Source organism: Myxine glutinosa, chromosome 14, assembly GCF_964187855.1.
Source record: "Myxine glutinosa chromosome 14, kmMyxGlut1.1, whole genome shotgun sequence".
Taxonomy (NCBI): Eukaryota; Metazoa; Chordata; class Myxini; order Myxiniformes; family Myxinidae; genus Myxine; species Myxine glutinosa.
Window position 1 is genome coordinate 39,326,428 of NC_136274.1, and position 144,179 is coordinate 39,470,606.

Below are 144,179 nucleotides of genomic sequence, written 5' to 3' on the forward strand. Positions count from 1 at the left end.
CCTCGAGTCTAAGCTCAAAGGTGAGCACACATACCTCGAGTCTAAGCTCAAAGGTGAGCACACATACCTTGAGTCTCAGCTCAAAGGTGAGCACACATACCTCGAGTCTAAGCTCAAAGGTGAGCGCACATACATTTCCATCAATCAATCAACCTGTGGGAGTAATTGGGAGGTTAAAGAAGAAGAGATGAAGCGACAAATGGACAGTTTGAGCAGGTGGGCGGTGACCTTCTGAAGAGATGGGCTTCGTGAGCCAGTCGAGATCTACTGGGTGGAGCCACGACGAGCGCAGAGACGAGTGACGTAAGTTAAAAGTTCTTTTAAAGAGCGGTGACCCGGGCATTTGGATCCTCGCCGGGGTTGTGCGCGCACATGCTAATGCAGGTAATATTACGCCAGGTGTGCGTATTAAGCACGCATTAGTCGCATCATTAGGGAAAGTGACTTCATTTGGAGGAATGTGGATCCGCACTGAGCGATGAGAATAATCGAATCCCTTCGGAGATTCCTTGGGACGTGGCCGCGGCTGCTCGTGTTGTGCTACGTGTTCGAGCTCGGACGATCTGCGGACTCCTCGGCACGGTCGACGTGCGGCTCCGATCAGTGCCACGTGACTCACCTGGTCCCGAGAGATCCCGCACGAGAACGCTCCAGACGCGCGCTGGTGTATCCGGGAACACTTTGGTGTGGAGCTGGGAGCCTCGCGAGCAATTACGATGAGCTGGGTAAGTGTCGGAGGAAGAACAACGTTCCCAGAGGGAGGGGATCGTTTTCCGAGGAAGGGGGTCCGTCGGATGTGGGGGCTTGTTTTGAGAGACGGGAGGAGGGAGGGGAGGGTGGTCGGTTACGAGGATGGGGTCTTTTCAGACAGACGACCCACTTCCGAGGGGTGTGTGCATGATCCTCGGGGGGAGGGATTCTTCCTGTTTGGGGGAGGGATGTCATTATTGCGGGAGATTCATATTCAAGGGGAGGGGGGGGGGGACTTCCGTGGTGGTCGGTAATTACGAGGAAGGTTGTTTTTGAATGAGGGACTCTGATCCGGATCCGGATCTGGATTCGGACCTGAAACAAAATTAATCCATATTCAGATCTTCACCAAAACCGAATCGATTCGTCCTTGTCAGACACCCAACCGGTCCACCAAGTTTCGTCCAAACCCGTCCATAACGTTTTGAGATATCCTGCTATGTATCGTTTTTGGCCCCATCTCCCAATGGTGAAGAATCACTTAAAAATTCTAGTAGCCGGATCTTCACCAAAATCGAATCATTTCGTCCTTGTCACATACGCTACATCTCTGCCAAGTTTAGTCCGAATCCGTCCGCAACTTTTTGAGATCTTGTTCACAAACGGACAATCGGACAAACGGACAGACAGGGGTGAAAACATAACCTCCATCCACCTTCGGAGGCGGAGGTAATTGAGTTTTCCTTAATACTTGGTACTGTATTATTTTTGTTGACTCAATTTTTGAGGCCATCATCCACAACTGGTCACGAGCATAACCTTTCAGTGACACAGGCCTCTCAACACTAGCATTGGAGCAAAGGTGGAGCGCAGAGACTCTCCTCCTGTGAAGCTGAAAGGCAGCCTCCATTTGTTGCTTTATATACTGTCCAATTGTCCTTGTGTCTGGACGTTATCGTGTTGTTTATAATTTGTTGTAATTGGTGCAATATGACAATGCACACATATTTTGTACAAAGGGCAGTACAACGTTATGATATCGGGCGGGTTGTTGTGAAATTGCTTGACACAACTACAACGGAACTCGGTAGAGCGCATGGTCTCGCCTCGTGCGCTCATTCTGAACAAAAATACCATCGGTAACTGACCATGCTCCTACCATGGCCCATATACCTGTCATCAATGCACCCTATTATGTCATACATTGCCATTATCCGTAGTTTTATTGATTAATTATTAGCATATTTAACAAACACTGGTGTGCACATCAAGGCTAATTTGCGTGAATGAATGTAAAGATGAAAAAAGAGTCTCGCTATATTCCTTATTGCTAAATCGATCACATACTGTATATGAAGTTTTGCATCGATCTGTAAAGTGGTTCTGGAGAATATTTGTGAACACATATTTTCAATCCAATAGTACCACCAGGTTAGCCTAGTGTTGGCTTAGCGGTTAGGGTGCCGGCTTGGGATCCTAGGGTCATGGGTTCGATTCACGGTCTATCGCTGAAATAACGCCAGGGGGGTTGACTCAGCCTGTCATCCTTCCTCGGTCGGCAAATTGAGTACCAGTTCACTGGTGATTCCTTGCGTGTCGCAAGAGGCGACTAACAGGGATGGTGGCAGGAAGGGCATCCGGCTGTAAAACATTGCTTCAAAAAGGGGACCACGGTGCCCGAAAAAGGCCAACCCCCGCTCTGCGGGGAAAAATGTACTCTAAAGGTGGTTCTTCTTCTTTATATTTAACAAACACTTGTGTGCACATCAAGGCTAATTTGAGTGAATTAATGTAAAAATGAAAAAAGATTTTCGCTATATTCCTCATTGCTAAATCGATCACATATATGGAGTTTTGCATCGATCTGTAAAGTGGTTCTGGAGAAGATTTGTAAGAAATTGTGAACATATTTTAAACCCAATCGGGCCACCAGACCACGTGGCCGATGACATTGTAAATTTAATTCTTCACTCGCATCGTTGATCAGATGTATGATGTTTCATATTTTTTGGATAAAGATTTAGGTTCAACTAATTATGGATGGAATACTTCACCGAAGATGTCATCGTTTTCACCCTATGTACCCCACGGGGAGTTGACTTATTGCAAGTTTAAAATTTTTTTGGTTGAGCGGTTTTGGAGAGAAAGATGTCAATTTATTCCCTTTAATCCGATATGCCTGCCATACCATGTGACCAATGTCAGAGTTGTCAATAAAATATCCTCCATGGGGAGTCCCTCCCATGTTTAAAGTTTTGCATCGATCGGACAAGCAGTTGCAGAGAAAACCATTTTTTTAAGTGAAAATATATAGACGCGGACACACACGCACGCACACACACAGACAGGGACGTTGCAATAGTCTTGCATCCCCTTCGGAGCGAGACTAATTGGGGACAAATGACTGTTGCCTGACTCGGGCATTGCATGCATCATGCAGAGTTTGGTGTTGGATTGTCTATTTGCATAAAACAAATGACGAGCATGTTTGGGCCTTTGAAAGGAAGTGGGAATTGTGGCTGATCGCCACCGAGCGGCATACATTTTGCAATTGGCGTCGGGTTTCTCCGGTCGTAGGAATATTTTATTACTCTCGCACTTTATTGGCAAACAAATCATGATGGGAACATGTGACCCAAATGATCAACAACATGCATTTTAAGGCCATTTTCCCTGCTAGAGCGGGGGTTAGCCTTGCGGTCCCCATGACAATCTTCTCCATTTTGCCCTATTTTCTGCATCTCTCCTTGTTAACCCCCTTGCCCGCATTTCTTCTTCGACCATCTTTAGCCAAGGCTTTCTCGGTCTTCCCCTTCCTCGACCCAAATGATCATGGGCTATAAATTAAAAATCAATGTTCCTCTGGTGAGATGAATGATGCAACGGCATCAATTACTTAATGTCGGATTTTGCAATGTGATCTTCTCGTGGTGTGAATAGTTCCAGCACTCACGGTGGTGCCATTCACACGGGGGGGGGGGGGGGGGGGGGGGGGGAGGATATTCAGCTGATTATAAAGTCTCTTTGAAAGAGTTAGAATTTCCTGATAACGGATGAGAAAAACCGTCGAATGACGAAAATTTTACCAGACCGATAGTCGTGCATCGACCGTACTGTTTTGAATGTGTATTTTGCAGGACAGCAAGTACAAATATTTTACCTTCGCCACCAAAGATAGAATGAGGTTATGTTTTCACCCCTGTTTGTTTATCTGTCTCTCTGTGAACAGATATCTCAAATGTTTTGGATGGATGCGGAGGAGGTTTGGTGGACAGATTAGTTGTGTGACGAGGACGAATTGACTCGATTTCGGTGAAGATCCAGATCTGGGTACGATAATTTTAAAGTGATTCTTCACTATTGAACGATAGGGCTAAAACCGATATATAACACAATAACTCAAAATGTTGTGGACTTATTCGGACGAAACTTGGTGGACAGGTTGGGGTGTGTGACAAGGACGAATAGATTAGATTTTGGGTGAAGATATGGATTCAGATATGTTAAATTTTTAAGTGATTCTTCACCATTGAGAGATATAGCAAAAAAACAATATATAGCATGATGCTTCAAAAAGTTGTGACCGGGTTATGAGTACATTTCAAAACTGTCAATATTCTCAGAGATGTTCCCACTCCGCTCAGCACACCAAACTGAGCTATTGGCTCCTCCCTCTTTTCCCCTAAGCAACGCTCCGCTCCTTCCTCCTCAGAACTCCACGTTTCCTAGTGCATTACCAGCTCATCCCCCTTGCTCTCGACAATACACCCCTTTCATGAGATGATCATAGCTCCACCCCCTCTTTCTTTGCATGGAAGAGTCCCATTACTCTCTGCCTCGCTCTTCAAACTCAACAGAGCTGTCCTATTGCCACCCGGTGCACCGGTATATGTTTAGAGGGACGTTTGTATGCACATTTACTTCACGTAATCCCTTGCTATATATTACAAAGCACCACCCTTCATATGGTACACATTCAAACAGACAATCCTTAAGCTGACATGTCCCTGCTTTTTACATCAAGATTTGGCTACCTACTTGCACACGGACCATGCTACTCTATACAGTTCTATCTCTTCTATCTCTTCTAAGGTAATCTCTAACCCCCATAAATGTAACTATATATATATATATATATATATATATATTTATTTATTTATATATTTATTTATTTATATCTATATATATCTATATATATATGTATATATATATATATATATATATATATTATATATATAGTATATATATATATATATATATATATTATCTATATCTATCTATAATTCCACTAATCTCTGTGTGTATGTTTGTATGTATGTTTGTCTGTGACCGCTGTTTCTCAACAACTACCGGTCCGATATACTTGAAACTTGCCAGGTATATTGCTGGGGACCCGAGGATGTGCCTTTTCAAGGTTTGAAATTAATCGGACAAGTAGTTACCGAGCTATGGCGATTTAGCCGTTCGCCGTTCGCTTTGGCGTTGCGAATGGGCCAAACCATTTCATGTAAATAGAGGGGGGGGGGGTTCTGTGGTTCGTTGCGAATGGACCAAACCATTTCATGTAAATAGAGGGGGGGGATTGTCACCGTACTCGCAAGCCGTTCGCCGGTTCGCTTTGGCGTTGCGATGGACCAAACCATTTCATGTAAATAGAGGGGGTGGGGATATAATTTTTAGATATATATATAGTACGGGCATATATATAGTACGGGCATGCCCTAGTATATATAAAAACACAGTTTGTGTGTGTGTAATGTTACCGATAGACTCCTAAACGGAGAGGCTTACGTGCTTGATATTTGACGATCCATATTTTTTATTCATATTTATTTCAGCGAAGTACCCGCTAATCTCAGCCGGTTCCAGAGCAGCTCGCTGATTTGCTCAGAGCGATCACGTGATGTTCCATTCCCGCTGCCAGACTGATTCGCTCAGAACGATCACGTGATGTCCCATCCCGTCACACGTCACTTCACCGTTTATGTGATCGTGTTTTGTATCGATTTTGTGCGATATGAATTAAATGTCTTTGAAACAGCTGTGAAACGTCTTTCCACAACCCTTCCGTAACCGATTGGAGCAGTTTCTTGCCGCACAAAACGAGATCCACGAAGCGAGTTGGTCGAGTCGTGCTGACCAAGATGGCGACACGGCGGCTTCACTTTTCACGGAGTATGAGCGTTCTATATATTTTCAATTCAGTGCGCCCGTGATTTGTGGCATAGACATGACCATTGGGCCTTCACGGTGTAATTTGTGCGAGGCTTTTGTCCGAGTGAGCTTGAGTCGAGAGGGCGAATGTACGGGGTTGGGAATGTACGGGTCTCCCCTTTCCCCGCCCGGCAACGCCAAGTACTGGAGGACGTCACAGGATCGGTGAGGTCTCCAAAATCCGCTTCGTGCTGTTGCGAATATGCAGGACTATGTCTGATTGTTGTGCTGCTCTCCGACCATGAGAACTGCAACGTCATTGGTTGACATGACCATCCCCTTCCCTCCCCCCTTCCCCCTCCCCCCTCCGTCCCCCCTTCCCTTCCCCCTCCACCCTACCCCTCCCCTTTCTCCCCTCCCCTCTCCCCTCCTTCCTCCCCTCCCCTTCTCCCCTCCCCCTTTCTCCCCTCCCCTCCCCTTCTCCCCTCCCCCTTCTCCCCTCCCTCCCCCCTCCCCCTCCCACTCCATTTTCCCCTCTCCCCAATCCCCCCTCCCCCCCCTCCCCCTCCCTTTCCCCTCCCCTCCTCCCCTCCCCCCCCTCCCCCCTCCCCCCTCTCCCCTCTCCCCCCTCCCACCCTCTCCCATCCCTCACCCTCCCCATCCCACCCTCTTCTCCCCTCCCCTCTCCCCCGTTCCCCTCCCCTCCCCTCCCCCACCCAGCAATGCCGGGTACTTCTGCTAGTATATTGTTACAGACGCGGTTTTGGATGTTAGTTTACCGAGCGGTTTGGTATGACCGCGTCTGCACAGTTTACCCGATTATACTCGAACGTTGGCCGAATCGCGCTACGCTAAATCAATGAAGGAAAGGACACAACGGCTGGGTTAAATGACACGACACCAGGGGTACAGTTCTCAAGACCTCCAGAGGAGGATATAATATTTGTATGCAGAACGTTTCAGATTACACGGGACAAGAGGTACAGCACAGAAAGGTAGGCACTTAAACACGGTCTTATCTTAGCCCCGACAGACCACAGATAAACGAGACAAGACTGACTCACACAGGGATTGATGGCAAGGAGGGGCAGGTAGTCGATGGCTCAAGGTGCACCTTGGCTCAGGGACAGGATACAGCTCGGTCCAGTCCAGAGATGCGGGGAGGTATTCAGCGCTTGGAGGTGGCGACTTCTCTCTCCAAGCTGGGGGCGCATCTGACGTCACCTCCGGTAAGTGGCTGCGTATATCCAGCGGGGAGTGACACGCCCTCGGCTCGTTAGCTCCGCCCCAGATGGAATCGGTCCGCCGCTTCTTATTGGGTGCGGGGGGGTTACCGGGCTCCGCCCTTGACGAGGAGCTGACAGTCAGCCCCTGCGTGGTAACCCCGTCGGAGCGCATGGTCAATGGCGGCTAACCAAGCCGGAGTGAGGACGCGCACTCCCCGCGCCGCTGCCGCGCCGCCCCTGCTGTTGTTGTAGTAGTTGTTGTTGTTGTTGTAGTTCCATGAGGAAGAGATGCGGGGAGGTATTGGGAGGTCCTAAACTCACTACTGGTGCCATACAATCACATTCTGGTGCAACGAAGAGTCAGAATTAATGGAAACGAGTCCTTAACTGACATAGACTAAGAATAACTAGCAAGATGTCCTATAGTTGTCTACGTGAGATGCGGTGAACCTGGGCACGACATTTAATGGGGGAAAAAGGGGAAGGTCGGGGCTACAGAGTGTTGTTTACAGACAATGGGACTAGGGAATGGGGGATTGGGGATAGTTGGGGAGTATTGGGGAAATAGGGGAATATTTACAAGCGGATATGGATGGAGGCCAAATCCCATATCCGCAACATTGCACCCTTCTCTACCTCGGGGCGTCCCGACCCGATAAATTTTTACCTACTTTAGTGTGGCACTCAGATATAGTTCCCTCTACTATTAACTCTACCCTGAGTGCGACAGTTTTACAGATGTTCACAAATGAGTAAATATGTCCCCCTGCGACGTTGCACCCTTCTCCTCACAGAAACACACCCACAGGATAACCGAATCGCGGAAAGAATTCTCAAACTAAACATACAGCCGGTAGGGAGCATTATTTACACAAGACTACACTGATATTTACACTACGATCCAGGACCTGTTTTTGGAGGAACACATGCAGATGTTATGCATAGAGAGAGCACGCATGCCAGCATCGATACACCAACCCACGAGTGCTCTGTGGCCTTACGGCCTTTAATAATGTGCAGAGCACCCCGTTCAAGCACCAAAAGCACCCCCCTTATTCATACAGTCAGCACCATCCGGTGCACCAATAAAGTGCTCAACGTCACCGGTGGTGTCGCAGCCGGCCGATGTTCTGTCGCTGGTCTTGCCTTGGAGCCCACTTGGTGTTCTGGCTTCCTTCAAAAATAAAGAAAGGCGCCAACCGCGTCCATTTCTAAATTGTGGCCTTCAGGGGGCCAACTATTAGTGGTTCACCTGTATGGCATAGGTGCCACGTTGACCCATAGGTCCATCGACGGGTGGTGCTTGGCCGCAAAAGAACTGCGGTCCATGGTGGGCGGCCACAAACATTGCGGTCCATATGGTGTATCGATCCCGGCAGCAAGCAGCGAAAGTGCAGGCCCACAACTGCGGAGCCAGCACCTCTCTCTCCTCTCTCTCTGCCCCAAAGCCAGATCCTCGGAGGTGGGAGACAAAAGAAAAGACAAGTGAGTAAGGTGGTAAGGGCGCAAAAGTGCACGCAATACCAGGTGATGCACACTGGGGGCACATGGGAACCAGGTGAGACAGGTACGTTCCTACCGTACGCCCCCCCCCCCCACCAGGTAACCTACATTGCCCCTCCCTTACCCCTTACTGTATCCACAAAACACAACACTACCCATAAACATCTACTTTACAAATCAACAAACGTCCCTACTGTCTTCCCCGTTCCTCCCATAAACCAAATTCGTCTTCTCTCCCTCCTAACCAATCAAATTTGCCATTTTCAACTCTCATCAAAATTTGCCATCACCAACTTAACATCAAAATTTGCCATCACCAATTCATCATCAGTCCCTCCTAAGGAGGGAGAGATGGAATCACCCCAATGTCTCATCCACGTCGTGATGCGTCTCACCAATCCACACAGCAATTCTCATTTCCTGCACACAGAACAAAGAAAACACAGGTGTGGAGTCATCATCATCACCTCAGGTAAGTGGCTGCGTATGGTGCGACAGGTTCATCAATCCTAACTATTTCCTAACTGACTTTAACAACTTTACATTACCCGGGGTCTTTCTCCTGCCAAACCATTGGCCCTCTTACACTATGGGTTCTAAAAACCAATTCCCATTGACCAATCTGTGGTGCCTCTCAATTTGGGGTCTCACTCCCCCGATTCATCTCCCGGTGCCCTCGCACAATTTCTGGGCCGTGACGTGTAGCTCTCCCAGCAGGTCTACCCACCTGCACACCTCCACCACTGCAGTTGCCTCCGAGCTTACCTGCTCCTTACCCTAACCTAACTACCTGGGGAAGGCCCTCTGGCGCTCTCCCCACTCGGTGCCCTCTCTGGCACTGGGCTACCCAGGTCCGTCCTCCGGATCCTCGGGCCCCACTGACACTAACGGCTCCCAGAGCCCACCTGCGGCCTCACCTGGCCGACATCCTCACAGTGGTGGAGTGCCCAAACCAACTACACACACTAACAGGCTACACGCCCAGCCATTTCCACAACACTAATGCACCCATCCACAATACCATTCTGCGACCGCACCACAAATGCCAATATCCAACCACAATTTACCTATACCCTCTACCTAACACTTGCACTACCCGCCCCGGGTACTCGTGAAAGGGGTCCACTCTTCCCCCATCCACACCTTCGCACCATGCACACCACTCCGTACCACTTACTCCATGTATTCCACACACCTGCACTTGCACACCTGTGCTCTCACACCTGGTGCCACCTGCACCCTTCTCTCCCCAAGCGCATTCGCGCTGATCCACAACACTCACTACTCATTCACTGCTCCACACACCTGTCCAGTTCTCACACAGCATCATCTCATCTAACTACTCCCCTCTGAAACTTGCGCTTCCCAGTCGTCCCTTTAAACTATTGCGCTCCCTCGTCATTATAATCCACACTAATCTACCTGCATCCCCACTACAGGTATCAGTCACTAACTAACCTTAACGTCACCTAATGTCATCTTCTAGGGCCCTATCAATATCCTAACCCACCCGGGCTAGTTTTCACTGCCATACACCCCATAAACTATTGCGCATTTGCCCCACCTGGGAAGGGTGGCAGGGATGCCACCCTTACCCACCGGGCCCATCGCTCACTACCAATTTTGCACATCAAATTTCAACAAATCAAAAATTTGCCAATCACTGCCCATCATCTGCCAATCATTACTGCCAATCCTTTGCCATTCAAATTTTTTTTTTTTTTTTTTTTGGGTCCAAAACACTAACCTCATCACACAGTCTACTCACTAATGCCTCTCGGTGCGCCAATTTACTTCTAAAGCTCGGCTGCGTACAGCCAAGCCATGAATGCGGGTTGTTCTGTGCCAGCGGCTGGATGCGTCCCGCATTCGGGGCAGGGACGGGGGCTTACCCGGCCCGAGACCCCACGCACCATCTCGGCACGGAGCCATCCCATGGCCCGATCTCGACCTGCCGGTATGCCTCAACAAAAAGTGGTCGCCATGACGATCCTTCCTATCGGGCTGCCCGCTCCGCCTAGTGGAGCACAGACGCGGCCGTTCAAAGCGAGGCCCAGCGTGGATCGCGCACAGCAGTCCTTTCAAACCCGCCGTGGCTCGGATCCCCGCTGGTTCTCGCGGCACGCGAAGCCCGGCACGCACCGAGGGCCTGATTCGGCTAAAAGTCGACCTAACCTCTAACCCGGTTACCGTCGATGCTTCACCTGGACGCTTACATGCATACGCTACCCCTTTCTTGCTCATACATGCAGCCGTTTCCATGCTCCTCGTCGTACCTCTTCTTACACACCTAGGTACACTCATTCCGCTCACCGACTTGGTCACACACCTGACCACCGAACACCTTGGCACACATTCGTCGCTCGCACACCTCACCAACGCACCTCTTCGCGCCCCCTCCTTGGTCACCTCTGTGACAATCACAGGTGTGCTCTCACTCGCACACCCAACCACGTGCCTCACTACCAATTCCAGCGTGCATTCCCACTCACGCTCTACCATTCCAGGTGTGCATCCTTCCATTCCAGGTGTACATCCTCGCTCACCTGTCACAACCAACTCACGCTCCGTGTCACTCTTACTACTTTCACCTCCACTCTTGACAGCGCACTCACCCTTACTCTCGACAGCGCACTCTTTCCCCATGCACCTGTCCGTCACACATCTTTCTCGCACACCCTCTCCCGTTACATCCTCTGTAACACTCACCACAGGCGTGCATTCTCCCTTTACACCCTCCGTAACACTCCTCACTCCTCACTACGCGCTCCCATGTGCTCCCTCGCACACGCGCTACGACCGACTCACTCTCGCCAGCACCCTCGCTCCTTGGCACGCACTTTTTCCTCACACACCCCAGAGTCGGACTTTCTCGCACACCTCCTCTTTCGCACACCAGACCTGTCGCACACTTCACCAACGGCCTCTCACGAACACCCGGGTCCATCTTGACCCCCAAGCTTATTAAATCACCTGGCGCATCATACGCACGACCATATTGGTCACCACTTACACCGGGTCCTCTTCCTCTTTGCTTCTCCTCCATCACCTGCGAATCCCTCATCCGGTTAATGAGCACATCATCACGATCCGAACACAGACTTTGGACCAATTATTTTACTTCCTCCTTTATCTCTTTCTTATCCTCTCTCCGTCGCTTCTTAATTTCGCTCACCCCTTCTTCCACTTCTTCTAATTTCTGCTTCACCTCTTTTATTCCCCGGTACGTCTCCTCAAGCTCGTCCTCCAAGGCTACCTTGACCGTTTCCATGTGCGTCCTCACCTGCCGGTCCTTCGTCTCCATTACCTCTGTCACCTCGTCCAACCTCGTTGTCAGTCCCTCACATACCATCTGACATTCCCTCTTCGTCGCTATCAAGTCTTCTTTTAGTTCTTTCTGTGTCGCTTTTAACCCTCCTATTACCGCTGTGTTCTTCTTTACCTGGTCCGTTAGTTCTTTTTGTCCCTCCGTCAGCTGTTCCACCTCCTGCGTCAGGTCCTCTATACCACCTTGCAATTTTACAGTCCCCTTTCTCACCTCCTTCTCCATGCGCTCCTTACAGTGCCTCACCTCCTCGCGCACTCCTCCGACCTCCTCACTCACTCCTCTTCTGATCTCTTCTCCCATCACTTGCATCTCCTGCCCAGATGCCACCCTCATCTGCTCCATTTCCTCCCTGTGAGCATCCAGTTTGGTTTCTACCCCCATTCTGACCCCCTCTATCTGCTGCCCCATTTGTTTAACTTCCCTTTCCGCTTGGTCCCTCATGTCCCTCAATTTGCCTTCCATACTGTTTTCTAACCCCTCTAACCCCTTTTGCATCCCTTCCATTTGATTCTCTTGAGCGGCCATTCTGTTTTCTACCCCCATTAACCCCTCCTGTATTTCCCCTAATCTATTGTCTAATCCCTCTATTCTACTCCCTAACCCATGTTTCACCCCTTCTATCCCATTGTCTAACCCCTCTAATTTCTTGTCTAATCCCTCACCGGTACCCCTCGCTTCGTCCCTCATTACCCCCATTTGGCCCTCCAATCGCTCACCCTGAGCTACCATCCGGTTCCCCATTACCCCCATTTGGCCCTCCAATCGCTCACTCTGAGCATCCATCCGGTTCCCCATGACCCCCATCATTCTGCTTTCCATTTCTTCGCCATTTTGGGCCATAAGGGCCTTCATTTGTATTAAAAAAAGGTTCAAATCCACCGGTGGCGCTACCACGGTCGCGGGCGTGGGCGCCGTGGCCATGTGCGAGGCGCCATTTTGCGCGCCCGTAACCTCGTGCGCGACGACGCTATTTTGCGAACCTGCCACCCTCACTGCTTCGCTCCCCTCATGTCCCTCATTTTGGTCCTGGATCGACCCTGCCTCACTCTCCTCTACCGGAAGCCAGCCGTCTTGGTCTGCCATAGCGCGACTTTCAAAATTCGGGTTTTTATTTTTTTTTGTAAAACGCAATCAAATTTCGCCGTTATAATTTCGAGCGCGTGAAACGCGCTCCGGATCGAATCCCACTTCCCGACACCAAATGTTACTCTAATAGTACAATTGGTGTTCCAAAATTTGGGCTAAATGAATTTAGTCCCAGGTCCGAATCCAACTCCTGACAACCAATTGTTACAGACACGGTTTTGGATGTTAGTTTACCGAGCGGTTTGGTATGACCGCGTCTGCACAGTTTACCCGATTATACTCGAACGTTGGCCGAATCGCGCTACGCTAAATCAATGAAGGAAAGGACACAACGGCTGGGTTAAATGACACGACACCAGGGGTACAGTTCTCAAGACCTCCGGAGGAGGATATAATATTTGTATGCAGAACGTTTCAGATTACACGGTACAAGAGGTACAGCACAGAAAGGTAGGCACTTAAACACGGTCTTATCTTAGCCCCGACAGACCACAGATAAACGGGACAAGACTGACTCACACAGGGATTGATGGCAAGGAGGGGCAGGTAGTCGATGGCTCAAGGTGCACCTTGGCTCAGGGACAGGATACAGCTCGGTCCAGTCCAGAGATGCGGGGAGGTATTCAGCGCTTGGAGGTGGCGACTTCTCTCTCCAAGCTGGGGGCGCATCTGACGTCACCTCCGGTAAGTGGCTGCGTATATCCAGCGGGGAGTGACACGCCCTCGGCTCGTTAGCTCCGCCCCAGATGGAATCGTTCCGCCGCTTCTTATTGGGTGCGGGGGGGTTACCGGGCTCCGCCCTTGACGAGGAGCTGACAGTCAGCCCCTGCGTGGTAACCCCGTCGGAGCGCATGGTCAATGGCGGCTAACCAAGCCGGAGTGAGGACGCGCACTCCCCGCGCCGCTGCCGCGCCGCCCCCGCTGTTGTTGTAGTTGTTGTTGTTGTTGTAGTTCCATGAGGAAGAGATGCGGGGAGGTATTGGGAGGTCCTAAACTCACTACTGGTGCCATACAATCACATTCTGGTGCAACGAAGAGTCAGAATTAATGGAAAGGAGTCCTTAACTGACATAGACTTAGAATAACTAGCAAGATGTCCTATAGTTGTCTACGTGAGATGCGGTGAACCTGGGCACGACATTTAATGGGGCAAAAAGGGGAAGGTCGGGGCTACAGAGTGTTGTTTACAGACAATGGGACTAGGGAATGGGGGATTGGGGAGTATTGGGGAAATAGGGGAATATTTACAAGCGGATATGGATGGAGGCCAAATCCCATATCCGCAACAATATATATGTGTGTGCGCAGTGTCTGTCCTGTGTTGTCTTGTCACTGAACTATTTTCTCAAACTTTTGTGAAATCGTACCAAACTTCTGGTATGCACATGTCTCTCCCGTCGGTATGTCCCAAGGGTATTCGTTTTGAAAAAATTTCCAATTTTTTTTTTTTTTTTTGGGGGGGGAATTTGTTTTTTTTCAACTTCAATTGTTTATAAAATGTGATATCACGTATATTACAAACACATTTGTGCAAAATAATTGTTTGCATTATGATTGGTTTAAACCATGACAAAACGGCAACTCGGGTATAGTCACATATCTATATATCTACACATCTGGGCAGTGTCTGTGTTCTCACTTAACGACTCCCTCAAACTTTTGTTTCCGTGGTTGTGAAGTGTTTTTAATAACGTTGTGGTGGTTTTGAATCACGTGGTGGTGAGGTATTTTGAATTATGTGGTGGTGAGGTGTTTTTAAATGACGTGGTGGTGAGGTGTTTTTAAATCGCGTGGTGGTGAGGTGTTTTGATTTACGTGGTGGTGAGGTGTTTTTAATTGTGGTGGTGAGGTGTTTTGAATTAGTTGGTGATGAGGTGTTTTGAATTGGTGGTGAGGTGTTTTTAAATGATGTGGTGGTGAGGTGTTTTTAATTTCGTGGCTGAGGTGTTTTTATTACGTGTTTTATGGCTGTGAGGTGTTTTTATTACGTGTTTTATGGCTGTGAGGTGTTTTTAATTTTGTGGTGGTGAGGTGTTTTTATTACTTGTTTTATGGCTGTGAGGTGTTTTTATTACGTGTTTTATGGCTGTGAGGTGTTTTTATTACGTGTTTTATGGCTGTGAGGTGTTTTTATTACGTGTTTTATGGCTGTGAGGTGTTTTTATTACGTGTTTTATGGCTGAGGTGTTTTTATTACGTGTTTTATGGCTGTGAGGTGTTTTTATTACGTGTTTTATGGCTGTGAGGTGTTTTTATTACGTGTTTTATGGCTGTGAGGTGTTTTTATTACGTGTTTTATGGCTGTGAGGTGTTTTTATTACGTGTTTTATGGCTGTGAGGTGTTTTTATTACGTGTTTTATGGCTGTGAGGTGTTTTTATTACGTGTTTTATGGCTGTGAGGTGTTTTTATTACGTGTTTTATGGCTGAGGTGTTTTTATTACGTGTTTTATGGCTGTGAGGTGTTTTTATTACGTGTTTTATGGCTGTGAGGTGTTTTTATTACGTGTTTTATGGCTGTGAGGTGTTTTTATTACGTGTTTTATGGCTGTGAGGTGTTTTTATTACGTGTTTTATGGCTGTGAGGTGTTTTTAATTTCGTGGTGGTGAGGTGTAATCGTCCCAAACTTCCAGTCTGCACCTACCCCTCCCCTATGTATGTGCTGAGGGGTTTATTCTTGAAAAAAAAAAAAAACATTCAACCGAAATCTTCAACCTGAATTGCCTATAAAAATGTAACATCACAAACACAACAAATACATTTGTGCAAAGTAATTGTTTGTATTATGATTGGTGTAAATCATGACAACACAGCAACTCAGGTACAGTCATTAGCCTCAGTTAAAATAAGCCCCTTCCTCAGTAACGATGCTTGGTGAGGCGAGCACAGCTAGTATATATATATATATATATATATATATATATATATATATATATATATATATATATACTAGCCGAAACCCGTGGAACATCCACGGAAGGGAGGATGTGGTGTATGGATAGAGTGTACCATTATGGATGGCATAGGGGAGCGCTCATGGGATCTTCTTCTTCCGTTGAGCTCCAATTTTTTCTCTAAGTTAAGTCCAATCAGTCCTCTCTGCTCGGTGCTCAGGCCATGCCTTCCCGCTCTCATACTTTTATTGCCGTTCGGTGTAGAAAGGGATTGACATATCGTTCGTCTGTTTCAGCTCGTTATCTTTAAGCTTCCTTACGTCTCGCCACCTGCTACACCTCTCTGAGTTACGAGGATTTATGCAACGCACCCCGAGTATCGCAACGTCACTCCATTTAACTTTATTAAAATGACGATAAAGACGTTTCCTTATATATCCTAATTTAAAATGTTCAAGGGAATAAAAAGACCATTTGGTTCACACCACCCATGTTCACACCACTCGACTGTCCAATCAGCGGACGGCTCGCTTCGCCTTCGCCCAGCAGACGCCAATACGATGGCGTCGTAAGATGGCGTCGTATCGGCAGTTAATCGGATGCTTTTGGGCCCCAACGTCGGCTAATTCATATTTTTCGAGTATGGCTGTACGTAATAAACAAAGAGCGCGCGCGGTTCGTATATCGTAAATCCATTAGTGCCGTGGGCATCGGGTCACTGGGTGCGGCGTAAAAGGGATAACAAAGTCGAGTCCTTGCGCTATTTATATTATATAGATACGTGAAATGTTTGTTTGTTAACCTACTCCTCTAAGCTCCCAACGTTAATCATCACCAAACTTTCTAAGATAACATATTTTACCACCCTGCACCTAAATAGGGATTTTAAAACGGTTATTTTCTCACAATTCAAAACTTGTAAACATCCGAGCCACCACCTGTCACCATGAAAGCGCGGCGTTACGCGCGCTGCTTGTGAGCAAGGAGGAAGCGGACAAGCGGTAACATATGAACGTCTTTATTGTAAGACTACACTGTAACACTGAACTCTTCCGGGCTGGTCGCCCGGTGTATATCCTGAGGCCACGCCTACCCCTCGGGCGTGGCCACCGCCCACTTGGTGCGTGGAATGATGTCACCACGCCAGTGGGCTTTTGTGTCCGCCACACGCGCCCCCCCAGAATTCCCGCGCACCTGGAGGGCCAGTTTGCGGGGCAGACGAATGACCCGGCCGAAGCGCCCCCTGGCGATCGGCGGCGTCTGGGGTGCAGGGATACCAGGTGGGATGCCCCTGGCTGCCCCTGGGATGGGTGCAGGACCGGGGGGCGCCGTGGCGTCGGGGCTGGGCGGTGCCGGGGGTCCGCCCGCAGGAGGGCGGCCCCGACGTGGGGGTCGGGCCACTGGCGGTGGATGGTCCACATCGAGGTGGGCCGGCTTGAGGCGGTCTACCGAAACGCGGTCAGGAGTACCGCCGATGTCCAGGGTGAAGTGCTTCGCCCCGGTCTCCAGCACGCGGAAAGGCCCGTCGTACGGGGGCCGCAGTGGTGTCCGATGGGCATCGTGGCGGACGAAGACGTACTCCGCCGTGCGAAGCTCCGGGGCGACGTGCGTCGGTGGGTGCCCGTGGCATGCCGTTGGCACCGGGGCGAACCTCTGGGCGGTCTCTTGCAGAGCGGAGCGCTGCTGTGCCGCGGACCATGGTGCCGTGGAGTCGGGGAGGAACTCGCCCGGCACCCGCAGCGGTTGCCCGAAGACCAACTCCGCCGCGGATGCGCGCAGGTCCTCCTTGGGCGCCGTCCGGAGGCCCAGCAGGACCCAGGGGAGCCTGTCGACCCAGCCGCCGTCGCGGAGGGTGGCCCGGAGCGCGGCCTTCAATGAGCGGTGAAATCGCTCACACAGGCCGTTAGCCTGGGGGTGGTAGGCCGTGGTTCGGTGCAGCCGGACCCCGAGCCCCTGCGCAACCGCCCCCCAGAGCTCCGAGGTGAACTGGGGGCCGCGGTCGGATGAGATGTCTGAGGGGGCGCCGAACCGGGCGACCCAGGTGGCGATGAAAGCCTGCGCGACATCGGACGCCAAGGGCACGGCCTCCGGCCACCGGGTGGTGCGGTCCACCATGGTGAGGACGTGGGTGAAACCCCGCGAGGGGGGCAGAGGTCCCACCAGGTCCACGTGGACGTGGTCAAACCGGCGTTCCGGCACCGTGAACGGGGCCAACGGGGCCTGGGTGTGCCGGTGCACCTTGGCGCGCTGGCACGCGAGGCATGTCCTGGCCCAGCCGCGGACGGCCTTCCGGAGGCCATGCCAGACGAACTTGTCGGCGATCAGCCTTTGGGAGGCCCTCGCGCCCGGGTGGGACAGGCCGTGGATGGCGTCAAACACCTGGCGCTGCCAGCCCGCGGGCACAATGGGGCGAGGACGCCCGAGGGAGACGTCGCACAAGAGGGCCGCGCCCGCGCCGTCGAACGGCACCTCGGTGACGCGGAGGCCCGTGACGGCGGTCCGCAAGGCCTGGACGTCGGGGTCAGCGGCCTGGTCCGCTGCCATCCGGGCATAGTCGATGCCGAGGTGGACTGCGTGGGCGACGGCCCGGGAAAGGCAATCCGCCACCGGGTTGTCCTTCCCCGCGACGTGCTGGATGTCCGTCGTGTACTCGGACACGGCCGAGAGGTGACGCTGCTGCCGGGCCGACCACGGCTCGGTGACCTTGCCCATCGCGAAGATCAGCGGCTTGTGGTCGACGAAGGCAGTGAACGCCCGGCCCTCGAGCAGATGGCGGAAGTGCCTGACCGCCAAGTGAATTCCGAGCAACTCGCGGTCGAAGGTACTGTAACGGCGTTCGGGCGGGCGAAGCTGCCGGCTAAAGAACGCCAGCGGTTGCCAAGCTCCACGCACCCATTGCTCGTGCACCGCGCCCACCGCGTAGTCCGAGGCATCGGTGGTGAGGGCGATCGGTGCATCGGGCGCCGGGTGCGCGAGCATGGTGGCGTTAGCCAAGGCGAGCTTCGCGCCCGTGAACGCCGTGTCCATCTGCTCGGTCCAGGTAACGTCGCCTTTGCCCGGCTTACCTCGGAGAGCTTCGTGCAGGGGGCGCAGGAGCTGGGCGATACGGGGCAGGAACCGATGGTAAAAGTTCACCATGCCCAGGAACTCCTGCAGCCCTCTGATCGTGCGGGGGCGCGGAAACCCCTTCACCGCCTCCACCTTGGCCGGCAGGGGGACGGCTCTGTGCCTGGTGACACGGTGCCCCAGAAAATCGATTGTGGCGGCGCCGAACCGGCACTTTGCGGGGTTCACAATCAGGCCATGCTGGCCCAGGCGTTCGAAGAGCGTGCGGAGGTGGCGTAGGTGCTCTTCGCGGGACGCGCTGGCGACGAGGATATCGTCCAGGTAGACGTAGACAAAATCCAAGTCGCGCAGGACGCTGTCCATCAGTCGCTGGAACGCCTGAGCCGCATTCTTCAGACCGAAGGGCATGCGCAGGAACTCGAAGAGTCCGAATGGCGTGATGACCGCCGTCTTCGGGACGTCCTCCGGCCTGACGGAGACCTGATGGTAGCCGCGTATGAGGTCCACCTTCGAGAAGAAGGACCTGCCCGCCAAACGGGCGGAAAAGTCCTGAATGTGGGGGACGGGGTAGCGGTCGGGAGTCGTGGCGTCATTGAGACGGCGATAGTCCCCGCACGGTCGCCATCCCCCGCCGGGCTTCGGCACGATGTGCAGCGGCGACGCCCAAGCGCTCTCTGAGCGCCGAACGATGCCGAGTCGCTCCAGGGTAGCGAACCCCGCTTTTTCCACCGCCAGCTTCGTCGGCTCGAGGCGGCGTGCCCGGGCGTAGACCGGTGGCCCGACGGTGGGGATGTGATGGGCCACCCCGTGCTTGACGGCCCCCGCCGAGAAGGTGGGCCGGGAAGCCGGCGAGGAGGCGGGTGAATGCGTCCGCTGCCGGAAGCGTACAGACCAACGTGGCCGGAACCGAATCGTTCGGCAAGCCGCTTGGCAAGCCGCTCGTTGAGCTGGGCAACGCACATGCGAGCGAGCTGAACGTCTCGGCCTGGACAAGCCGTCTGCGCTTGACGTCGACCAGGAGCCCATTGGCGCACAGGAAGTCCGCGCCAAGCAGTGCCATGGGCACGTCGGCGGTGACGAACGTCCATCGGAAAACCTGCCCTCCAAACCGCAGAGAGAGGCAGCGTTTTCCGTACGTACGGATGGGCGTCCTGTTCGCGGCAAGCAGCGCGGGGCCCCCACCCGCGGCGTGCTTGTCTGACGTGCCGGCGGGAATGACACTCACCTGTGCTCCCGTGTCGCACAGGTAACGGCGCCCGGAGAAGGTGTCCGTTATGAACAGCAGGCTGCTCGAACGGCCGGCGCTCATCGCCACAATTGAGCGCCGGCCCGGGCGTTTCCCGACCCGTTGAAGGAGCACGGCGGATGACACCGCCGAGCTTCGTGGCCGAACTTGGCGTGGAACCAGCACCAGGTGGTGGAGCTGGAGGAGCGCGGCTGGCTCCGCCAGGCCGGTGGAGTCGACGGGTTTCCCCGCGGTGGCGGTTTTCGCCGCGGCGGTGGGCGGGGCGTGGCGGCGTTCACGAGGTGCGTATCAGCATGCTGCTGAAACTCAGCGTGCTGTAGAAGATGATGCTGTGGAACAGCAGCGTCGAAGGCCGTGACGGCCACGCCAACGCTCGCCCGCGTGTCCGAAGCGGCGAAGTACTTGTCCGCCTCGGCCGCCAATGCTCGGGGTTCCGTTAGCCCGGTCCCGGCCAACGCGAGGCGAACCTGCGCTGGAAGTTGGCGATGGAAAAGCGCCCGGAATAGCGAACCGGGGGCTTCGTCGCCCAACAGTGACAGCATATGGTCCATTCGGACCGACGGGCACGTCTCACCGAGCTCGGGGAGATCCAGGAGGCGGTCGGCCCGTGCGTCGTCTGTGAGGCCGAACGTGGCTAGGAGTAGCCGCTTGAGTGCCTCGTACTTGTGGCCGTCCGGTGGGTGGCGAAGGACGGACACAACTCGAGCGGCCGTGCCGGGCCCGAGGGAGGCGACGACATGGCAGTAGCACAGGTCGTCGTTGGTGAGGCGCCGAAGCTGAAATTGGGCTTCGGCTTGAACGAACCAGACCTCGGCCTGGGCCTCCCAAAATTCGGGAAGTTTAATCGCCATTGACTTGTCGTTGGCCATTGCAATGGCGTCGTGTTCGGAAGGATCGCTACGGCAGATCCAACGTCGAGGGTCACCAGTAAAGCGCGGCGTTACGCGCGCTGCTTGTGAGCAAGGAGGAAGCGGACAAGCGGTAACATATTGTTGCGAATATGGAATTTGGCCTCCATATCCGCTTGTAAATATTCCCCTATTTCCCCAATACTCCCCAACTATCCCCAATCCCCCATTCCCTAGTCCCATTGTCTGTAAACAACACTCTGTAGAACCGACCTTCCCCTTTTTCCCCCATTAAATGTCGTGCCCAGGTCCACCGCATCACACGTAGACAACTTTCGGACATCTTGCTAGTTATTCTTAGTCTATGTCAGTTAAGGACTCGTTTCCATTAATTCTGACTCTTCGTTGCACCAGAATGTGATTATATGGCACCAGTAGTGAGTTTAGGACCTTCCCATACCTCCTCCCATCTTCTTCCCCAAACAACAACAACAACAACAACAACAATTACAACAACAACGGCGCTGTGCGGAGGAGTGTGCGTCCTCACACCGGCTCGGTTAGCCACCATTGACGATGCGCTCCGACGGGGTTACCACGAAGGGGCTCCTTGTCAGCCCCTCGTCAAGGGTGGAGCCGGTAACCCCCCCGCACGCACCCAATGAGAAGCAACGAGCCGATTCCATCTGGGGCGGAGCTAACGAGCCGAGGGCGTGTCACTCCCCGCCGGATATACGCGGCCACGAACCGGATGTGAGGTCAGATGCGCCTGAACTACGGAGAGCAGAGGAAGCCACCGCCACCCCCAGCGCGACGATACCTCCCCGCATCTTTGGACCGGACCGAACCGGGTCGATTCTGCCCTGAGCCCAGGTGCACCTGGAGCCATCGATTCTGCCTTTCCTTGCCATCAATCCCCGTGTGAGTCAGCGTTTATCTGTCGTCTGTTGGGGTTAATATAAGATTGTGTCTAAGTGCCTATCTTCCTTTGCTGTCCCTCTTGTAGTTGTAATCTAACCTTCCGCCCTAATATAACCTCCTCCGGAGGTCTTGAGAACTGAACCCTTGGTGTCGTGTCATTTGAATCCCAGCCGTTGTGTCCTTTTCCTTCATTGATTTAGCATAGCGCGATTTGATCAACGTCGGGTGGAATCGGGTGAGTTGGGGAAGAATCGGGGCAACTGTTAGGTCGCGGCAATACCACCGCTCGGTAAATAACATCTAAGCCGCGTCTGTAACAATTGGTGTCAGGAGGGTCGGATTCGAACCCGGGACTAAATTTATTAGGCCCAAATTTGTGGTAGAATCGATTCGGAGCGCGTTTCCCGCGCGAAATTATAACGGCGAAATTTGATTTTGTTATACGGAAATAAAAACCCGAATTTTGAAAGTCGCGCTCTGGCAGACCAAGACAGCTGGGGTCCGGTAGGGGAGAGTGAGGCAGGGTCGGTCCAGGACCAAATTGAGGGACGCGAGGAGAGCGAAGCAGTGAGGGCGGCAGGGTCGCAAAATAGCGTTGTCACGCACGAGGTGGCCACGGCGTCCACGCCCGCGACCGTGGCAGCGCCCCTGGTGGATTCGAACCTTTTCCTCCTGCAAATGAGGGCCCTTATGGAACAAATGGGTGAGCGATTGGAGGGCCAAATGGGGGTAATGAGAGACGAAGCGAGGGGTACCAGTGTGAAGTTAGACAATAATTTTGAGGGGTTAGACAACGGGATAAAAGAGGTGAGAAATGGGTTAATGGGGGTAGAAAATAGAATGGCTGCCCAGGAGAATCAGATAGAGGGAGTGAAAAACGGGTTAATGGGGTTAGAAAACAGTATGGAAGGCAAATTGAGGGACATGAGGGACCAAGCGGAAAGGGAAGTTAAACAAATGGAGCAGCAGATAGAGGGGGTCAGAATGGGGGTAGAAACCAAACTGGATGCTCACAGGGAGGAAATGGAGCAGATGAGGGTGGCATCTGGGCAGGAGATGCAAGTGATGGGAGAGGAGATCAGAAGAGGAGTGAGTGAGGAGGTCGGAGGAGTGCGCGAGGAGGTGAGGCACTGTAAGGAGCGCATGGAGAAGGAGGTGAGAAAGGGGACTGTAAAACTGCAAGGGGGTATAGAGGAGTTGACGCTGGGAGTAGAGCAACTGACAGTGGGACAAAAGGAGTTGGGGGACCAGGTAAAGAAGAACACAGCGGTAATAGAGGGTTTAAAATCGACACAGAAGGAGATGAAAAAGGACGTTGGGGTAATTAAAAAAGAGTGTCAGACGGTACATGAGGACCTGACGAGGAAAATGGACAAGGTGGTAGAGGTGATGGAGGTTAAAGAGCGGGAGGTGCGGGAGCACATAGAAAAAAATAAAGTGGAGTTAGAGGAAGAACTTAAAGGGGCGCACGAAGAAATGAAGGAGGTGAAGCAAAAATTAGAAGAAGTGGAAGAAGGGGTGAGCGAAATTAAGAAGCGACGGAGAGGGGATAAGAAAGAGATAAAAGAGGAAGTAAAAGAATTGGTCCAAAGTCTGTGTTTGGATCGTGATGATGTGCTCATTAACCGGATGAGGGATTCGCAGGTGATGGAGGAGAAGCGAAGAGGAAGAGGACCCGGTGTAAGTGGTGACCAATATGGTCGTGCGTATGATGCGCCAGGTGATTTAAGAAGCTTGGGGGTCGAGATGGACCCGGGTGTTCGTGAGAGGCCATTGGTGAAGTGTGCGACAGGTCTGGTGTGCGAAAGAGGAGGTGTGCGAGAAAGTCCGACTCTGGGGTGTGTGAGGAAAAAGTGCGTGCCAAGGAGTGAGGGTGCTGGCGAGAATGAGTCGGTCGTAGCGCGTGTGCGAGGGAGCACATGGAAGCGCGGTGTGGTAAGTGTTACAGAGGGTGTGACGGGAGAGTGTGCGCAGGAGTGTGCGCGAGAAAGGTGTGTGACGGACAGGTGCATGAGGAAAGAGTGCGCTGTCAGAAGTAAGGAAGAGTGTCCACCTGTGGTGAGTGTTACAGAGGGTGTAACGGGAGAGTGTGCGCGAGAAAGGTGTGTAACGGACAGGTGCATGAGGAAAGAGTGTGCTGTCAAGAGTAAGGGTGAGTGCGTTGTCAAGAGTGGTGGTGAGAGTATTGAGAGTGACAAGGAGAGTGAGTTGGTTGTGACAGGTGAGCGAGGATGTACACCTGGGATGGAAGGATGCACACCTGGAATGGTAGAGCGTGAGTGGGAATGCACGCTGGAGTTGGTGGTGAGGCACGTGGTTGGGTGTGCGAATGAGAGCACACCTGTGATTGTCACAGAGGAGGTGACCGAGGAAGGGGCGCGAAGAGGTGTATTGGTGAGGTGTGCGAGTGACGAATGTGTGCCAAGGTGTTCGGTGGTCAGGTGTGTGACCAAGGCTGTGAGTGGAATGAGTGTACCGAGGTGTGTAAGGAAAGGTACGAGGAGCATGGAGACGGCTGGATGTGTGAGCAAGGAACGGGCTGCGGGGTGTAAGAATCCAGGTGAAGCATCGACGGTAACCAGGTTAGAGGTTAGGTCGACTTTTAGCCGAAGCGGGCCCTCGGTGCGTGCCGGGGCTCGCTTTGAACGGCCGCGTCCGTGCTCCACTAGGCGGAGCGGGCAGCCCGATAGAAAGGGTCGTCATGGCGACCACCTTTTGTTGAGGCAGTCCGGCAGGTCGAGATCGGGACATTGGATGGCTCCACGCCGAGATGGTGCGTGGGATCTCGGCCCGGGTAAGCCCCCGTGCCTGCACCGAGTGCCGGACGCATCCAGCCGCTGGCACAGAACAACCCGCATTCATGGCTTGGCTTTACGAAGCCGGGCTTTGGACAGGGATTGGCGCACCGAGAGGTATTAGTGAGTAGACTGGGTGATGAGGTTAGTGTTTTGGACCCAAAATTAGAGAAAAACAAAATTTGATGATTGGCAAGGGATTGGCAGTAGTGATTGGCAGATGATGGGGAGTGATTGGCAAATTTTTAATTTGTTGAAATTTGATGTGCAAAATTGGTAGTGAGCGATGGGCCCAGTGGGTAAGGGTGGCATCCCTGCCACCCTTCCCATAGTGGGGGCAAAGGAGCAATAGCTTATGGGGTGTATGGCAGTGAAAACTAGCCCGGGTGGGTTAGGTTATATTGATAGGGCCCTAGAAGATGACATTAGGTAACGTTAAGTTTAGTTAGTGACTGATACCTGCAGTGGGGACGCAGGTAGATTAGTGTGGATGATAATGACGTGGGAGCGCAATAGTTTAAAAGGGACGACTGGGAAGCGCAAGTTTCAGAAGGGAGTAGTTAGCTGAGATGATGCCGTGTGTGTGAGAATTGAACAGGTGTGATTGCACAGGTGTGCAACTGGACAGGTGTGATTGCACAGGTGTGCAACTGGACAGGTGTGTGGAGCAGTGTATGAGTAGTGAGTGTGTGGATCAGCGCGAATGCGCTTGGGGAGAGAAGGGTGCAGGCGGCACCAAGAGTGAGAGCACAGGTGTGCAAGTACAGGTGTGTGGAGAGAGTTGGAGTAAGTGGTACGGAGTGGTGTGCATGGTGCGAAGGTGTGGATGGGGGAAGAGTGGACCCCTTTCACGAGTACCCGGGGCGGGTAGTGTAAGTGTTAGGTAGAGGGTACAGGTAAATTGTGGTTGGATATTGGCATCTGTGGTGCGGTTGCAGAATGGTGTTGTGAATGGGTGCATTAGTGTTGTGGAAATGGCTGGGCGTGTAGCCTGTTAGTGTGTGTAGTTGGTTGGGCACTCCACCACTGTGAGGATGTCGGCCAGGTGAGGCCGCAGGTGGGCTCCGGGAGCCGGTAGTGTTGTGGATGGGGCCCGAGGATCCGGAGGATGGACCCGGGTAGCCCAGTGCCAGAGAGGGCACCGAGTGGGGAGAGCGCCAGAGGGCCTTCCCCAGGTAGTTAGGTTAGGGTAAGGAGCAGGTAAGCTCGGAGGCAACTGCAGTGGTGGAGGTGTGCAGGTGGGTAGACCCGCTGGGAGAGGTACACGCCACAGCCCAGAAATTGTGCGAGGGCACCGGGAGATGAATCGGGGGAGTGAGACCCCAAATTGAAAAGCACACAGTTTGGCCAATGGGAATTGGTTTTTAGAACCCATAGTGTAAGAGGGCCAATGGTTTGGCCGGAGAAAGACCCCGGGTAGTGTAAAGTTGTTAAAGTCATTTCGGAAATAGTTAGGATTGATGAACCTGTCGCACCATACGCAGCCACTTACCTGTGGTGATGATGATGACTCCACACCTGTGTTTTCTTTGTTGGTGTTGCAGAAGTAAGGATTGCTGTGAGGATTTGTGAGACGCATCACGACGTGGATGAGACATTGGGGTGATTCCATCCCTCCCTCCCTAGGAGGGACTGATGATGAATTGGTGATAGCAAATTATGATGTTGAGTTGGAGATGGCAAATTTTGATGAGAGTTGAAAATGGCAAATTCGATTGGTTAGGAGGGAGAGAAGACGAATTTGGTTTATGGGAGGAACGGGGAAGACAGTAGGGATGTTTGTTGATTTGTAAAGTAGATGTTTATGGGTAGTGTTGTGTTTTGTGGATACAGTAAGGGGTAAGGGAGGGGCCATGTAGGTTACCTGGTGGGGGGGGGGGGGCGTACGATAGGAACGTACCTGTCTCACCTGGTTCCCATGTGCCCCCAGTGTGCATCATCTTGTATTGCGTGCACTTTTGCGCCCTTACCACCTTACTCACTTGTCTGCTTCTTTTGTCTCCCACCTCCGAGGATCTGGCTTTGGGGCAGAGAGAGAGGAGAGAGGGGTGCTGGCTCCGCAGTTGTGGGCCTGCACTTTCGGTGCTTGCTGCTTGGATCGATACACCATATGGACCGCAATGTTTGTGGCCACCCACAATGGACCGCAGCTCTTTTGCGGCCAAGCACCACCCGTGGATGGACCTATGGGTCAACGTGGCACCTATGCCATACAGGTGAACCACTTTTAGTTGACACCACTGAAGGCCACAATATAGAAATGGACGCGGTTGGCGCCTTCCTTTATTTTTTGAAAGAGGCAAGAACACCAAGTGCACCACACGAAGGCAAGACCAGCGGCAGAACATCGGCCGGCTGTGACACCACCGGTGATTCATAAACACTTTATTGGTGCACCGGATGGTGCTGACTGTGTGAAGGGGTGGTGCTTTTGATGCTTGGAAGGGGTGCTCTGCACATTATTAAAGGCCGTAGGCCACAGAGCACTCGTGGGTTGGTGTATCGATGCTGGCATGCGTGCTCTCTCTATGCATAACATCTGCATGTGTCCCTCCAAAAACAGGTCCTGGATCGTAGTGTAAATATCAGCGTAGTCTTGTAAATAATGCTCCCTACCGGCTGTATGTTTAGTTTGCGAATTCTTTCCGGATTCGGTTATCCTGTGGGTGTGTTTCTGAGAGGAGAAGGGTGCAACGTCGCAGGGGGACATATTTACTCATTTGTGAATATCTGTAAAACTGTCGCACTCAGGGTAGAGTTAATAGTAGCGGGAACTACATCTGAGTGCCACACTAAAATAGGTAAAAATTTATCGGGTCGGGACGCCCCGAGGGTAGAGAAGGGTGCAATGTTGCGAATATGGAATTTGGCCTCCATATCCGCTTGTAAATATTCCCCTATTTCCCCAATACTCCCCAACTATCCCCAATCCCCCATTCCCTAGTCCCATTGTCTGTAAACAACACTCTGTAGAACCGACCTTCCCCTTTTTCCCCCATTAAATGTCGTGCCCAGGTCCACCGCATCACACGTAGACAACTTTCGGACATCTTGCTAGTTATTCTTAGTCTGTCAGTTAAGGACTCGTTTCCATTAATTCTGACTCTTCGTTGCACCAGAATGTGATTATATGGCACCAGTAGTGAGTTTAGGACCTTCCCATACCTCCTCCCATCTTTTTCCCCAAACAACAACAACAACAACAACAATTACAACAACAACTACAACAACGGCGCTGCGCGGAGGAGTGTGCGTCCTCACACCGGCTCGGTTAGCCGCCATTGACGATGCGCTCCGACGGGGTTACCACGAAGGGGCTCCTTGTCAGCCCCTCGTCAAGGGTGGAGCCTGTAACCCCCCCGCACGCACCCAATGAGAAGCAACGAGCCGATTCCATCTGGGGCGGAGCTAACGAGCCGAGGGCGTGTCACTCCCCGCCGGATATACGCGGCCACGAACCGGATGTGAGGTCAGATGCGCCTGAACTACGGAGAGCAGAGGAAGCCACCGCCACCCCCAGCGCGACGATACCTCCTCGCATCTTTGGACCGGACCGAACCGGGTCGATTCTGCCCTGAGCCCAGGTGCACCTGGAGCCATCGATTCTGCCTTTCCTTGCCATCAATCCCCGTGTGAGTCGGCGTTTATCTGTCGTCTGTTGGGGTTAATATAAGATTGTGTCTAAGTGCCTATCTTCCTTTGCTGTCCCTCTTGTAGTTGTAATCTAACCTTCCGCCCTAATATAACCTCCTCCGGAGGTCTTGAGAACTGAACCCTTGGTGTCGTGTCATTTGAATCCCAGCCGTTGTGTCCTTTTCCTTCATTGATTTAGCATAGCGCGATTTGGTCAACGTCGGGTGGAATCGGGTGAGTTGGGGAAGAATCGGGGCAACTGTTAGGTCGCGGCAATACCACCGCTCGGTAAATAACATCTAAGCCGCGTCTGTAACAATATGAACGTCTTTATTGTAAGACTACACTGTAACACTGAACTCTTCCGGGCTGGTCGCCCGGTGTATATCCTGAGGCCACGCCTACCCCTCGGGCGTGGCCACCGCCCACTTGGTGCGTGGAATGATGTCACCACGCCAGTGGGCTTTTGTGTCCGCCACAATAACATATTTTACCACCCTGCACCTAAATAGGGATTTTAAAACGGTTATTTTCTCACAATTCAAAACTTGTAAACATCCGAGCCACCACCTGTCACCATGATTTCCGAGGGTCGATCCACATATACAAAGCTTTATAAAAAGCCCAATTTTTGGGGATTCCAACATGGATACCGATAAAATTAGGGAGATGGTGAGCTCTGATCATCAAATATGATATCCGATGTGAAAAACATCTCTTAATTTAGACGTTACCATGAGGTAAGTTCGGCAAAGAAATAGTCACGTGTCCTCTGAAATGCACTAATTATTCAAAAACCGAAAATAGTACAAAGACAACCTATACATCGATTTAAAGGGAATTTTACTTCTCATATAACCGTCATTCTCAAGAGTGAAAAAGTAGTTTGTAGAAAAAGGACCCACGTGACGCCAACTACTAACCACCACATGCCAACGGGTGAACCTCCAATGATTACCTCATCCTCATAACACTGAGTTGTTGTTTTGCTGTTTGTTAAGGCCTGAGCTTGTCATTCCGAGCTGCTCAATCATGGATTTGCTCCCCAGCAGAGAAGAATTTGACTTGAAGCTGCCATTCTGATTATAGTGCCGGCAGAGGGACCGAATCTCAAAGGTCTTTTCCAGGAGACAGAGGCAGAGACTGTCCCTTCTGCATTTAGACTGTCAAAGTTAAAAATCCCAGAATATATTTTAAAAAGACTGGGAAATTTTGTGCCAGTACATTGTTTACATTTCATAAGTCGATTGTAAAAAAGTTGTACATACGTTAGGTTAAGATTGAAAATAGAATTTAAAACACAGAATGGATGTTTATCTCCCAAATGGTGTAATTTAGGCAAAGCGAAATAACTTGTCGGCATACTTGGATTAAATCCAAATGACATCACAATAATAAATAACCACTAATAAGCACTATAATTACAATGCTATGGATCAGCAGAGGGGTGAAAATTTGGGATATAAGGGGGGGGGGGGGGGGGGAAGAAAAAGAAAAAAAAAAAGTTAAGCCACGGAAAGTGAAAAGTGAATAATCAGGAAGAGCCCATCGAAGGAGAAAAGACCTTGCTTTTCAGCCAGTTATTTGCAGAGCCATCGGATGTCGATCCTTCGGCACAGACAAAAACACCCGAGGGCATTGGCAGTGCATAGTTTGACGTAGTAGGTTCAGGGAAGGAGCCCTGAAGGAGTTCCGAGCGCACTAAATGCGTCGGTAGCAGTACGGTCGCATGGAAAAAGTGGAATCCTGAGGGCATCAGCAATATGCAGGATGTTGCCAAGACAGCATGAGAAACCGCAGCTGCAGAGACTTTGGAAGAGAGACAGGAACGTTGCTGAACCAAAACACCACTTCGAGCCAAATGTAAAACAGTGCTTCAGTGCACCATGGCTGCCAGATGAACCATCTCCGATGGCTGCGTGAAGACTCCTCTCCACTTGACTGTGTGGTGCCAATGTTGTGCCACCTCCAAATCTTCCCAATTCTCCAAATCTCAACTCTCTCCACTATCCCTAAATTTATACTGCCATTTGTTGCTGGTGTATCCCCTTAAATTGTCTCTGGGTGGTCCACCCACGGTTCTCTTTTGAAGCGGACAACCTATCAATAAATGGCAGGTTTTAATTAGTTGTCGGGTTGGCACGGCAGGTGGGAGGCGTAGGATTTGATGACTTACAGCTGAAGAGTTTGAAGACCTCATTTCCTCACATGGCGACAACCTCATCGACGAGGAGTTGGAGGCCATTATAACGGTTTCCGAGGAGGAGGAGGCAGGCAGTGATGAGGAAGAGGTGCCGAGGTCTAACCTCAGTCCAGTTCCTGGGCGAGTTGCTGCATGGCATGTGGGAGCTTGACGACAAGTTGGAAGATGCTCACCCAGTCATGGAGAGGTTCTCCCCAACATCACATCACACATCAAGAGGGGCTTGATTTGCTTCTCCCCTACAAAGAGTTGCATCGAAACCTGTGGCAATCAGCCAGGCAGCTCTCCATTACCCATTTCTTTCACCCTGCTCCCTCCACCTCAAGACCACCAGCGCCCTCTCCTGCCGCCCTCTGTGTCCTCACCAGCGTCCTCACCAACATCCTCAACTGCTCCCTCTCCTGCCTTCCCTCAGTGCACGACGTCGCAGGACTGTAATTTGGGTCATCCTCAGAGTTCGAGGAATTCATGGGATTTTAATTCATCATCATCGTCATTTGAAAGTTGCGTGTGTTTGTAAAATATATTTTTAAACGGTACATGATGGTGTTGTGTGGTTTTTTGTTGTTGTTTGTTTCATTGTGCGGTATGGTTAAACACTCTTAATAAACTGTAAGCTCATTCCTTAATTTTTTTGGAAATGGTACCTGGTGTAGTTCTTTTCTTTTTTTTTTAACTCCGCCACCAAAGGTGGATGGAGGTTATGTTTTCACCCCTGGTTTGTCTGTTTGTATGTTTCCTTGTTTGTGAACAAAATGTCTCAAAGTTATGGACGGATTTGGGCGAAATTTGGCAGAGATGTAGTGCATGTGACAAGGACGAAATGATTAGATTTTGGTGAAGATCCGAATTCGGATCCGGCTACTAGAATTTTTCAAGTGATTCTTCACCATTGGGAGATAGGGCCAAAAACGATACATAGCAGGATATCTCAAAGTTGTGGGCGGACTTGGACGAAACTTGGTGGAGAGGTTGTGTGTGTGACGAGGAAGAATCGATTCAATTTTGGTGATCGAAGATCCGGATCCGGCTAGTATAATTTTTAAGTGATTCTTCACCATTGAGTAATATGACCAATCAGGTGGAGGTATGCACTCCACTGAGTGCCGTTCTAGTTTTATTTGTAAGCATTTTTTGTGAAACTGTAATCATGTGCATTTGCGGTCGAAAACATTTTAAACTGTAAAAAATTTCCTCTATGAATCACTCTGCTAATTTTAAACTAAACTAATCTCCACTCTCTGCCGCTCCATACCTAATCCCTCAGATCGGCAGTCTGCAACCTCCTCACTCTCTGCAGACCTGGACAAAATCCCAGACTGGTCAAACAAGTGGAACATGTCTTTCAATCCTAATAAATCTCACACTCTTACTATGTCTCTCCGAAAAGACCGACTGGAAAACCCTCCGATCTACTTTCTCAACAATCTTCTCCAATAAGTTCTGTCACTCAAACTTTTGGGTCTCACTATCTGCCATGATCTTTCCTGGGAAAACCACATTTCAAAGCTGGCCTCCAAAGCCAGTCGCCGACTGGGCATCCTCCGTCGTGCGAAGTCCTTCCTTGGCACACCTGAGTTGTTGGCTTTCATCAAGTTGCCATACAAGGCTTTCATCCGCAGCTCTATGGAATACTGTTCCCCCCTCTGGGCTGGTACTCCTGCCTCACACCTAGCTTGGCTTCACGCTGTTTAAACCAAAGCTTTCAGAATCATTGGAATCTCCTGCGATGAAGCTAACTCCAAGGGCCTCTCACTCACTCACCGCAGGCAGGTTGGTGGTCTTTCCGTCTTCTACCGACTCCTCCCCCCAGCTCTCTCTGGGCTCTGTCTTGCAAATATTCCTACAGGTCGCACAAGATCTGCCAGCAACCCTCTTATGGTTAAACTGCCAAAATCAAGATTCTCTATTCACCTTCACTCTTTCATTCCTCTTTTCTCCCGCCTCTGGAACAAACTCCCTCACTCTCTTCAATCCCACTCCTCCCTCCAGGTCTTTAAAACAGCTGTTCACCACCATCTCTTATCTTCCCCCATCCAAAACCTTGATCTTTTCTCCCCCCGTTAATTTCACCGCAAATCCACTTTTTTTTTGAAATTCCAACTTCTTTCCTGGAACTCCTAGCAGAGTCCATGTGTTTTATACCTTTAAATTCCCATGCCTCCTCCCCCCAAGCCCTCTCCCTCCCACAGATCTCCCGACGTCTCTGTTCTCTACTGTTGTACTTGTGTGCTTCCCTCTCTCCCCATATTGTCTCCTGCTCCCTTGATCATGTGTTTTTTGTGCCAGTTTGTATTTTTGTGATTAATGTTAGCTCTTACACGAGCCTCGATTTTGCACACAAAAAACAAACAAACAAAAACAACGCTGGGAACCTATAACCTATCCCCCGTTTCCTCATTGAAACAATGCCGCGGCATACATTTGTGGGACATTCATCGACCTTCGCGGATTATCGTCAACATTCTCTGGAATTGCCTCACCATTCGCGTATTTTGCCTTGCCATTCGTGGTTTGGTCCTCTATTCGCGGATTTTCGCGACTCGGGAACATATCCTCCCTTTTTCCATTGAAACGATGACCTGCTTTCGTGGGATTTTCCAGGAACGTATCCCCTCCGATGTGTGTGGTGTGTGGTGTGGTGTGTGGTGTGTATTTTATATATATATATATATATATATATATATATATATATATATATATATATATATATATATATATATATATATATATATATATATATATATATACTGTTCAAAAAATACTTGATGCCTGGGGGAGAGGGTTGGGGGAAGTATGAAGGGGTGTATGTCCAAGCGTTAGTGTTTCCAGTAGCGTGCCATTAAAGGAAGAATCAAAGCGTTGTTGTTGTTTCAGGTGAACACATAGAGACGGATGTATGTTGCCGTGAACACGACCACTGTCCGCACACTGTGGCAGCATTTGAATCGAAGTATGGTTTCCTTAACTACAGGTGGTACACCATCCTGCACTGCAGTTGTGACTTCAGGTAAGTTTGTTTAATGTCTTTTTGGAGCATGAAAATCACATGTGTAGTCTAGTCGGTAGTGGATTGATTATTCGAGATCGACTTGAATTAAAGACCGTGGAATGAAGCCGTGTCCGAAATTGTTTTGATGCGTGAAGGACATTTGGACATTTGAGTCAATTATAACTCGTCTATAGTCATCTAGTTCCATCAAGTCATGTCAGACTTCTGGTGACTTTCATGATCAGAGTTGTCTAAACATCCCTATCCTGCACTGCCACCCGAAGCTCTGACCGATGCACCTTAGATACACCCTTTACTCCACGTATCGAGCACATACAAGGTCTACCCCTTCCTCTTCTTACCTCAATCATACCTAGCATGGTTGACTTATCCAGACTTTCATTTTTTGCACACATGATGTGCCCAAAATATTAGTTTGTTTTAGCATTAGCACTTCCAATGTACATGGTGGTCTAATTTATTCAAGCACTGATTTGTTTGTTCTTCTTTCACTGCATGGAACTTGTAACAGTCTCCAACTCCACATTTTAAAACTGTCAATCTTTCTTTTTCACTGTTCACAACTCACATCCATACATTGCAACTGGAAATACCAGAGCATTCCACAGCCTCGTCTTAGTTTGTTTTTGTCACATCTTTGTCTTTCCAGATCTTTGTCAATCCTGACATTTCTGTTCTCCCTATTGATAACCGAATATTAATTTCTCCTCTACATTCTCCAATCACTTCAATCTTAGAACCCAGGAAAATTCAACTTTCCACTATTTTCACTTAATAATAATAATAACAAGAAAAAGAGCAATCGCAGATTGCAAACCCTTGCCAGGATGTATTTTCAGTGGTTAAGGCTTTTGTGTTAAAACAAATAGGGCGGCCGAACCACGTGACCGATGACGTCATCATTATTAATTTTTTTCTAAACTAATTTATTCCTAGATTATGCTCAAGAAATTTCATCTTGATCGGATGAAGTTTTGCACTTGTCGAATTATGACGTCATAATGGAGGCACCTAAGACATCGTTAACATATTTTATTCCCCATGGAGAGTTCTTTACAATGAGCCATGTCTCCATTTTTTCTATTCATAGTAAGGGCATTTTATGAGATATTTCACAAATCTGTTAACTAAATTGTTACCAAAAAATTTCTTCACCAATATGTTTGTAAAGGTGTGTAATAACATGTGTTAATATGTTGAAGTTCAACTTCCGTGGGAAACCCAGAAAAAAAGCTGTTGAATTCGGGTACCGAAAAATTATTTTCAAGAATTTTTATTTTTTTTAATCGGCCCTTAAGTAACTTATGAGGGGTCAAATAAGGGTTTTTCATGATTCTGAGTTGATTGTTAACATTTATATTTTCACTTTTACATTTACACACAAAGTAGCTTTTATTTCACATACATATATAATACTCAAGAGTTATTTCTCATTCACAATGTCAGAAGTTTCAACAGTCATTGTCTGTCTTCTTCAGACTCAACAACATCATGACTGCAGTTTCTGCATGTAATGCCATTACAGACTCCACAGGCCGAGATGCACGTGACCCCATTCTTCTTGCAGCTGCATCGCCGGTTGCTGCAATCTCCATGACAATTACAGCTCGTGAACTGCAATAGCTCCTCAGGAGCCGTGGGGTCCAGTGTTGGAACTGGCTCATACCCATGCACACCTATTGTCCATCCATAGTCACTGGGGTTCAGAGACATGCTCTGTAGAAGGATCCAGTCCCGGGTCTGCAGGTAGGCACGGAGTGAATGTTGTGCAGCTGCACCCTCTGTTGGAGGTAGAGTCTCTGGTTTGATCACTCCTGCCGCTGCCTTCCTTGAGAACATGTTGTACCGAATTTCACCCAATGTTGATAGATGGCTGCATCGATGAGGAGGTGAACACGGATTGCCTTGTCAAAACATCCTCCATCCATGATGTGGTTGGCTGTCGTACTTCCAGGATAGATCAACTGGATCACATCTAGTAATCCAGAATCTTCCATGATGTTACCCATTGATCCAAGATAAGACTTCAGCAGGTGAAAACCACCCAACCTTGGAATGACGGGTAGATTTGCCTGCTCTATTATATTCACAGCCTTCAGCCAAATCGGAAGATCAAAGGTCACTATAGCGACCCCAGCGCGCCGTATGCACTCTTTCAGAGTGGTGAAGATGGTGTTGAGGTCATTAGGGTCTCCTTCAATAACTGGGAGGAACTCGATCTGTGTGCTCTGCTTTGCATCATTAGCATGGATTCTCTTCATCCAGCCATTCCAGTTGGAGTGTGGGAACTCAGGATCGTTGGCTTTGATCACCCACCCCGCTGCCCAGAGTGTGTCACCTGGAGTGAGGAGTGGCTGATCATGAGCCAGGGAGGAGGAAAGCTCAGCGAGGGGGAGAAACATGATCGCGTTCGTTCCTATCTGTTTCCTGTTCGTAAATGGAATAATCTTTACTTCAGTTCCTCTCAGGATCTTAGCTTTGTCGAGTGCCTTCAACTTCACCCGGGGGAAAGCTGCTGTTGTCTGTGGATCTGGCAAAGGTGGTGCCGGAGAGGTGACTTCGATCCAACCCATTGAGTGAAAGGGAGTGTTTCCGTGAATAGAGACAATGTTTAAATCTATATTGTCTCCAACAAACTGAGTGACTGCATTGTTTGTTTCCCCAACCTCCATAAAGACCACCTGATCATTACTTGACAATTCACTTTCACTGGCTGGCACTTTGGCTGTCATCACTGATTGATCCTCAAGCGCAGCATCAACCGCAACCTCATCATTGATCTGTTCATCGGTTTCCTCCACAATGGTGTCAAGAGTGCCAGAAGTATCTGGAACATCATCTCCACTCCTACTATTAAGGAAGCAGTATTTGTAGTTTTGTGTCTCCGTGTAAGACTCAGTGTATCCCAGCCGGTGGAACTTGTTGAGCATCCATTTTGACCCAAATCTATGATCAAGTTGTATGGCAAGCCCCATTTGGTGTGGCAATACTCCAGACCGAGGTCGACAGGCCTTAATAAAATTCTGCCCCCAAACGGCAACTCTTTCGTCTGTCTTGACAATCGGTCTCAAGAACATCTGAAGGCTTGCAGGAACAAGTGTCAGCTGACTATCGATGTCAGTCGTACTGTGTGTGGTGGGGTATGACTTTGGACCTAAATCAATCAAGGCAATATCATTGGATATGAACTTGAGTGCCGTCTTTATGATCTGAGTCTTCTCATCTCCATGGTCAAGATTAGCATGATGCTCTCGCAGAATATTGTCGGTGCCATCTTTGAGACAGAGTACATCTGCCCTTCTTTCCTGTGTTGTGAAATACAAGGTGTCTTCGTATTTCTCTAGAAGCTTTATCTTTAGCCAATGCTTTGAATAAGAAAGGCTCGTCTCTGGTGACTGATCAAACTCCTGCAGCTTTTCATGGACTTGGTCCATGTTCATTACCCCATGCTCTAATTCTGAGTCTAACCATTCGCAGAATTCAATAAAAACTGCCTCTCGCTCCTCATCAATACTCCTCTGTCCTCTCTTCCTTTTCCTTCATCAGTCTTGGACAAACTGTCACCTCTCGCAAACATAAGTTTGCATCGCAAATGGTACAGTGTTTCTTCTGCTACCAAGTCGTTGATCCCTTCCAGGCATCCAGTGACTTCAGTGCCCCAGTCATCCCCGCGACTCCGTGCTGTCTTCAGCAAGCTTGCCTTCAGTGTATCTGCAGTCAAATTATCTGGCACTCTGTATTTCTTTCTAGCTTGTGCTGGATTATTTTTGTAGAGTTGGCTGGTTGGTTGCAAAGAATGCATACATCCTTATACAGGAGGTCAACTGACTGTGATCTTCTAGAACTGCAGCCAGTTGATGAACTGAACTCACAAGTAGTGCGTCTTCTCTTCAACTTTGATGACTCTTTCTCTGCCTTTGATGCTTGAGCTGACTTCTTGGTGGTTGCAACAAAGTTGTTGTACAGATCATTTTTACACTTCTGGTGGTACCTCAGTTTTCCTTTCTTTTGAGCCTCCTTCATACGTTCCACAACAGTAACATTTTCGACAGTTTCTGCTTGTTACAATAAAGTTGAGTATCCCTTTGGAGTTGCCTGTATGAGCCTTTCAGCTGGTGTATCCGAGCGTGCACAGATGAAGCAATTGAGCACAGGTGGAGTAACGTCTTCATCCATATTGCTCGACTCCATGTCTTGCAAAGTAGAAAATGAGATATATTTAGAAATTATTTTTCCACAAAGGAGTGTCTGTGGTGAAATATAAATGTTAACAATCAACTCAGAATCATGAAAAACCCTTATTAGACCCCTCATAAGTTACTTAAGGGCCGATTAAAAAAAATAAAAATTCTCGAAAATAATTTTTCAGTACCCGAATTCAACAGCTTTTTTTCTGGGTTTCCCACGGGAGTTGAACTTCAACATTTTAACATGTTATTACACACCTTTACAAACATATTGGTGAAGAAATTTTTTGGTAACAATTTAGTTAACAGATTTTCATATGTTTCCCTTACTATCAGCGTTTTCGGAGATATAGAGGTGCAAAGTTTTTCGGTTTTTCCAAGAGCGCGGGCGAACCACGTGACCGATGACGCCATAATTATTATTTTTTCTCCACCAGTTTATGCCGACAAGGCACTCAATAAATTTTATCTTGATTGGATGACGTTTTCTACTTGTCGAATTATGACGTCATAATGGAGGCACCTATGACATCATTAACATATTTTATTCCCCATGGAGAGTTCTTTACAATGAGCCACGTCTCAATTTTTTCTATTCAGCACTTTCGGAGTACAAAGGTGCAAAGAGGTGCAAAGTTTTTCGATTTTTCCAAGATGGCGGCCGAACCACGTGACATATGACGTCATATTTATCATAAAAAAATTATACAGGTGAAGTTGCACCTATGGTGAAAATTTCTTGTCAATCGGACCAACGGTTGCAGAGAAAATCACATTTATTCGGTGTGGACAAAGACAAACAGACAAATAAGAAGACGTCATACAGAGCATGTGTTACATATTTATGGGAATGTATGTGAATTACTATTCAGGTCTTTGCTTATCAATGTGTAGTCGATTAAGGGTTGTTGTGGTTGGAGGGTCAGGAGCCCTTCTGGAAAAAGACCGGAAACGGAAGAGGAAAGACACGAGGTTGGAAGAAGCGACGAGTATTCTTCTTCCTCGCCCCGCTCCGACGAGAGGTGGGACCGATATTGAGCCGTGTGGAAAAGCGGCGTTCCCGAGCCCGTCTGGCGAGAGGAGTTACCGGGACGGATACCTGCCCGGTGGACACGTCAAGCTACCGTGTGGCCGTGCACCGACCCAGCGTCTGGCACCGTTCGCGGCACCGTCTACAAAGACGCGTACGGGTCGCACGTTGGGGCCTAACCCGCATTGCAAACGGCGTGTGGTTTTTGCCTGCTGTACAGTACCCGCTTCGCGTGGCCAAGCGGGGGCTGCAACCTTGGTTCCCGGTACGATACATGCCCGGTGGGAAAACGTCCACCCGGGGTTCGTTCAACTGCCCGAGAGCGGCGAAGCCGACCATCATCTTGGTCAGGAGGGGCCCAGAGACATTGTGAGGGACAGAGACCAAAGGGGGTCGTGAGTACAAAAGGGGACACACGTATGTAAGATGGCCATCTTAATCATCGAGGGGATTGATTGATTGTTGAGTGTGAATTTTGGATGGTGGATTGCTCGGGGAATATATCCTTGATTGTATCATTGAAATTGTATGGTATCATTACCCTTGAAATATATCATTGAACATCAGTTTTCTCTTGGGTGGAATTCATAGGGATTGCGTTGCGAAAGCGCATATATAATACTACTTTCTGGCGAAGTTCCTCTCACGGTCCGGGGGTCACCGAGACCAGGTAGTCACCGAGGGGACCACGTAACAGAATTGGGGATTCGCAATTGGGTCTACGTCTGGGATCTAAAATTGTATAAAATAATAAAATAATATTTTTATTAATTAAAATTTATTAATTAAGTATTAATTGGTAAATTTTTGGGGGAAATTGGGGGTAAAGTATTGGGTGAAGGTTAACAGGTGTTAACGATAGGCACCATGGCGTTTGTGGCACAGAACTTTGCGGTAACCCCGAGTGAGGCACAGTTCCGAGCGTTACTAAAGTCGGACCTCTTGAAATTGGCCAAACATTTTAACTTGGAGGTCCGAACTAATTTGAGGAAGGCAGAGTTGCAGGCCACGGTGATACAATCTATGGTGGGATTAGGAACATGGGACGAGTTAGCCTGGGAGTGGCTACCCGAAGAACCAGAAGACGTTGAGCTCCGGAAACTGGAGTTGCAATTACGGAGCCAGGAACGGATCAAAGAAGAAGAAAGGAAAGCAGAAAAGGAAAGAAAAGAAGAAGAAAGGAAAGCAGAAAAGGAAAGAGCAGAAGAAGAAAGGAAAGCAGAGGAGAGGAGAGCTGCAAGGGAACTCGAAGCAGAGGAGAGAAAAGCAGAAAGGGAATTAAAGGAACGTGACATGGAGCTTCGGCAGGAAATTAAATTCAAGGAGCTGGAGTTAATGAGAGAACGGGGAGAGGCACCACCCTTGCTGACGGGGTCGACACCTAACCAGAAAACCTGGGATGTGGGCAGACATGTGAGGCTGGTTCCACCGTTCAGTGAAAAGGAAGTTGCGAAATTTTTTCCACACTTTGAGAAAGTGGCTCGACAATTAAACTGGCCGGAGGAGGCCTGGACCATACTAGTGCAAAGTGTGCTGGTGGGAAAAGCTCAAGAGATTTATTCGGCGCTACCAATGGACCAATGTGCAGATTATGAGGTACTGAAGAAGCACATCCTCAAAGCCTATGAGTTGGTTCCGGAAGCTTACAGGCAAAAATTCAGGAATGCCAGGAAGAGGGAGAGTGAGACCCATGTGGAGTTTGCCAGAGTGAAAGAAAACATGTTTGATCGGTGGTGTGAGTCAAAAGGAGTCGGGAAAGACTTCGAAACATTGCGTGACTTGATCCTGGTGGAGGAATTTCAGCAGTGTGTCCACGAGGACATCAAAGTGTACCTGCAGGAAAAGAAAGTACCAAAGTTATGGGACGCAGCCACCATGGCAGATGATTATGCCTTAACCCACCGAATAGGGGTCCATGAACCTAACTCCTCGCCTAGATCTCCGCAGGGGAGGTGGGGAACAGCAGGTGCGGAGAACGACAATACATGGCGGCGGCCTCGAGAGGATTATGGGGACAACGCGGATACCCCACCTGTTCGAAATCAGAGGGATGCGGGCCCAAGACAAACTTATATTTCGGAGGGCCCGAGGCAGACCACGAGTTTTTCCTCCGGGCCTACTTGCGCTTTTTGCAAGAAACCTGGACACTTGATGTCCAGTTGTTACCGCATGAAAAGGGAAGACCCAGAGCGGAGTCCGACTATTACGACTCCAAATGCAATGGCCATTGTGAGAAATCGCCATCAAAAGGGTTACCAACCATTTATTTCAGAGGGGTTTGTGTCACTGGATGGAGCCTCGACTAACCGGAGACCGGTTAGGATATTGAGGGACACAGGAGCACATCAATCTTTAATGCTTGAAGGCATTTTGCCATGGTCCGAGGAGACGGCAACGGGGGATAGTGTTCGTTTACAGGGGATCGGGGGCGGTGTTAGTGCTCCACTTCATGTCATCCATTTGGAGTCCGAATTGGTGTCAGGACCGGTCACCGTCGGTTTACAAGCCACACTTCCTGTAGAGGGTGTATCTGTGGTTATCGGGAATAATTTGGCCGGGGGTCAAGTTTATGGTAACCTGAGGGTTGGTAAAGAGCCCAGCAGGGAAAATAACACCACACCAGCTCGGGATGGCGACAAAAGTACCAAGTTATTTGTAGGGGGACTGAACTTCAAAACAGAGGAAGAAGTTCTGACCTCTGTCTTCAACAGATATGGGCCGCTGGTGGAAGTGCGGTTGGTAAGAGACAGGGAAACGCAACAGTCAAGAGGGTTCGGCTTTGTCACGTTTACAAGCACAAAAGACGCCAGAGGGGCAGAGAGGAATTGGAATGGCAAGGATTTGGAGGGTCGGACCATAACAGTAGGGAAGGCATTTCGTAGGCGTCGAGAGGTCTACAGGAGAGTACAACTGGGCGGTAGTTTTGGTGGTGGCCGCAATCAATATTATTATGGAGGCTCCCTGAGTTTCGGCAGCTCCCGAAGGAAGGATTGTCAAAGTAGTGGCCGAGAAGGAGACCGCTATTCATGGGACTACAGTGACAAGCGGTCCCACCATAATTATTAGGGAAGTTCTGAAAAGCTGAAGCACTGAATGCGGCGGAGCCGCCGAGCCAAGATTCCTACACGTATTAACCGTGAACGCCACGCTCCCAAAGGCATCCATGTAGGGAATACTCGGCTTGGCCTCCCGGAAAAAGTGCTATCGAGTTGCTTAACTTTGGATCTTTGATCAACCCCTTAACCTTCATTCACAAGAAACTGACAGTCAAAGTCAGAGGGTCATGAGATGGAGTTTGGCTTGGCAGGAGTCCAACGGGAAATTGAACATGTAAAGGGCAGGGACAAGGTCGTTGCTGGTGCTTTGTCCAGAGTGAATTACCTTTGAAAATCTCTGGGGGTTGTGGTGAAATTTTGTTGCTTTATTTTTAAGTGATAACTGTGCCCGGGGGGAACTGATAATGTGGGGGGGGTTGAGTTATCTGGTTTGTTTATCCAAGTTGGCCGGCAAAGAAAGTTTTCGCTGGGTTCAAACTTTCTTTCTTGAAGGGGGGGAGTGTTACATATTTATGGGAATGTATGTGAATTACTATTCAGGTCTTTGCTTATCAATGTGTAGTCGATTAAGGGTTGTTGTGGTTGGAGGGTCAGGAGCCCTTCTGGAAAAAGAGACCGGAAACGGAAGAGGAAAGACACGAGGTCGGAAGAAGCGACGAGTATTCTTCTTCCTCGCCCCGCTCCGACGAGAGGTGGGACCGATATTGAGCCGTGTGGAAAAGCGGCGTTCCCGAGCCCGTCTGGCAAGAGGAGTTACCGGGACGGATACCTGCCCGGTGGACACGTCAAGCTACCGTGTGGCCGTGCACCGACCCAGCGTCTGGCACCGTTCGCGGCACCGTCTACAAAGACGCGTACAGGTCGCACGTTGGGGCCTAACCCGCGTTGCAAACGGCGTGTGGCTTTTGCCTGCTGTACAGTACCCGCTTCGCGTGGCCAAGCGGGGGCTGCAACCTTGGTTCCCGGTACGATACATGCCCGGTGGGAAAACGTCCACCCGGGGTTCGTTCAACCACCCGAGAGCGGCGAAGCCGACCATCATCTTGGTCAGGAGGGGCCCAGAGACATTGTGAGGGACAGAGACCAAAGGGGGTCGTGAGTACAAAAGGGGACACACGTATGTAAGATGGCCATCTTAATCATCTAGGGGATTGATTGATTGTTGAGTGTGAATTGTGGATGGTGGATTGCTCGGGGAATATATCCTTGATTGTATCATTGAAATTGTATGGTATCATTACCCTTGAAATATATCATTGAACATCAGTTTTCTCTTGGGTGGAATTCATAGGGATTGCGTTGCGAAAGCGCATATATAATACTACTTTCTGGCGAAGTTCCTCTCACGGTCCGGGGGTCACCGAGACCAGGTAGTCACCGAGGGGACCACGTAACGCATGATACTTGCAAAATACGCCTACCCCTCCCCAAGAAAAAAATTCCATTGATACAGCAAATTGTCCATTTCATCAAGATTAAAATTGACAATCTTGATCAAAGCTCGGGTCAATAGGGAGAAAATTGACGATTTTTCAGATGAAAATGATGATTTTGGATTTTTGACCTTGAGTTGACCTATGACCTTTTGACCTCAAATAGTTTGTTTCCCTATTTAGTGACTCAATGTGCAAATTATGTTCAATTTTAAAGTGAATCGGATGAAAATTGACGGGTTTTTTCAGATAAAAAGTGATTTTGGAAGTTTGACCTCGAGTTGACCTAGAAAATAGTATGTTTCCCAATTTATTGACGATATGCAAATGCTGTTCAATTTTCAAGTCAATCGGTTGAGAATTGGTGGCTTTTTAGATGAAAATTGATTTTTAAAATTTGACCTTAGGTTGACCTTTGACCTGAAATAGTTCGTTTCCCAATTTAGTGACTTGATATACAAATGCTATTCAATTTTCAAGTCAATCGGATTTAAAATGGCGATTTTTGAAATTTGACCTCCAGATGACCTTTGACCTCAAAATCAATAGGCTTCTCAATTGGGATGACTTATACAATTTGGTGAAGTTCCGTGACGATGGGTTTAGAATTGTGACCTGTAGGCCGGTGACATACAGACAGACAGAACCACAAACGCAACCGACCAATATCCTTGAAAAATCTTCGATTTTGCAAGGAACAAACAGACAAACAAACGGACTCCAATGCAATACCCTCTCCTCTGGCGAGGGTAATAATAATAAGTAATAATGCTCGGTTTATTTAATCTAATCTTTACTTGTAAGTCTTCTTTACTTTCTGCCAACGGAGTGGTATGGTCAGCATACCTTGGATTCCACTCGCAACTACATTATTTATAATTTACTTTATTTATAATTTATAATTATAATTTATAATTTTATAATTTTTATTAATTTTATAAAATTTATAATTTTATAATTTATAATATAATTATAATAACTACATTTATAATTTACTAGGGCATGCCCGTACGTGGGTGCAATGCCCGTACGTGGGTACGTGGGTGCGAGTACGGTGACAATCCCCCCCCCTCTATTTACATGAAATGGTTTGGTCCATGAAATGTTTTGGTTCATTCGCAACGCCAAAGCGAACGGCGAACGCTTTACATGAAATGGTTTGGTCCATGAAATGTTTTGGTTCATTCGCAACGCCAAAGCGAACGGCGAACGGCTTGCGAGTACAGTGACAATCCCCCCCCTCTATTTACATGAAATGGTTTTAATTAGTTTTAAAACATAGTTTAACGCCAACATAGCGGCAACATAGTTTGCCAACGTGAAATAAATGAATACGCTCTCAAATGTGCCGTCCGAGGCAGAGTCTGTTCGCCACGTTCGGCACACGTGATAGCTCGCTGCTCTCTGATTGGTTGAATAGTTTTTTGGACATAGCTCGGTAACTACTTGTCCGATTAATATGAAACCTTGAAAAGGCACATCCTCGGGTCCCCAGCAATATACCTGGCAAGTTTAAAGTATATCGGACCCATGGTTGTCGAGAAACAGCGGTCACAGACATACAAACATACAAACATACACACAGAGATTACTGGAATTATAGATAGATAATTTACACAACTCACTGGGCATTTTGTATTGTTTCACATATCTTGTCCCATTTTATTACATACACAATGGATCAAGAATGAGACTTGGTGGTGGGAAATTGAGAAGATTAAAATTGAGTGTAAGGGGAATGGTGAGGGACTGGCAAGGTTTACACAAACAGAATAGGTTGATAAAGGAGGATCGATCTTAAAAGTAAAATTCAGGAGGGGAAACGCCCTTTTGGAGTTTGCAGCAAATGCAACCACCAATTCAAAAGATGTCTTCATTTGAGAGCAAGTTTGGAATAATGCAACTTACTCTAGGCGAGTAAGGTGTGTGTGTGTGTGTGTGTGTGTGGTGTGTGTGGTGTGTGTGGTGTGTGTGTGTGTGTGTTTCTGTGTTTCTGTATTTCTGTATGTATAATGACAAAAATACTGTTTCTAAATGAACGCACAAAATGGTGTGTACCATTTTTGACATAATTTGGCTGTTCCTGCAGATTCCGACAGTGCCTCCACAAAGCAAACAGTACTGCATCGCGTGTCATTGGCCAAGCTTATTTCAATGTCATCTCTGTGCCATGCTTTACGTTTGAGGCAAAAGAGACATGTGCTCGTCGAACTTGGTGGGGATGGTAAGTAAAAAAAAAATACACATGAAGTCCTCGATTTAGTTTGTTACAAGCTGTATGGGATGATATGCAACAGACAGATTTGGAAAAATGTGTAAGAAAGTTTCCACTGTATCTCACCACTTCTAACATCATTTTGGATCATAATCATTAGATCCAGGTGTCTTCACTGGAAGCCCACAGCACCAAGGCATCTGGACACTGACCGGATTCCCCCAACGATCAAGGAAAATAAAAGGGTAAAGGTTTTCCCAGTGGTGGTGGCCATTCGTGGTCAGGTAATGGGCCCCAGTCCGAAGATTGGGGAAGTTTGAAGTGCCGGTTCTTCCTCATTAGGCATTCTCCATCCACTGGTAGTCCCAGCACAGACATGTCTCCTCCACTAGGATCCATAATTTTGGAATGGCCTGTTTAAATTCCCATCTGAACCCCGATCTTATTATGTTTCATTGTCTACTAATGTTTTTGTAAGGTATATAAAATACATCGATGTCTCCTGATGTTTTTATCCTTCACATGATGAATGCACTGGAGTAGCACTTGGTAGAGCACTTACCTCCGCCAGGCTGAACAGTTTACGGTTTGTACCCCACTGATTGGCCATATCTGGATTTGAACCTGAACCCAAATCAAATCTGCTTGTTCTTGTCACCTAACCAACTCATCCATCAAGTTTTGTCATCTGTCCACAAGTTTTTGAAATGGCATGCTACATATCGTTTTTGGCCCTATCACTCGATGGTTAAGAATCGCTGAGAATAAAAAAAACAAAAAACTTTTATCTGGATCCGGATTCGGATCTTCACCAAAATTGAATCGATTCTTCCTTTTTTTTTCAAACCAAGTTTTGTTCGAATCCGTCCGTAACTTTTTGACATATTGCGCTATATTTCGTTTTCGCATTATCTTTCAATGGTGAAGAATCGCTTAAAAATTATAGTATCCGAATCCGGATCTTCACCAAAATCTAATCGTCTCGTCCTTGTCCCACACCCAACTTCCACACCAAATTTCGGCCAAATCAGTCCACAACTTTTTGGGATATCCTGTTCACAAAAAAAACAGACAGACATGGGTGAAAACGTAACCTCTGCCCACCTTCAGTGGTGGAGGTAACAAGCTCCATCAGGAACTTAGCCTGAGATCATTGTTTAAAAAAAAAAATGTTCAAGACAGCAGAAAACAATTTTTGTTTCCTCTCATAGAACATCTTTGAAATTGCACTGGTTCTGGAACTTGTAAATTATAGTACGTCTAACTTTATCCCTCTCGGGTTTCCGCAATATCCACTTTTGCAGGAATAAAAGCTTGGTAGACTCATGTCCGTCCACATGCCAATCTGAATACATGTCCCATTCGGACATCCTAGTTCTTGGGGTTTTCTTCATTGCACATGGCAATATTTTCCTTTATGTACTTGTCCCCTTTGGTTTACAAATACTGCATTGAAGGAGCTGCGCTCCAACGCGAGTCGAAAGAATTGACGCGACCAAAGACGGAATTCGTCCGAGTTGCTTTATTGAAACCAAACAGCTCAGGTATTCTGACAAGCCCGTTTATCGGGCAGCAATATATATACACATTTATGTCGGGAAGTTTGCCCGGCAAAAGCTATACCGGGCATGCCCGGGTATCAAGGGCGAGCCTTGGAAAGGCGAGTCTGGACCTGCCCGGGCGTGTTTGGCTGCGGCCTGGCAAGTCGAGGCTGGGCGTGCCCGGCAAGTCGAGGCTGGGCGTGCCCGGGCGCTCTGGGTGAGCACTGGAAAGGCGATAGCGGGCATGCCCGGACGCTCTGGGCGAGCCCTGGAAAGGCGATAGCGGGCATGCCCGGACGCTCTGGGCGAGCCCTGGAAAGGCGATAGCGGGCATGCCCGGACGCTCTGGGCGAGCCCTGGAAAGGCGATAGCGGGCATGCCCGGACGCTCTGGGCGAGCACTGGAAAGGCGATAGCGGGCATGCCCGGACGCTCTGGGCGAGCACTGGAAAGGCGATAGCGGGCATGCCCGGACGCTCTGGGTGAGCCCTGGAAAGGCGATAGCGGGCATGCCCGGACGCTCTGGGCGAGCCCTGGAAAGGCGATAGCGGGCATGCCCGGACGCTCTGGGCGAGCCCTGGAAAGGCGATAGCGGGCATGCCCGGACGCTCTGGGCGAGCCCTGGAAAGGCGATAGCGGGCATGCCCGGACGCTCTGGGCGAGCACTGGAAAGGCGATAGCGGGCATGCCCGGACGCTCTGGGTGAGCCCTGGAAAGGCGATAGCGGGCATGCCCGGACGCTCTGGGCGAGCCCTGGAAAGGCGATAGCGGGCATGCCCGGACGCTCTGGGCGAGCCCTGGAAAGGCGATAGCGGGCATGCCCGGACGCTCTGGGCGAGCCCTGGAAAGGCGATAGCGGGCATGCCCGGACGCTCTGGGCGAGCACTGGAAAGGCGATAGCGGGCATGCCCGGACGCTCTGGGTGAGCCCTGGAAAGGCGATAGCGGGCATGCCCGGACGCTCTGGGCGAGCCCTGGAAAGGCGATAGCGGGCATGCCCGGACGCTCTGGGCGAGCCCGGGAAAGACGAGACCGGGCGTGCCCGGGAGGTTCGGGCGTGCCCGGGAACAGTGAGTCCGGGCATGCCCGGGAGAGGCGCGTCTGGCCGTGTTCTGGCCGGTGCAAGGCGATTATGTACATCCAGCGGTAACCGCTACAGCATTGTCATTTAAAAAACCTGAGGCTAAAATAATACAAAAAGCGCATTAATGCAAAATAGTCGAGTACTGTTTGGTCAAACATTCTGGTGATGGCTCATTAAAACTACCAGGACTTCAAAAAATAAAGGGGGGATTTGCCTGTAGCATCCGGGACACCACAAGTGGTGTGTAACGTTCACAAAGCACTGCTTCACAATGAGAAAGAATCTAATGTTGTGCTTTAAGGACTGACGGAAGGAACAACGGACACCATATGTGTACTAGTCTCTCTCCTTCTCCAACCCTCAACATGACATGAAGTATGGGGGAAGAGCCCCGTGGTTTATCAATTATTTTAGTTGTGAATAAGATATACGCTGAGCACGAATGGCATCCGGGATCCTCTCTTCAAATGGATTGCAGATTTATTCTTTGCATGTAAGCGGCTCATTCCCCGAATTGAATTACTTGCAGAGGAAGCAGAAGATTGATTCAAGCTTCTTTACTTTTTTGGAGTGGAAAAAGAAGCAAGATTGCAGCCAGAACTAGCACGCCACTCAGTAGAGCGCATACTCCCGCCGTGGGTCAAGTTGGAATAGTACGATTTCACAAAAGTTTGAGGGAGTAGTTCAGTGACAACACAAGACAAGACAACACAAGACAGACACTGCACAGATATATATTTAGAATATATAGAAGATAATGTTAAAAAAAAAACAAGGCAATTTCACTTACATTGTCGGGTTCAGCGTTCAATTCTATATAAGTGAGTGTATTTTGAGGCATGTGTGACTTCAAATAAAATTGTAGGCCAGGAAAACGTTCGTTTCATTCCTTAGGGATACAACATGTAAAACTGGCCCAAACGTCAAAACAAAACTCGCTCATTTTAAGTCGTACAAGCTAATGCGACCACTCAATCTTCTGGGAAGAATCCCGTGCACATGCTTGTCACACTTATAACTCACCTAAGTCTTTATAAGTTCATCAAATACTGACACCGCGATTGACATTCGCTGAGGTAAATGTTGATATCTTCTGAGGTAAAAAAAAAAAAAAAAAAAAAAAAAAAACGGTTTTAAAGCATTATACGCATCAAACGATACATTTTATGAAACGGGGAAACCTAATACACACTTTGTTGGTTTCTAAATGACAGAATATGTCTTTATTAGAAAAAAAACATGAACATTGAAGACGACACTGCTAACAAAATACACCGCTCTAACGCATAACCACGAGTTTAAACTACATTTACAACAAATATGAAAACTATTTTCATATCACAATGTTAAAAATAGAATATATAGAAGATAATGTTTAAAAAAATGAGCGCTGTCTTCCAATGATAAACAATCCTTCAAAAAATTCCTGGATCCGGAATAATATCCTGAGCTTCACCAAAAACTAATCAATTCTTCCTTATCCCAAGGGCAATCATCCCACCAACTTTCATCCAAATCCGTTCAGACCTTTTCCAGATATCTTGTTCACAAACACACACACCACACACCACACACCACACACCACACACACCACACACCAGGACGAACACGACCGAATGCATTACTCCCTGGCGGGAGTAACTAATAACATATATAATGTCCAAATTTTGGTTTGACTGGTTAACTAATTTGCTGGATTTGGTCAAATGTCTTCTGATCCAGTGGTGGTAGACACTCAATTTCGGCATATTGAAAAGTTGGCTCTATTTCCCCAACTAAAAGGAATAGGTGATGACCTTTGACTTTATCTGTACTTGTACAAGTCCACTGTTACTGGGAGCTGCTGGATTTGAATATAAGTTAGTCATTTGGTCATCTCCAACGTCATGCATAGTTGTTTGTAGGCTGACAGTGGTGTAGTTAGGGTTTGTGGTGCCTGGGGCCAAAGGTCAATACTAGTGCCTCACAGGCACTCGCACAGTCAGGAATATATTTTTGGACTTCCTAATTTTGGGACAAAACTTCCCCAGTGGTCTCGGCAGCAGAGACCTGGAAGCTGTTCAAAAATATACTTTGAATACCCTACATAGTATGTGTGAGTGTGCATACCTCTAGGCCTTCCTGCTAGGCGAACACTTGCTGAAGCCTCTCACCACGTTTACCCTTCTGTCCAATCCAGATCAAGACCCTTCGAGCACCAGAGCCTTTTTCGCTTTTTTTCCCCTCGCACTTGTCAGGTGTCCACCTGTCCTGTTCTCACCATACACACCTGTCTTCACCATACGTCATGGCATAACTAATGTGTACACAAAAGGCCGGGCGTAAGGAAACTCTACCCATGAAAGAGAAAAAAATTAAGAGCGATTGGATTAGGATTGGTTGGGGCTCTGACTGGGCCACTCGGACATTTATCTTTTTGTTCCTTAGCCGCTCCAGTGTAGCTTTGGCTGTCTGTTTGGGGTCTGTGTCGTGCTGAAAGATGAACTTACGTCCCAATTTTAGCTTTCTTGTAGAGGGCAGCAGATTTTCCTGTAGGATTTTTCTGTATTTTATTCCATCCATTTTACCTTGTATCCTGACAAGTGCCCCAGTCCCTGCTGATGAGAAACATCCCCATAATATGATGCTGCCACCACCATGCTTCACCGTAGGGCTGGTGTTCTTTGGGTAATGTACTGTGTTGAGTTTGCACCAAACGTAATGTTTAGCATTTAGGCCAAAACGTTCCATCTTGGTCTTTTTGAGTCATGGTTTCCTTCTTTCCATTCTACCATACAAATCAGCCTTGTGGAGTGCTTGGGATATTGATGTCACATGCACACAGTGACCAGTCTCTGCCATAAAGGTCTGTAGCTCTTTCAAAGTTGCCATTGGCCTCTTGGTGGCCTCTGATCAGTCTCCTCCTTGCTTGGTCATCCAGTTTGGAGGGACGGCCTGACCTAGGCAGGGTCTTGGTGGTACCATACGCATTCCACTTCTTAATGATTTTCTTGACTGTGCTCAAAGGGATATTCAAAGCCTTTGAAATATTTTTATACCCAGCCTTGATTTGTGCCTTTCCACAACTTTATCCCGGAGGTCCTTTGAAAGCTCCTTGGTGCTCATGGTTGAGTCTTTGCTGTGAAATGCACAACCCAGGGATTCCAATCCAAGACCTAAAAAGGAAAGAGGGGTCGATAAGGAAGTTAAATAACTAGCTTTATCCATGTTCCTGGCCATCACTAATTATGCTCGGACAGACCGAGACATCTGTATCTGAACGGCAAGTAATTACAAAATAACTCTCCAAGAATTACAACTCTTCAGCCTATCGGCGACCTCAGTATTACAGAATGCATAACCTCGTCTGTTCGAAGATTCACAACCCAATGAGATAAGATAAGAGATTTACATAGCCGGCAGCCCCATAATTACCAATACGGACTTATTTACTGTGTGGAGGTGATTAGTAATTAAGAAAAATGGTAAACCGGATGGAAAGAGTTCATAAAGATCGACATGACATGTACCACAGCGTTTAAAATGCAAAATGTAGTTCTGAAATTTACATCTTATGTTCTCACGAATCCGTTTTTATTGTAATTTATATACATCCAAATGGAGCATGACGATGTTTTTTTTGGCGCCCCATCCACGTTCGGGCTCGGGGAAGTGGCCCCGGCTGCCCCCCTCCTCGCACCCTTCCCCATCACTATACCCATGGGCTGACTTTTTATTATGTCTTTTTGCAATTTATATGGACACCATACAGCTTGAGGGTGTAACTGGGCATTAATCGACACCAGCACATAGACTACTTACCAGGAAATGTGCTAGTAGCAATGAGAGCAACTTTAAAGTGCACAAGTACAGATACATTCAAAGTACACCGCACCCATGCCAGATAATTAAATATCCTCCAGCGCGGCACTGCCGGGGCGCCTCAGGTGCCCAGCAATGCCGCCATGCAGCTCATCGAGACTATATTGGGTGGGAGAGGTGGACAACAATTGATTGATTAATTGCATAATTAAAATCAATAAATAATAATCGTAAAATATTTTCTTAATCAATTGGCTAATAGCATATCTAAACCACCAGTGCTTAATCAGAAGCTAACTTTTTGAAAATTAATGAAATATGCCATTAATCGAATTTTTTTATTGATTAATCAATAAATAATTCATCGATTAATTGATTAATCAATAAATAAAAAATATCCTTTAAAGCCACATCACTTGGTCACTGTCGTGTCCGAATATCAGCTTCCTAGCTCAAAAGGTACCTGAAATATTTGGCCAGATGAGAAAGAAAATAAATAAATGATTACTAATGAAAATAAATAAATAATAATCATACAATAATGGAATAATTAATCAATTGGCTAATATACCTAAACCACCACGGTTTCACCGGAATCTGTAATTTAAAAACAAATTAATTAATCAAGTCATTAATTGAAGAATTAAATAATTCATCAATTAATTGATTAATCAATAAATCAAAAATATCCTTTGCAGCCAAATCACTTGGTCATTGTCATGTCTAAATATCAGCTTTCTAGCTCAAAAGGTGCCCGAGATAATGGCCAGAAGAGAAAGTAAATATATAAGTACTTAATTAATCGATAAATAATTAAATAACTAATCAATTAATTCATTAATCAAAAAACAAAAAATAGCGTTTTTGCCAAAGTACTTGCTCACTATTGTGCCCAAATTTCAGCTTCCTAGCTCAAAGGATGGCTGAGATATCGCCCAGACAACAGACTAACAACCAGAGTGAAAACTGAGTACTCCCTTTCAGCGCGTGTCATTGCCGGGCCCCCTTTGGTGCCCGGCAATGACGTTATGCAGCGCCTGGAGATGACGTAGGAAAGGAGTGGTGTACAATAACGTGAGCAAATAGAAAGTGTATCTGACTGATCATAATAAAGGCAAACTTTTTCTAGTTTTGGAAAAGGCGAGGAATTTCCACTTAATGATGAGGTGCACACGCACACACACACACACACACACACACACACACACACACACACACACACACACACACACACACACACACACACACACACACACACACACACCTATCAACACTTCCACATCATGTCATATACACACACTCCTCCACTCTACCATACCTCACAAAAACTTCTTATTTGAAAAGACTACACCGCTTTGGAATACCAACATTTGTAATTTGTAATAAAATTTATCTCCTTTCTCTGTAAATTTCATGTCAAATATTTAAGTAGAGCTTAACTTCTTCATGGGCATTCCTTCTAGTGGGCTCTCCCTCCCTCTGGGTGGTAGTACCCTTCTCGGCCCACCTTTGGTGGGGAATGTGCTGCGGCACATTCTTAGAAATGCACTATATAATTTTTGTCATTTTTGAAAAATTTTATGGATTGCAACATCTCATATATTGTACTCTATATCATAAGGAAAATGATTTGTAATACTGGCTACCACCAAAGGTGGCGATATTTTCACCAAATGTTAATTTTGGAGTTTCCGTGACATTCGCATTTGCTCAATTATCATAAAATTGTGTATGTATGGATGTACTTGTGTAATATAGACCATTGCAGAAGTACTGGCTCTTCTCCCTCGAGAACCGAACATGTCAAATATCTGTGCAAATGTGGTGTGTGTTGTCTGGGCCATGCGAGTCTTGGTATTAACATCTGCAGATGACTTTGATGACTCTGCCAAAGTCACAAGCAACAGGTTAGGAAAGAGATTTTAGTTTTGACCAGGGAGCCAGCAACATTTCATATTATTTGGTGGAAAATAAATGTTATTTTGTAATGACAAATAGACAAACAATCGCGTCCTCTGCGAAAGACAAAGGTCCTCCATCTGCAACCGATCCTGGTGGAGGGTCCCTAATCTTGGCATTCCGTCCAAATGGACAGCACTTTCATTTAAGCAATGCATTGCTTGTGAAACGACAAGCTTAGTTTGTCACGAATCGATCCTAAACTTGATAGCTCAGACGAGTGCACAACCTCTGAACTATCCTGCCCAGCCGACTTGTGCATGCACAAAGTTATTTTTCAACAATGCCAAACCAATTTTCCCAACATGTTTCTTTACTCCAAATACGCATTTTCCCAACATGTTTCTTACATTCCCAGGTCATAACCTAACACCGGATTACCTTCCTACCTGCCCGTAGGTGTGAACATTACCAATCGGTGCGTGTGGCAAATGTTCAGCCTCAACAGCCATATGACTTTGGGTGGGACAACGTCATCGACATTGATGCATTGCCAGAGGAGCATGTGACTACTACACAGTCTGCTCACGAGACTGCAACGGACTTTGCTGCTGAGAAAGATTCAAGCAATAATACTTTGCTCCAGTCTGAAATCGATCTTCGACAAAGTTCAAACCAGGAGAACGATCTTTGGCAGCTCAGTTTTGCTGGAAAACACTCGGGAAAAGAGAAGAATTCTTTTCCTGCTGACCAAGTTGTCACAAACGAGGGAGGCTTGGAGACTCGAGAGAAGGGTAATAGTTCTAAAATCACTCCCAATATGCAAATCCATCGAGGTCGTGGTAGAGGGAGGAATAGAAAGGGAGAATGTAGAAGAATGAAAAGGAGAAGAGGGAAAAGAAAGAAGAAAGGAAGTAAACACAGAATGGAATGTGCTCCTGCCTTGCATCCAAAACGAGGTCAGGTAAAAACGGTAAAAAGAAAATCTGGGATTATAGGTCGAAGGAATGGGAGAAAAAACTCCAAAAGAGGTCGCAAGAGCAAGAGAGTGCGTCACACCAGAAAGCAAAAACTGGATCGCAACCTTGGATTGCTTGCAGAATAGAATCGAGATAACAATTTATGTTTAACTTTTTCATTTATTCAGTTTGAGACTTTATACATTTCATTTTGAAGTGACTGCACGATTGATGAACTACCTGACGTGAAAAAGATGGGGTTTTTTTGTTTGTTTTTTAACATAACATCCATTAAACTGCGTATTTGGAGTAATCACTATATTGTCGGGTATACTATTAACCTGTTTTGTAAACAAATTTAGTGAACCATCATGCAGGTCTTTGTGCGGTTCTAAAATGCAAGTTCTGCAATATGGCAAATCACGGGAGTTTACGTGTGGTTAGTTTTTTTTTTTCCTGTAGTTTTCATCACATGTTAAATGCCTTGAACTTGGTTCAAGCCTCACCGAAGCCGGATTGGTAGTGCAGTCGCGTTTGAGCTATTTAACCCGGGTTCGAATCCTGCTATAAAGCGTCCTGGTGTTTTGTTGTCTTGGTGTATCGGATCAAGCTGAATAACCCGTCTGCTCGCACTGGTCGTTTGTGGATATTAGGGATCCCTTGGTGTCCTTCGCCAAGAGTAGGAGAGCTATTGCAAATTTTGCACCTCTGCCCAAGTTGCAAATTCCTACTCTATGGGGGGTTAGGGGGGGGGGGGCACTGCATCAGTAGCACAGATGCGCTGCCAGTAATGATGTAAACTAACAGCTGTAGTCTTTCCTTTTATGTGAGGTTGTAGTTTTCTTGACCGTTGTGAAAGCACTTGAAGCGTACTTGTCTCTGCGATCGGTGCACATTGCTGCAAATTCCAGACATAAGCTTCACCCAAGATTTCCTTCAAATTTCTGATAATCTAATTTTTTATTTGTAAACTACTTTTTAAATTCCAGACATAAGAAGATATGGAAATAAAATTAATCAACAAAGCTTTTGTGCATTCATTTTCCTTCCATGGATTAGTGAGGAATTTTTCTACAAATGATTTTTTTTGTTTTTTTGCCAATACACCGTCAAAATGAACATTAAAAAAAAAGTTTTAACCTGTCAGTCTGGTGTCTTTTCCACAGGCTCCTCCAATCAACGTTCTTTTAATTTTTCTTGTATACAAAGTCGAGGCTCATGTAAGAGTTAACACATTAAACACAGACATAAACAGAATCACACATGAAACGTAGCAATAAAGTGAATGGGAGACAAGAGGGGGAGAGGGAGGGAAGCACAACAATATTGGAGACAGGGACATCGGGAGATCTGTCAAAGGGAGAGGTTTGGTGGGGGAGGGATGAGGACGATATAAAACAAAAGGACACTACCAGGATTTTCAGAAAAGCCAGAATTTGAAAGGGGTGCATTTGGAGTGTATAAACGGGAGGTAGAAAACATCAAGGTTTTGGATGTTCCCGTCTGCTGAAGGTTTTGGATGAAGGTAATAAGAGAAGATTGTGAACACCTGTTTTGAAGATCTGGAGGGAGGAGTGGGATTGAAGAGCATGTGGGAGTTTGTTCCAAAGGTGGGATAAAAGAGGAATGAAAGAGTGAAGGTGAGCAGAGAGTCTTGATTTTGCAGTTTCACTGGACTAGACGGATTTATGGAAAAAGGCCATGTGTAAGCTTCTTGGTGCATTTTTGGGTAAAAGTTAGGAACCTCACTTTTTAACATAATTAGGGTATGCTGAATTCGATTAATCTGGTTCCCAAGCCGAATTTTGAGGGTTTTTTTCTGAGTTTTGAATAAACTGCTGAAGAACCTGGGCATTGGTGAACTCTCACAGAGGAGACAATCAAATCTGCAGAAGCATTCGTCTGCAGAATATATAATGTGCACGGAACAACCTCTGTTGATTCAGCACGACATATGTTGTTCTCGAAGACTGGTAAACCAGAAGCAATGTCACCGACAAGTGATGCTCTTCATTTCCATTTGATGCGAGTACACTATCAAGCCATGGTATGGAGAAATACTCATTGTGCCATACCCGACCTTCCTGCACCTGTGGAAATGGGATGGAAACGTGGTGATTCAGGACTAGAGCCTATTCTGTCACCGAGTCCAATCTCAGAAAGTTGCCTCGATGATTTGTTGTGCATGCCAGAAGCAATGCAAGACTCGACGCTGCAAATGTCGCTATTCAGAGTTGAGATGGACATCAATGTGTGCCAGTCAGCAACAGAGTGATGATCAGACCCCTTGTATGAATTTGATGTAGTTTGGCAAAACAACATGTGACATTCCTGAATGTAGTTTGGCAAAACAACATGTGTGACATTCCTGAATGTAGTTTGGCAAAACAACATGTGACATTCCTGAGTGTTTGTGCTTCATGGCCATGTATACTTCATTTTAGAATAAATGGTTGTATGAAACAGTCTTATTAAAACCATTTCCCATTTTATTGTGTCCAATTTCAATATCAGTTTGAACGTCTCTTAATATGTCGCTAACCATAATATAGACTAGACAGATTTATGAAAAAAGGCCATGTATAAGCTTCTAGGTGCATTTTGGGGTAAAAGTTGTAGAGTAAAAGTAAAAGAGCTGCATGTATATACATGATATATAAATGCTTGTTCAAACAAATGGTCCAAAAATGGCAATTTGGCGGTCATTTTATTTATGCTAATTAGAAGGTCAAAAACTCAAAATTCGGCTTGGGAACCGGGTTAATCGAATTCAGCATACCCTAATTATGTTAAAAAGTGAGGTTCCCAACTTTCACCCAAAATTGCACCGAACATTCACATTTCTCAGAATCCGTCTAGTCTAACCACCTTGTGGTTCAATCACAGGAACTGAAGTCTTGTTCCCATGGGTTAACCTATTGTTACACAACAAGCATCCCTTCAACTACATATCTGTGATCACAAAGCGATCGCTCAGGGTAAGCCACCTCCGTGCCTGCGATTCAGTGATGGCATTTTTTTTTCAGACCGCCATATGACCTTGACCTTCAACATTTGGTATAGAGTGTAAATTAAGAAAATGTGTAATTCTTACATCCATCCAAAAAACTCAATCCAAAAGTTTCACCCCCCCACCCCCAAGACTGCCACCTGACCTCGACTGTTGACCCATAGTGGTATGATGTACATTAAGCGTAAATGCATCTTACTCTAGGCTTTCCAGAGAGGGCAATTTGGTTTTGATAGGACAAACCTTCGTCGAGTTATGGTGAACTAGAACGACACTCTTTGACGTCACGACATCGATCGATTATGCTTCTGCCCACGTTATTACATCATTATACATACTTGTACCAGGTTTGATTTAAATCCATTCAGTTGTTCTCAAGTATCACATTTTTACTGGAACCATGACCACCAAAATCACAATCACCTCACTCCTCACCTTTTTTTTTTTTTTTTTTTTTTTTTTTTGTATACTGAATCGAGGCTCGTGAAAGAGCTAACATTTATTTCACAAACAAATCAACCAGACAAACAAAATATACAAAAGAGGGAGTGGAAGCCAAGATGGGGAGAGAAGGGGAAGCACACATCCACAACATTTGAGAGCAGGGAGAAGTGTGGGAGGGAGAGGGCTTGGGGGCAGGAGGCGTGGGAAGGGGAGGGGGGGGGGGGGGGGGGGAGAGGTATAAAACACATGGGGACCGAAATGGCTCACCTTTGATGCCAAAATATAATCAGTTCATCTTTGCATCATATATACTTATTAGCAGAAGTGCCCGGCGTTGCGGGGAGGGGGGAGGGAGGAGGGAGGGTAGGAGAGGAGGGAGAGGGGGAGGAGGAGGAGGAGGGGGGAAGGAGGGAAGGAGGGAAGGGGAGCAGTCAGAAGTGGAAGCTCTTTTACAGAGAATTTATATCTTAAAGGGGAGGGGAAGGGGAGATGGAGGGAAGGGGAGAAGGGGGAGGGAGGGAAGGGGAGAAGGGGGAGGGAAGGGGAGATGGAGGGAAGGGGGAGGGGAGGGAAGGGGAGATGGAGGGAAGGGGAGATGGAGGGAAGGGGAGAAGGAGAGGGGGGGAAGGGTGGGGAGAGGGGGGGAAGGGTTGGGAGAGGGGGGGAAGGGGGTGGGGAGGAAGGGTGGGGAGAGGGGGAGAAGGGGGAGGAGGGGAGTGGCTCACGTTTCTGAGTTAAGTGTGATGCCGATCAGGAAGAAGAAGAAGCCATACTACCAAATTCGTGCACTTCCGGAATTGTTTGATTTATTTGTATTCAAATGTCTGGTAATTGTTTTGTATTTATTTATGCGAATGTGTACTTGTGTATAACTGTCATTCATTTAAAAAGGCTTTGGCACTAGCGAGCGATTTTTAAAATTTTTTTTTAATAACTCCAAAAAAACGAACCTTTTTTCCAATTTTTTTGTTTGTTTGCCTAAAACACTCCCAGGCACTCACGGATGAACCTCTGAAAGTTTGAAGATCCGTTCAGCCATCTCGCGGACACACACAGGCAACTCACGTTTATATATACTTGGCAAAAAAAAGAAACGCAAGTTTTTATGTCAAACCCTAGCCTAACCCTAACCCTAACAACTACCCTAACCCTAACCCTAACCCTAACCCTAACAACTACCCTAACCCTACCCTACCCTAACAACTCGTGGCATTGTCGTCTGCTGAGCGAATTCGGTTCAAGCTTCCATAGACTATAGACTACCACAGGAACATCAACATTCTTATGCAATTTAGCCTTGGAAGCCACAGTAAGTGATTGTTTGAAAATCCATTCAACCCCTATTGTGGTGGTTCAGTGAGGCATGACGCTCAAGAAATGTGGTTGAAAATACAGGTGCTTAAAATGGTATTACAAATCTTTGTCATTGATAATTTGTGCATAACAATGCACATTAAAAAATGCGTCTTATCAACTTGCGTTTCTTTTTTTGCCAGGTATATGCAAAAATCGGGATTTAAATTATTTTAAAAATTGATCCAGACGTCTATTCTCTTTCAAACATTCAAACCGACAGAGGTAGTTATTTATCACAGCATCTGTAGAATTTTCACCCCTTTACTCAACTCCGTTTCGCTGTTATTTGGTGGAGCAAAAAGTCAACTGATCTTTATAGATATTTAGATACCAAGTTTGTTCAAAGTCCCATCACTGGTTCACGAGTTGGCATGGCAACATAATTTTTACTTAACATGGCCTTTGACCTCATGACCCCAAAATCTAATCAGTTCATCTTTACCTTAAAATACATACCTGCACCAATTTTGACTAAGATCCCTTCAACCGTTATCACGGTAATGAAAACCTATCACGAACAGACGGACGGACGACAACCTGAAAACATAATGCCTCCGGTGACTGTCGGCGGATAAAAAAAAGTTTAAATGTCTCATTAGGTCAAGGTCAAAATTAGGTCGAGGTCAAAACATTTATGTCAATCCTGCATGCTTTTTATTCCAATTATGGAAACAAAATTTCATTTTGAAAGTCCCAACTGGATCTAGGATGCAGCTCGGACATTGGCAGAAAAGGAAGAAAAAAATAAACAAAAGCTAAATGGTGGTCTAGTGGTCCTAAGGGTCTAAGAAATTGAGGTACTGTGGCGGACACAAAAGCCCACTGGCGTGGTGACATCATTCCGCGCACCAAGTGGGCGGTGGCCACGCCCGAGGGGTAGGCGTGGCCTCATGATATACACCGGGCGCGCAGCCCGGAGCGCGCCAGTGTTACAGTGAGCTCCTGAAATAAAGACGCTTATAAGTTACCGCTTGTCCGCTTCCTCCTTGCTCGCAAGCAGCGCGCGTAACGCCGCGCTTTACTGGTGACCCCCTTGACGTTGGATCTGCCGGAGCGATCCTTCCACACGCGACGCCATTGCCATGGCCAACTTCATCAAACTTCCCAAATTTTGGGAGGCTCAGGCCGAAGTCTGGTTCGTCCAGGCCGAAGCCCAATTTCAGCTTCGGCGCCTCACCGGCGATGACACGCGCTATTGCCACGTCGTCACCTCCCTCGGGCCCGGCATGGCCGCTCGAGTTGTGTCCGTCCTTCGCCACCCACCGGACGGCCACAAGTACGAGGCACTCAAGCGGCTACTCCTAGCCACGTTCGGCCTCACGGACGACGCACGGGCCGACCGCCTCCTGGATCTCCCCGAGCTCGGTGACACGCACCCGTCGGTCCGAATGGACCATATGCTGTCACTGTTGGGCGACGAAGCCCCCGGTTCTCTATTCCGGGCGCTTTTCCGTCGCCAACTTCCAGCGCAGGTTCGCCTCGCGTTGGCCGGGACCGGGCTAACGGAACCCCGAGCATTGGCAGCCGAGGCGGACAAGTACTTCGCCGCTTCGGACACGCGGGCGAGAGTCGGCGTGGCCGTCACGGCCCTCGTGGCTGATGCTGCTGATGCTGCTGCTGATGCTGCTGATCCACAGCATCAGCTTATACAGCATACGCAGCATGCTGATACGCACCTCGTGACCGCCGCCACGCCCCGCCCACCGCCGCGGCGAAAACCGCCACCGCGGGGAAACCCGCCAACTCCACCGGCCTGGCGGAGCCAGCCGCGCTCCTCCAGCTCCACCACCTGGTGCTGGTTCCACGCCAAGTTCGGCCACGAAGCTCGGCAGTGTCATCCGCCATGCTCCTTCAACAGGTCGGGAAACGCCTGGGCCGGCGCTTAATAGTGGCGATGAGCGCCGGCCGTTCGAGCAGCCTGCTGTTCATAACGGACACCTTCTCCGGGCGCCGTTACCTGTGCGACACGGGAGCGCAGGTGAGTGTCGTTCCCGCCGGCATGTCAGACAAGCACGCCGTGGGTGGGGGCCCCACGCTGCTTGCCGCGAACGGGACGCCCATCCGTACGTACGGAAAACGCTGCCTCTCTCTGCGGTTCGGAGGGCAGGTTTTCCGATGGACGTTCGTCACCGCCGACGTGCCCATGGCACTGCTTGGCACGGACTTCCTGTGCGCTAATGGGCTCCTGGTCGACGTCAAGCGCAGACGTCTTGTCCAGGCCGAGACGTTCAGCTCGCTCGCTTGTGCGTTGCCCAGCTCAACGAGCGGCTTGCCAAGCGGCTTGCCGAACGGTTCGGTTCCGGCCACATTGGTCTGTACGCTTCCGGCAGCGGACGCATTCACCCGCCTCCTCGCCGGCTTCCCGGCCCTCACGTGGCCCACCTTCACGGCGGGGGCCGTCAAGCACGGGGTGGCCCATCACATCCCCACCGTCGGGCCACCGGTCTACGCCCGGGCACGCCGCCTCGAGCCGACGAAGCTGGCGGTGGCAAAAGCGGGGTTCGCTACCCTGGAGCGACTCGGCATCGTTCGGCGCTCAGAGAGCGCTTGGGCGTCGCCGCTGCACATCGTGCCGAAGCCCGGCGGGGGATGGCGACCGTGCGGGGACTATCGCCGTCTCAATGACGCCACGACTCCCGACCGCTACCCCGTCCCCCACATTCAGGACTTTTCCGCCCGTTTGGCGGGCATGTCCTTCTCGAAGGTGGACCTCATACGCGGCTACCATCAGGTCCCCGTCAGGCCGGAGGACGTCCCGAAGACGGCGGTCATCACGCCATTCGGACTCTTCGAGTTCCTGCGCATGCCCTTCGGTCTGAAGAATGCGGCTCAGGCGTTCCAGCGACTGATGGACAGCGTGCTGCGTGACTTGGATTTTGTCTACGTCTACCTGGACGATATCCTCGTCGCCAGCGCGTCCCGCGAAGAGCACCTACGCCACCTCCGCACGCTCTTCGAACGCCTGGGCCAGCATGGCCTGATTGTGAACCCCGCAAAGTGCCGGTTCGGCGCCACCATAATCGATTTTCTGGGGCACCGTGTCACCAGGCACGGAGCCGTCCCCCTGCCGGCCAAGGTGGAGGCGGTGAAGGGGTTTCCGCGCCCCCGCACGATCAGAGGGCTGCAGGAGTTCCTGGGCATGGTGAACTTTTACCATCGGTTCCTGCCCTGTATCGCCCAGCTCCTGCGCCCCCTGCACGAAGCTCTCCGAGGTAAGCCGGGCAAAGGCGACGTTACCTGGACCGAGCAGATGGACACGGCGTTCACGGGCGCGAAGCTCGCCTTGGCTAATGCCACCATGCTCGCGCACCCGGCGCCCGATGCACCGATCGCCCTCACCACCGATGCCTCGGACTACGCGGTGGGCGCGGTGCACGAGCAATGGGTGCGTGGAGCTTGGCAACCGCTGGCGTTCTTTAGCCGGCAGCTTCGCCCGCCCGAACGCCGTTACAGTACCTTCGACCGCGAGTTGCTTGGGCTTCACTTGGCGGTCAGGCACTTCCGCCATCTGCTCGAGGGCCGTGCGTTCACTGCCTTCGTCGACCACAAGCCGCTGATCTTCGCGATGGGCAAGGTCACCGAGCCGTGGTTGGCCCGGCAGCAGCGTCACCTCTCGGCCGTGTCCGAGTACACGACGGACATCCAGCACGTCGCGGGGAAGGACAACCCGGTGGCGGATTGCCTTTCCCGGGCCGTCGCCCACGCAGTCCACCTCGGCATCGACTATGCCCGGATGGCAGCGGACCAGGCCGCTGACCCCGACGTCCAGGCCTTGCGGACCGCCGTCACGGGCCTCCGCGTCACCGAGGTGGCGTTGGACGGCGCGGGCGCGGCCCTCTTGTGCGACGTCTCCCTCGGGTGTCCTCGCCCCATCGTGCCCGTGGGCTGGCAGCGCCAGGTGTTTGACGCCATCCACAGCCTGTCCCACCCGGGCGCGAGGGCCTCCCAAAGGCTGATCGCCGACAAGTTCGTCTGGCATGGCCTCCGGAAGGCCGTCCGCGGCTGGGCCAGGACGTGCCTCGCGTGCCAGCGCGCCAAGGTGCACCGGCACACCCAGGCCCCGTTGGCCCCGTTCACGGTGCTGGAACGCCGGTTTGACCACGTCCACGTGGACCTGGTGGGACCTCTGCCCCCCTCTCGGGGTTTCACCTATGTCCTCACCATGGTGGACCGCACCACCCGGTGGCCGGAGGCCGTGCCCTTGGCGTCGACAACGGCGGCCAATGTCGCGCAGGCTTTCATCGCCACCTGGGTCGCCCGGTTCGGCGCCCCCTCAGACATCTCGTCCGACCGCGGCCCCCAGTTCACCTCGGAGCTCTGGGGGGCGGTCGCGCAGGGGCTCGGGGTCCGGCTGCACCGAACCACGGCCTACCACCCCTAGGCTAACGGCCTGTGTGAGCGATTTCACCGCTCATTGAAGGCCGCGCTCCGGGCCACCCTCCGCGACGGCGGCTGGGTCGACAGGCTCCCCTGGGTCCTGCTGGGCCTCCGGACGGCGCCCAAGGAGGACCTGCGCGCATCCGTGGTGGAGTTGGTCTTCGGGCAACCGCTGCGGGTGCCGGGCGAGTTCCTCCCCGACTCCACGGCACCATGGTCCGCGGCACAGCAGCGCTCCGCTCTGCAAGAGACCGCCCAGAGGTTCGCCCCTGTGCCAACGGCATGCCACGGGCACCCACCGACGCACGTCGCCCCGGAGCTTCGCACGGCGGAGTACGTCTTCGTCCGCCACGATGCCCACCGGACACCACTGCGGCCCCCGTACGACGGGCCTTTCCGCGTGCTGGAGACCGGGGCGAAGGACTTCACCCTGGACATCGGCGGTACTCCTGACCGCGTTTCGGTAGACCGCCTCAAGCCGGCCCACCTCGACGTGGACCATCCACCGCCAGTGGCCCGACCCCCACGTCGGCGGACCCCCGGCACCGCCCAGCCCCGCCGCCACGCCGCCCCCCGGTCCTGCACCCATCCCAGGGGCAGCCAGGGGCATCCCACCTGGCATCCCTGCACCCCGGACGCCGCCGATCGCCAGGGGGCGCTTCGGCCGGGTCATTCGTCTGCCCCGCAAACTGGCCCTCCAGGTGCGCGGGAATTCTGGGGGGGCGCGTGTGGCGGACACAAAAGCCCACTGGCGTGGTGACATCATTCCGCGCACCAAGTGGGCGGTGGCCACGCCCGAGGGGTAGGCGTGGCCTCATGATATACACCGGGCGCGCAGCCCGGAGCGCGCCAGTGTTACAGTGAGCTCCTGAAATAAAGACGCTTATAAGTTACCGCTTGTCTGCTTCCTCCTTGCTCGCAAGCAGCGCGTGTAACGCCGCGCTTTAGTACCATTATTGTAGAAACAAACTAGGTACCAACGGCACTAATTGTAGAAACAAACCCAACAACAGGTATGAGCCTCCCCCTATCATACATGTGGAGGCTTAACCAGACCCGAGCCTGAGTGTAAAATGGAGTAAATACTGCCAGAGCACCCTTCTGCCAGAATACTTCTGCTGTTATTAAAGCTTAGCCTCTCCACCGGAACCGGAACAGGGTGTGTGACGAGGACGAATTGATTCGATTTGATTCGTGAAGCGATTCTTCACGATTGAGTGACGGGGCCAAAAACTTGTGAACAAGTTATGACAAAACGATGTGGATGACTTGGGGAGGTGACAAGAACAAGTTGATTAGATTTTGGTTCAGGTCTGGACGCAGATCCGACCTATCAGTGGGATACAAAACGTAAACTTTTCAAAAATCCAGGTGAACCGGAAATAGGCCATTTTGTGTGTCTTCGAGGCTGGTAAAGAAGGGTGGGGACTGTTTGCCTCATTGGGCCGTAGTTGGCTGTGAGGCCCATGCACACACAGGACTTTGATTGGTGGACTGGTGCTGCCATCACACGTGCCGTGGATGCTCGTTGACAGGCGGACAGTTAACCTTTATTATTATTATTTTGTTTTTTTGTACACAAGATCGAGGCTCGTGTAAGAGCGAACATTAATGACCAAAAAAAAAAAAACGGACACATAAGACGAAATAAAGGGAGTGGGAGACGAGATGAGGAAAGGGGGGAAAGCACATAAGTACAACATCGGAGAGCGGGGACATCGGGAGATCTGTGGGACGGGGAGGGCTTGGGGGGGGGAGGAGGCGTGGGAAGGGTGGGGGGGGGGAGGAGGCGTGGGAAGGGTGGGGGGGGGGAGGAGACGTGGGAAGGGTGGGGGGGATGGGAGAGGTAAAGAAAAACACATGGACACTGCTAGGACTTCCAGGAAAGAAGTTGGTATTTCAAAAAAGTGGAATTGGGGTGAAATTAGCGGGGGTAGAAAAGATCAAGGTTTTGGATGGGGGAAGATAAGAGATGGTGGTGAACAGCTGTTTTAAAGACCTGGAGCGAGGAGTGGGATTGAACAGAGTGAGGGAGTCTTCACCTTCAAGAGAAAGATGGGTGTGAGGATAAACACGCCGGGCCGACGAGGACCCGAGGTTGCGGAAACCTCTGAAGCATCCCATCCAAATGTTCTCCTCTGGGCACTCACTGTGATCGTCCTCCATTCACTGGGTCTAGCTGTCCACACTTCCTCCTGCCCTGCTCCACTCTTGCACGCCAGACTGCCCGCCTCATGGGGTCCTGAGTAGACCACGCATCTCACTTGTGTGGTTCCCTTGTGGGGTGTGACCGTTGGATGTGTGGGTCCAGGGCAAATCGATGTACCCTGAAAATTTAAACCACTGGCATGAAACTTCAATACTTGTGTCACGTGGTCACAGGACCACTCGATAAGTTTTATCTCAACGGATATTGTGCGACCTTTTACCTCTATGATTACAAATGTGACTGCGGGCTTAACCCCACCTTGGATCCTTCTAGTTGAATGGTCTATATCAGCTCGATAAACGCCCCAACCAAAGCTTGGAGAAGTTTACCTCCAGATTAAAACAGGTAATACACAATCAGTTAAGTTTGCTCTGAAGCATGTCTTGCCACAACAGTTCCAAATGAGAATATTAATTAAATATTTAACTCTTAATTTCACCTAAATAAGGCTGCTCCAGTTAATAATGAGCATTTGGCTCACTCAGCTTGTTTGCTACTGCGTTCTTTAGTGTAATAACATTCTTGGAACAAAACATGTTATTGTTATAAATAAATGAAATCGGACGATACTTTGCAAAATGAGAAACTTTCACATAGAAATGGATGTTCCTTATTTGTCGAAACATTTTGAAAATGTCTTATCAAAAACATTGCAAACTTCATGCGGAGATGGGTCCGAGGTGGATGTGGTCTCCCACCTTTCAGACTCCCACCTTCAGACCCCATCAGGACTCTCACCTTTCAGACTCCCACCTTCAGACCCCATCAGGACTCTCACCTTTCAGAAAAAATAAAATTCCATCAATCTTAATTTCAGGATTTGAAAAAGTACTTTTATTAGTTTAATGTTCTTCTCAAAGGATTATGTCCAGAAGACTGGTCAGTGTAGGCAAGGTAAAAGTGAAGTTACATTTGTAGGAAGATTTTCCCTCACTCCTCCATTCTCCCACACTCCCCCTTCCCTTTCCCCATTGGCCAACTCACCTTCAGCTATCTACCTCCATCACCCCCACTCCCTGCCACCATATGATTCACCTCCCTCTCCACATGCTCACATCACTGGGAACCTTATAGCATCCTCATCCCCAACCATGTCACATCACCCTCCTCTCCAGGCTAACTCACATCCACCTCATCCTCCAACCACCAGGTAACCTCTCCCATTCTCCATTTGGACACCTCCCCCTCCTAACCTCCAACCAGGGAGCCTCACCCCTGTTCTCCAACTGGCCAACTCTCCTCCCCACTCCCTCGAGTACGGCAGATAGGTGAAATCTTTGGGAGAATTGTGACTTTGATGATACAAGCCCGAGAGTTGGCACACAGTTAGAGTATGCCCTAAGGAAGATATTTGGATATAGGGCCATCGCAGATTTGTCCTGTGACAACAATGGCGGCCATTTTTCAAAATGGCTTCCATTGCTTGTTATTTTACATATATTTGGTACATTACTGTGTATAAACTGTTGTTAATGTTGTGGTCATACAAGCTTGACATTTGGCACATAATTAAAGACCCCCGAACTATATAGTGTAGCAGCACAGCAAACCTGTTGTGCATTTTGTGATACAAGCACCAAATTTGGCACAAATGTACATTAATATGTTGCGAACATTTTCAGATATTGGGCCACTTGAAATTCCGTAATTTTATTTTTCAAATTTTTTCAAATTTCGTAATTTCAAATTTTTCGGGTGACACCGTCACAATTTCGGTCTTCGAGGCCGGCCGATATAGTGGGGCGGCTTAGCCCAAATATTCAAAAGAATTGTGCATTTTGTGATACAAGCACCAAATTTGGCACAAATGTACATTAATATGTTGCGAACATTGTGTGGTCAGCAATGAAGACGAGAGTCTGAATTACATGTATGCAAAAGACCTTGTGAACCAGTGAAGCAAATACACGGGTAAGCATGAATTAAATCTAGGGCATGATATAATTTCCATGATGTTTACCTCTACACTCAATGGTGGAAGGAGGTAATGTTTTGATCCCAGCTTGTCTGTATGTCTGTTTGTCTGTTAGTCCACAAAATTCCAGACAAAGCGTGTAGTAGTGGTAGTTGTAGTGGTAGTGGTGATAACAGAAATTATTATATAGAACTGAACTTATATTATTATTATATGCAGAAAATAACTTCATTTCTATATGCCCTGCAGTGGACAGGTTAATTGGTTTATGCACTGAAGGGGTCACCCTGGTGTGCACTGCTGTGTTCTGCCTCACTGAGTTGTTCAGGTATGATGTACTCAGCACAAGCTTCCGGTCGGCCCGGAGGTGGGGGTGCGGGGCCTGTCACGGAACGTCAAAACAAACGGCCTGCCGGGGCCGCCCAAAAGTCGGGCGTGAGGGGCGCGTCCACTAATGGAACGCCTCTCGCTTCCCAGATCGAGGGCCACGTGGTCAGGAGAACCTCGTCCCTTCCGGTCACACTTTGCCTATCGGCCGGCCTCGAAGACCGAAATTGTGACGGTGTCACCCGAAAAATTTGAAATTACGAAATTTGAAAAAATTTGAAAAAAAAAATTACGGAATTTCAAGTGGCCCAATATCTGAAAATGTTCGCAACATATTAATGTACATTTGTGCCAAATTTGGTGCTTGTTTCACAAAATGCACAATTCTTTTGAATATTTGGGCTAAGCCGCCCCACTAATAGGGTTATCATATATTTGTCCTGTGACAACAATGTTTTTAAAATGGCCGTCATTTATATGGTATATTATGGTATATGGTATATGGAATATTAATTTGTATAAACCGTTGTTTGAACCAACAATGGCGGCCATTTTTCAAAAAAGGCTTGTCCTCGCAATGGATCAGAGCAACTCTTTCAACACCAGGAAACAGCACATTGCCTCAGGTTGGCCAAGACGATACTCGTCAAGCAGCACACGCTTCTGCTCCCTCCCATTTTGCTGTACGACGCCGCTGCACCATGCCCGATCGGCTCTTCCACACCAGTTCCACAACCGGGGCACACACCGCAGCCGATACAAATCATGTTTTCATTATTTGCTTTTAATCCAAGATGGCTGCCATACCACGTGACCTGTGACATCACAATTGTGTGTCAACGTCACAACTGAATGAGTGTGACTCCCACTCTGAAAGTTTCGGCTCAATTGGATATGTGGTTGCTGAGAAAAACGAGGTTTAGCCCGTATGGACGGAAGGACGGACAGACAACCCGAAAACATAATGCTTCCGGCCACCTCGGGGGCGGAGGCATAAAAATACTCTCACTTTCCCGCGCACACAACACACTCAAACTATACAATAATTTACCTCAAAAACGATGTAACTAACGATCCAGGCAGCAAGAAACTCTGTTTTCCACAGTCACCTGGGAATGCAGTAAATAAATACACATCTGAGGTAAACAAGACGAGAACTCGAGGATAAACCTAAAATGAGGTCACTGCTTGTGCTGTACGTCATCAACAACGTGCACCAAACATTGACGATCACCTCACGTGTTGTGGCGCCATCTCGCTGCAAGTGAGTCCACGAAATACAAAAAGAGTATGGAATATTGATCAAAAATAACGATTGGATAATTAAGCTTCCTTCATTTCAAAAGCGTCAGGAGAGACGTCTGGTCGGGTTGTTTTTACCTTCCCGCAGGTGAACGTTGGGGGCATGACGGTTACCTCTACTGGTTGTCCGTCCGTCCGTTATCGTCCGTCTGAAGGGGTTTCAACGAAACTTGGTACAGGTATGAATTGTAATAAAAATATGAACCGATTAAACTTTAGGTTCAAAGGTCAAAGGTCATGTGACTGATGTGGGTACAAACTTCGTACTTTAAGAAATATATGAATTACCTCCGCCACCAAGGGTGGATGCGGTTTTGTTTTCACTTGTCTGTTTGTTTGGTTGTTTGTAATGTTGTGGATGGATTTGGACGAAACTTGGTGAAGAGGTTGGTCATGTGACAAGTACGATTCGATTAAATTTTGGTGAAAATCCGGATCCGGATACGAGAGTTATTTCATTATTAATCGATTCTTCACCATTGAGTGATGAGGCCAAAGAACGACATCCAGTGCACTTCTAGTTTTCATGGGTGGTTATGTTTTTTGGGGGAATTCAAAAGGTCAAAGGTCATTTGTCTTTTCTCTCTTAATTTCTCTCATGTGACCTTTAATTGCAATCAAACGTAATCAAATGTAACGTGCATTGACATCTAACGCAGGTGGAGGCATATCCATCGAAGCATTTGCATCAAATTCTATTTTATTATACACCGCTCCTTTCCTATGCCATCTCCAGGCGCTGCATGACGTCATTGCCGGGCACCGAAGGGGGCCCGGCAATGACACGCGCTGAAAGGGAGTACTCAGTTTTCACTCCGGTTTCTTGTTTTCTTGTTTGTTTGTTTGTCCAAGCGATATCTCAGCCATCCTTTGAGTTAGAAAGCTGAAATTTGGGCACAATAGTGAGTAAGTACTTTGTCCAAAACAGTATTTTTTGTTTTTTGGTTAATCAATTTATTGATTAGTTACTTAATTATTATCGATTAATTAAGTACTTATATATTTCCTTTCTCTTCTGGGCATTATCTCAGGCACCTTTTGATTTAGGAAGCTGATATTTGGACATGCCAATGACCAAGTGATTTGGCTGTAAAGGGTATTTTTGATTTATTGATTAATCAATGAATTATTTATTGACTAAGAAATTTTTTATTTTTTATTTTTATTAATGACTTATTGAATTGAATTTCTAAAAGATACATCTTCGGATGAAGCACGAGTGGTTTAGTTATGCTATTAGCCAATTGATTAAGAAAATATTTTATGATGATCTTTTATTGATTTTAATTATACAATTAATCAATCAATTAATTGTACACCTCTCCCTTCCAATACAGTGTCGATGAGCTGCACGGTGGTATTGCCGGGTGCTGAGGGTGGCCCGGCAATGCCGCGCTGTAGGATATTTAATTATTTGGCATGGGGGCGGTGTACTTTGAATGTATCTGTACTTGTTTACTTTCTTGTTTGGCCGGGTGATATCTCAGCCATCCTTTGAGCTAGGAAGCTGAAATTTGGGCACAATAGTGAGCAAGTACTTTGTCCAAAACAGTATTTTTTGTTTTTTGATTAATCAATTTATTGATTAGTTACTTAATTATTATCGATTAATTAAGTACTTATATATTTCCTTTCTCATCTGGGCAATATCTCAGGCATCTTTTGAGTTAGGAAGCTGATATTTGGATACGACAATGACCAATAAAGTGATTTGGCTATAAATTAATCAATCAATGATTAATCAATAAATCAAAAATATCCTTTATAGGATATTTTTGATTTATTGATTAATCAATTAATCGATTCATTATTTAATTATTCGATTAATGACTTTATCAATGAATTTTTTTAAAGTTACAGATTCAGATGAAACCGTGGGGATTTAGGTATTCTATTAGCCAATTGGTTAATTATTTAATTATTTTATAATTACTATTTATTTATTTTCATTATTAATCATTTATTTGTTTTCTTTCTCATCTGGGCAATATCTCAGGCACCATTTAAGCTAGGCAGCTGATATTTGGACACGACAGTGACCAAGTGATGTGGCTGTAAAGGATATTTTTGATTTTCTGATTAATCAATTAATCGATTCATTATTTATTGATAAATCAATTATTTATTTAATTTTTTCAATTAATGACTTATTTAATTGATTATCAAAAAGTTATGAGCCAATTGATTAAGAAAATATTGTGTGATAATCTTTTATTGATTTTAATTACTAGCAACGGTACCCGCCCTATGGGCGGGGCTTCAATTGGGAAGCCCAAATGAAAAGGAAAAATATCAGAAATTGAAGTGTTTTTTTATTTTAAATGATTCATATAAACATCCGTTGAATCATATCACACGCAAATCATCAAAATCTAAACAGTATCTTTAGAATTTCAATAAGAGCCACATAACTGTTCATATCGGTAAATATTATTCAATCGTGTTTCAAATCGTGATCGATACACTATGATCGTGATGATCGTGATCATGAATCGTGATCGATAATCGTGTTCACAATCGCTATGTCGTATGTACTCCCGATACGTGTACCAAATTCCCGATACGTGTAACTGTACCAAATCAACAGTTAAAAGGATTTTGAGCCGATAGCTGTTACAGCCTTGGCAAGATCGATGGAGACAGCGATCTGTTAGCATATTCACCGCCCAAATAGCTATGTGGAATTCTCTCATGTAGAGATTAAACGTTACGGCTGTTACGGCCATGGCAAGATCGATGGAGACAGCGTTTATTATACTTTTAATGAAGGACACGGTCTCATGCCCCAGTCTCAGCGGTTTACCCGAGCCATGGGGCTCAGCGGTTTACCCGAGCCTGACGGCAAAGGGCAAGGTACAAGCTGGCCCGTCCAGTATAGCGCGCGTGCGGCCCCGGACATCAAAGGGCATTAAACGTTCATTAAACATTAAACGTTCATTAAAGGATTACGAAACGAAAAACATTACGAAATTACGTTCACACCGTCACGTCAAACACTACCGTGAACACATACATCGTCACAACATCGTCACAATGAGAACATCGTCACAATGAACGTTATGCGAACGTGAATGTTATGCGGGGGTCCAAACCTGAGAATGCTGGAGACCAAAGCTGAAATTGAGAAAACTAAAGAGCCTATTTTACTCCCAGGGGTCCCAGGATTACCCACCCAAAATATCGTTGCGATCGGTTCAGCAGTTTTTGCGGTACCTTCGAACAGACAGACAGACGGACATTTGGTGAATTATAGTAAGATGCAATTAATCAATCAATTATTGCACCTCTCCCTCCCAATACAGTCTCGATGAGCTGCACGGTGGTGTGGCCTGGCAATGCCGCGCTGGAGGATATTTAATTATTTGGCATGGGGACGGTGTACTTTGAATATATCTGAAGTTGTATTTTGTTTTTTTGGTCGCTTAGGTGACGTCACGTGCATTGTACTTCCAGCCCTTTTACTGCTTTGTTCTGTTTCTGGCACAACTTTATTCATAAGGATGCTGTACACCTGTTTTAGCTCGCCTGGAATGAAGTTCAGGGGAGCTTATGCGATGGTGCGTTGTCAGTCCGTCCGTCCGTAAACACTTGAAACTTCTTCTCCGAAACCGCAGATGAGATTGCGACCAAATTTGGCACAAATTATATTTGTTGTATTGTGACTAAAGTTTGTTCACGGCATTAAAAAACAAATCGGGGTCTAAGGGGGTTTATCGGGGTCAAAGTGGATGCGGGTTTGACCCCCCAAAATAGGAATTTGCTTTTTCCTCTGAAACTACACACAATATTTCAATGAAAATTCACCACAACCTTCACCACCCGTGATGTACTGAAGTTTGTTCATGGCACTAAGAAAATCTAAGGGGGTTTACGGGGTGTCAAAATGGGTCCAGGTTTCACCCCCAAAGATAGGTATTTGCTTTCTTTTCGAAACTACACACACAATTTTGATGAAACTTAACCACAACCTTCACCACCCATGCTGTACCAAAGTTTGTTCACGGCATAAAAAAAAAAACTTGCCCCTTAGGGGGTCTATGGGGGTGGGGGGTTCCCCCCAAAATAGGTATTTGCTTTCTTCTCAGAAACTACATACACAATTTCAATGAAACTTGACCATAACCTTCACCACCTGTAATGTACCATAGTTTATTCATGGCATTAAAAAACAAAATCTGCCCCTTTTAGTCCTTGAGCCAACCGGCCATTTTTTGAAGTGAATGCTCCGGCGGGGGGAGTAATTCTCATTATGATTTTCCATTAGACCAATGTCTCAAGTGTCAGAAAAGGTGTGATGGACATCTGAGAACGGTAGCTTAGTGCCCGGATGGACGCCATCTTTGAAACCACCCAGCTCGAAAATGCCCATTTGGTGGGGTACATTGTTGCACGTGTATCTGGACTTCTATACTAGCTATCGATGTGCGGTTGACGACTAAATATACGTCCGATGTGTACCGTCTAAATAAAAAATAATATGAAGCATTTTGTTTTAGATTAATTATTATAAAAATCAATTATCGAAAAAAAATCATATATTTTTCAATATTTTATTATTAGACTTGTACTTTTTTTAGTGAAACAACACTGGTATGATTTTCCAAATTATGCATTGTGCTACACCGTTTATCTGTCTATAAAAATAACTCAAAAACTAAAACATATCATCCACCACGAGTGTACACAAAAAATATATGAAAAGGCATGCACTTTCCACAAACCGAAACTATGTCAGTTGGAATTTCCCGCCGATAATTATCAACCCACAGAACCCAGTGCCGAAAGTGACGTCAGTCTATTCTATATCTATATTCTATATTCTATATCTCAGTCTGAGATTTGTTGCGGTGACCTGATTAATTTCTGAGGGGGGGGGGGGGGGGGTGGGTGGCTTAGGAACTAAAAGTGAACATGTTAGATGGCGCCACATACAACTCTATTATAGAGTTGTATTGTGGCGCCATCTAACATGTTCACTGACTTGGATGAGTATGTCTATGTAAGCTGGCGAGCTTTTCGGATATCGGAGTAATCTAACGTCAGTCTTTTTGTTCTTTCAGCTGAGATGGCCGGTGTCGAGGCGAAACGGGCGAAGATTGAACCTGAGCCCGGAACGTGCATCCTGTGCAGCAAGAAGTCGCCACTCTCTGAACTAAGCAAGGCAGCGGGCAACAGTTCTTGGAAGACATTGTGTGACGCAGCCGCAGTTAGAAACTTTTATCCAATTCTAAAGCTAGTCCAAGAAGGCGCAGTTGAATTTCCTAATATTCCAATATTATACCATAGGGCTTGTAGATCAGACTTCACTCACAAAAACCACCGAGCTACTTTGACCAATGCAGCTAGAAGTTCTTCAGTTGATACTGGCGATGCGGTGCGACGGCGATCATCACGGGAAGAGACAGGATCAACTTCAACGGTCTACGATGATAAATGCATTTTTTGCCAGCGTGCTTCAAAATTCATAAAAGGCAGTCGTACCCGTGAAACAGTTGTCTTGGCTGTTGAACTTCGAGCAGATAAGACAATAAGAGATGCTGCGACAGCTCGCAATGATGAGAGAGTTTTGGCATTGACTACACGAGATATGGTTGCAGCTGAGGCTCACTACCACTTCTCCTGCTATAGAAACTACACACGGCCCCAAAAACCTCAAGTAGAAACTGACATTGAAGATAATATCGAGAATAAAGAAATGATACGATGTATATTCAATTTCATTCGCACTGACTTGTTCTTGAACCCGAGGATTGTTCCAATAGTTGATGTTGCAACAGATATCCTGTCTTCAGATACATTTTCAGTTGATGTTCGTGACTCCATCAAGAAGAATCTGCAGCGCACATTACAAAGAGAGTTTGGAGAATCGCTCATCTTCTTCAATGTGAAACACCGTGTATACTTGATGCCCGATAATCTGACAAAGTGAGAGATTGCTGCAGAGTGCGTAAACCTGAAAGCAGAAGTGAAAGCATTTGAACGAACGGACGGTGAAAGTAACATTGTGCGTGCAGCTACTTCACTGCGACACCAGATCAAAGATGCTCATTACAATGAACGTTGGCCGCCTCAGCCAGCAGAACTCACTTCAGATTACGTGAAGATACCAGATTCTCTTCGTGTATTTCTGCATACTTTGATTTGCGGGAGTGGGGGTAGCTCTGCGCGTGCCGACACACTGGTATGGTCGATGGCTCAAGATATCATCAATGCTGTACACCGGGGTACCATCAGAACATCGAAGCATGTCCTACTTCCGTGGGTCATGAAAACGCTCACCGGTAATACAGAGGTCATCAGAATATTGAATCGACTCGGGCACGGATGTTCGTACACAGTTCTGGAAGAAATCGAGACAGCGCTATGCATAGACAAATTAGCAAGTGTGGAGAAAGATACAGTACCACTTCCGTCACATGTGCACCCTTCGGTCCCGACTGTATTAGCATTCGATAACATCGACAGGCTAGAGGAATCGCTGAGTGGTGGCGGAACATCGCATCGCGTCAACGGTATCATCGTCCAACCGAAGTCGCAGTCGTGTTTGCCGCCCCAACCTCCATCGGCAGTATCCAAAGCAGATAAGAAGCGATCTATCCCGTCATCCAGCGATTTAGTTCCAATATACAGCGGTGGGAAACGAGAGGGCCCACCTGCAATCAAGCCTGCAGATCTTTCTGACACTCTTGCAGGCGCAACATCCCTTGCGCAGCGCCGAAATCACGTATGGATTATGACTCGCATGCTGGAACCATGCGACCAGACAATCAGTTCGTGGACTGGTTTCAACATCATGACTAGAGATCGTGTTCAGGTGACGGAAGATGTAGTTGGCTACCTGCCGACTATAAACGCGCCTGCCACAGATATGGCAACAGTGCAAGAAATCCTCAGAGAAGCTCTGAACATCATGTCATCACTTCAGCTTGAGCGTATACCGGTGGTGCTAGACCAGGCACTATTTGCTAAGGCGACCGAAATAGCATGGAAAGATGTCGATCGATATGGAAGAATCGTGCTCATGATGGGGAACTTCCATACCATCTGTAACTTCATGTCGAGCATTGGGAAAATGTTTGGAGATGCAGGCCTTCGGGATGTAGCTGTTGAGTCAGGAGTAATCGCTGAAGGTTCCATCAACAGGGTTCTGGAAGGCAAGCAATACAACCGTGCTGTGCGACTCCACAAGTTGATGTACGAGGCACTAATGCGCATCATTTGGAAGGGCTTCCAGGTGTGGATAGAAAGCAATCATCCTGACAAGGAACCCCAGATTCGAAGCACTGACCTCAAAATTCGCAGCATCAAGGAGGATGTTTGCCACGAGACTCTCGCTGCTGCTCTCGATGATGATTCATGTGTACAGAGCTTTGACATGTTCGCGAAATACCTACATTTTCTGCGAACCAAACATCTGCGAACCAGGAGACCTGGCTCGCTTCTGGATGATGTATATTGATATGGTAGAGACCCTGCTGGGGTTGATTCGTGCGGATAGAGAAGGCGACTGGATGCTTCACTTGGCTTGTGTCAGAAGAGTGATCCCTTGGTGTTTCGCAATGAACAAGGTGAACTATGCTAGATATCTACCAGTGTACTATGCACAGATGACGCAACTCCACGAAACATGCCCCGAGTTGTACAGGCATTTCAATCAAGGCTACTTCTCCGTACAGCTTAGACCAGGGAATCCATTTGCCAGAATCGCTGTTGATCAGACAACAGAAGAAACAGTAAACAAAGATACGCAAACAACTGGAGGAACACGAGGTTTTAGTCTTCGACAAGGGGCTGTGTCACGATACTATCTAACTGCAGAAAATCGGGCTACTGCACTGAGGCAACTACGAGAAACTATCCTTGTGAATGGCAGCGACACATCTCACGCCAAGCACCCTGACTTGTCTACTTCTCGCATCAAACGTGATGAGTCTGGCGTCACAGCTATCTGTGATCTACTGGAAAATGACTGGACCAATCCATTCGCCGATGATCCGTCATGTCTTCTCAGTATATCTACCGGAGCGGCTGCGAGGGAGGACGTTTCTAATGACCTACTCAACACCCTGCAAAAGGGGGAAGCGGCGTATCAAAGCTTCCAGAAACGTCTTGAAGAGGGCACAGGCTTTCATGACACATTGAACAAGCTAAACTTGAAGACCTTTGGTAAGATCAAGCAGAAAGTTGTGAAGGGCACAAACAAGGAGATCGTCCTGAGAGCTGACAGACAACTGTTTGCCACCATGATACTCATCGCCAAGACAAGGAACCTCGACATGCAACTTGTCCTTTGTCACCCACTAGGGCCGTTACCATGGTCTTTGGCAAACGTTGATGGGTCAATGAAAAAAACGAACAAAGCTGCACTTGCGAAACACATGGAAGGTCTTGTGGAACCAGCCGAGAACGTTGACAAGCGAAGTGCAACAATAATTGATGCGATGGCTCTCGTACAAAAGATGCATGGCGAGAACGACACGTTCGTAGAACTATCTGACCGCATCCTTGCTGCAGCGCTTCACGCTGGTCAAGGCAGTGAGCGCATCGATGTTGTCTTTGACACATACACAGAAGAATCCATCAAAGCAGCTGAGCGTGTGAACCGCGGTTCAAATGAAGGCATCAGTTTCAGCGAGATCAGACCCGCACACAAAATCATGAACTGGCGGCGTCTCCTTGCTTGCAGCCAGACAAAGGAGAAACTGGTTGTGTTTCTGGCGGAGTCGTGGAAACATGAAACAAATCGCGAAAAGCTAGGCAACAGAACACTGTATGTCACCTGTGGTGAAAAATGTCTGGTACTGACCCGCGATAGGTGGAAGTTGGTGCAAGCACTCGAATGTAGCCACGAGGAAGCAGACACGCGTATGTTTCTCCACGCAAAGCACGCCGCTACCCACTACAAGACGATCATCTTAGTGGCAGATGACACCGACGTTCTGATCATCAGTCTTCATCTCAGCAGAACCATCGATAGTCAGCTCTTCATCAGACGAGGAACAAAGGTTCGAGTCAGAATGATCGACGTTGGAAAGTTGGCTGCGGTATTGGGGTCTGGAGTTTGCAGTGCATTGCCAGGGCTTCATGCATGGAGCGGGTGTGACACTGTGAGTGCTCTGGCTAGCCAAGGAAAGATAAAGGCTTTGAAGCTTGTGCAAGCGAATGAGCTGTATCTTCAAGCATTCACAGATCTGGGATCTTCGTGGAATGTACCAACAGACGTCTTCAATAGCATTCAGGCCTTCACGTGTCAGCTGTACGCCAAGAACACGAAGATCGTCGGTGTTAATTCGCTCCGTTATCACATGTTCTGATCAAAGAAGGGCCAGATCGAATCTGGACAATTGCCGCCTTGTGAAGACTCCTTGATGCAGCATACGCTTAGGGCCAACTATCAGGCGGCTATCTGGCGACGCAGCCTTGAAAACCTACCAGACGTCCCAACACCATCAGCAGGACATGGTTGGGAACTCGATGATGGCGGTTCGCTCACAATCCGATGGATGGCGGGTCTACCAGCTCCAGATGTCGTCTTGAATCTCATCTCATGCACATGCAGAAGGACGTGTCGACCGTCAGATTGCTCCTGCATACTGAATGGGTTGAAGTGCACTGTTGTGTGTAAGCTGCAGGGATGCTCCAACATGGTGCAGGATGATGCTATCGTGGCTCAGGATGCCAATGACTCTGATGGCGACTCTGATGATTAACTTTGTGTGCACTGTATATTGTATAGCATATGTTGTTCTCTATTATAGTGCAGGCCAAATTGCCTGAAAATCTTTATAGACAGATAAACGGTTTAGCAAAATGTATAATTTGGAAGATCATACCGGTGTTATTTGACTAAAACATGACATGTTCAATGATACCTCCGCTTGCTTATTAGGAATATACATCGTATGGTGTTAAAATCAGCTCCATACGTCTTTCCAAACTCTAGTAATGAATAATTAATATAATTGGCGGCCATTTTGAAATCCAAGATGGCCACCAAAGTGCAGATTTCCTATGTAACAATTTCCGCCTGCTTATTAGATATCGTATGGTGTTAAAATCCTCTCCGTACGACATTCCTAACTTGCGTTATCGTCAGAATAGATAATGCCAGCGGCGGCCTAAGTCATTTTATGCCTCTTTACATTTATTTGTTGTAAACTCGTGGTGGATGATATGTTTTAGTTTTTGAGTTATTTTTATAGACAGATAAACGGTGTAGCACAATGCATAATTTGGAAAATCATACCAGTGTTGTTTCACTAAAAAAAGTACAAGTCTAATAATAAAATATTGAAAAATATATGATTTTTTTTCGATAATTGATTTTTATAATAATTAATCTAAAACAAAATGCTTCATATTATTTTTTATTTAGACGGTACACATCGGACGTATATTTAGTCGTCAACCGCACATCGATAGCTAGTATAGAAGTCCAGATACACGTGCAACAATGTACCCCACCAAATGGGCATTTTCGAGCTGGGTGGTTTCAAAGATGGCGTCCATCCGGGCACTAAGCTACCGTTCTCAGATGTCCATCACACCTTTTCTGACACTTGAGACATTGGTCTAATGGAAAATCATAATGAGAATTACTCCCCCCGCCGGAGCATTACTTTTGGTCTGGCTCAAGGACTATTTGGTGTGCTACGGGGAATCAAAGTAGGTCCAGGTTTGACCCCCCAAAATAGGTATTTGCTTTTTTTTCAGAACCTACACACACAATTTTGATGAAACTTCACCACAACCTTGATCATCCGTGATGTACCAATGTTTGTTCAAGCATTGGAAACATTGGGGTCTGAGGAGGTACACGGGGCGTGAGGGGGGTTTCCCCCCCATCCCCCAAAAAGGTATTTTTTTTTGTTTGTTTATTTAAAGTCTTATGATTAGGTTAGTATGATTCTACATTCTGCCCTGTCGTCTAGCAACCATTGAAATTGGTTTAAAATACATTCAGTCAGTGCAGTATACTGTTTATTCTACCAGGTGAGCGCCAGGGGCATTGCCCCTATGTTTTATTAAACCACGACGGTCAAAAGCTATCACAAACCCCTGCCGGGAAACCCCGTTAAAATAAGGCTGAAGCGTATTCGCAGGTTACAAAACCAAAGGCAAAATTATGCCGCCGCAAGTCAAGTTTTTAGTAGACTCACCCCACATGTATATTATGCTCCGTCCATGGGGTAATGCGTCCCCTTACAAGGAACTTTGACGCAGGAGGCAATTAATTAGGCCCATAAACATTGTGTGTAGTTTCAGAAAAGAAAGCAAATACCGATGAATACCGCTGAATCAGCGGGAAACGGGGGGCACTGAATAAGCGGGAAACGTGGGGCACTGAATCAGTGGGAAACGGGGGGCACTGAATCAGCGGGAAACGGGGGCACTGAATCAGCGGGAAACGGGGGACACTGAATCACACGAAAGCTCACTGGCGTGAGGGCATCATTCCACGCACCAAGTGGGCGGCGGCCACGCCCGAGGGGTAGGCGTGGCCGCGGGATATACACCGGGCGCGCAGCCCGGAGCGCTCCAGTGCGGATGAGTGAGCAATGAATAAAGAGCTCGATGATAACCAAAGCGTTGTGGCCTACCTTTGTTCAACGTGTGTGCTCCCGCACCACATTGGTGACCTCCGACTGGTTCAACCGTAGTTGAACCCCCGAACGCGCAATGGTCATCAACGCGATCAAGCTGCCGGAGTTCTGGGAAGCGCAGGCCGACACCTGGTTTCTTCAAGCCGAGGCCCAATTCCAGCTCCGGAGCGTCACGGCGGACGACACGAGGTACGTCTACGTGGTCGCTGCCCTTGGCTCCGGCATGGCCGCGCGCGTCGTGTCCTTCCTCCGGCACCCGCCGGATGAGGGCAAGTACGCGGCGCTCAAGCAGCTGCTCCTCGATACGTTTGGCCTCTCAGAGGCCGACCGCGCCGACCGTCTTTTGGACCTTCCCGCCCTCGGCGACACACGCCCGTCCGCCCGCATGGATTACATGCTAGCCCTGCTCGGCGACGGCCGCGTGGATTTCCTGTTCCGTGCTCTCTTCCTCCGCGTGCTGCCTGTACAGGTGCGGTTTGCGTTGGCCAGGTCGACCATTACGGAACCGCGGGCCCTGGCCAGGGAGGCGGACAAGTACTTCGCAGCCCACGACGCGCGGCCGGCATATAGCATGGCTGTCGTGGGTCCCGGCGCCGCGCACGGCGCAGGTGGTTCGGATCCTTCCGAGCACGGCGTAGGTTTGGCGGATCGCCACGTGGCATGGCGTTCGGATCCTCCCGAATACGGCGTAGGTTTGGCGGATCGCCGCGTGGCATGGCGTTCGGTTCGTTCCGAGCGCGGCGTAGGTTTGGCGGATCCGTGCGTGGCCACCGCCACGCCCCGCCCACCACCGTCGTCGCAACCGGTGCGGCGACCACCACCGGGCCAGACCCAGTGCCATTTCCATGCCAGGTTCGGCCACAAGGCCAGGTCCTGTCGCCCGCCTTGTACTTTTGGCAGGTCGGGAAATGACCAGGCCGGCGCTCACTTCCTGCCATGAGCGTCGGCCATACTGGCAGCCTGTTGTTCATCACGGACACCTTATCCAGGCGCCGTTACCTGTGCGACACGGGAGCGCAGGTGAGTGTCGTTCCCGCCGGTACGTCCGACAAGCAGTCCGCGGGCCGGGGCCCTGCGCTGCTTGCCGCAAACGGTACGTCCATTCGCACGTACGGAAAACGCTGCCTTTCTCTGCGGTTCGGAGGGCAGGTTTTCCGATGGTCGTTCGTCACTGCCGACGTGCCTATGGCACTGCTCGGCGCGGATTTCCTGTGTGCCAATGGTCTACTGGTGGACGTCAAGCACAGAAGGCTTGTCCAGGCTGAGACGTTCAGCTCGCTTGCTTGCGCGCTGCCCGCCTTGTTGAGCAGCTCCCGGAGCGGCTCATCGAGCGGCTCGCCGAGCGGCTTGCAGAGCGGTTCAGTTTCGGCCAGGTTCAGCTGTACGCTTCCGGCAGCGAACGAATTCACCCGCCTCCTCGCGGGTTTCCCAGCCCTCACGCGGCCCACCTTCTCAGCGGGGGCCATCAAGCATGGGGTGGAACACCACATCCCCATCGCCGGGCCACCGGTCTACGCCCGGGCACGCCGCCTCGAGCGGACGAAGCTCGCCGTAGCTAAAGCGTAGTTCGCTACGCTGGAGCGGCTCGGCATCGTGCGGCGCTCCGAGAGTGCTTGGGCGTCGCCGCTTCACATCGTGCCAAAGCCCGGCGGGGGATGGCGACCATGCAGGGACTACCGGCGCCTCAGTGACGCCACCACCCCCGACCGCTACCCCGTCCCCCACATCCAGGACTTCTCCGCCCGGTTGGCGGGCATGTCCTTCTTTTCGAAGGTGGACCTCATACGCGGCTACCATCAGGTCCCCGTCAGGCCGGAGGACATCCCGAAGACGGCGGTCATCACGCCGTTCGGCCTTTTTGAATTTCTTCGGATGCCCTTCGGTTTGAAGAATGCGGCTCAGGCGTTCCAGCGCCTAATGGACAGCGTCTTGCGCGACTTGGATTTCATCTACGTGTACCTGGACGACATCCTCGTCGCCAGCGCGTCCCGCGAAGAGCACCTACACCATCTCCGCATGCTCTTCGAACGTCTGGGCCAGCATGGCCTCATCGTGAACCCCGCCAAGTGCCGGTTCGGCGTCGCTGACATCGACTGTTTGGGGCACCGCGTCACCAGGCACGGGGCCGTCCCCCTACCGGCCAAGGTGGAGGCGGTGAAGGGGTTTCCATGCCCCCGCACGATGAATGGGGCTCCAGGAGTTCCTGGGCATGGTAAACTTTTACCATCGGTTCCTGCCCCGCATCGCCCAACTCCTGCGCCCCTTGCACGAGGCCCTCCTGGGCAAGCCGGGCAAAGGTGACGTTACCTGGACCGAGCAGATGGACGCGGCGTTCGCGGGCGCGAAGCTCGCCTTGGCTAACGCCACCATGCTCGCGCACCCGGCGCCCGATGCACTGATCGCCCTCACCACCGACGCCTCGGACTACACGGTGGGCGCGGTGCACGAGCAATGGGTGCGTGGTGCCTGGCAACCGTTGGCGTTCTTCAGCCGGCAGCTTCGCCCGCCCGAACGCCGCTATAGTACCTAGGACCGCGAGTTGCTCGGGCTTCACCTGGCGGTCAGGCACTTCCGCCATCTGCTCGTGGGCCGTGCGTTCACGGCCTTCGTCGACCACAAGCCACTGGTTTTTGCGATGGGCAAGGTCACCGAGCCGTGGTCGGCCCGGCAGCAGCGTCACCTCTCGACCGTGTCCGAGTACACGACGGACATCCGGCACGTCGCAGGGAAGGACAACCCGGTGGCGGATTGCCTTTCCCGGGCCGTCGCCCATGCAGTCCACCTTGGCATCGACTATGCCTGGATGGCGGCGGACCAGGCCGCCGACCCCGGCGTCCAGGCCTTGCGGACCGCCGTCACGGGCCTCCGTGTCACCGAGGTGCCGTTCGACGGCGCGGCCCTCTTGTGCGATGTCTCCCTCGGGCGGCCTCGCCCCATCGTGCCCGCGGGCTGGCAGCGCCAGGTTTTTGACGCCATCCACGGCCTGTCCCACCCGGGCACGAAGGCCTCCCAGAGGTTGGTCGCCGACAAGTTTGTCTGGCATGGCTTCCGGAAGGCCGTCCACGGCTGGACCAGGACGTGCCTCGCGTGCCAGCGCGCGAAGGTGCACCGGCACACCCAGGCCCCATTGGCCCCGTTTACGGTGCCGGCACGTAGGTTCGACCACGTGCACGTGGACCTGGTGGGACCTCTGCCCCCCTCGTGGGGCTTCACCCACGTCCTCACCATGGTGGACCGCACCACCCGGTGGCCGGAGGCCGTGCCTTTGGCGGCGACGACGGCGGCGGACATCGCGCAGGCGTTCATCGCCACCTGGGTCGCCCGGTTCGGCGCCCCCTCGGACATCTCGTCTGACCGCGGACCCCAGTTCACCTCGGAGCTCTGGGGGGCAGTCACGCAGGGGCTCGGGGGCCAGCTGCACCGAACCACGGCCTACCACCCCCAGGCCAACGGCCTGTGCGAGCAGTTCCACCGCTCGTTGAAGGCCGCGCTCCGGGCCACCCTCCGCGACGGCGGCTGGGTCGACAGGCTCCCCTGGGTCCTGCGGGGCCTCCGGACGGCGCCCAAGGACGACCTGCGTGCATCCGCGGCGGAGTTGGTCTTCGGACAGCCGCTGTGGGTGCCGGGCGAGTTCCTCCCCGACCCCACGGCACCATGGTCCGCGGCGCAGGACCGCTCCGCGCTGCAGGAGACCGCCCGGAGGTTCGCCCTGGTGCCGACGGCGCACCACGGGCACCCGCCTACGCACGTCGCCCCGGAGCTTCGCACCGCGGAGTACGTCTTCGTCCGACACGACGCCCACCGGACACCACTGCGGCCCCCGTACGACGGGCCTTTCCGCATGATGGAGACCGGGGTGAAACATTTCACCTTGGACATCGGCGGCACTCCCGACTGCGTCTCGGTGGTTCGCCTCAAGCCGGCCCACCTCGACGTGGACCACCCATCGCCGGTGGCTCGGCCCCTGTGTCGGGGCCGCCCCCCTGTGGGTGGACCCCCGGCACCGCCCAGGCCCGCCGGCACGCCGCCCCCCGGTCCTGCACCCATCCCGGGTGCAACCGGAGGCATCCCTGCACCCCGGACGCCGCCATTCGCCAGAGGGCGCTTCGGCCGGGTCATCCGGTTGCCCCGCAAACTGGCCCTCCAGGTCCGAGGGAATTCTGGGGGGGTGGGGGGGGGGCGCGTGTGGCGGACAGGAAAGCTCACTGGCGTGAGGGCATCATTCCACGCACCAGGTGGGCGGCGGCCACACCCGAGGGGTAGGTGTGGCCGCGGGATATACACCGGGTGCGCAGCCCGGAGCGCTCCAGTGCGGAGGAGTGAGCAATGAATAAAGAGCTCGATGATAACCAAAGCGTTGTGGCCTACCTTTGTTCAACGTGTGTGCTCCCGCACCACAGGGCACTGAATCAGTGGGAAACGGGGGGCACTGAATCAGTGGGAAACGGGGGACACTGAATCAGTGGGAAACGGGGGGCACTGAATCAGTGGGAAACGGGTGGCACTGCATCAGTGGGAAATGGGGGGAACTATATCAGGAAACTGGGAGGCACTGCATCAGCGGTAAATGGGGGAGCACTACATGGGGAAACTGAGGTGCACTGTACCAGCAGGAAACGTGGGGGCACTGAATCAGTGGGAAACGGGGGGAACTGAATCAGCAGGAAACGGGGGTCACTGAATCAGCGGGAAATGAGGGGAACTGTACAAGCAGGAAACGTGGGGCACCGAATCAGCGGGAAACGGGGGGCACTGAAATAGCGGGAAACGAGGGGGGGCACTGAATCAGCGGGAAACGGGGGGCACTGAAATAGCGGGAAACGAGGGGGGCACTGAATCAGCGGGAAACGGGGGACACTGAATCAGCGGGAAACGGGGGCACTGAATCAGCGGGAAATGAGGGGGGGCACTGAATCAGCAGGAAATGGGGGCCACTATATCGGGAAACTGGGAGGCACTGCATCAGCGGGAAATGGGGGGCACTATATCGGGAAACTGTGTGGGGCATTGCATCAGTGGGAAATGGGGGGCACTTAATCAGTGTAAATGGGGGGCACTGAATCAGTGGGAAACGGGAGGCACTGCATCAGTGGGAAATGGGGCCTCTGAATCAGTGGGAAATGGGGGGCACTGCATCAGCGGCAAATGGGGGGCACTATGTCGGGGAACTGGGTGGGGCATTGCATCAGTGGAAAATGGGGGGCACTGAATCAGTGTAAACGGGGGGCACTGAATCAGTGGAAAACGGGAGGCACAGTACCAGCAGGAAACGGGGGGCACCGAATCAGTGGGAAATGGGGGGCATTGAATCAGTGGGAAACGGGGGGCACTGATTAAATGGGAAATGGGGGGCACTGAATCAGCGGCAAACAGGGGGAACTGAATCAGTGGGAAATAGGGGGCACTGCTGAATCAGTGGGAAACTGGGGGGCACTGCATCAGCGGGAAACGGGGGGCACTGCATCATCGGGAAACAGGGCACACTTTACCAGTGGGAAACGTGGGGCACTGAATCAGTGGGAAACTGGGGGGCACTGCATCAGCGGGAAACGGGGGGCACTGCAACAGCGGGGAACAGGGGGCACTGCATCAGCGGGAAATGGGGGGCACTGAATCAGTGGGAAACGAGGGGCACTGAATCAGCGGCAAACAGGGGGGCACTGTTGAATCTGCAGGAAGTGGGGGGGGCACTATATCGGGAAACTGGGGGGCACTATATCGGGAAACTGGGGGGCACTGCATCAGCAGGAAACGGGGGGCACTGAATCAGTGGGAAACTGGGGGAACTGAATCATCGGGAAACGGGGGGGGGCACTGAATCATCGGGAAACGGGGGGAACTGCATCAGTGGAAAATGGGGGGCACTGTACCAGCGGGAAACGGGGGGCACTGCATCAGCAGGAAACGGAGGGCCCTGCATCAGCAGGAGATGGGGGGCACTGAATCCATGGGAAATGGAGGGCACTATATCGGGAAACTTGGGGGCACTGCACCAGGTGGAAACGGGTGGCACTGCATCAGCGGGAAACAGGGGGGCACTGAATCATCGGGAAACGGGGGGCACTGTACCTGCGGGAAACGGGGGGCACAGAATCAGTGGGAAACGGGGGGCACTGAATCAGCAGCAAACAGGGGGCACTGAATCAGTGGGAAACAGGGGGCACTGCTGAATCAGTGGGAAACTTGGAGGCACTGCATCAGCCGGAAACGGGGGGCACTGCAACAGCGGGAAACAGGGGTCACTGTACCAGCGGGCAACGTGGGGCACTGCATCAGTGGGAAACGAGGGGCACTGCAACAGCGGGAAACAGGGGGCACTGTACCAGCGGGAAACGTGGGGCACTGCATCAGTGGGAAACGAGGGGCACTGCAACAGCGGCAAACAGGGGGGCACTGTTGAATCTGTGGGAAATGGGGGGGCACTATATCGGGAAACTGGGGGGCACTGCATCAGTGGGAAACGGTGGGAACTGAATCATCGGGAAACGGGGGGCAATGAATCATCGGGAAACGGGGGGCACTGTACCAGTGGGAAACGGGGTGCACTGCATCAGTGGGAAATGGGGGGCACTGCACCAGCAGGAAACTGGGGGCACTGCATCAGTGGGAAACGGGGGGCACTGAATCAGTGGGGAACGGGGGGCACTGAATCAGTGGGAAACGGGGGCACTGAATCAGGTGGGAAACGGGGGCAATGAATCAGTGGGAAACGGGGGGGGTACTGTTCCAGTGGGAAACGGGGGGCACTGAATCAGTGGGAAACGGGGGGCACTGAATCAGTGGGAAACGAGGGGCACTGAATCAGCGGCAAACAGGGGGGCACTGTTGAATCTGTGGGAAATGGGGGGCACTATGCGGGAAACTGGGGGGCACTGCATCAGTGGGAAACGGTGGGAACTGAATCATCAGGAAACGGGGGGCACTGTACCAGTGGGAAACGGGGTGCACTGCATCAGTGGGAAATGGGGGGCACTGCACCAGCAGGAAACTGGGGGCACTGCATCAGTGGGAAACGGGGGGCACTGCATCAGTGGGAAACGGGGGGCACTGAATCAGTGGGAAACGGGGGCACTGAATCAGTGGGAAACGGGGGCAATGAATCAGTGGGAAACGGGGGGGGGTACTGTTCCAGTGGGAAACGGGGGGCACTGTACCAGCGGTAAACGGGGGGGCACTGAATCAGTCAGAAACGAGGGGCACTGAATCAGTCAGAAACGGGGGGGGGACTGAATCAGTGGGAAACGGGGGGCACTGTACCAGCGGGAAATGGGGGGCTGCATCAGAGGGAAACGGGGGGCACTGAATCGGTGAGAAACGGGGGGCTCTGTACCAGCGGGAAACAGTGCACTGTACCAGCGTCAAACAGGGCGGCACTGCTGAATCTGTGGGAAACGGGGGGCATTGCATCAGCGGGAAACAGGGGGCACAGAATCATCGGGAAACGGTGGGCACTGTACTAGCGGGAAACGGGGGGCACGGAATCAGTGAGAAATGGGGGGCACTTCATCAGCGGGAAGCGGGGGGGACTGAATCAGAGGGAAACGGGGGGCACTGAATCCGTGGGAAATGGAGCGCACTATATCGGGAAACTGGGGGGCACTGCATCAGCGGGAAACGGGGGGCACTGCATCAGCGGGAAACAGGGGGCACTGTACCAGCGGGAAATGTGGGGCACTGCATCAGTGGGAAACGAGGGGCACTGAATCAGCGGCAAACAGGGGGCACTGCTGAATCTGCGGGAAATGGGGGGCACTATATCGGGAAACTGGGGTGCACTGTACCAGCAGGAAACGTGGGGGCACTGAATCAGTGGGAAACGGGGGGCACTGAATCAGCAGGAAACGGGGGGCACTGAATCAGCGGGAAACGGGGGGAACTGTACCAGCAGGAAACGTGGGGCACCGAATCAGCCGGAAACGGGGGGCACTGGATCAGCGGGAAACGAGGGGGGGCACTGAATCAGCAGGAAATGGGGGCCACTATATCGGGAAACTGGGAGGCACTGCATCAGCGGGAAATGGGGGGCACTATATCGGGAAACTGTGTGGGGCATTGCATCAGTGGGAAATGGGGGGCACTTAATCAGTGTAAATGGGGGGCACTGAATCAGTGGGAAACGGGAGGCACTGCATCAGTGGGAAATGGGGCCACTGAATCAGTGGGAAATGGGGGGCACTGCATCAGCGGCAAATGGGGGGCACTATGTCGGGGAACTGGGTGGGGCATTGCATCAGTGGAAAATGGGGGGCACTGAATCAGTGTAAACGGGGGGCACTGAATCAGTGGAAAACGGGAGGCACAGTACCAGCGGGAAACGGGGGGCACCGAATCAGTGGGAAACGGGGGGCATTGAATCAGTGGGAAACGGGGGGCACTGATTAAATGGGAAATGGGGGGCACTGAATCAGCGGCAAACAGGGGGAACTGAATCAGTGGGAAATAGGGGGCACTGCTGAATCAGTGGGAAACTGGGGGGCACTGCATCAGCGGGAAACGGGGGGCACTGCATCATCGGGAAACAGGGCACACTTTACCAGTGGGAAACGTGGGGCACTGAATCAGTGGGAAACTGGGGGGCACTGCATCAGCGGGAAACGGGGGGCACTGCAACAGCGGGGAACAGGGGGCACTGCAACAGCGGGGAACAGGGGGCACTGCATCAGCGGGAAACGGGGGGCACTGAATCAGTGGGAAACGAGGGGCACTGAATCAGCGGCAAACAGGGGGCACTGTTGAATCTGCAGGAAGTGGGGGGCACTATATCGGGAAACTGGGGGGCACTGCATCAGCAGGAAACGGGGGGCACTGAATCAGTGGGAAACTGGGGGGAACTGAATCATCGGGAAACGGGGGGGGGGGCACTGAATCATCGGGAAACGGGGGGCACTGCATCAGTGGAAAATGGGGGGCACTGTACCAGCGGGAAACGGGGGGCACTGCATCAGCAGGAAACGGAGGGCCCTGCATCAGCAGGAGATGGGGGGCACTGAATCCATGGGAAATGGAGGGCACTATATCGGGAAACTTGGGGGCACTGCACCAGGTGGAAACGGGTGGCACTGCATCAGCGGGAAACAGGGGGGCACTGAATCATCGGGAAACGGGGGGCACTGTACCTGCGGGAAACGGGGGGCACATAATCAGTGGGAAACGGGGGGCACTGAATCAGCAGCAAACAGGGGGCACTGAATCAGTGGGAAACAGGGGGCACTGCTGAATCAGTGGGAAACTTGGAGGCACTGCATCAGCCGGAAACGGGGGGCACTGCAACAGCGGGAAACAGGGGTCACTGTACCAGCGGGCAACGTGGGGGCACTGCATCAGTGGGAAACGAGGGGCACTGCAACAGCGGGAAACAGGGGGCACTGTACCAGCGGGAAACGTGGGGCACTGCATCAGTGGGAAACGAGGGGCACTGCAACAGCGGGAAACAGGGGGCACTGTACCAGCGGCAAACAGGGGGGCACTGTTGAATCTGTGGGAAATGGGGGGCACTATATCGGGAAACTGGGGGGCACTGCATCAGTGGGAAACGGTGGGAACTGAATCATCGGGAAACGGGGGGCAATGAATCATCGGGAAACGGGGGGCACTGTACCAGTGGGAAACGGGGTGCACTGCATCAGTGGGAAATGGGGGGCATTGCACCAGCAGGAAACTGGGGGCACTGCATCAGTGGGAAACGGGGGGCACTGAATCAGTGGGGAACGGGGGGCACTGAATCAGTGGGAAACGGGGGCACTGAATCAGGTGGGAAACGGGGGCAATGAATCAGTGGGAAACGGGGGGGGGGGGGTACTGTTCCAGTGGGAAACGGGGGGCACTGAATCAGTGGGAAACGGGGGGCACTGAATCAGTGGGAAACGAGGGGCACTGAATCAGCGGCAAACAGGGGGGGGCACTGTTGAATCTGTGGGAAATGGGGGGCACTATGCGGGAAACTGGGGGGCACTGCATCAGTGGGAAACGGTGGGAACTGAATCATCAGGAAACGGGGGGCACTGAATCATCGGGAAACGGGGGGCACTGTACCAGTGGGAAACGGGGTGCACTGCATCAGTGGGAAATGGGGGGCACTGCACCAGCAGGAAACTGGGGGCACTGCATCAGTGGGAAACGGGGGGCACTGAATCAGTGGGAAACGGGGGGCACTGAATCAGTGGGAAACGGGGGCACTGAATCAGTGGGAAACGGGGGCAATGAATCAGTGGGAAACGGGGGGGGGTACTGTTCCAGTGGGAAACGGGGGGCACTGTACCAGCGGTAAACGGGGGAGAGCACTTAATCAGTCAGAAACGAGGGGCACTGAATCAGTCAGAAACGGGGGGGAACTGAATCAGTGGGAAACGGGGGGCACTGTACCAGCGGGAAATGGGGGGCTGCATCAGAGGGAAACGGGGGGCACTGAATCAGTGAGAAACGGGGGGCTCTGTACCAGCGGGAAACAGTGCACTGTACCAGCGACAAACAGGGCGGCACTGCTGAATCTGTGGGAAACGGGGGGCATTGCATCAGCGGGAAACAGGGGGCACAGAATCATCGGGAAACGGTGGGCACTGTACTAGCGGGAAACGGGGGGCACGGAATCAGTGAGAAATGGGGGGCACTTCATCAGCGGGAAGCGGGGGGAACTGAATCAGAGGGAAACGGGGGGCACTGAATCCGTGGGAAATGGAGCGCACTATATCGGGAAACTGGGGGGCACTGCATCAGCGGGAAACGGGGGGCACTGCATCAGCGGGAAACAGGGGGCACTGTACCAGCGGGAAATGTGGGGCACTGCATCAGTGGGAAACGAGGGGCACTGAATCAGCGGCAAACAGGGGGCACTGCTGAATCTGCGGGAAATGGGGGGCACTATATCGGGAAACTGGGGTGCACTGTACCAGCAGGAAACGTGGGGGGCACTGAATCAGTGGGAAACGGGGGGCACTGAATCAGCAGGAAACGGGGGGCACTGAATCAGCGGGAAACGGGGGGAACTGTACCAGCAGGAAACGTGGGGCACCGAATCAGCGGGAAACGGGGGGCACTGGATCAGCGGGAAACAGGGGCACTGAATCAGCGGGAAACGGGGCACTGAATCAGCGGGAAAAGGGGGGCACTGAATCAGCAGAAAATGGGGGGCACTATATAGGGAAACTGGGAGGCACTGCATCAGCGAGAAATGGGGGGCACTATATCGGGAAACTGGGTGGGGCATTGCATCAGTGGGAAATTGGGGGCACTGAATAAGTGTAAATGGGGGGCACTGAATCAGTTTAAATGGGGGGCACTGGATCCGTGGGAAACGGGAGGCACTGCATCAGTGGGAAACGGGGCCACAGAATCAGCGGGAAATGGGGGGCACTGCATCAGCAGCAAATGGGGGGCACTATGTCGGGAAACTGGGTGGGGCATTGCATCAGTGGGAAATGGGGGGCACTTAATCAGTGTAAACGGGGGGCACTGCATCATTGGGAAACGGGAGGCACTGTACCAGCGGGAAATGGGGGGCACATAATCAGTGGGAAACGGGGGGAACTTAATCAGTGGGAAACGGGGGGAACTGAATCAGTGGGAAATGGAGGGCACTATATCGGGAAACTGGGGGGCACTGTACCAGCGCGAAACGGGGGGCACTGCATCAGCGGGAAAAGGGGGGAATTGAATCAGCGGGAAACGGGGGGAATTGAATCAGCGGGAAACGGGGGCCACTGCATCACTCGGAATCAGGGGGCACTCAATCAGCAGCACAGCTGCAGCTGATGCAACCAGCAGCCAAAGGCTGCACACGAAATGATAAGTGTTATCCCTTCCTTTGACGCCATATTTGTCCCGTAATATTTGTCCATCTTGCTCTGGTAGCCAAACAACACTTCGGATCCTCGTGTCGGTCGTGATTCCAACGGTTTGTGCATACAGTGTGCCGTAGCTTGCTCTCGTAGCCATCTTGGGCTACGTATTTAAATACGTAATTATTTAATACGTAATTTAAATACGTAATTTAAGTATTTAAATACTTAAAACTTCTGAACTTATTTAAATACCTTTATAAATGACTCATAGCTTCAGGAGGCTCCCCTGACCTCCACAAGGGGGCGCCGCCCCCTCACCCCGCAGGCGGACATACGGTGGCCACCTTGATTCCTGCCTAAGTGTCCCATGTGTTTTTGGGGACACCCTGCCTTTCATGTGCCTCTTTAAACTTTCTGTAAACAATTCCGAACGGTTTGCACCTCCATGATGAATTGCACACAACGAAAGCAGCCCGTCATTTATATCCGCAGGACTTTTCCCACTCAATTGCAAAACAATTGATCACGTGCAACCTGAGCGCCGCCATTTTCCAGTGTACATGTGCATACGGCGCGTGCACGGACAACGCCGCCAAGCACGCACCACGTGACGTGCGCCGTCACGTGTCGAATGCCGCTGGAAATGGTCCGTTAAAGAGCGCGTGTAATTGTCGTTACGTTCACATTCACGTATTCAGGAATGACGTATTGGACATAACGTCGGACGTGTTTAGCGATAGCGCCGTCTGTGAGAGAGTCTCGTCAAATAGTGAATGTTCATGTTCCCCTGATGGTTGTTCATTCTTACAAATTTCTCTCTGTGCTTTGCTCATTGGTTGCGAGCCAGTCTTACGTAATGACGTACGTCGTACGGTCACCGAAAACGAGCGAAGTGACCCGCGCGTTGCGTATTGACGTAGCGGCGCTTGAGAGCTTGCGTAATGACGTAACGAGTGTGTGGGTGGGGCGATGAGGAAAAGGCGTTGGGTGGCGACGCCGGTTTGGAGATTGCTGGAACAGCGCGGAAGCAATTTCGCATCTCTCGGTACGTACCTTCAGCTTCCTCGCTCGAATGCCTTTGCATGAAGCGATCCGAATGGCCGCCATTTAGTCGGACCGCGTCCTCTCGGCACGGACGGGTTGACGTTGCATAAACTATAAAGTTAATGCATTTGTAACGATTAGCTGGGAATTCCTATGGCGTCATGTGTTCTCGTACCGCGCCCTGGTACACACGGTTACGGATATGGATGGACGAGCAGTACTCGGAACGAAAAATGTGCATCGTGTCCTTGCACTGAACGTAGTGATTACACGACGACAGGATGACGATGGCGACGGCGACTCTGTTACGGTTACACCAACGGCGGCTATTCCGACTCGCACTTTTTCCCTCACCATTTGGACGTTTTCGACGGCTCGAGGCATTTGGGGTGCGGGCCTTGTCTTAGGCGGTGTATTAATGAATCTGCGTTGTTGCACTCCGTGTCGATTTATTTTGGGTGGGGTTTGATGACTGACTGGATCGCAAAAAGTCTCGCGTATGAAATGGAGCTGAAGCTGAACATCAATGGTGGATTGATGCTTCCTTGGTTGGTTGAGTGTGGGTGGTGGTGTCCTCTTGGGCCTGTATTCCATAGCTGGACCCCCATAGTGGACTGATGTTCCTTTAGTTGTTTGAGTGTGGTGGTGTCCTCTTGGGCCTGTATTCCATAGCTGGACCCCCATGGTGGACTGATGTTCCCTTGGTTGGTTTAGTGTGGTGGTGTTCTCTTGGGCCTGTATTCCATAGCTGGACCCCCATGGTGGACTGATGTTCCCTTGGTTGGTTGAGTGTGATGGTGTCCTCTTGGGCCTGTAATCCACAGCTGGACCCCCATGGTGGACTGATGTTCCCTTGGTTGCTTTAGTGTGGTGGTGCCCTCTTGGGCCTGTATTCCACAGCTGGACCCCCATGGTGGACTGATGTTCCTTTGGTTGATTGAGTGTGATGGTGTCCTCTTGGGCCTGTATTCCATAGCTGGACCCCCATGGTGGACTGATGTTCCTTTGGTTGGTTGAGTGTGGTGGTGCCCTCTTGGGCCTGTATTCTACAGCTGAACCCCCATAGTGGACTGATGTTCCCTTGGTTGGTTGAGTGTGGTGGTGTCCTCTTGGGCCTGTATTCCATAGCTGGACCCCCATGGTGGACTGATGTTCCTTTGGTTGTTTGAGTGTGGTGGTGTCCTCTTGGGCCTGTATTCCATAGCTGGACCCCCATGGTGGACTGATGTTCCCTTGGTTGGTTGAGTGTGGTGGTGCCCTCTTGGGCCTGTATTCCACAGCTGGACCCCCATAGTGGACTGATGTTCCTTTGGTTGGTTGAGTGTGATGGTGTCCTCTTGGGCCTGTATTCCACAGCTGGACCCCCATAGTGGACTGATGTTCCTTTGGTTGGTTGAGTGTGGTGGTGTCCTCTTGGGCCTGTATTCCACAGCTGGACCAAAGTTATTGCTTCGTCCGTTTGCCAGTATCGGACGTGTACGTATCACGTCTAGATATTAAAGAAACAGGATTGCCAGCTTTCTGTTGGATCTATTTGCAATAATCAGTTAAGACATTTTAACAGCAATTTAAACTCCAAACACCACGTTTTATGACTTTCCTTTTACTTTTTCTACAAGAGTTTGAGGCTCATGGAAGAATAAGGTTGAGCTGGGTGGGGTACAAAGTAAAATGTTTGTTTTGTTAAGTTATCTCAGGCTCATGAAAGATCTTGCACATATATCAAATGATCTTGCACATATATTCCTCCATGGTGGACATATATAGATCTTGTACACACATATTCCTCCATGGTGGACATATATAGATCTTGTACATATATTCTTAGCTCTTACACGAGCCTCGATCTTGCATACAAAAAAAGAAGAAAAAAAAAAAGCAGTACAGGACAAGGATATTGGTAGACCTCTACTTTCTGTTACAAAGACATCAGTATTTCAATTCCATCAATGGATCAATTCAATTTGAATTGATCAATTAAATTGGTTTCCATCAATGGATTTGAACTTGGGTTCCCTGCATCACCATAGAGCTTCGTTCAGTTGGACACACTTGCTAGCCAGACCAAGTTATTACTCCCGCCAGGGAGTAATGCATTCGATTGTGTCCGTCCGTGTGTGTGTGTCCGTGTGTTTGTGAACAAGATATCTGGAAAAGTTCTGAACGGATTTGGATGAAAGTTGGTGGGAACAACTAGTCAGCCCTTGGGCTAAGGAAGAATCGATTCGTTTTTGGTGAAGCTCAGGATATTATTCTGGATCCAGGAATTATTTTGGGAATTTTTAAAAATGTTTTATTGCATTAAAGCTTTTATTCTTATTCTTAAATGATGTTTTTCTCCTCTAATTCCGAGATGTATCAAAATAAATTCTCTGACAGTTAGGGCCTACTTTCTTTTTCATTTATTGTTTTGGGGAGAGGGGATGTTAAACAAAACGTATTATTCCAACTTGACCCACGGCGGAGTATGCGCTCTACTGAGTGGCGGTCTAGTTTAAACTGAATTGCAAAATTTATTGTAACCAATCAAAAAGCTCATCGATGTGTGTGTCATCCCTCGGACGGACGTTAAACTGGGTGTCCCTTCTGCTATAATTGGTGGAAGTTGAAGATGTCAGTGTCTTTCGCGAAGAATCGGCATGTTATCGCCAACACCCTGAACAATTTCCAATTTCCAAGTTACTGCCTGTACTGAAGATGGCAAATAGTCTGGAGTTTTTGCAGGTTCCTTTTGCGTGCATGCAAACTGCTCTGAGAAAGAAAATCAATTTTCGTGCAATTATAAGAAAAGCCTGGTGTTGGGCTAGCGGCTAAGGTGCCGGCTTAGGATCCCAGGATCCTGGGTTCGAATCCCGGTCGATCGCTGAATTAACGTCAGGGGGGTTGACTCAGCCTGTCATCCTTCCGAGGTCGACTAATTGAGTACCAGTACACTGGTAATTCCCTGCTTGTCGTAAAAGGCGACAAAAAGGGTTGGCGGCAGGAAGGGCATCCGGCCGTAAAACATTGCTTCAAAAAGGGGACCAAAAAAACAACAACAACAACAACAACCACGGTCCCCGAAAAAGGCCAACCCCCGCTTTGCGGGGAAAAATGGCCTCTAAATGTGTTTTTTTGTTTTTTTGTTTTTTTTTTACAAGAAAAAACTTGAAGTGTTAGATTTCTCCTAAAAACCTAAAACAGTTTGTTTATATTGGGCAACAAGATACTCCAACAGACAGAGGGGATACCCATGGGTTCACATCCGGCCCTTTTATTTGCATCTTTGTTCCTGCACATGTATGAATCTGATCGGGTCCAGAACATGTGCAGAAATACACTAACTGCGCGAATATGTGGAAACATGTTTAGATCAATTGATGATTTACTAGTAATTAATGATATATTTGTATTTGATCAACTTCATGATATGATATATGTCCAAAATAACTCTAATAAAAAGGAAAACCAAACTCCCACTTCAGTTTCTTTTTCGAATTACAAATCGATATCGATAATAATAAATTTCACACCAAATTATTTGATGAAAGAGAAGCTTTCCCATTTCGCATTGTACGAATGCCTTTCTTGGACAGTAACATGCCTAACTAGAACGGCACTTCGACGTCGACTGATATGCCTCCACCCACATTATTACATCATTAAACACTTGTATCAAGTTTGATTTAAATCCATTCAGCTGTGCCCAATTTAGCACATTTTTGCCCCACATGACCTCTGACCTTTGACCTATTGACCCCCAAATTTAATCGGGGTATGTTTACATCATTATACATACCTGTACCAAGTTTTAATTTAGATCCCTTCAGCTGTTCAAAAGTTCTTACATTTTTACCTGACATGACCTCTAACCTTTGACCTTTTGACCCCAAACTGTAATCAGTTCATGTTTACATCATTATACATACCTGTACCAAGTTTTAATTTAAATCCCTTCATCTGTTCACAAGTTCTCACATTTTTACCTGACATGACCCCTGACCTTTGGCCTTTGACCTCGGGAACCCCAAAATCTAATCAGCTAATATTTACATCATTATACATATCTGTACCAAGTTTGAATTATATCCCTGTAGCCATTCTCAAGTTATAAACCTATTACAGACTTTGACTTTTAACCTTTAACTTTTGACCTCTTGAACCCAAAATCGAATTGCTTGATCTTTACAATATTATACATACCTGTACTAGTGTACCAATTTGAATTAGATCACTTCCAGCCATCAGGTTATAGACCTATTACAGATTTGACCTTTGACCTCTTGACCCCAAAATCTAATCAGTTCATCTTTACATCATTCTACATCAGTATACCAAATTTGGTCAGAATCCCACCACTGGTTCACAAGTTATCGTGGTAACAGTATTTTTTTTATACCTAAAATGACCTCTGACCTTTGACCTTGTGCCCTCAAAATCTAATCCGTTCATACCTGTGCCAAGTTTGATGAAGATCCATTTAGCCGTTCTCAAGTTATCGCGGTACGGAAAACTTATCATGGACAGACGGACGGACGGACGGACGCATAACTTGAAAACATAATGCCTCTGGCGACTTAGTCAACGGAGACATAAAAAGCTATTCTATGGTAAGGTTGGTTACGGGAGAAATAATTAGGACTGAAAGAGCAATCACACACGTCACTGAATTTATCAATAGATTAAAACAACGAGTTGGATATTTATTAACAAAGCGCTGAACTTATTAATAGATTAAAATAACTTGTCAGATATTTTTTTAACAAAGCACTGACCTCTTTAATATATTAAAAGAACTCGTCAGTTATTTTTTTAACAAAGCACTGAACCTATCAATAGATTAAAACAACTAGTCAGATATTTATTAACAAAGCACTGAACCTATCAATAGATTAAAACAACTAGTCCGGTATTTATTAACATAACACTGAATTTATAAATAGATTAAAACAACTAGTCAGATATTGATGAACACATCACTGAATTTATCAATATATTAAAACAACTAGTCCGGTATTTATTAACATAACACTGAATTTATAAATAGATTAAAACAACTAGTCAGATATTGATGAACACATCACTGAATTTATCAATATATTAAAACAACTAGTCCGGTATTTATTAACATAACACTGAATTTATAAATAGATTAAAACAACTAGTCAGATATTGATGAACACATCACTGAATTTATCAATATATTAAAACAACTAGTCCGGTATTTATTAACATAACACTGAATTTATAAATAGATTAAAACAACTAGTCAGATATTTATTAACAAAGCACTGAACGTCTCAATATATTAAAACAACTAGTCAGATATTTATTAACAAAGCACTGAACCTATCAATAGATTAAAACAACTAGTCCGGTATTTATTAACATAACACTGAATTTATCAATAGATTAAAACAACTCGTCAGACGTTTACTAACATAGCACTGAATTTATCAATAGATTAAAATAACTAGTTAAACATGAAGCTATAGTTACCAGTTTAAAACAAGTTTTCTTTCAGATCATAAAACAACACCAAATGAATTTTCACGTGGAGCCTGTGGCTGCTGGTTGCATCATCACTGGGAGTGTGGCTGTGCCACTGATGCGGTGCCCTCCTGTTACCAGTAAGCTGGTAATCATTTTGCCGACCTTAGAGGATCACAGGCTGAGTCAACCCACCTGGTGTTGCTTTCAACGGCATGACAGGGCCTCAAACACAAGACCCTAAGATCTCAATTCAACCACTTTAACTGTTCGGCCAACACCAGGCTTAATATGAATCTATCTATAATTCCAGTAATCTCTGTCTGTACGTTTGTACGTTTGTACGTTTGTCTGTTTGTCTGTGACCGCTGTTTCTCGACAACTACCGGTCCGATATACTTGAAACTTGCCAGGTATATTGCTGGGGACCCGAGGATGTGCCTTTTCAAGGTTTTAAATTAATCGGACAAGTACTTACCGAGCTATGGCGATTTAGCCGTTCGCCGTTCGCTTTGGCGTTGCGAATGGACCAAACCATTCATGTAAATAGAGGGGGGGGGGGGGTTCTGTGGTCGTTCGCTTTGGCTTTGCGAATGGACCAAACCATTCATGTAAATAGAGGGGGGGGGTTCTGTGGTCGTTCGCTTTGGCTTTGCGAATGGACCAAACCATTCATGTAAATAGAGGGGGGGGGTTCTGTGGTCGTTGCGAATGGACCAAACCATTCACATCGAATCATCGAATCACATCGAATGGACCAAACCGTTCGCTTTGGACCAAACCATTGCATGTAAATAGAGGGGGGGGGGTTCTGTGGTCGTTGCGAATGGACCAAACCATTCATGTAAATAGAGGGGGGGGGGTTCTGTGGTCGTTACTGCCACGTGGTTTCAAAGTTTTTTTTTGTTGTTGTTGTTTGCACGCATGTTTTTTTGCACCCACGTACGGGCACGCCCTAGGATGTTTACACACACACACCCCTACACAAATTTTTTTTTTTTTTTTTTTTTGGCAAGGAACGGGCACCCACGTACGGACACGTCCTAGCTTATATATAGTACGGGCATGCCCTAGTAATAATAATGTTATTAATGAAATATTTGTATAAATCCATTTTGGTGTTGGCTTAGCTGTTAGGGTGCTGGCTTGGGATCCTAGGATCCTGGGTTCGAATCCCGGTCGATCGCTGAATTAACACCAGGGGGGTTGACTCAGCCTGTCATCCTTCCGAGGTCGGCAAATTGAGTACCAGCTTGCTGGGATGAATGATCATGGTGTGTACCCCGATTCAGAATAGGCACACTGTATCCCTGCGCATCGTAAGAGGCGACCAAGGGTTGGCGTCAGGAAGGGCATCCAGCCATAAAAACATTGCCTCAAACAGGGAACCATGATTGTCATGGGGCCCGCAAGGCTATCCCCTGCTCTAGCCGGGAAAATGGCCTTAAAACGATCATTCATTCATTCATTCATTTTCAGTGGTTGCTGGGAGACGGTGCTGAAGAGTAGAAAATATGTTAAAAATGACGGTTTAAGTATTTGAATAACAGTTTTCATTCAGTGGAAAGTTTGTTTGACATGCTGGTTGGTGGACATGTTATTATTTTTAATATGTGGTGTGCATCATTTGATGTATGGTATTGTCATGTAATGGAACATGTGCTGAGAGTTATAAACATGTGATAATAGATTAAATCTTCGAGCAAGAAACGTTTGAATAATGAAGTTGCATTCATGGGTTGATTGTAACTCAGGTATTGCTACTTTGCCCTACTATTTCGCCATCATGGTGAAGGCCATTGTTGTCCAACTTGTCACGTTGATTGTACCGCGATTGACACATTTTTGGCCGGTCTGGTTTTGCACGAATTCCGAGAAATGCCAAACCCATGATCCTCACCCACAGAGCATTGCTTGCAATGTTGCTTCGATTTATTAAACGTGGGAAGAAACTCCGAATTGCTTGTTGCGTGTCGATGCGCACCTTGCAACGTTGTGTAGTTTTTGTTGCTTTTCCAGTCATTTAGCGGTAGAAAATGGGCATGATGGAGTCGGCTATTTGCAATTGCCATCTTGGCTTTGGGAACCTCCCCGGAGTATAAGCAGACAAATGGATACATACTGCCGTCATTGTGAATAAATATGTTTCTCAGATGATGCCTCTTTGGGGTATATCCGCAGAGAGCTTTGCCAGAAAAACGCGTTTTTCAAGAGGTGTGCTCGGTTTCTTTCAGAGCCAAGAAAAACCCTGTTTATTTATTTTATTCGTTCGATCCAGGGCCTCCTTTTCCTTTTTCTGTGCATGGGTTTTCTCTAAAGTCTAAAGAGTTGTCTGTATTACATAATTTAAGTTGTTGGTAAAAATTGCTGCAGTTTTTTTTTCTTTTTTTCTTTCGACGTTAGTTTATCTGTGGAAGTCAGCTTGCCTCAATCTGTGTAATGTTAGGTTGTGGTTTTGTGAAGTTGCTCATAATCTGTTTCCCCTTCGTAGTCAACCATCTAGACTTTGCACTGGTGTGGTGTAGATAAATTTTTTTTTTTTTCCATAGCCAGCCTTCAACACTTTAAAATTGACGGTATTGTATTTATCTTGACCTTTGGCGTTTGCAATTTTGTGAGGTGCATTTGTTCTGACTCTAGGTCTGACTTTTGTGAGGTGCACTTGTCTCGTCTCGGTTCCATTCCCAACCCACTACGCTCTCGACTCCAGAGTTAGCCGGTTGATCCCACAGCGCCTTTCACGAAGTCGGTGAGTTATCCGCAGAAACCTGAAAAAATTCCAAAATGTCGTTCCCCAAACAGCTCTTGTCAACTGTCAGGCCCAGTCATTCAGTTCCAGAAAGACTTGGTCCCAAAGCTTTACACAGATAATAATTGGGGCCATTAAAGTAAGTAGTACCAGTAGTAGTAGTAATAGTATTTTGTCAGGTGCATAATTGTTGCCAAGAATGAAACTCTTGGACCGTTTCATCCTTCAGTCTGTATTCTGGCTAATTGCCCCCATTGCCATTTGGTTTTCAGCTCAAGGAATGGATATAATGGGACAATTGCTCTGTTGTTTTCTTATTTTCTTGTTATTATTAAATTTAAATTATTTTTCCCCTCTTCACTGGAATCTAGCAGATTTGGGGACTTGAGGACATTTTATTTATTTAGTTAATATTTATCGTTGTTTTGTATGGAGCCTCTGGCTGCTGGTTGCGTAATTTTTCTGGAAGCGCAGCTGTGCCACTGATGCTTTGCCCTTGTTACCAGTCCGCTGGTGCTCATTTTGCCCACCTTGGAAGGATGATGGGCTCGGTCAACCCACCTGGTGTGTATTTAAAGGCACGACAGAGGGCTCAAACTCAAGACCCTAAGATCTTAAGCCAGCCACCTTATCCATTAAGCCAACACCAGGTTTTAACTTGTATAAATTTATAGTGATGCTGCAATCTCCTGATCTACAGACCCTCGTGCTAGTGTATGAGCCTTGACTTTTTATTTTTTAACAACCCCACTTTACAACTGCTGCGTTTTGACTCGCACCTTTGTGTTTATTGATTACTCTCACGAGGCCTGAAACACCTTGGGTGATTTATGCGCCAGTGACTTCAGAGCCAAATATAAGTTGGTGTGCACAGATCTCTCTATTGAGATCGACCCAGTTTTCTTCTTCTTCTTCGTTCCTTTTTTTTCCCCACTTGCATTCAATTTTGAAATTGAGCTTTCTTCTTTTTGTGCAAGTGGCAATGCTGTGCTGTCGGTGGAGCTGGCATGATGGCCTTTGGTAAGACCTTCGAGCTATTTAATGTTTGATTCCTGAACCAACTACAAACTTTTACTCCCCTTGTTTGCGACATGGCCTGGCATCGATAAGTGTGCTATTTTGCTATTTTTGTGGAGGGCGTTGAACTGGATGTCCCATGGATTAAGCAGCATTTGTTTAATTATATAATGAGGTCGTTTATATTTTTATTTGTTTATATTGTTGCGGATATGGCATTTGGCCTCCATATCCGCTTGTAAATATTCCCCTATTTCCCCAATACTCCCCAACTATCCCCAATCCCCCATTCCCTAGTCCCATTGTCTGTAAACAACACTCTGTAGAACCGACCTTCCCCTTTTTCCCCCATTAAATGTCGTGCCCAGGTCCACCGCATCTCACGTAGACAACTTTCGGACATCTTGCTAGTTATTCTTAGTCTATGTCAGTTAAGGACTCGTTTCCATTAATTCTGACTCTTCGTTGCACCAGAATGTGATCGTATGGCACCAGTAGTGAGTTTAGGACCTTCCCATACCTCCTCCCATCTTCTTCCCCAAACAACAACTACAACAACAACAACAACAACAACAACAACTACAACAACTACTACAACAACTACAACTACAGAGGGGGGCGGCGCGGCGCGGGGAGTGTGCGTCCTCACTCCGGCTCGCTTAGCCGCCATTACCCATGTGCGCCGACGGGGTTACCACGAAGGGGCTGCCTGTCGGCCCCTCGTCAAGGGCGGAGCCGGTAACCCCCGCACCCAATGAGAAGCAACGGGCCGATTCCATCTGGGGCGGAGCTAACGAGCCGAGGGCGTGTCACTCCCCGCCGGATATACGCAGCCACTTACCGGACGTGACGTAAGATGCGCCTCAGCCACGAAAGAGAGAACCAGACGCCACCTCGAGCGCTGTGAGACCTCCCGCATCTCTGGACCGGACCGGGTCGATTCTGTCCCTGAGCCAAGGTGCACCTTGAGCCATCGAATACCCGCTTTCCTTGCCATCAATCCCCGTGTGAGTCAGTTTTGTCCTGTTTATCTGTTGTCTGTCGGGGCTAGTATAAGACCGTGTCTAAGTGCCTATCTTCCTATGCTGTCCCTCTCATCCCTGTAATCTAACCTTCCGCCATATTATAACCTCCTCCGGAGGTCTTGAGAACCGTATCCCTGGTGTCGTGTCATTTTAATCCCAGCCGTTGTGTCCTTTTCCTTCATTGATCTAGCGTAGCGCGACTCGGCAACGTTCGAGTATAATCGGGTAAACGTGCAGACGCGGTCATACCAAACCGCTCGGTAAACCAACATCCACAACCGCGTCTGTAACAATATTTAAAGAGAAGAGGGAGAGGAGGGGGTCTTATTGCAAACTCTTTTCATGACGGTGGAATCCTCTCCTTTCATTTGTCCAATCAAGTTCTTCCCTTCCAATCCTTTGAAATGGTGGGCCAACGCCATTTTATGTTATTCCTGTTCCTATTCCAGATCTTTTTTTTTTTAATATTCACACACTATCCTCTTCTAACCACCCACACATTTACACATTTGTAGTTTGTCAGCCTTTCCTGTTTGCTCACATGTTTCTTATCTAATTGGCCTACTTGGTTCCTCTGTCTCGTTTTTGGGCCGGGCTATTTATGCTTCCTGTGTGTTTGTTCATTCCTTCTCCATTTCTTAGGCCTCGATCTGATTTTTTAAAGTTTTTTGTAACCAAACGAATATTTTGGTGCTATTGAGACTACTTTGCTTCATGGAGAATGCCATCCATCTTGGATTAACCACCTTGTGTATTTCATCTGATTGTGCTTGATTTGTAACCAAATGTTGTATTCTTCAATGCATGTGCATTATTTCCAGTCTTTCATGCATCTTCGCCATGTTGCACAGTAATGCAATTCTTTTATTCTTTTTTTTACCCTCGCCTGAGGAGAAGGTATTGCATTTGAGGCCGTTTGTCTTTGGTTGTCTGTTTGTTTGTGTTTGTCTTTTTTTTTTTTTTTTTTTGTATACAAGATCGAGGCTCGTGAAAGAGCGAACATTAATCACACAGAAAGACAAACCGACACATAAAACATATAACATGGGGAGAGGTAGACAAGATGGGGAGTGAGGGGGGTGGACACAAACACAACATTTGAGAACAGGGACATCGAGAGATCTGTGGGAGGGAGAGGGCTTTTGGGAGGGGGCATGGGAAGGGGGGGGGGGGGCGGGAGAGGTATAAAACATGTGGACACTGCAAGGACTTCCAGGAAAGAAGTTGAAGTTGGAATTTAAAAAAAAGTGGATCTGGGGTGAATTAGTGGGGGTAGAAAAGATCAAGGTTTTCGATGTGGAGATAAGAGATGGTGGTAAACAGCTGTTTTAAAGACCTGGAGGGAGGAGTGGGATTGAAGAGAGTGAGCGAGTTTGTTCCAGAGACGGGAGAAAAGAGGAATGAAAGAGTGAAGGTGAGCAGAGAGCCTAGATTTCGGCAGTTTAACCATAAGAGGGTTGTTGGCAGATCTTGTGCGACCTGTAGGAATATTTGGGGGACAGCACAGATAGAGCTGGGGGAGCAAGGCCGGAGAGGAGTCGGTAGAAGACAGAAAGACCACCTACCTACCTGCCTGCAGTGAGTGAGTGAAAGGCCCTCGGAGATAGCTTCACCGCGGGAGATTCCAATGATTCTGAAAGCTTTGGTTTCAACAGCGTGAAGCTGAGCTAGGTGTGAGGCAGGAGCACCGACCCATAGGGGAGAACAGTATTCCATTGAGCTGCGGATGAAAGCCTTGTATGTGGTGAGGAGCTCAGGTGTGCCAAGGAAGGACTTCACACGACAGAGGATGCCCAGTCAGAGACTGGCTTTGGAGGCCAGCTTGGAAATGTGGTTTTCCCAGGAAAGATCATGGCAGTTAGTGAGACCCAAAAGCTTGAGCGACAGAACTTCTTGGAGAGGTTTGTTGAGAAAGTAGATGGGAGGGTTGCCCAGTCGGTCTTTTCGGAGAGACATAGTTAGTGTGAGATTTGTCAGGATTGAAAGACATGTTCCACTTGTTTGACCAGTCTGTGATTTTGTCCAGGTCTTCAGAGAGCGAGGAGGCTGCAGACTGCCGATATGAGGGAAGAGGAATGGAGCCCCAGAGAGTGGAGTCATCAGCAAAGAGATAGAGAGGATTTTCCAGAGAGTCGGAGAGATCATTGATAAAGACTAGAAAAAGCGCAGGGCCCAGAACACTGCCTTGGGGAACTCCAGCCTGAACAGGAAGGGGAGATGAGAGAAATCTATTCTATGAACAGGAAGGAAGGGGAGATGAGAGATGGAATTCTATGAATCTATTCTATGAACAGGAAATCTATGAACAGGAAGGGGAGATGAGAGAAATCTATTCAGGGCCACACGTTGACTATGACCAGAGAGGAAGTCTGCAAGCCATGCGTGGAGATTTCCATGGATACCATGGGAGGAGAGTTTGGTGAGCAGAGCGGGGTGCCAGACCGTATCGAAGGCACGTGATATGTCGAGGGAGACGGCTCTGATTTCCTGTTTGGCATTGAGGACCTCCATCCATTGTTGAGACAGCAGAAGCAGCATGTCCAGAGTAGAATGACCTGGTCTGAATCCAAATTGATGATCAGACATCAAGCCATTGGAGAAGAGGAAGGATTTGATATCCGAAGCAATGATGGATTCCATGACTTTGCTGTTAATTGGGAGCAGGCTGATTGGTCTGTTGTTGCAAGGATCTGTTTTAGCACCTTTTTGTGTAAAGCGGTAATGTTTGCTGATTTACAAGATGCTGGCAGATGACCTTGAGCAAAAGAGAGGGTGAAAAGAACAGAGAGAGGGTGAGATAGAGTGGCAGAGCAGGATTTTAGTTCCCGTGGGCTGCTGCCGTCTCGTCCAGTTGCAGAATCAGAGTCGAGGTTTGACAAAAACATCTCCAGCTTGTCAGGAGAGAAGGACACAGAGTCCAGGAGCAGTTGGGTTCGATTGGGTATGGTGAGAACAGAGAGAGATGGGTTTGGGACACAAGATTTTGAGGCAAACACAGAGTTGAGGCATTCGGCTTTGTCACGTGCGGTGTCAACTGTGTAGCCATTTGAGCTAAGGGAGGGGATGGAGGGGGAACAAACACCAGAAACGGATTTGACCAGACGCCACCAGGATTTGGAGGAAGGAGACAGGTTTGAGAGTTCATTCTTGAGTGTGGAGAGATAGTGCTTCCTGGCACTCCTGAGGGTAGACACACACTTGTTCCGAGCTTGGTGGAAGGAACTGAGATTGCCTTCAGTTGGATTAGCCTTCCAAGAGGCAAAGGCAAGTTGTTTCAGGGCAACTGCCTCACCACAAGATTCAGTGTACCATGGACGGGAGGAAGGGTAAGACTTGAACTGAAGACGAGATGGGATAAATCTGTGCATGAGAGAGAGCAGTTTGCTTTGGAAGAATTCCCAGGGAGAATTGATGTCAGAGGCAGTGGAGATGGGAGACCAGTCCAGATGATTGATGGCTGCTTGAAGACCGTGCCAGTCGGCCTGAGTGAAATCCCAGACTCGTCGACGCTGAGGAAGCTCTCTGAGAATGGCCAGAGAGATGTCCACTTTAACAAGCACATGATCAGAAGAACCGATTGGAGCAGAAGAAGAGCAGCAGGCATTTGCAGGGAAGTTTGTCATAACCAAGTCTAGAAGAGAAGATACTCCATTGACTGAGATCCGGGTCGGGAAATTGACAGATTGTGTCAATCCCAGAGAGTCACAGAAGTCCTTTTCTGAGGTGCTATGACTGGTGAGAGAGGGAACCCACACCCAGCCAGCTGGCATGATGACAGTTGAAGTCGCCACATATGAGGAAGGGAGAGTTGGGATGAGTGGATGGAAGTTGGTCCATGTTGTCAGACAGCAAAATGTAAATGGAGTCATCACTGTTTGGAGGATGGTACAGAACGCATAAGAACAAAAGGTGGGAGCGGAGAGGAAGCTGTAACCAGAGGTACTCCTGGGGGTGAGGTGGAGAGAGGGCAGTGCAAGGAGAGTGAGGAAGAGAGTTTTTGATAAAGATAGCAACCCCACCGCCAAGACGAGGCTCAGGTCTATCATACCGGAGGAGCGAGTAATCAGGAATAGGAATTGAGGAATTTTGTTTGTTTGTCTGTCTTTGTTTGCCCTGTTTGTTTGCCCTGTTTGTTTGCCCTGTTTGTTTGCCCTGTTTGTTTGCCCTGTTTGTTTGCCCTGTTTGTTTGCCCTGTTTGTTTGCCTTGTTTGTTTGCCTTGTTTGTTTGCCCTGTTTGTTTGTCCTGTTTGTTTGCCTTGTTTGTTTGCCCTGTTTGTCCTGTTTGTTTGCCCTGTTTGTTTGCCCTGTTTGTTTGCCCTGTTTGTTTGCCCTGTTTGTTTGCCCTGTTTGTTTGCCCTGTTTGTTTGCCCTGTTTGTTTGCCCTGTTTGTTTGCCCTGTTTGTTTGCCCTGTTTGTTTGCCCTGTTTGTTTGCCCTGTTTGTTTGCCCTGTTTGTTTGCCCTGTTTGTTTGCCCTGTTTGTTTGCTCTGTTTGTTTGCCCTGTTTGTTTGTCTTTGATTGCCCTGTTTGTTTGTCTTTGTTTGTTTGTCTTTGTTTGTCTGTTTGTTTGTCTTTGTTTGTCTGTTTGTTTGTCTTTGTTTGTTTGTCTTTGTTTGTTTGTCTTTGTTTTTTGTCTTTGTTTTTTGTCTTTGTTTTTTGTCTTTGTTTTTTGTCTTTGTTTGTCTGTCTGTTTGCTGTTTATTTGCCTGTCTGTCTGTTTGCTGTTTATTTGTCTTTATTTGTCTGTCTGTTTGCCCTGTTTGTTTGCCCTGTTTGTTTGCCCTGTTTGTTTGCCCTGTTTGTTTGCCCTGTTTGTTTGCCCTGTTTGTTTGCCTGTCTTTGTTTGCCTGTCTTTGTTTGCCTGTCTTTGTTTGCCTGTCTTTGTTTGCCTGTCTTTGTTTGCTTGTCTTTGTTTGCCTGTCTTTGTTTGCCTGTCTTTGTTTGCCTGTCTTTGTTTGCCTGTCTTTGTTTGCCTGTCTTTGTTTGCCTGTCTTTGTTTGCCTGTCTTTGTTTGCCTGTCTTTGTTTGCTTGTCTTTGTTTGCCTGTCTTTGTTTGCCTTTCTGTCTTTGTTTGTCTTTGTCTGTCTTTGTTTGTTTGTCTGTCTTTGTTTGTCTGTCTTTGTTTGCCTTGTTTGTTTGTTTGTCCACACAGAATAAATATGATTTTCTCTGCAACAGTTTGTACAATTTAAAGAATAAATTACCATAGGTGCAACTCCACCTTTAGAATTTTTAGCCGCGTCGCATACGCTGGTCATAGAGTGCCCTCTGCTGTTGTTGTTGTTGTTCTTCTTGTTCTTCTTGTTCTTGCAGAGAAGACAAAACCTCAAAGCTCCACCCATTCTGGGAACCATAGCTCCACCCATTCTGGGAGAGGCTTCATATAAACAAATATCCACCATTTTATTAACTCGCATAGCTTTGAGGCCTGTTTTGTAGGCCCGTGGTGTCTTCCTCTCTCACACAGTTTTATTTCAAATCAAATTCGATATATCATTTCATTTTTCACAGTCGCTAACATAGTTTTAGACTCGGTTGAAAAAAAACGGGAAGAAAATCCGATGAAAGTTGCCCTTTATAGAACGAAATGAATTCTCAAAGGCCTGTAACTTCAAGTCCATTGAGATATATATTTTTAAATCGCGGCATGGTCAGTCATACACCGCCCGAAATAAGAGACGGGAAAATGCCGAGATATATATATTTTGTTTAAATCGCGGCATGGTCAGTCATACACCGCCCGAAATAACAGACGGGAAAATGCCGAGATATATTAAAAATTCGTCCATTTGATGACAATCGTCACGATGAAATATTTAATTTATACGTCACAATAATGTGGAGAGAGGAGCATAGCTTCGTTCACGTGTCGCCACACACGGGAAATTGCCGAGATATATTTTTTTAAAATCGCGGCATGGTCAGTCATACACCGCCTGAAATAACAGCCGGGAAAATGCCGAGATATATTAAAAATTCGTCGCCACACACGGGAAATTGCCGAGATATATTTTCACTTTGCACAAAAATAACATCAAGTAATCGAATCAATAGGAATGTCCTGTGCCTATAACATCGACGTTATAGGCACAGCTGCATCTAGGCATTGTGTAACATCGACGCGGCTTTTGTTTTAATTAAAACTTTTTGTACTTGTTTATGATAATTATGACGTCATAGGTCATATGGTATTAACCCTGGTGTTGGTATTAACCAACATTGTATGGTATGGTATTATTTGTTGGTATGGTATTTATGGTATTTGTTGGTATGGTATTTATTATATGGTATTATTGGTTGGTATGGTATTAACCCTGGTGTTGGGCTAGCGGCTAGGGTGTCAGCTTAGGATCCTAGGATCCTTGGTTCGAAACCCGGTCGATCGCTGAATTAACGCCAGGGGGGTTGACTCAGCCTGTCATCCTTCCGAGGTCGGCTAATTGAGTACCAGTTCACTGGTAATTCCCTGCTTGTCGTTAAAGGCGGCAAAAAGGGTTGGCGTCAGGAAGGGCATCCGGCCGTAAAACATTGCTTCAAAAAGAGGACCGAAAAACAACAACTACCACGGTTCCCGAAAAAGGCCAACCCCCGCTTGCGGGGTAAAATGGCCTCTAAAGGTGTTTTTTTTTTTTTTATAGGTCATATGGTATTGGTGCCATCTGGGAAAAAACGAAAAACTTTGCACCTCGATAATCTATATCTCCGAAAGCATTGCATAGAACAAATTGAGACATTGCTCTTTGTAAAGAACTCTCCATGGGGAATAAAATATGTTAATGATGTCATGGGTGCCTCCATTATGACGTCATAATTCGACAAGTACAACACTTCATCCAATCAAGATGAAATATGTTGAGCATTATCTGGGGATAAATTGTTGGAGAAAAAATAAAGATGACTTCATCAGTCAGTGGTTCGGCTGCCATATTTGTTTTAACACAAGTCTTAAAAACCATTGAAAACACGTCCTGGCGATGGTCTGCAATCTCATTGCTCTTTCTAGTTTTAACCTTTGCTTTTTAGCTCACCTGGAACGTGGTTCTGGTGGAGCTTATGAGATGGTGCATGAATATGAATGATCGTTTAAAGGCCATTTTCCCCGCTAGAGCGGGGGTTAGCCTTGCGGGCCCCATGACAATCATGGTTCCCTGTTTGAGGCAATGTTTTTATGGCCGGATGCCCTTCCTGACGCCAACCTTTGGTCACGCTCTTACGATGCGCAGGGATACGGTGTACCTATTCTAAACCGGGGGTACACACCGTGATCATTCATCCCAGCAAGCTGGTACTTAATTTGCCGACCTCGGAAGGATGACAGGCTGAGTCAACCCCCCTGGCGTTAATTCAGCGATCGACCGGGAATCGAACCCAGGATCCTAGGATCCCAAGCCGGCACCCTAACCGCTAAGCCAACGCCAGGCTAGGTGCTGCCAACGCCAGGTGCATCCGTCATATTTTTATGAGGGGTATTGCCCCTACTTTTCATTGTGTGGCTGGTTTGACTGCTGAGAGGGTATGCGCACTCACATATGAGCTCTCTAGCTTGGGTTTGCATGTCGACCCTGCTATAAACTGCCATGCTGGTATTGCACATGCAGTGCAATGATTTGTGGATTTGTCTACTGTACCACAAAAAAAAAAAAAAAACACCTTTAGAGGCCATTTTTCCCCGCAGAGCAGGGGTTGGCCTTTTTCGGGAACCATGGTTGTTGTTGTTTTTTTTGGTCCCATTTTTGAAGCAATGTTTTACGGCCGGATGCCCTTCCTGACGCCAACCCTTTTTGCCACCTTTAACGACAAACAGGGAATTACCAGTGAACTGGTACTCAATTTGCCGACCTCGGAAGGATGACAGGCTGAGTCAACCCCCCTGGCGTTAATTCAGCGATCGACCGGGATTCGAACCCAGGATCCTAGGATCCTAAGCCGGCACCCTAGCCGCTAGCCCAACACCAGGGTATGTCTGTACCACAGATGATCGTTAAACCAGGTATCCCATCTGCTAGCCTTAATTTGTCGACGTTAAAGATCCCTGACACAAAGAGGAGGCGAGTTATCGCCTGCACCCTGGCAATATTCAAAATTATTGCTCTAATCTACAGGGGGCCTGCACCAGTTATATGGCAGTGCTCTTAACGGTGATGAAAAGCAGTAGCCACGCACTGCATACAAAATGTTGTTTTTCTTGTACAGGAACAAGGGTTAGGTAAGAGCAAGGTTAATTACATAAGTGGGACAAATGTTGAGGGCATGGACGAACAGGAAAAGATGAGGGGAGGATGGCAGGAAGCTAGCAAATAAGATGGTGGCGTTAGGATAGCTTAATGGGGGTAATAAGTGTCATGGGTCAGAATTAGGGATGACATGAGAAGGTGGCACAAGGCTTGCTTGAAGGTGGTTGCATGGATGGGTAAAAGTGAGGGATGAAAGAGTTGAGATGTGCAGACATCCTGGGTTTTTGGAAGTTTAACCAGGATACCAGTTACAAAAAAGACGCGTACATCCTGGAGATTCTGTGGCGGGACGGAGGACTGAGAGCACAAGGAGCAATCTTACTATAATTCACCAAATGTCTGTCTGTCTGTCTGTTTGAAGGTACCGTAAAAACTGCCGAACCGATCGCAAAGATATTTTGGGTGGATAATCCTGGGATCTCCAGGAGTAAAATAGGCTATTTAGTTTTTCCAATTTCAGCTTTGGTCTCCAGCATTCTCAGGTTTGGACTCCCGCATAACATTCGCGTTCACATAACGTTCATTGTTCTCATTGTGACGATGTTGTTTTCGCGGGTGCCGCACAAACGGCTGCACCGATCGCTGCACAGCTGCACCGATCGAACTCGGTGACCTCGGACAAAGACCTTTTATAAGGACACGGGTTGAATCCCTGCTTCAGAGAATTCTAACCCATTTCAACTGAAGGAAACACGTATTGGGAGTACATACGACATAGCGATTGTGAACACGATTATCGATCACGATTCACGATCACGATCATCACGATCATAGTGTATCGATCACTGTGGGACATTTGGTGAATTATAGCAAGATACTGTTTATATTTTGATGATTTGCGTGTGATATGATTTAACGGATGTTTATATGAATCATTTAAAATAAAATAAAGCTTTCAATTTCTGATATTTTACCTTTTCATTTGGGCCTCCCAATTGAAGCCCCGCCCATAGGGCGGGTACCGTTGCTGGTACTGGAGAATAGACTGATGGTGGAAAACAAAAAAACACTGACCTGCCTGTGATGTGAGGGCAACAGACCGTGTGCTTCTATCTCAGCACGGCAGATCCCTATAATTGAGAGTTTAAGATTCCAAGGAATGTCGGAGAGATGGATGTGATGCTGTCACGCCAGCATGTAGCAGAGGGCAGTACTCCATTGGACTACTGGCAAAGGCCTTTTAGACTACAAGTAGCTCTTTTACAAGTTTTCCAAGGAAAGACTTTGATCAACAAAGGATTCTGAGACTGCAGCTGGCTTTGCTATGTGGTCAGCCTAGGAAAGGCCATGGCTGATGGTGGAGACCTAGAAATTCGAGACAACCTTTTCCAGTGGACGATCAAGGAAATACATAAGTGGGTTCATTTGGCAATCATTTGTAAGCAATAGGGGGTGAGACAGACAGAGACAGACACGCCGCAGCTGCTGTTTGCCTTGCAAAGGGATATGGGTACTGTACTACACGATGTGGAGTCATCTGCAAAAAGGAAGAGAGGGTTTTCCATTGCATCGGAAAAGTCATTTGATTGTTTCTCCCAGTTTCTGATAAAATGAATCCACTGTACTCACCATAGTCTGTGGTTGGGGCATACACCTGCATAAAGCTGTTTTTACCTAGGTCCTCTAACATCATTCACCATGATATTCTATTCTCCATGATGCAAAATTGTATTCTCTGAGTTTGAACAATAATCGTTTATTTTTAAGCAAACAGACTCCATTTTGAAGTTTTTGTTCTTCACTGGCGTGCTCGATATTGTTGCAATCTTAACCTGTATAGTCGCCCATTCCTGGCAATCTTGCTTTTGAAACGCCAATTATGTGGCAATTGTTCCTTTTCACCTTGCAGACAGCATAGATTTTTATTATTATTATTATTTTTTTCCAGCCATGCATACCTTTTTGTCCCCCGTCGCACCGCGGAGCGTAAAGGGGACTATGGTTTTATGGTGGGGGACTATGGTGCGTGCATGCGTAAGCGAAGGACTGAATTCTAATTTGGTGTGTGGGTGCAACTAGGCATATGGAAGAACCCTATTGACTAGCCGAAACCCGTGGAACATCCACGGAAGGGAGGATGTGGTGTATGGATAGAGTGTACCATTATGGATGGCATAGGGGATTTGCTTGTCCGAGTAAGAGTTAGGAAGAAAGAGTGCGTATGAAGAGTGCGTATATGAACAACGTATTTATTGCAATCTACTTAAATGACAACGCTACGATATACTTTTGAAAAATGAATGGATTCGTAATAGGAATCGGCATAGCACCACTCTGGCCACACTGGCGCAGTGGTATGTGTCAATGGAAAGGAACAGCACTAGAACCATAGACTTTAAAAAAATGAACGGATTAGTAAATCGACTGGAATTAGCCCCATACTGGCGCATTGGTAAGCGTCAATGTCAAGGCAGAGCAGTAGGAATATAATACAATGAACGCAGTATCAGAGGTTGAAATTATTTTAAAACTTCTGGATAAACAATGTTTGGGGTAATAGTCAAGCCTCTGACGACTCCTTGCGTACTCGTATTATCAGCCTTGATATACACATCTTTGAACGACCGTGCTCTTGAACATGCCACATATAACTGGCCGTGGGAGAAGACAGGAGCAGGCAAATAGATACCCAGTTTACCATTGACAGGCTGTCTTTTTTTTAGGGTTAGGGTATATGGGTATATGCATGGGTATATGCATACCGCATGGGTATATGCATACCCAGCATATACCCATGCGGAATGTTTGGCCCTGGGCTTTATTTATGGTCATTGAATATGCCAGGCGAACAGGAAACTGAGTTCGCTGTAGAACGAAGGGTAAACTGGCATCAGATGGGGGTGAGTCTGATACGGGGTATAAGAGCTCGTTGTCCCTGGTGGGCACCGGTTGGAAGAAATTATGGTAAACCCACCTGATGAGGTTAGCGTACACCGCGATCGATGACACCGGCACAAATGCATGCTCAGGATTGTCCACTCGGTGGACGGCTTGCTGTCGCCTTCGACTGTCCAATCAGCAGACGGCTTGCTTCGCCTTCACCCAGCCGACGCCAATAAGATGGCGTCGTATCGGCAGTTAATCGGATGCTTTTGGGCCCCAACGTCGGCTAATTCAGATTTTTCGAGTATGGCTGTACGTGATAAACAAAGAGCGCGGTTCGTAGATCGTAAATCAATTAGTGCCGTGGGCATCTGGTCACTGGGTGCGGCGTAAAAGGGATAACAAAGTCGAGTCCTTACGCTATTATTATATAGACTTACCGAAACCCGTGGAACATCCACGGATGGGAGGATGTGGTGTATGGATAGAGTGTACCATTATGGATGGCATAGGGGATTTGCTTGTCCGAGTAAGAGTTAGGAAGAAAGATCAATTTTCACTTGTGCAAAAATGCTACTCACAATTACATCGCCTGTGCGTCGGCCTGTGATTGAGCCAGAGAGTTGGCCTGTGAGTCAACTTCCTTTCCAATGGCTGCAAGAATTGAAATACTGATTGTGAATGTGTAAAATTATATGAAAGAACATGCATATCAATGGACGATGCCATCGAAAAGGAGAGCAGCTGTCAATAGAAAAGGATGTCTGACTTATCAATTTGACATTATTGCACAGGAAATGACAAACAAAGAAACAGTTCATTTCCATCGGGTAATATTACGATGAGAGATCAGCCGATACCTTTATTATGTCCATCAGCATCCATGGCACTTAGAAAAAAAAAACGTGGCATCAGCCAGCCGCAGCCAACTATCACGTACCGTCTCGAAGTCAATGCCATCCTTTTATCTCTTCGTATACAACTCACTGATCGCAACGTCACTCCATTTAACTTTATTAAAATGACGATAAAGACGTGAAACCCGTGGAACATCCACGGAAGGGATATCGTTCGTCTGTTTTCAGCTCGTTATCTTTAAGCTTCCTTACGTCTCGCCACCTGCTACACCTCTGAGTTACGAGGATTTATGCAACGCACCCCGAGTATCGCAACGTCACTCCATTTAACTTTATTAAAATGACGATAAAGACGTTTCCTTATACTGTATATCCTAATTTCAAATGTTCAAGGGAATAAAAAAGCTTCCTTACGTCTAGCCACCTGCTACACCTCTCTGAGTTACGAGGATTTATGCAACGCACCCCGAGTATCGCAACGTCACTCCATTTAACTTTATTAAAATGACGATAAAGACGTTTCCTTATACTGTATATCCTAATTTCAAATGTTCAAGGGAATAAAAAAGCTTCCTTACGTCTAGCCACCTGCTACACCTCTCTGAGTTATGAGGATTTATGCAACGCACCCCGAGTATCGCAACGTCACTCCATTTAACTTTATTAAAATGACGATAAAGACGTTTCCTTATATATCCTAATTTAAAATGTTCAAGGGAATAAAAAGACCATTTGGTTCACACCACCCATCTTCACACCACTCGACTGTCCAATCAGCGGACGGCTCGCTTCGCCTTCGCCCAGCAGACGCCAATAAGATGGCGTCGTAAGATGGCGTCGTATCGGCCGTTAATCGGACGCTTTTGGGCCCCAACGTCGGCGAATTCAGATTTTTCGAGTGTGTCTATACGTGATAAACAAAGAGCGCGGTTCGTAGATCGTAAATCCATTAGTGCCGTGGGCATCGGGTCACTGGGTGCGGCGTAAAAGGGATAACAAAGTCGAGTCCTTACGGTATTATTATATAGATAATTAGGTCGCCACGTCAAAATCCAAGATGGCCGCCGCCATGCATGTCTGAACCTTGTGAGCGGAATAGCTTGAAAAATAAGCGAAGTACCAACTTCTAATCTGGTGTGTGGGTGTATTTAGGCATAAGGAAGAACGCTATTGAAAATTGGGTCGCCACGTCAAAATCCAAGATGGCCGCCACCATATATATATGTCTGAACCTTGTGAGTGAAATATCTTGAAAAATAAACGAACTACTAACTTCTAATCTGGTGTATGGGTGTATCTACACATAAGGAAGAACGCTATTGAAAATTGGGTCGCCACGTCAAAATCCAAGATGGCCGCCTTGCGTCTTCCACTTTGTCAACTCATCACTTCACCGACGGGGGACCTAGGCGTAACGCTTGTTAGAAATTGAATTAAGAGTTCCCTTACAAGGAAGCAATGCAGCAGGAGGCTATTAGGCCTATTAAAGACTGCAGCAGTGTATGATTGCCAACCTATGGTTGTTTGTCCTCAGCTTCAGGTAAGGAAGCAACATGCACCATTTTAAAGTCAGACGTATGATTCGACCGGGTTTCGAAACGCTGACCTCGACTTGGAGCGATCACTAACCATTATGCTACTGAGGATCATCAAAACGTTCTTTCATTTAAAGGGGCCAATTGCAATTTCATCTTTAGTTTGCTGATTATTATTTTTGATTATTTAAGAAATTTTAATGGAAAATTTGATGTTGCCAGTTTCTCCTAGTCCATTAACCTTTCACTTCTGTGCCAGGAGAGAGCATACCCAGCATATACCCATTGTTAATGCAGGCATCGACTGACCTGGTATGCCAAATCACTTGGGCTACTCCCTGGTGTTCTTGTGGGTAAATGCACCTCATGGTACTCATCTCCACTCATGACAGAGATTTCTATTTGGGACCCTTGCCCGTTGATTTAGCTGAAAATAAAATATTATAACAGCATCCGGTAGAGTGCATACCTCTGGCAGGCTGAACAGTTTACGTTTTCTTTCCCCGCTGATAGGCCGGATCTGTATCCGGACCTTAACCGAAATCCATTTGGCTTGTTCTTGTCACCTACCAGAACTCGTCTACCAATTTTTGTCATACTCCTTTCACAACTTTTTGAGATTATATCCTGCTCACACACAAACAAACAAACAAGAGTGAAAAGATTTCAGCCCTTTCAAGCCCTTGGCAGGGCTGAAATTGGCCAAAACGTTGATCTTTTCTACCCTCGTTAATCCACCCAAAACCCACCTCCATCCGTTTTCTTTCCTGAAAGTTATTTTAGTGTCCATCTTGTTTATCCCATGTACCCTGCCCTCTCCCTTCCACAGATCTCCCGATGTCCATGTTCTCTCTTGTTGTTGTGCTTCCCTCTCTCTCCCCCTCTTGTCTCACGCTCTCTTTGTTATATGTTCTATGTGTTCTTATACGAGCCTCGACTTAGTATACAAAAAATATAAATAAATATTAAGCTCGGTGTCCACCAAACGGTGGTTGTCCACCTTCGGTGGCTGAGGTAAAAAGCACAACCCATGGGACATTATGGACCCTAACCATAGTCCTTTTACTAGCCGGTCCACCGTGCAGCGGGCGATGTTGGTTTGCAATCGCTTCTGTGTGTCTGTGTGTCTGTCTGTCCGGGCCATAACTTTTTACCATTTGAGCTGTCATCAAATTTTCAACAAAGCTTTATTATGATAATGTAGAGAAGACAAATTAATAATTTGGTCAAAAGGTCAGTGTCTCATAAAATCGTCAATTTTCATCCAATTGACCTGAAATTTAAAGAATTTGCATATGAGATCACTGAATTGGTTCACTAAATCAAAAGCTAGAACCAGATTGTTCTTTAGATCAACAGGTAAAAGATCAAGGTTGCATGAAATTGGCCATTTTTTATTTGAATAATATATATATATATATATATATATTTCTGTTTGTCATGTTTAGCATACGAAAAAATAAGACGTCTGAATAAAAAGCGGACACCGATGGGCTTTGCATTTTCAGATGCTTTCTAGTTTACACTTGTGATCATAACGTTAACGTGAGAATTGATGACAATGAAGAAGATGATGACAGTTTCACTATGTTAGCACATTATGTAGAATTTTAAAACTCAAATTGATATGCGTTAATTCCAAATCTGACTGTTTTTGTCTAAGTAAATGATTTGTGGATTGGTTATTCTGATGAAAATGCCATAATATTGCTAAACGGAGTGGTTTGTTGCAGAAAAACTAAGTACGTTGACCTTTACCACTTTGTCAACTTAAGACTATAAACTAACTCTAACTCTTTGTAACTTCTTGGTTATATCACGTATGGGTTTGAAACCGGTTCAATAGCGAACTTAAGGTACAAATGTGGTGAAAATCTGCATTTTGAGTTTATCACCTTGCTCTTGCGTTTTATTTATTTATTTATTTTCCAATTTCTTCTTCTTTTTTACTCATTTTTGTGTACAACCGCTGGTACCCTGTCATGTGATGTTATACTACGAACGTCTAAGAAGTGAGGACTTTGGTAACGGCAGTTGCGACACTGTTGACTCCTGCATTAGGCCCAGTTGACATGCACATGGGGCCTTCCTGGTTTGATGGAAATGCCAGGTTGTGTCGATGTTGTCACCTTGGCAGGGCTACATTCTATGCACGCAGGTGTTTATCCAGTCAATGTTTTTGGCAGGTGAGATGGCAGCACAATCTGCATTTTCATTTTATTAACTGATCATTTGGTGATTTACTCATCATGTCTTGCAAGGAGCTGTGGTTATTCAGAGGTCATTTGGTGTAACTAACGTTCAGAAATTGTGACCGAGTACTGTACTGCATTAATCTTAAGGCTGATATTTTGACTAACCAATAGAAGTGAGTACCATTATGTTCACTTAGGACTTTTGGCAGATAAGTATCAGAAAAAGACATCTCCATTTTGGATACTATCTCATTGTTGTACGATGAGGTGGAGGGGGGAAGAAAGGTCGTGACAAATACCAGCATTTGTACATCATACCTTTATGTATATTTACCTGCACATGGCATGGAGTGTTTGTTGGCTGAGGTTGTATTATTTTTAGGTCATCTCATCTCGATCTCGAAGAGATTACCTCACAAAATGGGTCATGATGTCTGGATGTCCGTCTGTCCGGTCGTCTGTTAACTTTTTGCTATTTTTGCTACACCTCCCTTATCACCCGGTTGCTTGTTCTGAAACTTGACACATGAATACAAGAGAGTAGCCCGCACAATTGCTCCGGCTTTCATTTTGCTATGTTGAATCACGGGGTGTCCCGGGATGGTGGTGGAGGAGAGGGTCGGGGGAAGGGAGGAATGGAGGAATGCGCCCTGACACTTCGGATCCATACTCGTCCCTTATTTACCAACCCATTGCTCTGAAACCCGATACAGTCCTTCTACTCTATGGTTCTCAGGATTGCTCGGTCTTAGGTTTTTCAATTTTGGATCAGGGTGGCTCCCAGAGGGGTTCCCCTAAATCTCACCCTGTAAATTTCAACCTCAAGAGGTGACCAACCCACTCGGGGTTATTTATTATTATTGTATAATATGTTGCACCTTGGAGTGCAACCTTTGTTGGAAATCTTTTATGGAATTTCCTTGCTGTATTCAGATTAATATGCCAAATATTCCTCCTATTAATACCACTTTACAGAATAGTGTCCAGTGTCAGTCTGGACATGTAGATATCAAATGAGTCAAACCCAGCCTCTCTCTGTTAATACTCAAGCCAAGTTATACTTCGAGAAAGACAAGTTGATTTTTATTTTTGTGCTTTGGACGCGGTATCGTCCACTGGTGTTTGCCACATGTTTAACTATGCACCGCGATGTTTCCTCCTCTTTCAGCACGTGCTTAGCTCATTGGAGCCATAAGGTGAAAACGTGGTTTTGAAGAACACGATGAGTCGCTTCGTACGTTCCAGCAAGTATCGGCATGTCTACGGCACGGCCACAAAAGGAGATCAGTGCTATGATGACATCCGTGTCTCCCAAATCACATGGGACAGCACCTTATGCAGCGTCAATCCAAAGTTTTTGGCCATAGTGATTGATGCGACAGGCGGTGGTGCATTCCTAGTCTTGCCCCTGGGAAAGGTGAGTGTGGTGGAACTGGAGCTGTGGTTGTAGATCCGTGAATGGCAAAGAAATGATACCGTAGACAGAGGCGATTGTGTTGAGCTTGAGATTATTCGTGAATTTTTCATTAATTACATATTAATTGCTTGCTTGTAGGTAATGGAAGGCCTCATAATGCTTTGATCAGTAAACTTTGACGTGCCTGTTCAGTTAAATGTGTGTGGTGTGAAACGTGGACTTAAACGGTGGCATGCAAGTGTGTGTTGCAGTACCCCATTAAAATCCCCACCCACACCCAGCCTGCTGCCAATGTCTGAGTGCAGTTTTGGCCCAGGGTGGTTTCGCCAGAATATTTGTGCAATGAGGTGGTCATACAGTCTTGTGCACACTGGACTCCTGGCCTTGCATCGCACATGCTCTTGCTTGGTGTCTGTCCTAGACTGTAGAACGCTGTTAACAAATCTGCACAATATGTTTATCTTCAGGTGATTATAGAGTGGAAGCTACCAGGATAGGCTCAAGGTATGCGCACTCGCCTCTGAGCTGTCTAATTTGTGCTCGAATCTCGACCCAGCTAGAAACTGTCATTCCGTTGTTTCCCAGGTGGGGTGATCCATAAATGTGTGTGTTGTCCCTCGGACGAATGTTGAATGGGTGTCCTGTCTTCCGGCATTAGTTGGTAGACGTTAAAGATCCCACGGTGTCCTTCATGAAGAGTAGGAAAGGTATTTCCATCACCATGAACGAATTCTAAATTCAAAATTCCTGTCCTGACAACCGTTGGGAAGGAAAATGCAAACCCCCCCAGTGTGTGATCCTTGCAGTGAGGCTACTTTGGCAGAAATGAACCTGCTGTTGGGCGGAGTGCTACATTTAGTTTATCTTTTCTCTTTTTTTGTTATTATTAGTTGGGAAATGATAAATGTTGGAATTTCCCACGGTGAAGCTGAGTGTTGAGGCCTGTTATTTTCGCATTGCAGATACATTGGTGGCATCTCTGTATTCTCCCATCTCCTTTTTGATCTTGCACCTTCTGCCTGCTTGGGTTTGTTCCTTCCTGGTTTCTGCAGGGTGCACATGGTCTGCCAGTAACCCTCTTGTCGTTGAACTCCAAAAATCCAGGCTCGCTATTCACCTCCACTCATTTGTCCCTCTTTTCCCTCGCCTGTGCAACCAACTTCCCCAGTCTGTTCAGTCCCATTCCTTCCTCCAGGGCTTGAAGACAGCTGTTCACCACTATCTCAAGTCACCCCCCATCCATACTCGTGATATCTAATACCCTAAATGACCCCATTCAAATTCCAGATTATTGTGATCTCTCCCCTCTCTCCGTCACCTCTTTTTGTCCCCCGTCGCTCAGCGGAGCGAAAGGGGGACTATGGCTTTCCCCTCCGTCCGTGTGTCCATCCGTCCGTGCGTATGTGCGTGCAGCGTGCGTGCGGGCGTGTGTGCGTGCGGGCGTAAGCGAAGGACCGCATTCGAATTTGGTGTGTGGGTGCAACCCACGTCAAAATCCAAGATGGCCGCCGCCATGTATGTCTGATGCCATGTATGTCTGAACCTTGTAACCTGCATATCTTGAAAAATAAGCGAAGTACCAACTTCTAATCTGGTGTGTGGGTGTATCTAGGCATAAGGAAGAACGCTATTGAAAATTGGGTCGCCACGTCAAAATCCAAGATGGCCACCGCCATGTATGTCTGAACCTTGTGAGATGAATATCTTGAAAAATAAGCGAAGTACCAACTTCTAATTTGGTTTGTGGGTGTATCTCGCCATAAGGAAGAAGGCTATTGAAAATTGGGTTGCCACGTCAAAATCAAAGATGGCCACCGCCATGTATGTCTGAACCTTGTGAGATGAATATCTTGAAAAATAAGCGAAGTACCAACTTCTAATTTTGTTTGTGGGTGTATCTCGCCATAAGGAAGAACGCTATTGAAAATTGGGTTGCCACGTCAAAATCCAAGATGGCCGCCACCATATATATGTCTGAACCTTGTGAGCGAAATATCTCGAAAAATAAGCGAAGTACCAACTTCTAATCTGGTGTGTGGGTGTATCTAGGCACATGGAAGAACGCTGTTTAAGATTGGGTCTACGTCAAAATCCAATATGGCCGCCGCCATGTATGTCTGAATCTTGTGAGAAGAATATCTTGAAAGATAAGCAAAGTACCAACTTCTAATTTGGTGTGTGGGTGTATCTCGGCATAAGGAAGACCACTATTGTAAAGTGGGTCGCCACGTCAAAATCCAGGACGGCCGCCACCATATATATGTCTGAACCTTGTGAGCGAATTATCTTGAAAAATAAGCGAAGTACCTTCTGGTGTGTGCGTGTATCTAGGCATAAGGAAGAACGCTATTGAAAATTGGGTCGCCATGTCAAAATCCAAGATGGCCACCTCCATGTTCATCTGACCCTTGTGAGCAAAATATCATATCATAGCATGTTTTCTGCGTGTTCCACTTTGTCAACTCACATCACTTCCCCGACGGGGGACCTAGGCGTAACGCTTGTCATTTATTAGTTGTCAGTAGGTTTGTTCCTTTTCTGTCTCATCCCTGCCTTCCTCGTCCTCTTCTTGCCGTGTTTCATTCAGCTTGTGTGCAGCTTTTCTGCCCCACGTGTCCTTCTCTCCATCATCTTGCTCACAGTCATTTGTACTCCACTGTTTGTGTTTCCCCCTTCCATTCTGCTCGAGCTCTTCCACAATCCTTGACTATACAGACGTGAAAAAGTAAGTACACCCCATGTAAAGTTTTGACTTTTTCAACATATTTCAACATACAGCTATTTGATCTTCATTTCAACAATATTGATCGATAAAGGTGATATAATATAACAAATATCATGAAACATTTACATTTTGTAGTCCATTGTATAATTTAAATAAACATAAATGCAAATTTCGCATATGGAAAAAGTAAGTACTTTTTAAAAGTAAGTACAAACAGTTGGTTTGTCCAACTCTCCCTCTATTTTGTCCTTCAATTCAACTGTTACTGCCCCCCTGTCTGTTCTGTTCCTTTTATCCTGTTGCGTCCAGATCTGTTCAGTCTTCTCGCTCTTCCACGAGCCTTGACCTTGTGTAGGGTGATCGCAGTTCCCGAGCCCAGTCGCATTAATTTGCTGTCTCAGAAGAAAATTATCGTACCCACATAAACGAAACGTTCTTTTGTATGCAGCACGAGGCTGTGGGGTACCATCAATGGCTGAGGGTGTGGCTATGCTGCTGATGCAGTGCCCTCTGTAGGGTAGAGCAGGAATTTGTAATTTGTTCATGGTGCTGGTGATAGTTCACCTTCTCCTTGTGAATGACACCGTGCGATCTTCTCTAATGGCCACAAACTGATCCAAGCAGATGGGATGCCTTGTTTCAAAGTCCATCCGAGGGACGGCACACACAGTGATGCATCACCCTGCCTGTGAATCACCAGGTTGACAGTTTATATCTGGGTCGGGATTCAAACTCGGGCTAGACCGCTTAGAGGTTTGTGCGTGCATCTCTAGGCCATTCTGCCAGCCCATAAACTAAACCCAGTTGTGCTCGTGAGATTTTCCCTTTTACAGTGAACACTGAAGCTGGACAATTTGGCGGCAAGCGTGCCACAACAAAAATATCTCGTAAATGCTGTTTTTGTTTCTAATTTTGTTTTGCAAATGTATCTGTGAGTAGAACGTGTTCAAGTTATGGAGCTTATTTAAATGCCGAAACTAATAGCTAAGGTCGCCCGTTCTCTCTCTCATTTGCAAACCTTGCATCTGGGAGCATTCTGACTGACTGCGTTACATGATTGTTTGTTACGGAAGCTGTTACTGGTAACACTTTGCCAAGCCGATGACTGTTAGGAAGTGATAAGAGTTGGTGTGCTCACCCAGACCTCAAACTTGCCACAAGCCTAAGGAGAAATGAGGAATGGTTAGGCAAGGTTATCGACTGAAACCGGGGATCTGTCCGTGGCCTGCTTGCAAATCTGCAAACGCTGCCAATGAAGAACTTGTCTGTGATGATTTCTAATGGAGATGAGGAAATCGCGATTCACGCTGATGCTAATAGGCGTAGGATTTTAAAGCACAGGATTATCGACAAGTGCTTTTGTTGGAATATCCACAAGTACTTTCGGTGGTGTTGTGTTTAGTTTGTGATTTTCCATGTTGAGGAACGGATATGTTTTGTTCAAATTCAAATTGTTCAAGATTGTTCAAACGGATATCTGTTTTGGATTTACCTGCGGTATCTGTATTAAAAAAAATAGGACCGTGGCCCGTGGGTCCTGAAGCTCCCCTGGATCAAGAGCAACAGTTACTCAAACCCCCTGCACACCCCAGACCCTGATTTTTTTTTTTTTTTTTTTTAATGTGCTGTGAACAAACATAGGTATGTCATGGGTGATGAAGCTTGTGGCCAAGTTTCATCGGAATCGTGTGTGTAGTTTCGGAGAAGGGAACAAATACCTATTATGGTGCCTATGGTGGTCAACCCTCTCCCCCATAGACCCCCTTAATGAGTGCAGATTTTGATTCGGTCAACAAACTTTTGTTAGGCATCAGATATGCAGCTTGTGGCCAAGTTTCATCAACATCTAGTGTGTAGTTTTGGAGAAGAGAGCACATACCTATTTTTGGGGGGGTCAAGCCCTCCCTCCCCCGATCCCCCCTCTCCCCCAATGAATGCAGATTTTGATGCTAGCAATACACCTTCATTGAGCATCAGATATGAATTTTGTGGCCAGGTTTCATCAAAATCATGTGCTTGGTTCAACAGATAACTTGAAGTGTTTACGGACTCACTGACTTACCTACAGACACTGCTCAATCGCATAAGCTCACCAGACTGAAGTCCAGGTGAGCTTAAAATGGATAGTATACTTTATTTGATTTTTGTTTTTGCCGTGTTATTTTAAAAATTTCCTGTTTAAAATGTATTTATTTATTAGCGTGTTGTCATTACATTGTTGTAACTCTAAGGCATATATGGAGGAGATTGTACGCAAACCACACACCGAACACACATTCGGACATTAGGAGAGGTTATTGTACTTTCTATTTATTACAATGACATGACACGTGTGCTGAGGTTTGATTGCCAAACAGGCTAAACCACAGTTCCAGACGTTCGAAAATGCCATCGTTTGTACTTGTCACAAGATATTTGAAAGGAAAACGAACATAAAACATTGTTGGCATGCCTTGCAAGAGTGCACAAGTCTCCAAATGCCTTTGTGCTGGGTGTGAATTATGTTCAAGACTTTCCTTGAGGTATGAAACAGAAAAAAGGCCATTTAAGCACGGAGTAACTTCATAAAGGTTTGATGACCTTTTTCGGATGTTGAAATGTTTTTGGGGAAAAAAAAAAAAAAAAAAAATCTCCCAGATGTCACGTCCACATCATGTCCTTATGAGGCAGCACTTTTTCCTCCATCTTCCTATTATTGTTCTTGAGTTCTGAGAAGGTGCAAAAGTCTTAACACGACAGTACAATTTATTAGATGGAAACGCAAGCCTTTCTCCTTCCTGGTTGGCCAGATAGCATTCAAATGTCAAATGATAAATAAATCTTTCATATATTTTTATATTACTTAGGCGGAGGCATTATGCTTTTTTTTTTTTTATGTCACTTTCGAGTACTCTGAGATTGCTCCGACAAGCAATGGACCTTTTATTAGTGCTGTCTGCACTTCTGCAGTTTCCGGTTTTGAAAATGATTGTTATCTTTCAAACTGTACCACCCACCATGTCCTGTTTTTATATTTATATATATATATATTTTTGACCTGCCCTCAACGTTACAAGGCGTATTTCCTGTTGCTTGCAGTTCAGATTAGTTTGTGCATTCCCTTATAAGGACTTCTGCACTAACAAGGCAATCTCTGTGGCCAACAAGGCGTTATCTGGCAGATTCAGGGTGTTGCGTGAATACTCGTCAAACCGCTTGTCACGACATTTCAGTGGTTCCTCCTCCCTTGAAAATACAAATCAAAATTGCAAAACAAAAATTTGCTAACAATTCTAATTGTGTGTGTGTGTGTGTGTGTGTGTGTGTGTGTGTGTGTGTGTGTGTGTGTGTGTGTGTGTGTGTGTGTGTGTGTGTGTGTGTGTGTGTGTGTGTGTGTGTGTGTGTGTGTGTGTGTGTGTGTGTGTGTGTGTGTGTGTGTGTGTGTGTGTGTGTGTGTGTTCGTTCTGATGTACCACACCATTACAGAGCGTCGGTGCTGCCGAAGCAGTTTTTTGGAAAGGTTCATGCCATCCCATCAGTAGTTAGGGCAGGAATTTGCTCACGGTCCTGGCAATTGCTCGCTTGCTCTTCTCGAAAGACGCTGTTCGATCTTTAATGTCCATCAACTAATGCCGACAGATGAGACACTCAGCTTAACGTCCATCTGAGGGAGGGCACACATTTATGAAACACCGGGATGACTGGACTAGGATTCTAACCCAGGCTAGACAGCTTGGAGAAAGTTGGGCATACCTCTCAACCATCTTTCCGGCTATCTATCTATAATCTACATTTAATTCTATATCTATATCTTTTCTCTATGTATTATATAATCTGTTTAGTGTTGTTCCTGAACTACTCCCTCAAACTTTTGTGAAATTGTAACAAACTTCAGGTCTGCACCTACCCCTCCCGGTATAAAAAAAATATTTTGGGAAAAAAAATTAAACTTAAGTTGCTTATAAAAATGTCACACAATATTACAAATATATTTTTACAAATAAATGTTTGTATTATGATTGGTGTATATCATGCCAACACAGCAACTCGCATCATTGTCCTCGGTTAAAACAAGCCTGTACTTGCACTTGCCACACCATGCTAGTATAGTATGCACGCACGCCCGCACTCACACAAGCATGCATGTATACGGTGCCTATAGATATGTACATGTATACGGTGCCTATAAAAAGTCTACACCCCCTTTCAAAATTTTCACCTTTTGTTTTCTTTTAGCCTGGAATTTAATTGCATTAAATCAGGTTTTTTCCAACTTTATTTACACATCGTAACCCACACCTTCCAAGTGAAAAACAAATTCTACAAATTCCAGAATATTAATTAAAAATACAAAACTAGAATATCTTGGTTGGATAAGTGTCCACCCCCCTTGTAATAGCAATTGTAAAATCGCTCAGGTGTAATATATCCACACAGAGGGGGAGGAGAAGGTGAAGGAAGGGAAGAGGGAGGGAGGGAAGGGGATGGAAGAATGTGGATGAGGAGTGGGGTGGGGGGGTGAAGGGGAGCGGAGGATAGAGGGGAGGACGAGGTGAGGGTGGGAAGGGAGGGGGAGAAGGGGGTGGGGTTTGGGGGGAATGGAGAGGGGAGGAAAAGGTAATGGGGGGTTGGGGGGGAATTGGGAGGGTAGGAGAGGGAGGGGGGAAAGGGAGCGGAATGGGTAGAAGGAGGGAGAGGGGAGGAGATGGATGGAGGGAGGTGGGGAGAGGGAAGGAGATGGAGGGACGGGGGAGGGAGGAGGGGAGGGAATCAGATGGGGAATGGGAGAGAACTGAAGGGGAAGGGAAAACTCTCACTGTCTCTCTGAAAAGACCGTCTGGAAAACCCTCACATCAACTTTCTCATCAATCATCTCGAAGAAGTTCTGCAACTCAAGCTTTTGGGTTTTACTATATGCCATGATCCTGGGAAAACTATTTCCACTATTTCCCTTATTTTATTTTTATTTTATTGTATTATATCCCTTCTAAACACTACTTCCTGGGAAAACCACATTTCCAAGCTGGCCTCCAAAGCCAGTCGCCGACTGGGCATCCTCCGTCATGCGAAGTCCTTCCTCGGCACTACTGAGCTTCTCACCACATACAAAGTTTTCATCTCGAGCTTGATGGAATACTGCTCTCCCCTCTGGGCTGGTACACCTGCCTCACACCGAGCTCGGCTTCATGCTGATGAAAGCAAGGGTTTCAGAATCATTGGTATCTCCCACAATGAAGCTGATTCTGAGGGACTTTCACTCGCTCACCACAAGCAGGTTGGTGTTTGGCTTCCACCGACTCCTCTCCGGCCTAGCTCCCACAGCTCTGTCTGTGCCGTGTCCCTCAGGTATTCCTTCAGGATGCACATCTGCCAGAAACCTTCTTCTGGTAAAACTACCAAAATCAAGACTTGCTGCTCACCTTCACTCTTTCATTCCTCCCTTTTCCCACCTCTGGAACAAACTCCCACACTCACTTCCATCTCTCTCCTCCCTCCAGGTCTTCAAAACAGCTGTCCGCCACCATCTCCTATCTTCTCCCATCCAAAACCTTGATCTTTTCTACCCCCGATAATACACCACAAATCCACGTTTTTCAATCTCCGACTTCATTCCTGAAATTCCTGGGAGTGTCAATTTGTTTTATACCGGTGTGTACCCTGGTTAGAATAGGTACACCGTATCCCTGCGTGTCGTAAGAGGCGACTAAGAGGGTTGGCGTCAGGAAGGGCGTCCGGCCATAAAAACATTGCCTCAAAAAGAGAACCATGACAATTACAACTACATATGGGCAGGGTACAGCCCGAAGTGGAGATCGCTTTCTGAGGTTTGGGACATGGAATGTAGGGACAATGACAGGGAGATCAGGAGAAGTGGTGGAAGTATTGATCAGAAGAAGAGTGGACATATGTTGTGTGCAAGAGACAAGATGGAAGGGAAGTGGTGTGAGAATGGTGAAGGGTAGGTAGGGACAGAAATACAAGTCTGTGTGGCAAGGGTGCCCGGAGGGCGTGAATGGTGTTGGTGTCCTGTTTTCTGAGGAGTTTGGAGACAGTGTGGTGAGTGTGACTAGAGTGAGTGATAGGTTGATGATGGTGAAAATGATGATTGGAAAGCTCTTGGTGAACGTCATCTCGGGATATGCTCCGCAGGTTGGTCGGAGCGATGAAGAGAAGGACAAGTTCTGGTGTGCGATAGAGGAGCTGATGGAAAACGTGAAAGATGAGGAAGTTGTTGTGGTAGGAGGAGACCTAAATGGACATGTGGGAAGGAGTATGGACGGTTTTGAGGGAGTTCATGGGGGTTACGGATATGTTGTGAGAAATGGAGAAGGTGAAAGGATTTTGTAGTTTGCTGATGGAGCTGATTTGTTGATTTGTTATACTCGGTTCCAGAAAGAGGATATTATGCTTGTTACATACACGTCAGGTGGGTCGACGAGAACAGTTGACTACCTGATGGTGCGGAGGCGAGGTAGGGGGCACCTCCGGGACACAAAGGTGATCCCGGGGGAGGAGGCTGTTTCACAGCACCACTTGGTTGTCTGCGACATTAGGGTGAAAGATGCGAGGAGAGCTCGGTGGGTGAAGTACCAACCGAGAATGAAGGTGTGGAGGTTGAAAGAGGTGACAGTAAGGAAGGCATTAAAAGAGAGGCTGAGTATGGTAGAGGATGATGTGGTTGAGCTTGAACGTGGTTGGATGTCAATGAAAGATAGTCTGTTGGGAGCCGTTGGTGAGGTATGTGGATGGACAAAAGGACCACCGAGGCACTCGGAAACATGGTGGTGGGATGATGAAGTTGGAAAGAGGATTGACGAGAAGAGGAAGAAGTTCAAGGAGTGGCAGAAGGCGAAGGGTACGGGAGCAGAAAAAGCAGAGCATGAAAGTTATAAGGCAGCCAAAAAGGCTGCAAAGAAAGAGGAAGCAAAGGCGCAGGAGGCATGTAGGAAAATGTTCGGAGAACGCTTGGATTCGCAAGAGGGTCAGAGAGTGGTATTCAGGATTGCAAAGCAGATAGCGAAAGAGAGGTGTGATGTGATGGGGGTGAGTTGCTTGAAGGATGAAGTGGGACAAATCGTTGTGGACCCAGATGGAATTAAAGGAAGATGGAAAAGATGTATGGAAATGCTGTTGAATACAGAGAATGAATGGGATGGCAACATAGAGAGTAACCCAGTTTTAGGACCGGCAGAGAAGATAACTGAGAAGGAAGTTGAGGAAGCGATAAAAGCAATGAAGAGTAGAAAAGCGGGAGGGCCGACGGGAGTTGTGGGAGATATGTTGAAGGCAGCAGGAAGTTGGGGTGTGAAGAGAATAACAGAGATCTGTAATCTGGTGGTTGAAGAAGGCCGCATTCCAGTGGATTGGGAACTGAGTACCCTTGTCCCTCTATACAAGGGGAAAGGTGACCCTCTGGAGTGTGGCTCGTACCGAGCGATAAAGTTATTGGAGCATGGAATGAAGGTATTGGAAAGGGTGTTGGAGAGGAGGATAAGGAAGAAGGTGAAGATCGACGAAATGCAGTTTGGATTTATGCCAGGAAGAAGAGGAATGACAGATGCCTCTTTATTGTGAGGCAGTTGCAGGAGAAGTACATGGAGAAGAGCAAGAAGTTGTTTCTTGGGTTTGTTGATCTGGAGAAAGCATTCGATAGGGTTCCACGCGAAGTATTGACATGGGCATTGAGGAAGTTAGGAGTGGAGGAATGGTTGATCAGAGTCGTGATGGCAATGTACAAAAGAGCACGCACAGCTGTAAGGACGAAGGACGGGAACAGTGGTGAGTTTGAGGTGAAGATGGGAGTGCATCAGGGGTCGGTACTAAGTCCACTACTATTTGTATCTGTGATGGAGGTGCTGGCTCAGAACGTAAAGGAGGGTTTACCGTGGGAGTTGTTGTATGCAGATGATCTGGTGTTGATTGCGGAAAGTATGGATGGACTGAAGGAAAAGATGAACAAGTGGAAGGAATGTATGGAGACAAAAGGTCTGAAGGTGAATATGGGAAAGACGAAGGTAATGGCAAGTGGTAAAGCATGTGGTGAGGTGGAAAGAACTGGGAAGTGGCCATGTGCTATGTGCAGGAATGGTGTCGGAGTGAACTCCATTCAATGTACAATGCGCGCTGAGTGGGTTCATCAAAAATGTAGTGGTCTGAGAGGGTCATTAACCAGTGTGGCAGCTACATTCAAATGTAAGGTGTGCACAGAGGGAGTTGCAGATGGAGGAAATGTTGAGTTGGATCTTGGAGACGGCGTGAAGCTGGAAGGTGTGAAAACATTTTGCTACCTCGGAGACATGCTGAATGGAGAAGGTGGATCAGACTCGGCAACCGTTGCTCGAGTGAGATGTGCATGGAAGGAGTTTCGGGAACTGAGTGGCGTGCTGATGAGGAGGGGAGTGTCATTGAAGCTGAAGGGAAAGGTGTATGCTGCATGTGTGAGAAGTGTTATGATTTATGGGAGCGAGACGTGGGTAATGAACGTAGAGCAGCAACGAAGGCTGGAAAGGGTGGAAATGCGAATGGTTCGATGGATGTGCGGAGTGTCGTTGAGAGAGGAAGACAAATGATGAATTGCGAAAGATGATGGGAATAGAGCCTGTGATTGATGCTGTGAAGAGGAACAGGTTGAGATGGTTTGGTCATGTGTTGAGGAAGGATGAAAGTGACTGGTTGAGAAGAGTGATGGAAATGAATGTAGAAGGAAGTAGAGGACGGGGAAGACCGAGAAAGACTTGGCTAAAGATGGTGGAAGAAGAAATGCGGGCAAGGGGGTTAACAAGGAGAGATGCAGAAAATAGTGCAAAATGGAGAAGATTGTCATGGGGACCGCAAGGCTAACCCCTGCTCTAGCAGGGAAAATGGCCTTAAAATGCATGTTGTTGTTGTTGTTGTCAATTTGTTTTATACTGTGTACGCCCCCTCCCCCCAGCACTCCCCCGTCCCACTTCCACAGATCTCCTGATGTCCCTGTTCTCTACTGTTGTGCTTGTGTCCTTCCCTCTCTCCCCATCTTGTCTCACACTCCCTTTATTGTATGTTTTATGTGTCCGTTTATGTTTTTTGTATCTAATATGCTAGCTCTTACACGAGCCTCGATCTTGTCTACAAAAAAACCCAAAAAACTTTGTACCTCTATATCTCCTGCAACAACGCTGCGTAGACAAAAATTGAGATGACTCATTGTAAAGAACGATCCATGGGGAGGGAATAACATGTTCATGATTATATCAGTGCCTTCATTATGAGGTCGTAATTAGACAAGTATCACGCTTGATCCGATCAGTTTGAAATTTCTTGAGCATGATCTACACAAAAATGGTATGGGAGAACTAAATTTATGACGTCATTGGTCACCTGTTTTGGCAGCCATATTGGATTGAACATAAATCTACATCACCAATAAACCACACAAACACAGCAGCTAAAAACGACGCCACAAAATATACCACACAAACACGTCCTGGTGAGGATCTGCAATCTCTGATTGCTCTTTCTTGTTCTCTGTGTTCGCTCTAACACCAGCCTTGACTTGGTATACAAAAAAGAAAGAAATTAAGAAAGGTCTTTGCTGCCACAGGAAAATGTATTCATATATTTTTATTGATCTATATCAGCTAATTGCGGGGCATGAGAATATACAGTGCATTCAGAAATTATTCAGACCCCTTCACTTTTTGCACATTTTGTTATGTTGCAGCCTTTTGCTGAAATCGTTTAAATTCATTTTTCCCTCATCAATCTGCACTCAATACCCCATAATGACAAAGAGAAAACAGGATTTTAGAAAGTTTTGCAAATTTATTAAAAAGAAAAAACTGAAATATCACATTTACATAAGTATTCAGACCTTTTGCTATGACACTTGGAATTTAGCTCAGGTGCCTCCCATTTCTCTGGATCATCTTTGAGATGTTTCTACACCTTGATTGGAGTCCACCTGTGGTAAATTCAATTGATTGGACATGATTCGGAAAGGCACACACCTGTCTATATAAGGTCTCACAGCTGCCAATGCATATCAGTGCAAAATCCAAGCCATGAGGTCGAAGGAACTGCCTGCAGAGCTCAGAGACAGGATTGTGTCGAGGCACAGATCTGGGGAAGCCTACAAAACATTTTCTGCTGCATTGAAGGTTCCCAAGAGCACAGTGGCCTCCATAATTCTTAAATGGAAGAAGTTTGGAACAACCAGGACTCTTCCTAGAGCTGGCCGCCCGGCAAAACTGAGCAATCTGGGGAGAAGGGCCTTGGTAAGAGAGGTGACCAAGAAACCGATGGTCACTCTGGCTGAGCTACAGAGATCCTGTGTGGAGATGGGAGAAACTTCTAGAAGGACAACCATCACTGCACCACTCCACCGATCTGGGCTTTATGGCAGAGTGGCCAGACGGAAGCCAAACAGTTCAATCTTGGTTTCATCAGACCACAGAATGTTGTTTCTCACAGTCTGAGTCCTTTAGGTGCTTTTTGCAAACTCCAAGCGGGCTTTCATGTGTCTTTCACTGAGGAGAGGCTTCTGTCTGACCACTCTGCCATGAAGCCCAGATAGGTGGAGTGTTGCAGTGATGGTTGTCCTTCTGGAAGTTTCTCCCATCTCCACACAGGATCTCTGTAGCTCAGCCAGAGTGACCATCGGGTTATTGGTCACCTCTCTTACCAAGGCCCTTCTCCCCCGATTGCTCAGTTTGGCCGGGCGGCCAGCTCCAGGAAGAGTCCTGGTTGTTCCAAACTTCTTCCATTTAAGAATTATGGAGGCCACTGTGCTCTTGGAAACCTTCAATGCAGCAGAAATTTTTTTGTGGGCGTCCCCAGATCTGTGCGTCGACACAATCTTGTCTGAGCTCTGCAGGCAGTTCCTTTGACCTCATGGCTTGGTTTTTGCTCTGATGTGCATTGTCAGCTGTGAGACCTTATATAGACAGGTGTGTGCCTTTCCAAATCATGTCCAATCAATTGAATTTACCACAGGTGGACTCCAATCAAGGTGTAAAAACATCTCAAAGATGATCAAGAGAAATGGGAGGCACCTGAGCTAAATTTCAAGTGTCATAGCAAAGGGTATGAATACTTAAGTCAATGTGATATTTCAGTTTTTTCTTTTGAAGAATTTTTTTTTTTAACTTTCTAAAATCCTGTTTCCTCTTTGTCATTATTGGGTATTGAGTGTAGATTGATGAGGGAAAAAATGAATTTAAACGATTTCAGCATAAGGCTGCAACTTAACAAAATGTGAAAAAAGTGAAGGGGTCTGAAAACTTTCTGAATGCACCGTACCTGTTGCTTTGTGGAAACTCGTGACTTTTGACAAGTGGCAACTCATTGGAGGCAAGGTTGGATAAATGGTTAGCACAAGATAAGCAAGATTAAGAACCAATTATTAAGAGTTGAATGAGGAAGATTATGTCCGTGAATGCAACAGGCTGCATATGGCGGTTGGAATTAGCCGGCCAGTTCCGAGAAGAGCCTGGTTGGGTTTGGCAAAGAAAGGCCTATAGATGGCAAAGCAATGCTGGTGCCAAACGGTGTTCCAATGCATGTGGTATGTCTCATGAAATTATCCTGACCGAGTGTTTGAACCTCATTTCTGGCCAAACAATTTGCCACACCTGCTCCTTTTCTATAACATTTCGCCAGTTTTGGTGCTTGGCAATAATGCAAAAATGAAAAGCCATTTTGGTGTATACATTATCAAGAGTGTTGTTTATGACTAGCTATTTGTCCTTGTGGAACAGCTTACCCTGGCCCTATCCTGATTGCTAGCATGTGACTAGTTATGTCATACATTCTCTGCTCCTTCTCCCTTCATGCTAAAGTTGTTGTTTAAACGTCTGATGGTTTCCCCTTAAAACTACCCTTTCACATCTGATATTTAAATCTCCCCAACAAGTAAAAGCAGTGTCGCCATGTCGGAGTCCACCAGTAGAGAGGAAATCTGAATTTCATGGCTTTGTAGAAAAAGTGTAAAATTCCATGAGGAAATCTCCGGAACCTTCTTGACTCCCCGTTTGAGCGTTTGAGCGCCGTCTTAAAGATGGGTTTCATCCTCGCCGAGGCAAACAGATGTGCACAATGAACTGCGTTCAGGCAGGCCATTCGCTGAACAGTCTAACAACTGTTTCTATTATTCATGGACTCTTGCAGCTACAAATTGGGATTTTACAGTTTAAGAACTGGTAACAAAGTCGACGTGCAAACCCACACTGCTGACGGTGCTTTCCGCCATGGTCGAATTCAAAGGGGTGGGGAGGAGAGGCAAGTGATGCCAACACTTGGGTCTCATCTTGCATTGTCACATCTGAATTGAACAGGCTTGCTTTATGTAATCGATTTTCAGTATTTGTTGTATTCCATTGGAGATTCCAACTTTTTGGTATCACCGCAAGCACCTGGGGTATTAACTATTTTGCTCTTTCGAAGCCATCTTTTCCACACTGAAGAAATTATCGCACACGACATGACACTGAACGTGGTATTTTGATGAGCACCACGTGGTGATTTGTGACTCTTCCCATCGTCCTACTCCAAGTACGAGCACTTTGGTTTTTTTTTCTGTTTGAGTCTCTCGTGACAACAAAACATGTCCTTTATACTTTAATACATATACTAATCACTGGGTGATCCGTATGCTAACATTAGTTGGTCGACGCTGAAGATCCCATCCACAGTGTCCTTTGTGAAGAAATGGTGGGTGAGTTATCGCCAGCATCTTGGCTAAACTACAAATTCCTGTAGCCTTTAGTCGGATGTTAGGCCTGGCTAGCCAGTTCCTTGGTGACTTGGGCCAAAACCATTCCATGGCTGACCTCACATGTCGCATTTATGGTCTGTCTTGCTCCTTCCGTTTAATATGTACGAGCATATAAGACCCGTAGCTTCGCTGGCAGGTATACATACTAATGTTTTCTGCAAAATTTCCATCAAGTGTGACAAATTTCTTCCATTGATACACCCACGTCTGAAATCCACCATGGAAAAACACCGCTTGACCAGATATCAGCCGTGATTTCACACCACTTCTGCCTTGGTAATCTTGGGCAAAATTTTCCCACATCGGCAGTTCTTCAGGCGTCCAATAAGAATGCATCTGATGGGGGCAAGATCTGGACCGTGTGGTGGATGTGCCGTAACGTCCACCGCATCTTTGTGATTTATTGGCATGATGTAAGTGCTCTGTGAGGCTAAACGATGCCGTGATGTAAAATGGCATCGCAGGGCAGTCGATTCTTCCTCGATTCTTTATTTAGGTTTTCTGAATATGCCAGTCTTTATTTGCAGTTTTGCTTCTCTCATGGAAATTGACAAGAATATCCCCTTCCTGATCCCAAAAAGATGGCCACAATGACTTATTTTGGCTCAAATGAAAGTTTAGAATTTTTTTGTTTTTGTTAGTTGGCGACCCTTTGGTATTTTGTTTCCTCTTCTTCGTGATAAACCCACATTTTATCATCTATCACTATTCCATGCAAGAACATATCACCAACATTTCAGTAGAGGCCCAGCAAGTCACTGCACATGTCCTTGTGGTGCATCATCATTTTGGTGGTTGGCACATTTTAAACTCCCTTGTGTAAATGTCTCTATTTAAAAAAAGGGATATATTGTCGTGTGGCTGGCTCTGTGAAGACAGAACGTCCACGGATGGATTTGAGCTTACTTGGAGGCATTTCCAATTGATGGCGGATCGACACACGGGAAGGGGGGTTTGGGGGAAAATGCCACGGCTTACCTTTGCGGCCCCGACGATGTCTTCTCCCTGCAAATTAATAACTCAACCCGAGACGGAGGTAAAATGTACAAGAAAGAAGTATTTATTATGGACCCGATAACAAAGAACCCGACGGAAGAACTAAGACCTAGGTTGGGACGTCCCCACGCACAGACTTCACATAACAGCACAAATGGAAGGATAATCGAAAATAACTCGTGTTTGTGGATGCGTCTTATCACCTTTCTATATTGCACCTTTCTGTCCCACGAAAACCTGTAACTCTTTTAGTTACAGCGTACAAAATGACCTTTTTTGAAATTAAAGATTTCAAATAAACTTCAAGTGGACGTGGACATAACTTATAAAATAAGAACGAAAAAATATCTCTCGGCAATCTCCCGTCTGTGTTTATTTATTTTACAGCCTTGAAAACTCACGATGAACACGATGAAACTGGTGTGAAAAAAAACAAAAAACATCGATGGAATGAATGGAGTGTTCAAACAGGATTACCTTTAGATGAATGAAATCAATGCACAAGCATGGGATAAAATGCACAAACAAAAAAAATTGTTTATTAAAGATTTCACCATTTTATTTCCTTTCGCTATCAAACGCATCTTGTTTGGGCGGTGTACAATCACTCCGAACGAAACAGGCATTGCCTGGTTTCCTTTGCTTGAGTTATAATCAAAATGTACCTTTGTTTCTTCAACAAGTAATTTATGATCGAAGACTTGTTGATTCAGTCTTTTTTATTTACATATTTATTATTAATTTTTTTGTATACAAGGTCAAGGCTCATGTAAGAGTTAACATTGATCACAAAAAGACAAAATGACACATAAAACATAAAACATATGATAAAGGGAGCGGGAGAACAAGATGTAGAGCAGGGACATTGGGAGATCTGTGGGAGGGAGAGGGCTTGGGGGAGGAGGCATGTGAAGGGGGGTGGAGGAGAGGTGGGAGAGGTGGACACTGCAAGAACATGTGGACACTGCAAGGACTTCCAGGAAAGAAGTCTGTATTTCAAAAAAGTGGATGTGGGGTGAATTAGTGGAGGTAGAAAAGATCAAGGTTTTGGATTGGGGAAGATAAGAGATGGTGGTGAACAACTGTTTGAAAGACCTGGAGGGAGGAGTGGGATTGAAGAGAGTGAGGGAGTTTGTTCCGGAGGCGGGAGAAAAGGGGAATGAAAGCGTGAAGGTGAATAGAGAATCTTGATTTTGGCAGTTTAACCAGAAGAGGGTTGCTGGCAGATCTTGTGCGACCTGTAGGAATATTTGGGGGACAGAGCACAGAGAGAGCTGGGGGAGCAAGGCCGGAGAGGAGTCGGTAGAAGACAGAAAGACCACCAATCTGCCTGCGGTGAGTGAGTGAAAGGCCCTTGGTCTTAAATTTAGTCTTATTCAGTCTTCAAATGCACAAACAAAAAAATTGTTTATTAAAGATCTCACGATTTTATTTCCATTCGGGAGAAATGAAATTGGGAGATTACCAATGCATTTTGGAGCGTCAGCGCAATGTTAAACTCTGTAGAAAGCTGGGTCTCCGTCGAAGGTCATGGGTCTTTCAGCAGGACAATGACCCCAAACACCCTTCAAAAAGCACCCAGAAATGGTTCAAGACAAAAAACGCTGGACTGTTCTGAAGTGGCCAACAATGAGTCCAGCTCTAAATCCCATGGAACACCTGTGGGGAGATCTGAAAATACAGTCACGTGAAAAAGTAAGTACACCCCATGTAAAGTTTTGACTTTTCCAACATATTTCAACAAACAGCTATTTGATCTTCATTTCAACAATATTGATAAATAAAGGTGATATAATATAACAAATATCATGAAACATTTACATTTTGTAGTCCATTGTATAATTTAAATAAACATGAATGCAAATTTCGCATGTGGAAAAAGTAAGTACACCCCTACATTTATCACTACTTCAAATACCTAAAATTTGAATCAGGTGCACCAGCTCAGGTGCAAATGATTAGAACATCATTAGAGAGGATCTTGGAAGAACCTGTCTTATTTAAATCTCAGACATTTAGTTTGGTTTGCTCTTTGTTGTTGAAGTGTGTGGTGTCACCATGCCTATATCAAAAGAGCTCTCTGAGGCCTTCAGAAAGAAGGTTATAGAGGCCTACGAGTCTGGGAACGGATTTAAAAAGATCTCCAAACAATTTGAAATCAATCATTCGACTGTCCGGAAGATCATCTACAAGTGGAGAAGATTCCAAACAACTGCCAACTTGTTCAGGCCAAGCCGCCCCAGCAAGTTCAGCCCGAGAGCAGAACGCAAGATGCTGAAAGAAGTCTCTAAGAACCCCAGAATGTCATCACGGGACCTACAGGTAGCTCTTGCCACTGTTGATGTCAAAGTGCACGAGTCTAACATTAGAAAGAGGCTGCACAAATTTGATCTACATGGGAGGTGTGCCAGGAGGAAACCTTTGCTGTCCAGAAAGAACATCGGGGCAAGACTCAAGTTTGCCAATGAACACCTAGGCAAAGACCAGCACTTCTGGAACAATGTGTTCTGGACAGATGAGTCAAAGGTAGAGCTATTTGGCCACAGTACCAAAAGACATGTTTGGCGAAAACCAAAGACAGCATTTGACCACAAGAACCTGATACCAACTGTAAAGCATGGTGGTGGAAATATTATGGTTTGGGGCAGCTTTGCTGCATCAGGGCCTGGGCAGCTCACAATCATATAATCCACTATGAATTCTTCATTGTACCAGAGGGTGCTTGAGGATAATGTGAGGCCATCTGTCGGAAAGTTGAAGCTCAACCGAAGGTGGACCTTGCAACATGACAATGACCCTAAACATACCAGGAAATCCACCAAGAATGGCTGAAAAGAAAGAAATGGAGGGTTCTGGAATGGCCAAGTCAAAGCCCGGATCTAAATCCCATTGAGATGTTGTGGGGGGATTTGAAACGAGCTGTGCATGCAAGAAACCCCTCAAACTTCGCACAGCTGAAAGAATTCTGCATGAAGGAATGGGCTAAAGTTTCTCCCAGTCGATGTCAGAGACTGGTAGACAGTTATAAGAAACGCCGACTTGAGGTTGTTTCTGCCAAAGGGGGCAATACCACCGATTAGAGCCAAGGGTGTACTTACTTTTTCCACAGAACGAAATGGCATCTGTTAATTTTTTGTTGAATAAATTATTGCAAAGTCAATTTTTCAATGTTTTTTGTTCAATTATATCACCTTTATCTATAGATTTTTTTTTTTTTTTTGTGTACAGAATCGAGGCTCATGAAAGAGCTAACATTTATCACACAAACAAATCAAACAGACAAACAAACAAAGTATATAAAAAGGGGAGCGGTAGATAAGGTGGGGAGAGAAGGGGAAGCACATAAACACAACATTTGAGAGCAGGGACATCGGGAATGTGTGGGAGGGAGAGGGCTTGGGGTGGGGTGGGGGGGAGGTGGCGTGGGAAGGGGGGGGGGGTGGGTGGGAGAAGTATAAACACAAGGTGATCAAGGACTTCCAGGAAAGAAGTTGGTATTTCAAAAAAGTGGATTTGGGGTGAAATTCGTGGGGGTAGAAAAGATCAAGGTTTTGGATGGGGGAAGATAAGAGATGGTGGTGAACAGCTGTTTTAAAGACCTGGAGGGAGGAGTGGGATTGAACAGAGTGGGGGAGTTTGTTCCAGAGGCGGGAGAAAAGAGGAATGAAGGAGTGAAGGTGAGCAGAGTGTCTTGATTTTGGCAGTTTAACCATAAGAGGGTTGCAGGCAGAGCTTGTGCGACCTGTAGGAATATTTGGGGGACAGAGCCCAGAGAGAGCTGGAGGAGCAAGGCCGGAGAGGAGTCGGTAGAAGACAGAAAGACCACCAACCTGCCTGTGGTGAGTAAGTGAAAGGCCCTCGGAGGTAGCTTCATCACGGGAGATTCCAATGATTCTGAACGCTTTGGTTTCAATAGCATGAAGACGAGCTAGGTGTGAGGCAGGAGCACCAGCCCAGAGGGGGGAACAGTATTCCATTGAACTGCGGATGAAAGCCTTATATGTGGTGAGGAGCTCAGGTGTGCCTAGGAAGGACTTCGCACGACAGATGATGCCCAGTCGGCGACTGGCTTTGGAGGCCAGATTTGAAATGTGGTTTTCCCAGGAAAGATCATGGCAGATAGTGAGACCCAAAAGCTTGAGTTACAGAACTTCTTGGAGAGGATTATTCAGAAAGTGGATGGGAGGGTTTTTTTTGTTTTTTTTGTATACTGAATCGAGGCTCGTGGAAGAGCTAACATTTATTTCACAAACAAATCAACCAGACAAACAAAATATACAAAAAGAGGGAGCGGAAGACAAGATGGGGAGAGAAGGGGAAGCACACAACCACAACATTTGAGAGCAGGGAGAAGTGTGGGAGGGAGAGGGCTTGGGGGCAGGAGGCGTGGGAAGTGGGGGGGGGGGGGGGCGGTGGGAGAAGTATAAAACACAAGGGGACCGAAATTAGCGGGGGTAGAAAAGATCAAGGTTTTGGATGGGGGAGGATAAGAGATGGTGGTGAACAGCTGTTTTAAAGACCTGGAGGGTGGAGTGGGATTGAAGAGAGTGAGGGAGTTTGTTCCAGAGGCGGGACAAAAGAGGAATGAAAGAGTGAAGGTGAGCAGAAAGTCTTGATTTTGGCAGTTTAACCATAAGAGGGTTGCAGGCAGATCTTGTGCGACCTGTAGGAATATTTGGGGGACAGCCCAGAGAGGGCTGGTGGGGCAAGGCCAGAAAGGAGTCGGTAGAAGACGGAAAGACCACCAACCTGCCTGCAGTGAGTGAGTGAAAGGCCCTTGGAGTTAGCTTCATCGCGGGAGATTCCAATGATTCTGAACGCTTTGGTTTCAACAGCGTGAAGACGGGCTAGGTGTGAGGCAGGAGCACCAGACCAGAGGGGAGAGCAGTATTCCATAGAGCTGCGGATGAAAGCCTTGTATGTGGTGAGGAGCTCAGGTGTGCTAAGGAAGGACATCGCACGACGGAGGATGCCCAGTCGGCGACTGGCTTTGGAGGCCAGATTTGAAATGTGGTTTTCCCAGGAAAGATCATGGCAAATAGTGAGACCCAAAAGCTTGAGTGACAGAACTTCTTGGAGAGGATTATTCAGAAAGTGGATGGGAGGGTTTTCCAGTCGGTCTTTTCTGAGACATCGTAAGAGTGTGAGATTTATCAGGATTGAAAGACATGTTCCATTTGTTTGCCCAGTCTGTGATTTTGTCCAGGTCTGCAGAGAGTGAGGAGGCTGCAGACTGCCGATCTGAGGGATGAGGAATGGAGCGACAGAGAGTAGAGTCGTCAGCAAAGAGATAGAGAGGATTTTCAAGAGAGTCAGATAGATCATTGATGAAGACCAGAAAAAGCACAGGGCCCAGAACACTACCTTGGGGAACTCCAGCCTGAACAGGAAGAGGAGATGAGAAACCCATTCAGGGCCACACGTTGACTATGACCAGAGAGGAAGTCCACCAGCCATGCGTGGAGATTTCCATGGATACCAAAGGAGGAGAATTTGGTGAGCAGAGCAGGGTGCCAGACCGTATCGAAGGCACGTGAAATGTCAAAGGAGACGGCTCTAATTTCCTGTTTGGCGTTGAGGACCTCCATCCATTGTTGAGAAAGCAGAAGCAGCATGTCCAGAGTAGAATGACCAGGTCTCAAACCAAATTGATGATCAGAGATCAAGCCATTGGAGAAGAGGAAAGATTTCATATCTGAAGCAATGATGGATTCCATGACTTTGCTGATAATTGGGAGAAGGCTGATTGGTCTGTAGTTGCTGGGATCTGTTTTTGCACCTTTTTTGTGCAAAGCGGTGATGTTGGCTGATTTCCAAGCAGATGGCAGATGACCTTGAGCAAAAGAGAGGGTGAAGAGAACAGAAAGAGGGAGTGAAAGAGCGGAAGCACATGATTTTAGGACCCGTGGGCTGATGCCGTCAGGACCAGTTGCAGAATCAGAGTCGAGGGTTGACAGAAACTTTTCCACCTTGTCAGGAGGAAAGGACACAGAGTCCAGGAGCAGCTGGGTACGACTGGGTACGGTGGGTACAGAGAGGGATGGGTTTGGGACACGAGATTTAGAGGCAAACAGAGTTGAGGCATTCAGCTTTTTCACGTGCGGAGTCAGCCGTTAAGCCGTTTGAGGTGAGGGAGGGGATGGAGGGGGAACAAACACCAGAAACAGATTTGACCAGACGCCACCAGGATTTGGAAGAGGGAGACAGATAAGAGAGTTCGGTCTTGAGAACGGTG

General features: G+C 47.8%; 2 protein-coding genes across 4 annotated transcripts in view; both read left to right on the top strand.

The window, feature by feature from the left end:
- The first annotated feature begins 269 nt into the window (after positions 1-269).
- Positions 270-59,377, top strand: LOC137439663 (phospholipase A2 isozymes PA3A/PA3B/PA5). 2 transcript variants are annotated; one of them, XM_068135633.2, is made up of 4 exons: positions 270-725; positions 33,471-33,603; positions 45,402-45,536; positions 54,310-55,955. In XM_068135633.2, the coding sequence occupies exons 1-4, from the start codon at positions 479-481 to the stop codon at positions 54,953-54,955; spliced, it is 1,161 nt and encodes a 386-aa protein (XP_067991734.2). In that variant the 5' UTR covers positions 270-478; the 3' UTR covers positions 54,956-55,955. The 2 variants fall into 2 exon arrangements, with proteins under 2 accessions (XP_067991734.2, XP_067991735.2); XM_068135634.2 differs by lacking the exon at positions 54,310-55,955 and adding an exon at positions 59,257-59,377 and having other exon boundaries at positions 343-725.
- A 34,337-nt stretch (positions 59,378-93,714) lies between these two features.
- The window catches only part of LOC137439661 (coronin-1C), an 81,618-nt gene continuing 31,153 nt past the window's right edge, over positions 93,715-144,179 (top strand). Inside the window, exons 1-3 of one of the 2 annotated variants that reach the window (XM_078768034.1) lie at positions 94,124-94,174; positions 102,283-102,391; positions 121,245-121,493. In XM_078768034.1, the coding sequence (XP_078624160.1) occupies positions 121,299-121,493 (195 nt within the window). In that variant the 5' untranslated portion in view covers positions 94,124-94,174; positions 102,283-102,391; positions 121,245-121,298. Of the gene's footprint in view, positions 94,175-102,282; positions 102,392-121,244; positions 121,494-144,179 lie in introns of both variants that reach the window. The other variant, XM_068135631.2, reaches the window with a different exon arrangement.

Excerpts from the sequence above, each read along its gene's own strand:
- LOC137439663 (XM_068135633.2), top strand. The coding sequence starts at position 479 with ATGAGAATAATCGAATCCCTTCGGAGATTCCTTGGGACGTGGCCGCGG. Across the intron at positions 726-33,470 it reads GAGCAATTACGATGAGCTGG|GTGAACACATAGAGACGGAT; the intron begins GTAAGTGTCGGA and ends TTGTTGTTTCAG. Across the intron at positions 45,537-54,309 it reads CGTCGAACTTGGTGGGGATG|GTGTGAACATTACCAATCGG; the intron begins GTAAGTAAAAAA and ends ACCTGCCCGTAG.